At 37.5% G+C, this 140,793-nt stretch overlaps 14 protein-coding genes, 1 long non-coding RNA gene and 1 other non-coding gene across 23 annotated transcripts in view; 12 read left to right on the top strand and 4 right to left on the bottom strand.

Moving 5' to 3' along the window:
- The window catches only part of LOC137727981 (transcriptional corepressor LEUNIG_HOMOLOG-like), a 6,310-nt gene extending 4,379 nt beyond the window's left edge, over positions 1-1,931 (top strand). Inside the window, exons 15-19 of the mRNA XM_068466846.1 lie at positions 350-499; positions 702-857; positions 958-1,074; positions 1,197-1,394; positions 1,531-1,931. Of these exons, the coding sequence (XP_068322947.1) occupies positions 350-499; positions 702-857; positions 958-1,074; positions 1,197-1,394; positions 1,531-1,674 (765 nt within the window). The 3' untranslated portion in view covers positions 1,675-1,931. The remainder of the gene's footprint in view (positions 1-349; positions 500-701; positions 858-957; positions 1,075-1,196; positions 1,395-1,530) is intronic.
- Positions 1,932-2,587: 656 nt separating this feature from the next.
- Positions 2,588-6,328, top strand: LOC137728980 (E3 ubiquitin-protein ligase PRT1-like). Its single transcript, XM_068467796.1, has 7 exons — positions 2,588-2,844; positions 2,960-2,988; positions 3,111-3,290; positions 3,639-3,980; positions 4,093-4,296; positions 4,935-5,029; positions 5,602-6,328. Exons 1-7 carry the CDS (start codon positions 2,750-2,752, stop codon positions 5,989-5,991), a joined length of 1,335 nt encoding a protein of 444 aa, XP_068323897.1. The 5' UTR covers positions 2,588-2,749; the 3' UTR covers positions 5,992-6,328.
- A 25,564-nt stretch (positions 6,329-31,892) lies between these two features.
- Positions 31,893-34,504, top strand: LOC137729349 (cyclin-dependent kinase inhibitor 3-like). The gene is made up of 3 exons (XM_068468275.1): positions 31,893-32,570; positions 33,705-33,908; positions 34,035-34,504. Exons 1-3 carry the CDS (start codon positions 32,023-32,025, stop codon positions 34,102-34,104), a joined length of 822 nt encoding a protein of 273 aa, XP_068324376.1. The 5' UTR covers positions 31,893-32,022; the 3' UTR covers positions 34,105-34,504.
- A 4,481-nt stretch (positions 34,505-38,985) lies between these two features.
- Positions 38,986-41,151, bottom strand: LOC137729854 (uncharacterized). Its single transcript, XM_068468900.1, has 4 exons — positions 40,911-41,151; positions 40,600-40,679; positions 40,136-40,233; positions 38,986-39,307 (listed from the first exon to the last, which is right to left on the bottom strand). Exons 1-4 carry the CDS (start codon positions 41,101-41,103, stop codon positions 39,169-39,171), a joined length of 510 nt encoding a protein of 169 aa, XP_068325001.1. The 5' UTR covers positions 41,104-41,151; the 3' UTR covers positions 38,986-39,168.
- A 6,836-nt stretch (positions 41,152-47,987) lies between these two features.
- Positions 47,988-50,646, top strand: LOC137729806 (BTB/POZ domain-containing protein At5g48800-like). The gene is made up of 4 exons (XM_068468840.1): positions 47,988-48,261; positions 48,510-48,576; positions 48,685-49,857; positions 49,964-50,646. The coding sequence occupies exons 1-4, from the start codon at positions 48,173-48,175 to the stop codon at positions 50,492-50,494; spliced, it is 1,860 nt and encodes a 619-aa protein (XP_068324941.1). The 5' UTR covers positions 47,988-48,172; the 3' UTR covers positions 50,495-50,646.
- Positions 50,647-53,806: 3,160 nt separating this feature from the next.
- Positions 53,807-55,380, bottom strand: LOC137729415 (cytochrome b5-like). Its single transcript, XM_068468360.1, has 3 exons — positions 55,157-55,380; positions 54,347-54,413; positions 53,807-54,222 (listed from the first exon to the last, which is right to left on the bottom strand). Exons 1-3 carry the CDS (start codon positions 55,241-55,243, stop codon positions 53,966-53,968), a joined length of 411 nt encoding a protein of 136 aa, XP_068324461.1. The 5' UTR covers positions 55,244-55,380; the 3' UTR covers positions 53,807-53,965.
- A 757-nt stretch (positions 55,381-56,137) lies between these two features.
- Positions 56,138-57,641, top strand: LOC137729240 (large ribosomal subunit protein uL13z-like). The gene is made up of 4 exons (XM_068468103.1): positions 56,138-56,461; positions 56,565-56,681; positions 56,778-56,865; positions 57,276-57,641. The coding sequence occupies exons 1-4, from the start codon at positions 56,190-56,192 to the stop codon at positions 57,417-57,419; spliced, it is 621 nt and encodes a 206-aa protein (XP_068324204.1). The 5' UTR covers positions 56,138-56,189; the 3' UTR covers positions 57,420-57,641.
- Positions 57,642-65,041: 7,400 nt separating this feature from the next.
- LOC137730397 (small nucleolar RNA U19) lies at positions 65,042-65,151 on the top strand. Its single transcript, XR_011068156.1, has one exon. It is a non-coding gene; the product is annotated as a small nucleolar RNA U19 (small nucleolar RNA).
- A 615-nt stretch (positions 65,152-65,766) lies between these two features.
- Positions 65,767-69,539, top strand: LOC137729754 (uncharacterized). Its single transcript, XM_068468774.1, has 4 exons — positions 65,767-66,340; positions 67,885-67,968; positions 69,101-69,197; positions 69,322-69,539. The coding sequence occupies exons 1-4, from the start codon at positions 66,266-66,268 to the stop codon at positions 69,435-69,437; spliced, it is 372 nt and encodes a 123-aa protein (XP_068324875.1). The 5' UTR covers positions 65,767-66,265; the 3' UTR covers positions 69,438-69,539.
- Positions 69,540-71,722: 2,183 nt separating this feature from the next.
- LOC137729755 (probable LRR receptor-like serine/threonine-protein kinase At5g48740) lies at positions 71,723-76,288 on the top strand. The gene is made up of 16 exons (XM_068468775.1): positions 71,723-71,873; positions 71,960-72,500; positions 72,597-73,048; positions 73,153-73,270; positions 73,346-73,414; positions 73,528-73,596; positions 73,674-73,742; positions 73,862-73,933; positions 74,027-74,095; positions 74,170-74,408; positions 74,492-74,697; positions 74,799-74,925; positions 75,034-75,102; positions 75,194-75,383; positions 75,479-75,611; positions 75,716-76,288. The coding sequence occupies exons 1-16, from the start codon at positions 71,798-71,800 to the stop codon at positions 75,926-75,928; spliced, it is 2,712 nt and encodes a 903-aa protein (XP_068324876.1). The 5' UTR covers positions 71,723-71,797; the 3' UTR covers positions 75,929-76,288.
- Positions 76,289-87,870: 11,582 nt separating this feature from the next.
- LOC137727380 (uncharacterized) lies at positions 87,871-89,461 on the top strand. Its single transcript, XR_011067793.1, has 3 exons — positions 87,871-88,140; positions 88,413-88,550; positions 89,013-89,461. It is a non-coding gene; the product is annotated as an uncharacterized lncRNA (long non-coding RNA).
- A 2,400-nt stretch (positions 89,462-91,861) lies between these two features.
- LOC137728858 (uncharacterized) lies at positions 91,862-95,494 on the top strand. Its single transcript, XM_068467643.1, has 3 exons — positions 91,862-93,131; positions 93,377-94,745; positions 95,195-95,494. Exons 1-2 carry the CDS (start codon positions 92,489-92,491, stop codon positions 94,699-94,701), a joined length of 1,968 nt encoding a protein of 655 aa, XP_068323744.1. The 5' UTR covers positions 91,862-92,488; the 3' UTR covers positions 94,702-94,745; positions 95,195-95,494.
- Positions 95,495-101,623: 6,129 nt separating this feature from the next.
- Positions 101,624-105,992, top strand: LOC137728769 (phosphatidylinositol/phosphatidylcholine transfer protein SFH9-like). Its single transcript, XM_068467527.1, has 15 exons — positions 101,624-101,918; positions 102,141-102,191; positions 102,297-102,597; positions 102,691-102,790; positions 103,012-103,278; positions 103,385-103,462; positions 103,546-103,647; positions 103,719-103,768; positions 103,863-103,962; positions 104,058-104,147; positions 104,238-104,336; positions 104,569-104,659; positions 104,778-105,169; positions 105,281-105,355; positions 105,521-105,992. Exons 2-15 carry the CDS (start codon positions 102,185-102,187, stop codon positions 105,575-105,577), a joined length of 1,809 nt encoding a protein of 602 aa, XP_068323628.1. The 5' UTR covers positions 101,624-101,918; positions 102,141-102,184; the 3' UTR covers positions 105,578-105,992.
- Positions 105,993-106,380: 388 nt separating this feature from the next.
- LOC137728768 (endoribonuclease Dicer homolog 3a-like) lies at positions 106,381-118,497 on the bottom strand. The gene is made up of 24 exons (XM_068467526.1): positions 118,442-118,497; positions 118,105-118,297; positions 117,492-117,605; positions 117,243-117,377; positions 112,870-112,939; positions 112,725-112,789; positions 112,508-112,639; positions 112,253-112,402; positions 112,014-112,143; positions 111,813-111,918; positions 111,538-111,730; positions 111,285-111,445; positions 110,974-111,192; positions 110,628-110,893; positions 110,122-110,390; positions 109,532-110,049; positions 109,361-109,446; positions 109,071-109,285; positions 108,757-108,966; positions 108,125-108,598; positions 107,725-108,000; positions 107,071-107,626; positions 106,866-106,977; positions 106,381-106,787 (listed from the first exon to the last, which is right to left on the bottom strand). Exons 1-24 carry the CDS (start codon positions 118,495-118,497, stop codon positions 106,580-106,582), a joined length of 4,914 nt encoding a protein of 1,637 aa, XP_068323627.1. The 3' UTR covers positions 106,381-106,579.
- Positions 118,498-119,584: 1,087 nt separating this feature from the next.
- On the top strand, positions 119,585-122,191 carry LOC137729804 (trihelix transcription factor ENAP1-like). Its single transcript, XM_068468838.1, has one exon. The coding sequence runs from the start codon at positions 119,830-119,832 to the stop codon at positions 120,652-120,654; it is 825 nt and encodes a 274-aa protein (XP_068324939.1). The 5' UTR covers positions 119,585-119,829; the 3' UTR covers positions 120,655-122,191.
- A 118-nt stretch (positions 122,192-122,309) lies between these two features.
- Positions 122,310-135,951, bottom strand: LOC137729802 (chromatin modification-related protein EAF1 B-like). 8 transcript variants are annotated; one of them, XM_068468831.1, is made up of 24 exons: positions 135,516-135,951; positions 134,062-134,251; positions 133,918-133,972; positions 133,741-133,838; positions 132,183-133,635; positions 131,974-132,093; positions 131,602-131,877; positions 130,700-130,891; positions 130,226-130,306; positions 129,919-129,976; positions 129,323-129,831; positions 129,152-129,205; positions 128,835-128,895; positions 128,549-128,745; positions 128,400-128,453; positions 128,222-128,302; positions 127,959-128,096; positions 127,703-127,819; positions 126,828-126,928; positions 126,459-126,665; positions 125,955-126,336; positions 123,291-125,083; positions 122,680-122,870; positions 122,310-122,523 (listed from the first exon to the last, which is right to left on the bottom strand). In XM_068468831.1, exons 2-22 carry the CDS (start codon positions 134,202-134,204, stop codon positions 123,371-123,373), a joined length of 6,090 nt encoding a protein of 2,029 aa, XP_068324932.1. In that variant the 5' UTR covers positions 134,205-134,251; positions 135,516-135,951; the 3' UTR covers positions 122,310-122,523; positions 122,680-122,870; positions 123,291-123,370. The 8 variants fall into 8 exon arrangements, with proteins under 8 accessions (XP_068324932.1, XP_068324931.1, XP_068324933.1 ...); XM_068468830.1 differs by having other exon boundaries at positions 122,310-122,870; XM_068468832.1 differs by having other exon boundaries at positions 122,310-122,808.
- Between the last annotated feature and the right edge of the window lie 4,842 nt (positions 135,952-140,793).

The following is a 140,793-nucleotide window of genomic DNA, read 5'->3' as shown; positions in this document are numbered from 1 at the left end:
GTATAATAAGACATGCAAATGATATAAGATATTTGGCACATTATCAGAATGTGTGTACGCGCTTGCGCACACATGCTTGCTCACATGAAAAATATATCTACTGGATTTGACAGTTCTTTCTAGTTTCTATCAAGGTCAAAAAGTTTGTTCCACACACGCTCACTCACATGAAAAATTATATCTACTGGATTTGACAGTTCTTACTAGTTTCCATCGAGGTCAAAATGGCTGTTCCACATGTGTTTTTTCCTGCACATGTTTTAATGATTTATATGCATGTACTGAAAAGGTATGATTGAGATTGGAACTTGAAGGAATGAGAATAATTAACATTTGTCATGTGGACCAGGTTGTTCTCTGGAACATGGATACTCTGCAGACTCAGAGTACTGCCGAAGAACACAAGTTAGTTATCACAGATGTTCGGTTTAGACCAAATTCATCTCAGCTGGCAACAGCTTCTTTTGACAAATCTGTACGATTGTGGGATGCAGCCAATGTAATTGTCTTTACTCTCTTTATGTATGGTCTGGGCTGATACAACAGGGGCGTACAATGTACCTCAATACATTAATAATTTCAAGATTCTTTTTATTCTTTTGTAACTTTAGTCGTGAGAAACCTTGTTTTACAGGCTACATAGTTTGTGAGTGCACTTTCATTGTACTAGTGTTGTTGACTTATTAATCTTATTGTGGCAGCCAAACTATTGTTTACAAGCATATACGGGGCACAACTCACCTATTATGTCCCTTGACTTCCACCCGAAGAAGACTGATTTATTTTGTTTCTGTGATCATGACAATGAAATTCGGTACTGGAATATCAACCCATTCTCTTGTACTCGTAGTTCGAAGGTTTGTAATCTTCTGTTATTTTCTTCCAAGTTAAGCGTTTTGTGATTTGTACAAAAGCTATACTCACACTTGGAAAAATTATCTTGATCATTTGGGGCAGGGAGGTACTGCACAAGTGAGGTTTCAGCCAAAAACTGGACAACTACTGGCAGCAGCCTCAGATAAATTAGTTTCCATCTTTGATGTTGAAACTGACAGACAAATGCACTCGTTCCAGGTACCATGTCTATAAATATGGGATTGAATAACTGAGGACCTGATTAATGCTAATCTGTTGCTTTAGGAACAAGTCTTTAGGTATAATTAGTTATATGTTTAAATCATCGTCCTCAATCGCAGGGGCACTCCGACATTGTAAACTTCATTTGTTGGAATGCAAATGGAGATTGTCTGGCATCTGTCAGTCAGAACTTGGTGAAGATATGGTCGTTAGCTTCGGGAGAGTGTATTCAGGAGCTCAGCTCTAACGGCAACCATTTTCATTCGTGTGTTTTTCACCCAAGTTATTCAAGTCTCTTGGTCATCGGAGGAATCTCGGTAAATTTTTAACCTCTTCTAGCAATAGCTTCATTCATAAACGAAAAAAAGTAGCTATGATGATATTCGTAGTAACTGCATTGACAATGGTAACCCACGATTAATGCTAATAGCCGCTTTCATGCTTGTGAGCTAGTCTTTGGAGCTGTGGAACATGGCTGAGAACAAGAGCATGACAATTGCGGCACACGAGAATATAATCTCGGCTCTGGCGCAGTCACCTGACACTGGAATGGTTGCGTCGGCAAGCCATGACAGCTCCGTCAAGTTATGGAAGTGAATCGAAGCTTAAAATCCTCGGAGAGGCTTCGGTGCAGAAATCTGGAGGGGAGACTGACTCAGAGTCGCAGATATGTAGAGTTGAATGTGCAGTGCTTGAAGTGTAGTATTTGTAGTAAATAGCTTTATATGCCAGGGTTTTCCAAGTAATAATATTATATGGTAATTTGATGATCCTAGTTAAACCTTGACAAATAATGTACTAGTACGTTTTTTACTATCGATGGGTTTAGCTCTTTTAACCAAATATAATCTGTTAATTTTTTAAATGATTGAAAGTAATTTTAGAGAAAATGTATTTGAAATCAATTATTAGTAAAAATGTAAATTAATTTTAAAAAGCATTTCTTTTTGTAAGAAATACATAACTGGTGATTTTTGTAGAAGACACCTTTTAGAACTCAAAAAGATTTTTTGTAAAGATGTTTTCAGTCATTTAAAAGTATTTACCAAATAAACTATTAATATCTAATATAATCTATTAATTTTAGGATTATGTAAATTATCTTTTACAATTTCCAAATCAAAATTGTACTCACTATGACCGGTATTCTTTCGTTCATGAGTGCATTTTTGTTCACCATTCTTAACCGTTGGTAATGATATTTATCATCGTTAGATGAGTTTGAATTTTGAGATTTGTGCTTATTCATTATACGAATTTCGAAATTCAAACTCATCTAAAAATGATAAATAGGATAATGAGTAAAAATGCTTCATTTGCCGTCGACTGAGATTTTTTTTGGCATGATTCAGAGTATTAAATATCTTGAGACTTGTTGGCGTTAGGGTATTGGTTAAGGATTCAATGATCAAAATCCAACCATCACACCCCCGTATTCAAATTACAAAATGGAATTTACATCCCAACCCCTGTTCAGCGCCATTGAAAATAGAAAAGTGTAGCCGGCATTCCGTGGGCAATCAATTAGTTACCGCTTGAATATGCGTCTTCGATGTGACGTTCAGCAGAAATAAGCAGCTCATAAAAATCCCTGTGTATGCAAACCCTCATCACTCTCTCTGTATAACTCTAGGTTTTCGCAGCTGTCCCCAAAATCTCTGTGCTGCTTCCAATGGACGAATCCGTTCACCGAATGATGGAAATCGCAGACGGCGGCGTTCAACCGGAGGAGGAAGTCTCCGACTCCTTCCTCTGCTGCGTTTGCCGGTAAGTTTCCCGAATCCACTATCTCCGATTTCCGATCAATTCGTCTTCCGAAATGCGATTGAGAAACTTGTAGAATCTTACCTAATGCTGTGCGTTTTTGTTTCCAATGGGGCAGGGATCTTCTGCACAAACCTATAGTGCTCTGTAAGTCTGTTTGACTTTAATTACATCGACATACTTTTGATTATTTGATTAGATATTTTGTTGTAATTATTGTTTTATTAATGTTAATTAGAAATTATCGGTTTTTATTGTGGGGTTTGCAGCTTGTGGGCACATTTCGTGTTTCTGGTGTGTGCATAGATCAATGAGCCGTGAGCGCCAATCTTATTGTCTGCTTTGTAGGCATCCGTATAATTACTTTCCGACGATCTGTCAAATGCTTCATTTTTTGCTGCTGAAGAAGTATCCTGTTGCCTATAGGAGAAGGGAATTGCAAATTCTCGGTATATATGCTCGCTTTTGTATTTTTATCTTTGAGTAAACTGATTATTATCTTGTTGTTTGTGTTAGTTTCTTTAGTGATGACAGTTATTCATATTGAATCCTATCTGTTGTGATTAGTGATCGTATTTCTGTCTGTGGTCGGTATAAAAGCATTGCTGGCAAATAAAAAACATGTCTCAGTTCGTACCTTGGTCTTATCCTGTTAGTTAGCATTTAGCATTCATTCACTGCTTGAGGGATTTCTTCTGTAGTTGGTTGTTGAAAGTTATTCTTATAGATTTGATTTCGCTCTGGTCAGTTTTTGTATAATTCTGATTGCTTTTATTGTTGCCGTGTGCATGTCGCAGAGGAAGAGAAGATACTTGGCTCCTTCTCGCCGCAGTTCGATACGCATTCAAGCAGCTCTGAAGCTAGTCAATGCTCCAATGTTCTGGCCAATTCTGCTTGTAGAAGATGTTGTGAAAATGTGAAGAAAATTGAGTCCAGCCCACGTATTCAGAATAGTACGAATGTTCCTAAGGAAGCCCATTGTGGTGTTTGTGAGGGAATTGGGAATGTTGCTGACGAAGAAAAGAATTCCCTGTTAAATATGGATTGTGGGAGTCGGATCCGAATTTCAGTTGCTGATGTGCTATGTGCCGCATGCGAGCAACTATTGTTTCATCCTGTGGTTCTTAACTGTGGCCACGGTATGAATGCTCAAGTTATTGAACTTTATGTTATCAGGTTTCAGTCCTCTGTTCTCAAAAGTACCATATTGGTGTGCTATTATTCTAATCTTCGTTATTTTTCATAATACAGTATATTGTGAAAGTTGTATTGTCAACCCGGATGAACAGATGCTTACATGTAAAGTTTGTCAAAGTTGTCACCCGTCAGAATTTCCAAAAGTTTGTTTGGAGCTTGGCTGCTTTCTGGAGGAGCAATTTCCTAAAGAATATGCCCTGAGAAGAGATGCTGTGCAGTTTAAACAAGCAGATCTCACGCATGAGAACCGAGCTGGCTGTATGTTAACTAGTGCTCAGTTCCATTATTCTGATGTTTTGGGTCTATCTTGGTGTTAACTGCATTAATATTGATTCACTCATCGGTTATGCATGGTTAGAAAATAGATGAAGGAGAGATTATATGATTTCCCAGTATTACTTAGGCATCCTAGGGTTGGAATTGCATCAGGAAATGCAAAAAAGATATAGCTGTATGAATAACCTTTCCAAAACTTATTTGCTACCCAATTTAATCGTATTTCCTCAATTCACATGGCTTGCTTTGTTTCTTGAATGGTTATCCTCAATCATTTCACTGAAGCTAAATTGAAAACAACTAAGTATGGTTTAGAAAAGCTTCTTGCCTGATGAGTCAGAATTCCTCTGTACTAACAAGCAATGATACAGTAAGGGCTTCAAACTTGCTTAATCAAGGCTTGTAATTATCAAATACCGCAGAAATTAATACCTTTTTCTCTCTTTTGCCTTAGTATCAACCATAGAATGTTTATGCATTCTACACACGAATTGTACCTTGTATGATGTTGCTGATGTATAGCCTAAGGTTGAGCTTACATGCCGTGCTGATTTACTGCTATGATGTGAATCTTGCATATCTTATATTTTGGCAATGACATTGTTCGTGTGTACTTGCAGGTACGACAAAAGATGGTAACAAAGGAGAGAAGTTATCATGGTGGTCTGACCCTAACTCAGAGATTCACCCAGGATGTGGCTGTGATTCTTGTGGGGTAAATTTCTAACACCCTTCCTTTACCTGCAAATTGATGCTGTGATTTTGGTGACATGGCATCCGTGCATGACCATTACTCTAAAGAATTATCCTTGGCGACAACTTTCATGGGTTTGAGGAGATGAACTGCGAATATCTTAGCAATAATTTAGTATTTTGGACTAGATGTTGATACATGCCGAAAGCCTAAAACATGTGTGGGCAAAATATTCCCACCGTAGACTTTAACTTTGACATTGCGACAGTATGTACTCCAATGATCAGGACCAGAAACTATATATGTCACTTCGTTCTTGGTAAGCCCTAGTATATACACAAAGTATAGGTCCAATATTTCTGAAAGTATTTGGCAATTGTGCATGTTTGTTGGATTCATGATGCTTAAACATTTGCTACGCCTTTGCTAGACTTCATTGTAGATGATACTACTTCACTGCCTGTTGTGTTTGCATCCTTTGATTTTAGGTCATGTTTGTGCTCTACGTTTGGGTTAAGGGTCGTTGAGTGACATCTATTGCTAATCAGTTTGATGTTATCTGAGAATCTCAGCATCTTGGTTTTGGTTTGCAGATGTATCCAATCATTGGCGATAGATACAAATGCATAGACTGTACCGAGAAAATGGGATTCGACCTTTGCAGCCATTGTTATAATACAAGGTCCAAGCTTCCAGGTCGCTTCAATCAACAGCATACACCAGAACACAGGCTTGAGCATGTACGCATAGAATCGATTCGTAATCAGTTAAAACTAGTGACAGGACGCTTAGATGATCGTTCTCTTGCTCTTCTCATCAGTAATATTACTTCACAAGCTTCATCAGAAGGACTCATTTCTGCCGCCTTATCTACCGTGGCTCAGGAGGAGGCCGAGAATAGATTAGCTGCCCAGGCTGCCGTCACTAATACTGGAGATGAACAAGATGATTCCCAACCCACTCTTTCATTTGAAAACCAGTAACGCTGCATCTTGAGCGCAGCCTTTATATATGTTTTCTTAAAATGCAGGTTCCAGGAAGTCATGTTGAACCCAGACCTGGTTAGTTTTCTTCTCGAATTGCATTTGTCGCCGGTGTGGTGAGGCCGAATGCCTCCTAATGTTGGAAATGCTTTGCTTCTTCCGCAAGTTAGATTTCGGTTTAGGGTTCATATCAAGGACTATGAGTCACTATGATGATTGTACATATTTGGAACTTTGGTTGCTCTAGGAGTATTCCTTCATATATCATTACTAGTGTATAATGTATGTTTACAAAATAACACTTCTTAATCTACATTGTACAAATGAATTATTATTTCATTCTAGTGTTAACGAAAAGCACAAAGAAGTCAATGAAAACACAAAAGGAAAAATTTAGGTAAAATGCTAGATAAATTTAGATATGAACCGATCATTTTTTAAGTCTTTATTCATAGATTATTCTTGTAAAAAGTCAGTCGAATCAAAAATCATTTGGTCTTTTGATTATTACTATTATGCACATTTTACTGTTTATCGACAATATTGTTTGTTTATTTGTTAGGTCAGATAACTAAACGGATTCTGTTCTAGGTGAATTATTGGATGAGTAATATTTTAATGATGAACTAAAAAACGGTAGGTTAATATTATGTGGAATTTTGTAAGATGAGTCCATACGAATTGTTACCGGTTAGCATTGTATTAAGTCATTAACTGATTATTGCTCGAGCGTTTATATATATACATTATGGGCTCGTTGGTGAGCTGGATGAGATTAGGTTTTAGGGATAGGATTGAATTGGCATGGATGGGCTACATAACCCATCATATTTTCGCTTATTTTGGATTTGTTGCCAATCCAGTCTGTGTTACAATTTTTCTTGTCAAATATTAGATGGGCTACAAGTCCAATTTAATTGGAAATAACTCATCCCATCATATATACCAGACAGAGCCTATAAGCGTGTCGACAAATGATTTGCAAGTCGGAACGAGCCAAAAGCAAGTGCTCATTTGGGAGTGAGGATCCCGGGGATCTTCAAAGCACATTCGTTCATCGTACATCGTGAGATCAGAAATTATTTTAAATTTTTTTTTATTTAAAATTGAATATAAACAATACCTGAAGAAAACTGACCGCATGATACACGATGAACGAATATGATTGAAAATTTTCTTAAATCCTCACAAAGCGGATCCAACGAGGATCCTCTCTCCTCATTTGGACCTCTACAGAAATTAAAATATCGAAAAATAACTGAACCAAAAAAGAGAGAGAGAAGGCCTGTAAAGCTTGAAAGAACGGTCAAATGCTAACCGACGGAGCCCACAGGAAATAGACGAGAGCCGTATAAACCGAAAACCCGTGAGACGGAAGAGGTGATTGGGGGAGAGGGAACCGAAGCCGCTGGGTGTCAGTGCGTGATTGCTCTCCCGACTGTCACCTGCTTCCTCGTAAACCGCGATTTACGCAAGCGGTGATATCACGCGTGATTTGGACCCGTGATTCCTATGAATTTTGATGAACTTGTGTGTCAACAGAATATTCAAGGCAGAGCAAAGCGGAGGACGTCAACAAACCCATTGAAGGCTGTTAAAGTTGAGGAATTTTGGAAATGTGAGAGATAGAGGAGAAATAGTACATATTTTCACTTTTCATGTAACATCTCACATCGTCCAGAGAAGTGATCCTTAAATGTATATTCTCATCCTTACCTAGCAAGAGGCCTTTTGGGAGCTCACTGGCTTCGGGTTCCGTAGGAACTCCGAAGTTAAGCGAGAAGGGGGCTAGAGCAATCCCATGATGGGTGATCCACTAGAAAGTTGTTCGTGAGTTCCCAAAAACAAAACCGTGAGGGAATGGTAAGCCCAAAGCGGACAATATCGTGCTACGGTAATGGAACGGGCTCGGGAAGTGATATGCCCGGGCGGGGATGTGATATTTCGTTTTTTTTTTTTTTTTTTTTAATTTTGATCGTCAAATCAAATAAATTGAAGAAAGTAAAAAATTAACAAAAATAAATGTGTGAATAGCATTATTTGAGGAAAAATTGCAGGTTGCTTTTACCGTAGTGCTAGAAAGTGATGATGTTTATGTATCGTAGTAGGGTTTAATCCTCACCAATTCTCCTCTCTTTTAACAATTAATAATTTAATCTACTAATATTATCGTTTATAAAATAAATAAAAAATTTGTGTGTTACAAGAACACTGTCTCATATTTTTATTATTTCAAATGTTATAATATATAGTTAACAAAGTTGATCTATTCTGACAATAAATATAAGAAAAGTCGATATACTGCACTTGTTTGGCATAGTTTCGGTTTCAATTCTGATTATAAACACAAATATGAGTTATGTTTGAGTAGAATAATAACATTATACGATAGTGTTTGAGTTTTGTGGTAAAATTATTAGAGAGGGTGAGCAAGCTGGAGTCATGCTTGGGAGAGAGCAGGCACACGTTGGCCACTTGTACGGTAATTTCTCTCACTATCTACTAGGGAAAGAATTAACAAAGCAGAAAAAGCACACTGAAACAAAGAAAGTTAGAAATCAATCAAAAAAGGACACTGTGAAATTTGTGTCATTGGCTTTTGGTGTTTTTAAGTAGATTCCCCTTGAAAGTTTGGACAAAATACTAGTTTAAGAATGCGTTTGTTACATCAGATTATCGCGGACTGGATTAACTTTTGGGATTAAACTGCACTGGCTTAGAATAGACTAAACTAGATTAACTTAGTTGAACTAAGAAACGGAATAATGAAAACAATAAAAAATGGACCGTTTACAATCATAACAACAAAATTTACAACAACATCATATACTAACTAACCTACAATCAAATCCTAAATTGAAAAATACGCCCGTTTACAATCATAACAACAAAATTTACAACAACATCATATACTAACTAACCTAGAATCAAATCCTAAATTGAAAAATACGCTGGACGAGAAATTGCAAATTAAATCATAATCCACTCCAAAAGTGCGTTTTCTATATAAAAAAAAACCAAAAAAAAAAAAACCAAAGATTTACATGCCTAATTCAAATCAAACCAAACAATAAATCCACACTGCCAATAAATTTCCCCTAAATAAAAAAGATAAAAATAAATAAAAATAAAAATTGGGGGAAAAATGGAAATAAGCAAATCAATCTATCAGACCTCTGCATAATTGAGATCCTCCATCTCCGAACCAAACCTCCAACCACGAGCCCACCATCATCTCCTCATCCAACCTCTATCCCCTCCTCCAATTGATGTGAATGACAATGTCATCGGCAGTGAAGAGCTTTCTATGGCAGACTCAGCTTCGCTCTCGTCCTTAAGAAGTAGAAGAAGTGCGGAGCCGAAAACAAGTACATTTCGTCAACGATTGTCGCCATCGCCGTCGGCAGGGAGGTCTAGGGAGGTCAGTTGACCAGACCAGAACAGAGAAGCGAGGAGAACAACTGGACGCGAACGCGAACGGTCTTAGCAATCATGTGCTTATTGAGGGGTCTCACTAAGACCTTCTAACGAAGGACTTAGTTGGGACGAGTTGGCTGTAATCTCATTAAATATATTCTTGCGTGTAACAAACACGGTATTGGACTAATAGCTAGTCTAGTCTAGTCCAAGGAGATTTAGTAAAGGCAAACAAACATACCCTAAGGGTCTTGGGGAGGAAGTAAACTTCCATTGCCAATGTAAAATTTATGCCAAAGTTTTCTCCGTAATCTCCGTGGTGAGATACTTATTTTAGTTCTCACATACTTTTATTAATTATTTATTATTGATATTTTTCAATTTATTCGATCTAACAATAAAAAAACTAAGAGAAGTATGTGCATAACATTACCTTATTTTAATTTAACCGTTGTGGTAGAAAAGATGTTAATCATAATCTTCTGCGAACTTTGTTTGGTCGGAAAGAAAACAAAGGGAGAAATCACAACTCTCACACTTTATCCTCTAAAATTTTCTCCACATCTTATTCATGTTTTGTTAAAATTTCAAGAGTTTTGCTTTCGTTGTTTCATACTTAACATCTTATTCTATTTTGTTTTAATTTTTAAATTTCCAAAGTTTTTATTCGGTTGTTGGGGAACATCTATTACCCCTTTTTTTTTTTTTTTTTTTTTTTTTTTTTTTTTTTTTCTTCTTTTTTTTTTTTTTTTTTTTCTTTTGAGTTTACAACGAGGCATAAGCCCCAATAAAGAAGAACTATTACATAAGAATATCACGAGGCCATGAGACTCCAGTTATATTTGCAAATAACAATCGACGACATATCATGCTTAATGGTTAGGCTTTTTAGCTAAAATGGTCCCTAAGATTTGTGTAACTAATCACTTTGGTTCATGAGATTTGAAATCAATAGAAGTGGTCATTGAGTTTGTCCATCATCAATCATTTTGGTTATTTATTGAAAAATTATGTTAAATAAGAACCTAATAGCAAAAATACCTTAATTTAATAAACAATGAGCCAAAATGATTTGACAAAAACTGAGTATTTTTGTTATTTTATCATTATTTAATGAAGATTGTTCAAGAAATAAACAAAATAATTGATGATAGACAAACTTAAAAATTACTTCTATTGAGTTCAAATCTCAACAACCAAAATAAAAAGTTATACAAATTTCAGTACTATTTTGAATAAAAAAACTCGAGGTGAATAACTCAAAAGTTCGAGAGGCAAGTTTGTAATTAAACCAAAAGAAACCTTGCATTTGATAGTGATGTGGCCGGTGGACCGGTAGTTGTGTTCTGATCGGACCAATAATATGACAGCATTTTGGCGGGAAGTTTGCGAGGCAAAAAAAAAAAAAAAAAAAAAAAAGATTCCGTCACGATGCTAGCCGTACTGTTTTAAGGAATTAAATGAGGTTGATTTTGGAAATGGCATTGAATTTTGTGCCTAAACACATAATTTTGCAGTAAAAAGCCATAAATTGTGGGGAAAAGTCGAGATTATAGTACGCCAAATCAACAACATGACGTTAAAGAGCTTTGAGCATTTCAAGAAACTCATTCAAGTGAAAGTTTGTAATGATTTTGTGTAAGTTGGTCTGCCAAGTATGATTTCACAAACCAAATAAAATTGGGGGATGCTACCAACAATTCCACTCAGACTTTCTCGTTTCATCTTCTCGTCTCATCGTTTTATTTTGAAATGTTGTTGGATGGTTAATTAAATTAGGAATGGTTATCTGTTTAATTAGCATTGTCTAAATTTCAATGTTCAGTAAGAAATATAGTTCGTTTATTTATTAGAAAAACTAATGAAAAATGTTTGAAAACTTTGAGTTTTAACGATAATAACAAAATAATGATTGGTATCAGGATTGACTTTTTAGTGTAAATATGTGGTTTTTCTTTAAAATGAACAGTAACGAGAGTTTTTCGTTAAAGTTCCTATTATTTATTAGATAGCGCTTCCATGATAAATGATTTCAAGTTTTATACAATTCAGAATATCATGGAACAATGTAGATGAAAAGGAAAACAAAAAAAAAATGTAGAATGATCCAAATAAAAAAAAAGCTGCTAGCATGCAACAAAATTTTGGATTTTTTCATTTGGTAGCGCAAAATTAAGCTGTAAATATCAATCTGTGAGCAATTAATTGAGAGACGATTATACTAAAAACTTAATTAAAAAAAAGGTTTTTGAGCACTTGGTGTTAGATTACATATTGATTTTTTTTTTAGTACAACGATATAATTTACACTAAAGAACGATATAATTTACACTAAAGAAGGGAGGGAGTTTGGCTATTCTATACAATGGGCAACCTAATTTGATATCGAATTCACCATCCACGAGATTCGAGTCTAAGACCTCTCACTTACAAGTGAAGAGGAATACCAGTAAACCGTAGTACTAAGTGGCAGATTACATATTGATTTTAGTACTTTGAAGTGTACTTTTATTAAAATTCATATTTAATTTTTGTTATTTATTGTCTTCATATTAAAATTTTGATTTTGCTAATATGCACATTTTTAGGTGCTTTAATTATAAATAAACCTAAACGATAAAACATTAAAAGAAATTAGTGATACGTAAGAAAAATATGTAAATACATAAGTGTAAGAAGTGATTGAATCAAAATATACTAAATTGACTTGTTTGCACCAAAAGCATTTGTACCTAAATGTTTGTACTAAAGTATATTGTAATGAATTAGTGTACTGAAATGTTTGTACAAAAATATATTATAATGAATTAATATACTTAAATATTTGTACCGATATATATTTATAATGAGAGTGTAGAAAATATATTATCATGAATTTGTGTAGACTTAGAGAAAGAAAAATCATGAATTTACCTAAAAATAAATAAAAATGACATGGAATATAAATGCTAGCATTTAAATAAAACCAAATGACTAAACTCAATTTTAAATCTTGTAGTCGTGGTAAAGGGTGAATTGCAAGGTTTCTTTCAAACTAAAAATTGGAGGTCTCGAGTTCGAAATCAGCTGTTCGTGTGGAAGCCAGACTTGTGGCCAGAAAGAGCTGAAATACCTCTGTGAGTCTTCCTAGCTCCCGAAAATGGTGAATAATATTGGCTTGCCACTAGTGCCCCTCTTTTTAAAAAAAATTAAATTTTAAATCTCGTAACAAACATTAATTTAAACTTCATCTTATTTATGAACTAAAATCTTCAAAAAAAAAAAAAAACCAAAATCTTGTTTCTATATAAAAAAAATTCAATGATAAGATATTTACAACGTTTTAACTAGGTAATAGTTCACTTATTTTACTCTGATAATGGGGCAGTCATGACTAAATATTGCCTTCACATGTATATATGTTGTTCTCATAATCTTAAATTTACGTGAATTGAATATGTGACTTCTTGAAACCAAAATGAAAGACAATTGTCATTTGGAACCAATATAGTAAAACTTTTACATAGTTATAATGTTGAAATCAAACTAATTTTATAACTTTAGGAAGATTAATACTTAATATAGGTGCAGCTAAAAAGATTTATTTATTTTTACTTAGTTATCCTTAATGAATTGTATGGATACAAAAAGCTATTACTGTAGTATGCAAATTTTCAAGATGTGATATTGAAAAAAAAGACACCCAATCTTTAAAATCTAGTGCATGTTCGTATGTAGTACTCTCTTTAATGTTTATATGTAAACATGCTTAAGATGCTAGAAACATTATGGCTTCACCAAGAAAATGTCCATGTTGACGAGGTGTTATGTACTCGTAAGCTCAAATGTGACATCCCACATCGCCCAGGGGAGTGATCATTATATGTATATTCCTATCCCTACCTAGCACGAGGCCTTTTGGGAGCTCACTGGCTTCGGGTTCCATGGGAACTCCGAAGTTAAGCGAGTAGCGCGCGAGAGCATTCCCAGGATGGGTAACCCATCGGGAAGTTCTCGTGTGAGTTCCCAAAAACAAAACCGTGAGGGCGTGGTCGGGGCCCAAAGCGGACAATATCGTGCTACGGTGGTAGAGCGGGCCCGGGAAGTGATACTCCCCGGGCGGGGATGTGACAATTGGTATCAGAGCCTAACTCTGGCCGCGTGTGTGCCGACGAGGACGTCGGGCCCCTAAGGGGGGTGGATTGTGACATCCCACATCGTCCAGGGGAGTGATCATTATATGTATATTCCCATCCCTACCTAGCACGAGGCCTTTTGGGAGCTCACTGGCTTCGGGTTCCATGGGAACTCCGAAGTTAAGCGAGTAGCGCGCGAGAGCATTCCCAGGATGGGTAACCCATCGGGAAGTTCTCATGTGAGTTCCCAAAAACAAAACCGTGAGGGCGTGGTCGGGGCCCAAAGCGGACAATATCGTGCTACGGTGGTGGAGCGGGCCCGGGAAGTGATCCGCCCAGGGCCCGCTCCACCACCGTAGCACGATATTGTCCGCTTTGGGCTTACCATTCCCTCACGGTTTTGTTTTTGGGAACTCACGAGCAACTTCCCAGTAGGTCACCCATCCTGGGATTGCTCTAGCCCCCTTTCTCACTTAACTTCAGAGTTCTTACGGAACCCGAAGCCAGTGAGCTCCCAAAAGGCCTCGTGCTAGGTAGGGATGAGAATATACATATAAAGATCGCTCCCCTGGGCGATGTGGGATGTTACAATCCACCCCCCTTAGGGGCCTGACGTCCTCGTCGACACACCATAACCAGGGTTAGGCTCTGATACCAATTGTCACATCCCGGCCCGGGCGGGACCACATCCCGGGCCCGACTCCACCACCGTAGCACGATATTGTCCGCTTTGGGCTTACCATTCCCTCACGGTTTTGTTTTTGGGAACTCACACGAGAACTTCCCGATGGGTCACCCATCCTGAGAATGCTCTCGCGCGCTACTCGCTTAACTTCGGAGTTCCCATGGAACCCGAAGCCAGTGAGCTCCCAAAAGGCCTCGTGCTAGGTAGGGATGGGAATATACATATAAGGATCACTCCCCTGGGCGATGTGGGATGTCACATCAAACGCATGGTATCAACTTTGACAAATAAAACATCTTCTCAAACAATATTTAGTTCATCTTAAACTTTTATTTGTGACATTGCATATTTTTGTATTTATTGACAATTATTACTACATCAAAGCGAGGTTCCTTAATACGGGACTTTATAAAGATTATAACTTATTTCACTGTGGAGTTTATTCATATGCATAACTATCCCCAAGTTGCGGCTGAAATTTTTTATAATTATAAGGAGGTTATTTCTGTATAAAGTATTACTATAGGGCCGTCTTAGAGATTTCAGGGGCCCAGTGCAATATTTATAAACCGAACCCCTCCTAAGACAGTCTTCCAAAAAATAAAGAATAATGCATTGATATTAAAAAGCAACAACTAAAATTGAAACAAACTTTAAAAATCGTACTAATTATCAATTTCCAAATATCTTTGCACGTAAAGAAAGCTACAAAAATAACCATATTACTAAATAATCAACAATAAGTTCAATTTTAAGAAACCTAATGAACAAGGATTCAAAAAGTCCCCCATTGCAGTTTCACTTAAAGATGGCTCTTCTTGCATTACTGCATTGAAGTTTCACTTAAAGATGGTTTTTCGTGCATTCTTTGTTGCAAAAATGATCAATTAACCTTCATAATCAATTTTATCTAAAAAGCCACTATAATTGCTATCATAGCAAACCCATTTAAACTTTCTTGCAACATAGTTGGATTGCAAGTATGATTTTAATAACTTTAATTTTGAGAAACTCCTTTTAACAAATACGACGATAGCAAATACAATCAATAGAGTTCTATATGCAATGTTTGCGGTCATGAGACAACGCATCCTCTTCAGGTAGTTTAATATGTCAATTGATGTCTTCATTTCTTCGGCAAACGTTCTTGTAAAAGATTCAACTCTACAAATAATGCATCCTTATCGTCATAAAAGGACTCACATTTCTTGAGAAAGTTTTAAAGATGATCACAACAATCTTTCAATTTATCATTGTTCATCGAATTTAACATTTCCGAAGTGAAGAACACACAAGTATATCATCGTAGGCTTGATATTCATCATTTTTTGGAAATACAAGATCAATTTTCATAAACTTTGATATAATAATGTTATATATTGGATAGCAAATTTTTTTGAGGCCCCGTGCGATAGAACGCTTTGCTCACCCAAAAGCCGCCTCGGTAGAAATGTCTTACTCTAGTATTATTCAGAATTGACATGCTGAAAAATACGTTTAATCCTTCAACATCAAGATATCTATTGCCTTATTTCTTGTCTGAAAAACTTGAAATTTAATTGACTAGATAGTTTGATGCTTAAATTATTGGTCCACAGCACCAATTTTTACCTTCTCTTTAAACAATTCTGCTTTGAGATTTGATATTGTACTTTTTTTCTTTTCTTTTCCTACTTATCAATATTGGATCTTATAATCAAATACTCTCTCACCACTGTGATCTTAAATTTCCAACTAATTACTGTTTACTTGATTAACGCAAGAGATGAGTCATAGAATTAAATACCTAATTGTGCTTTTCGGAATGTAATTTTCACCGCCATCTGTTTGACTTTGTATAAAGTATACCTTGGTCTTGGTGTATATTCCAATATTGCTTTGGTAAAACAGTGCCTGCAGTCCTAGTTCGATCTGTTATCACACACACACACACACACACACACACATATATATATATATATATGTGTAGTAGTGATCTTGCATATTACTTAATTTGGTGCCATCTGCGGACGCAATTGTTTACGGGAAGAATCTACTTACAACTAGAACGTCAAATTGTCGCCATGACGAAGCTAGATGGGGACATGGAAGGGCGGCCGCCTTTTCGGTGGCCGGAAATCATCATAGAGAGTGAGGATTTCACCCATCTAGTCTTCTGAACTGCTGCTGAAATCTGCTGCGCTACTTCACTACTTCTGTGTTTTATTATTTGCTACTCCTTTTGCATTTTTTTTTTTTTTTAAAACCTAGGTAAAAACAACGTCGTTTTGATCATGGGATAAAAAATATAAAATGACATTGTTAAGAAGGGCTACAGTAAGATTGTCATTGTTGAAGAGTCTATTAAGTTGTTTGATAATATGAAGGAATTGGGTGTGCAGAGGAGTTTCAAGTTTTATGAAGCTCTATTTAAAGCCATTATGCGCCACAACAGGTATATGATGGTGAAGGGGTATTTTAATGCAATGTTGAGTGAAAAAATAGAGCCCAATAGGCATACTTATAAATTATGTGAGTCACTCAGTCATGCTCGCAAGTTGTTTGACGAAACACCCTACTTAACTCTCTCTCTTGAATGCCATGCTTGGAAACTACTGTAGAGAGAATCGATGGGAAGATACTTTGTATCTTTTCCATAACATGATATCTGAGTCAAAGACAATGATGAAAAGTTTGATAATTTCACCATTCCCATTGCTCTGAATGCGTGTGCAAGGTTAAGTCACATGTAAGACAACAATACATGGATTTGTGAAGAAACATGATAAGTTGCATTGAATATGTTTGTGGGTTATGCATTGAATTGTATTCTGAATATGGAGAAATGGGCAAGGCTATGAAAGTGTTTGACGAGTTTTCGCAACTGAATGTGTTTTTTATGGAGTGCGACAAAAAGAAGGCATAAACTTCTACCTATTTATATTTCACAATCTCTCAACAATTCCTGACCTCACCACTGATTATCACTACTTTGAATTATTTACACAAGGACATGTAGACAAGATAAAAAAAACACAAGCCTACTTCTAACCTTTAATGCAACGTGACCTCTACATGAATCAAAGGCTCACCAATTCACGTGAAAACGACTTACTCAAGCAGTACTTTACAAACAAATATATTTTTATTATATTAAACAAAATTATAGTGATTAATCTATGCAATTTCAGTACTGATCAATCTCTGAATTTCGGTCCGACTATTATAGTATGTAGTCCTATCTTTGCACGTTACTTAGGTGTCAAATGAGAACACAATTGTTTATGAGAACAATTTACATGTAATGAGATAGTAGAATAACAACATTCTAAATCAATCATACAATATTATGGGACGTGTTTTTCCTAAAAAAAATATGACAATACGTAATAGGCTTTGTGTCACATCCCGGCCCGGGCGAGACCACTTCTCGGGCCCGCTCCACCACCGTAGCACGATATTGTCCGCTTTGGGCTTACCATTCCCTCACGGTTTTGTTTTTGGAAACTCACGAGCAACTTCCCAGTGGGTCACCCATCATGGGATTGCTCTAGCCCCCTTCTCGCTTAACTTCGGAGTTCCTACGGAACACGAAGCCAGTGAGCTCCCAAAAGGCCTCGTGCTAGGTAGGGATGAGAATATACATTTAAGGTCCCCTGGGCGATGTGGGATGTCACAATCCACCCCCCTTAGGGGCCCGACGTCCTCGTCGGCACATTTCCGGCCAGGGATTGGCTCTGATACCAATTTGTCACATCCCGGCCCGGGCGAGACCACTTCCCGGGCCCACTCCACCACCGTAGCACGATATTGTCCGCTTTGAGCTTACCATTCCCTCACGGTTTTGTTTTTGGGAACTCACGAGCAACTTCCCAGTGGGTCACCCATCATGGGATTGCTCTAGCCCCCTTCTCGCTTAACTTCGGAGTTCCTACGGAACCCGAAGCCAGTGAGCTCCCAAAAGGCCTCGTGCTAGGTAGGGATGAGAATATACATTTAAGGTCCCCTGGGCGATGTGGGATGTCACACTTTGGATGCCACCTTGATGTTCTGGTTGCATTAAAAAAATTTCTCGTTGCTTCCACTTATAATAGGTTTGGCAATTTCTTACTCGGTCCATTAACTTGACACGAATCAACACAAAAATAATGAGTTTCGGATCCATCAAGATAATGAGTTTGACACGACACGACTCATTAAGGTAACATGTATAATATAAAAATAAGGATATTTTGGATGCGGTCCCTAATCCTTAACATTCTTTAATTAAAACCTTAATAGTATTCAAAGTTTGATCAATGTCCCTTGACTTCGTACACCTCATTATATTACTATTAATATTTATATTTTTATAGTTTTGACATTAATTGTTTGATGAGATTTATAATCCTATAAATTTAAAATCCCTCATTATAATACTATTAGAAACGGTTACAATAAAAAAATTCAAACATTTTGATTGAATAAATGGATAAAAAGTATGTAAAAATAAGAAATAATAAATGGCAAAAGAATAGTGTTAAAAAAATTGGTACATTTTACAAAAAAAAAATTGGTACATTTCACAAATAATAAAGTGGTACATTAATAAAGAAGAATGGGTACATTATAAATAAATTAGGGTACATACATATAAAACATTAAAAATTATGAGTACAAATGAATTTTTAAAAATATAGGCGCTAAAAGAAATTAATACATGGGTACAAAATAAAACTAAAAAAAAATACTACAAATTAAAAAAAAATGTTGCAAATTAAAAGTGGGTACAAACTAAAAACATAAATATATGATACAAAGTTTAGGCATAAAACATAAATATACCATATGTAATTTTTCTAACATTGATTAAATATACAATGTCATGTGATGGTATAGACATGGGTATAAACACAAATAAAACTTTAAAAAATATGGGCACAAAAAGAAACTAATATATGGGTACAAATTAAAAATCAAAAGAAAATTGGTACAAATTAAAAAATATTTGCAAATTAAAAATAGTTACAAACTAAAAATCAAAATATATGATAAAAATTTTAACCATAAATATAAATATACTAATCGTAACATTTTTAACACTAAAGGAATATATTTAAAAAAAATATATTTTATTATTCAAATAATTAATGATGTTATTAATACCCAAGGACCTTGATAAAAATTTCAAAATGAATAAGATTTTAATCAATGAAGTAACAAAAAGAAGGATGTGAACCTAATGTTTCCATAAAAATAACACGAACACGACAAACTCGTTTGCCGGACCTAACTTATAGTCATTGATGATGCAATGTGTACATCAAACCAAATTAGACTAGTAATTACTTTAATGTAAAGAACTTGCTAATGACTTGTAGTAGAGAAAATTCCTTGCTCCATCCGGATATGAAGACCGAGGACTTGAAAGTTGAAGACTTAAGACTTTTGAACAAGTTAGTCCAACCTTGTCCAATTGAGACTCGTAGACTTTGGACCAGTTTCCTTTGAATAACTTGTGTACTTGAAGAAACACTTATTTTTCTCTTCCAATATAAGGCAAAATTCTAGTTGGATTTAAAAAATATATATGTATATATATTATATCATTTGAGTTGGTAGTCTGACCCAGAAGCTTTCCTGCACTTTAGCTGAAGTGATCAAATAAAGCATTTCTACCCAATTTGATGGATTAAATCTACGACTAATAAGAAGTCATTATTTACTTAAACAGTAACCCACGATGATAGTTATTATTCATCGGTGGCAGTTACTATTTACAATGATTTAATTTATTTTTAATGTATAATACATTTATTTAATAATTATTGAACAGTTGAGATTAATTTATAATAAGTGACTATTATTATACCATGTGTCATGTCTATCAATTCTTTTTTTTTTTTAATTTTGTTTTTAATTTTTTACAATTTTTGTTTTTAATTTTTTACCTTTTAAAAAAAAATTATTATTACATAAAATAAGAAGAACCAAGATTAAAGTAGAAATTTGAAATAGACATCTGAGATTTGGACACATGTCAAATAGTTGTTGGAAGTTAGCTAACCGTTTTGGTTGGACCCATCCAACAAAATCTGTCGCACCACTCTTCTAGTGGGAGCGTGTTGTGCACACGCCTAACGAAAGAAAAACTAAAAAGCATTCACTTACATCAACGCCAAGGATTTGGACTTGGACTCAAAATCGACATGGTACCAGCCATGACAACCCAAAAATGAATAGAGATGTGTTTCGAGTTGGATTTGGGATTTAGCCATATCTCTTTAACATGAACAGAAGTTCTCATAGAGAATAGAATAGGAAGAAAGAAGGAAAATCTAGCTAGGTTCAAGTGATCATTCTGTTTTAATTTATTAAAAAAATATTAATAACCATATAACCAAAGATTCACCTCCTACCTCCTTATTGGATTATTTAACTTCCTTTAATTAGTATGCATTTAAATATTTTTTTTTGCATAAAATATTCAAGTACAAGTGTTTTATGTGAATTTAAATACTTAAATTAATATGAATTTAACAAAACATTGTACATTTAAGTTAACAAAATAAGAAACTTCACAAGAGTAAACAACTTTTACATCCTGCAATTATTGTGAATTCCATCATTTTCTTAAGTTTCCACCTCCAAATGAAGGATAACATTTTTTCATATAAAAAAAAAATTGTAGATGATATAGATAGTTTAATTAAAGATTGTTATATTATTAAAATGTACATACGAAAATTAATTAATGGGTTTTATCACAAATGGTCTTTGAAATTGACCTTCATTACCAAGATGATCCTTGAAATTGAAAATCAATCAATATAGTCCCTGAAAATAGGTGTCGCAAATCAATGTGGTATTTCCGTCACAATTATGTTAAAAATTCTGTTAAGTAATGATGTGGCACATAAATGGGTATCATAAGTCATTTTTTCTCACAAATGGTCATTGAAATTGACCCGCGACATCTAAACGGTCCCTGAAATTGACCCACGACATCAAAATGGTCCCTGAAATTGAAAATCGATCAATGTAGTCTTGCAAGTAAGTGTCCCAAATCAATGTACTCATTCTATCACAATTTTGTCAAAAATTCTGTTATGTGTTGATGTGACACATAAATGGGTCACACAAGTCTAATTAAATTAAAAAAAAATTACAATAGGTTTAATAATTTAATTGTTAATAAAAAGTTGTCAACCCAAAAACCCAGTCCTGCAATCACCTCTAATCCTAGTCCACATTCATCTACCTCATTTGCTGTCTATTCTCTAAAAAAAAAAAAAAACAAAAAAACAAACAAACAAACAAAATCTCAATACACTAATCTTTACACACTTCGATACACTTCACTAAATTGAACCTGGATTGAAATCACCTTTGGTGATGACTTGGCCAATTGGCAACGACTTTTGGGACATCACTGTTAACATTTAGGCAATCAACATCCTCACCATCTTATCTTGGAGAGCTAGTTCGACACTTCCCTGGTGATCTGGTGACTCAAAGAACGACGAGGTTTGCCTTGAGATAATGAGGTTATAACCGAGGTGCGTCTATTGTTGGTTGAAAACTATTTCCAAACCCCTTCTTAGACCTTGGTTAAACCTTGTGTATTTGAGAATTTATAAAAGGGATCTCTCTTCGGAGTAGGCCCTACTATAAGAAAAAAATTTCCATTGTGCAAAAAGGTATTTAAACAACTTTTTAAAATTAATTATTAAACCCACATTAGCCCATAACAAATTTTTTACAGAATTGTGGTGAAATGATCATATTGATTTGCGTGTGCAAGGTTAAAACACTCACATGTAAGACAACAATACATGGATTTGTGAAGAAACATAATAAGGTTGCATTGAATATGTTTGTGGGTTATGCATTGAATTGTATTCTGAATATGGAGAAATGGGCAAGGCTATGAAAGTGTTTGACGAGTTTTCGCAACTGAATGTGTTTTTTATGGAGTGCGACAAAAAGAAGGCAGAAACTTCTACCTATTTATATTTCACAATCCCTCAACAATTTCTGACCTCACCACTAATTATCACTACTTTGAATTATTTACTCAAGGACACGTAGACAAGATAAAAAAACACAAGCCTACTTCTAACCTTTAATGCAACGTGAGCTCTACATGAATCAAAAGCTCACCAATTCACGTGAAAACGACTTACTCAAGCAGTACTTTACAAACAAATATATTTTTATTATATTAAACAAAATTTTAGCGATTAATCTATGCAATTTCAGTATTGATCAATCTCTGAATTTCGGTCCGACTATTATAGTATGTAGTCCTAGCTTTGCATGTTACTTAGGTGTCAAATGAGAACACAATTGTTTACAAGAACAATTTACATGCAACGAGATACTAGAATAACAACATTCTAAATTAATCATACAATATTATGGGGACGTGTTTTTCCTAAAAAAAATGACAATACGTAATAGGCTTTGGATGCCACCTTGACGTTCTAGTTGCATTCAAAAAATTTCTCATTGCTTCCACTTATAATAGGTTTGGCAATTTCTTACTCGGTCCATTAACTTGACACGAATCAACACAAAAATAACGAGTTTTGGATCCGTCAAGATAATGAATTTAACATGACACGACTCATTAAGGTAACATGTATAATATAAAAAAGACACGAACACGACAAACTCGTTTGCCAGACCTAACTTATAGTCATTGATGATGCAAAGTGTACATAAAACCAAATTAGACTAGTAATTACTTTAATGTAGAGAACTTGCTAATGACTTGTAGTAGAGAAAATTCCTTGCTCCATCCGGATATGAAGACCGAGGACTTGAAAGTTGAAGACTTAGGACTTTTGAACAAGTTAGTCCAACCTTGTCCAATTGAGACTCGAAGACTTTGGACCAGTTTCCTTTGAATAACTTGTGTACTTGAAGAAACACTTATTTTTCTCTTCGAATATAAGGCAAAATTCTAGTTGGATTTAAAAAATATATATGTATATATATTTTGATGGATTCAATCTAGGACTAAACTTATTGTAGTTATTATTTACTTAAACAGTAAACCACGATGATAGTTTTCAAGCCATTTTCATTAGTTTTTCTTAGTTATTATTCATCGGTGGCGATTACTATTTACAATGATTTAATTTATTTTTAATGTATAATACATTTATTTAATAATTATTGAACAGTTGAGATTAATTTATAATAGGTGACTATTATTATACCACATGTCCATGTCTATCAAATTTTTTTAAATTTTTTTACAATTTTTGTTTTTAATTTTTTACCTTTTTTTTAAATTTATTATTACGTAAAATAATAAGAACCAAGATTAAAGTAGGAATTTGAAATAGACATTTGAGATTTGGACACATGTCAAATAGTTGTTGGAAGTTAGCTGACTGTTATGGCGGGACCCATCCAACACAATATGTCGCACCACTCTCCTAGTGGGAGTGTGTTGTGCACACGCCTAACGAAAAAAAAAAAATTAAAAAGCACACACTGACATCAACGCGAAGAATTTGGACTTGGACTCAAAATCGACATGGTACCAACCATGGCGACCCAAAAATGAATAGAGATGTGTTTCGAGTTGGATTTGGGATTTAGCCATATCTCTTTAACACGAACGAAATTGCTCATAGAGAATAGAATAGGAAGAAAGAAGGAAAATCTAGCTAGGTTCAAGTGATCATTTTGTTTTAATTTATTAAAAAAATATTAATAACCATATAACCAAAGATTCACCTCTTACCTCCTTATTGGATTATTTAACTTACCTTAATTAGTATGAATTTAAATATTTTTTGTTGCATAAAATATTCAAGTACAAGTGTTTTATGTGAATTTAAATACTTTAATTAATATAAATTTAACAAAACATTGTACATTTAAGTTAATAAAACAAGAAACTTCACAAGAGTAAACAACTTTACATCCTGCAATTATTGTGAATTCCATCATTTTCTTAAGTTTCGACCTCCAAATGGAGGATAACAATTTTTTCATATAAAAAAAAATTGTAGATGACATAGATAGTTTAATTAAAGTTTGTTTTATATATTTTTTTTGAACAAAAGATTTTTTATATTATTAAAACGTACAGAAGAAAATTAATTAATGGGGTTTTATCACAAATGGTCTTTGAAATTGACTTTCACTATCAAGATGGTCCCTGAAATTGAAAATCAATCAATATAGTTCCTGAAAATAAGTGTCGCAAATCAATGTGGTCATTCCGTCACAATTATGTTAAAAATTCTGTTAAGTACTGATGTTGACACACCTCGACCGAGATCAGGGCATGCTGGCCGTCATGTGGAAGTGACGTAACCATGTGCACAGTACGGAAGCTAATAATAATAATAAAAGTACGAATAAATAAAAATCCAGCTATACACAAAGTAAATAACATACATGTGCAAGCGTAAGTGTGAAAAACAAAGTCCAGAGCATGAAAGACCTAGTGCAGTCCAGGAGAAACAACACTAATTAAACACACCCAAAGGTGGTCCTACACTGGTGATAATCTGTCAGATAAGCCAAGAAATCCTCTGGGGAGCCACCAAAAGTGCTAGCCAACTAGAACCTGGAAGGGCGCAAAACAGAAAGCGTGAGTGGACAAAAACAAAGCTTATCAAAAACCATTTCATAAATAAAGTTATAACCCCTCACCGTAAAACCTGTATACTTCCCAGAAAATAGAATATATGCATATATATATATAAATCATGCTCGGAGATATGCCATGCCAAATGCCTCGAAATAAAATGCAAATACTCAGGTAATGCCAAACAATGCCATATAATCTGTCAACCGGAGTCACATAACGTGACCTGTACGGCTGAATCTAGAGCTCAAATATCCAACTCATTAACTATACTTGCACACGAGTCGGAACCACCTAAAGTGGTATGTACGACAAGACTGAGTGTATAATAAGTACGCTCAAGTGCTACGATCACGTGAAAACTGGGCGAATAATCGCGGGTCACCTATGAGTCGGAACCACCTAAAGTGGTATGTACGACAGGACTGTGCACCTAACTTGGATTCAAGATGAGTGTGTGGTGCGGGAGGTAAACATCACGTGAAAAACTGTGCCCAACTCTGGGCGGGAGCACTAACACCGGGGGTGCAGGTTATGAGCTCTCTATGCATCTTAAATCACTACTGAACATAAACATAAACCATAACTTACCTGGCATTTACCTGTGCGTCCGCAACACCAACACACACACACACACACACACATATATATATATATATGCAACTAATAATGCATAATTAAATGGACAACATAATACATGGCATATAAACGTATAAACGTTTCATTTCACTTTCTGGGAAAAATATAAGTATATAGGTATATACGGAAAACCAAAAGCCCACTCACTGGTATGTAGAAGGGTCGTAACCCCCTTGCCTCGAGTAACCGCGCTCGTCCTTGGGATAGGTCTCACCTATATGCGAAACAACTATAAATACGTTAATTTTAAAGCACATAACCAACATTACCAAATAACTTCTCATACAATGCTCAAATGGGGTGTATGAATACACCAATGTGATCTACTTAACCTCACGAACATCCCCATACTTTTAAAATAATTTTCCAACACCGCACGCGCCGCCCACGCGCAGGCACGTGCCTAGCACACTGACGGCGTCAGTTAACGCCGTCAGGAATATTCCGTTAACTCTGACGGATTCCGTTAACGCCGTTAGGAATATTCCGTCCAAACTGATGGAATATTCTGTCGTCTTCTTCGGCCAACCTTCGGCGCCGGAAAACTGGGAAAAATTCAAAACTTGATATCTCCTTCGTTTTTCATCCAAATTTCACAAAATTGGTACCAAAATGAAGCTTACAACAAGAGAAACAAATCCATACCACTTTCAAGCACCAAAACCAACGGAATCTCGTCGGGAAAACACCACCAACTTCGGCCAAACCTACAACTCACAATCCCGACGTCCAAAACCTTCAAACGAACCACCCCGAGCCTTTTAAGGACCTCACCAAGCTTCCTACAAGCTTGAAATTCCCAAAAACACAAGAATTAACGTGTGCATGAACAGTGACCAAATCGGGGGATCCCGAGTTCGACGTGAAAACGAAGGTATCCTTACCTGAAATGGGTATGTTTGAACTCCTAAGGACCTCACGAGCACAAATATGTAGTTTGTTTCCTCGATCCGTGATGATTTCAAGGGTTAAGTGTTGTCCGTACAAGAAGATAGGAATGGGAGAAAGAAAGAGAGGTCTCGGGACAGGGTAGAGAGAGAGGAATGAGTATGGGTATGTGTGTGGTCAAATTCAACCAAACAAAACTCAAAAACAACCACACAATGAAAAAAAACCATACTAGGGGCAAAATCGTCATTTCACCCCTACGGTACGAAAAGTTCGGGACGGGCTATCACAGATGTGGCACATAAATGGGTCCCATAAGTCATTTTTTCTCCCAAATGGTCATTGAAATTGACCCGCGACATCAAAATGGCCCCTGAAATTGACCCGTGACATCAAAATGGTCCCTTAAATTGAAAATCGATCAATGTAGTCCTGCAAGTAAGTGTCTCGAATCAATGTAGTCCTTCCGTCACAATTATGTCAAAAATTCTGTTATGTATTGATGTGATACATAAATGGGTCACACAAGTCTAATTAAATTAAAAAAATTACAAATAGGTTCAATAATTTAATTGTTAATAAAAAGTTGTCAACCCAAAAACCCAGTCCTGTAATCACCTCTAATCCCAGTCCACATTCATGTACATCATTTCCTATCTATTCTCTAAATAAAAAAAAATAAAAAAAAATTCTCAATACACTAATCTTTACACACTTCGATACACTTCATTGAATTGAACATGGATAGAAATTTTGGGACATCACCGTTAACATTTAGGCGATCAACATCCTCACAATCTTATCTTAGAGAGCTAGTTGGACACTTCCCTGGTGGTATGGTGACTCAAAGAATGGCGAGAACTACCTTGAGATAATGAGGTTATAACTGAGGTGCGTCTATTGTTGGTTGAAAACTATTTCCAAACCCCTTCTTAGACCTTGGTTAAACCTTGTGCATTTGAGAATTTATGAAAGGGATCTTTCTTCAGAGTAGGCCCTACTATAAGAAAAAAAATTCCATTGTGCAAAAAGGTATTTAAACAACTTTTTAAATTAGTTATTAAACCCACATTAGCCCATAACAATTTTTTTTTACAGAATTGTAGTGAAATGATCATATTGATTTGTGACACATATTTCCAAGGACTACATTCATTGATTTTTAATTTTAGGCATTGTTATAAAAATCTTCGCCTAAGCGTTAGGCGGCTGACCACTGTCCCGATTAATGCCTAAGCGTTTGAAAATTAAGAAATGATGCCTAGACCTGATGAGGCGCTTGCCTAACCTGCCCATACCCACCTAGGCTCACGTCTAGGTTGTGACTCACTTAAATAGAAAATAAATAACTTTCATTTTGCATTTTATTTTTTTAATAAATTGTAAGAGACTTGTTGAATACTTAAATGAACGTACATTATATTTTTGTTCCCCCATGTTTTCATTATGTTCCAATACTTCATAATACATATGTCATTCTATTTTGTAGTTTATGATGAAATTATATATATATATATATATATATATTTTAAGTATAAATAGACACTTATTTATACGAAATATAATATATTTACTTAAATCCGCCTAGTCCGCCTAGGCACTAAACCCCAGTCCGCCTAGGCGCTAAGCCCCAGCCCGCCACTTGACTTGCGCCTAGCGTTTCTTAGAACCTTGATTTTAGGGACCATCTTGATAATGTGGGTCAAGTTCAGGGACCATCTTGATGATATGGGTCAATTTCATGAACTATTTGTGATAAAAACTCATAAATCTTGTGAGGCTCATTTATGTGTCATATTAGCACTTAACGAAACTTTTAACATAATTGTGACACAATGACCACATTGATTTGCGACACCTATGTTCATTAGAGGTGCAACTCGGGTGGGTTGTGTCATGCTCCGATCTTGACATACGTCCAGGATCGACACGTGACATCACCAAATACCCGTATCTCAACATATCCCGCCTCCGGGATGTGGCAAATCATAACTCGAGAATTGAATCGCATAGTAATTTTTCGTATACTTTATGGCCGCATCTAACATCCTCGTTAGACTGCCTACGTATCCTTATTAGGGATCAAGTCATTCGTAGTTCGTCGTTCACTAATTTAGACATTTATTCTGGTGCGTTCTAACATGAATACATAGCATTTTGAAATCAATTATTAGAACTTGACATGCATGAAATTACCAAGTTCAGGCTACAAAACAAACCAACATGTCATTCAAGATTCTCATTCCATCCATCATATAAATTCCATGTTTTCAGCACAATACTTCCATCCACAGCATATAACATATCAAATAACCAACGAAGCACATATTATTCTCAAGCCACATTGATCAACTAAAATAATCATAATAATAACAACCATAACCAAGGTCATTCCACAATCCCGTCAATCAATCAATTCATGAATCAAAGATACATGATATTAGCATTTAATTATGTTAATCAAACAATGCGATAACATATCATTTCACGAATTTAACCAAGGAACTTTATATAATTTTCTACTTGGATTATGACCAATAATATAGTAAATCTATTTTATTTTCACAAGGTCTATTGTGGGTAATTCTCATTCACTCGAATCTAGGGTTCTAGACTAACGTTATGGGAATGAGCGAGAGTAAGGATTCCGAACCACTTAACGGAATCCAACAACGTCGGGTTCCGGACCACTTAACGGAACCAAAATATCAAGTGGTTTCTCATAATCTATCCAGACTGTCATATGTAAAATCAATGCCTACATCATGAGAATGGTGCACCGACAAAATGGAACTCGGATAAGCTACGGAGCTTGGGTGAGTGACAATAATACAAGTATGTGATAATCAATAAAAAGAAAGACCATCGATCACAGTTTATAAACCTCAAATATAAGTTCGTAAATATGAAAACATAGTCAAGTCTTTAACAACTCCAAATGAGTCACCCAGACATCCAATGGCTTTTCCCATTCAAACCACCAAGATTCTCAAAAACCATCGTTCATATGTACATTAAAAACTAGGGCTAGAGGGACACAGTTCGGCTGAAGCCTACATAAGTAACCAAACAGGAAGTGGCCCCCTATCGCGGATCAACCAAGCAGAGCCAGCCCTGAGTAACCATGTAGGTAGTGACCCCCATCGTGGATTAACAAAGTAGAGTCATCCCCATGAATCTATTAGGCAGTGATCACACATCGTGAATTAACTAAGCATGATCACCCCTAAGTATGTATGGTCATAAGGATCGCCCATCGTGGATTAACCAAGCGCAATCTATAAATAATATGGTCCCCCATTGCGGATTAACCAAGCATGGTCAAGATAACCAAGTAGGTAGTGACCCCCCATTGCAGATTAACCAAGCAAAGTCACACCTACAGAACTGTTAGGTAGTGATCACCCATCTCGGATTAACCAAGCATGATCAGTCCTAAGTATACATGACCATAAGGATCGCCCATCACGGATTAACCAAGCGCGATCCATAAATAAGATGGTCCCCCATCCCGAATTAACCAAGCAGGACCATCCATGTACCACTGCTACATGGTGTAGACTCAGTGCCACCTAACCCCGTGACTCTAGGGTAACGGTCCCCTACTAACCCTCACATTGCTCAACATTTCAAATGTATATTTATAACACAATTCATAAACATTTCAATACGCACTTCAAATCACCTTTTCACAATATTTCCAATCCATGAATCAAATCACATTTAATAAAAACAGATCGATGGCCAATTATAAAATCACATTTTAACAGAAAACACATTAATAAAACCAAGTCATATCCAAAAAGGATACTAATATAAGAAAACAGGGTAATTACCATATCACATAAATTAGAGTCACTCACCAGGACAAGTCCGCAAAGCCTCACTAAGTCTCTATCAATACTAATTCTAGTAATTTTAAAGGAAAACTAATGAAAAGGGCTTGAAAACTTTGAGTTTTAACGATAATGACAAAATAAAGGGTAAAGTGAATAATATCAGGTTTGACTTTTTAGTGTAAAAATGTGGTTTTTCGTTAAAGTGAACAGTACCGTGGGTTTTTCGTTAAAACTCCCTAATTTAAATGATTCAATATCTATTAACCAAAAGTCAACTTCCGATCAACGGTCGGGTCCACATCCCTATGTAATTTGATCCGGAAGATCCGCACATCGGATTTTGGATCCATAATCTTCTAAAATCTACATTATGCCTTTAGAACAACATACTAAAATTTCATCACAATCCGACAGTCGGATCGTCGATTCATATTTTGATCAAGTAATGTATCATAATGAAATTAGGTTCAAATGATCAAACCACGTCATATGAATTTCAAATACAAATTCAGGACATCTAGTTGGACTTAGAAAGGTATCGTTGGCCCAATGACCAAAGTGCCACCGCCGGTGGCGATCGGCTTCCCCGACTCATCGGAAAATTCAACAATTTCCAAAAATTACCAAATTTTACAGTGAGGGAAGCAAGTATATCTCAGTGAGGGAAGCAATTTTCATACTTGTGGCCAAGTCCAATTCTGCCGGGAAGTGTCTCAGGTTGGGCGGGTTGGAAGGTCAACCCAACCCTAACCCAACTTTTACAATTCAGGATCGGGTTCGGGTTGGGTTTTAATCAGGTTTGGATTTACTTAGGTTGGGTTCGGGTTGCCCAACTTTTTCAAAATTAAAATTCAATTCCTCAAATTGTATCCGTTATAAAGTTAAACTAAATATGAATGTTTCAACCATGCAAAGTTTGAATTAAAATACAAGAAATACCAAAGCTAGTACTAACTTGGACATTTGCTACCGTATATAATGTTAATTCAACTTGTAGTCTGAGATGGTGATTCGCTTACCAGAATTCAAGGCTTGATTAACTAAAGTTCCTCAGGTTCAGCAATTTGATGGAAGTCTCAAATTAAATGTAATGCTATAACCATTTGATATGAATATAAAAGAAACGTTCAAGCACGAGACCAAGATCATATGTTGTAGAGGAACTTACAAAAACTTAGCATACCCCAATATTTTCAAGTGTGTCATCACCTGTAATAAAGTTTTTCTGCACACCAGGTTCTCCTCCCCCCATAGTATATGTCGGGTTCGGACGGGCAAATGATCAACCCAACTCAACCTAATCAATGAGCGACTTGGCAGGTTATAACTAAAAAAAATCCCGCTTGTTCAGGGTTAAAGTCTGGTTGAACATGGGTGGTTCGGGTTGGCCCAACCAAAATTACACCTACATTAATTGATTTTCAATTTCAAATACCGTCTTGAAGATGAGAATCAATTTTAAGAACTATTTGTGATAAATCCCATAATTAATTTATTTTTGAAACTTAAAAAGAAAAGGAAATAGAAGGGAGGGAGAGAAGGGTCCACGGAAGAAATAATTTAAGAGAGAAGGGGCAAATAATGAAAATACGACGAGAATGTAGAGATATAAAGTACCACTGTTCCCTAAACCCCCAACCCTAACTTTTCTTCTCTCTCCCTCTCTCCTCCCCCAAAAGACCCCCCCCCCCCCCCCCCACAAAAACACCACCACCCTCTTTTTCCCTCTCTCCCCCTCTCCCTCTCCCTCTCTCTCTCTCTCTCTCTCGCTCTCCTTTCTCTCTGATAGATATCGCCTCCGTCAGTTGTCATCACCTTTCTCTCTCCAAATTCCAACTTCGAAGAAAACGCAGAGAGGCCGGAAGGGCCTGAGTTATGGGGAAATACATGAAGAAATCGAAAATTTCCGGCGACGTAGCCGTGATGGAGGTCTCCATTTCGCCGCAGTCCTCTCTCGGCGTTCGGACCAGAGCCAAAACCCTAGCCCTCCAAAAGCTCCAGCAGCAGCAGCAGCAGCAGCAGAAGCAAGAGATTCAAGATCAATCCCCCGCCGGAGAATCGGACTCAGATAGCTCCTCCCTGTACTACCTCCAGCTGAGGAGCCGCCGTCTAGAGAAGCCCCCGTTGCGAAACGACGCCGTCAAAAAGCAGAGCCAGAGCGGCGGAATTAATGAGCCCTCGGAGAAGCCCAGAGGAGGCTGCTGCGGGGAAAGCCGACGGCGGCCGGTGGAATCGAGGTCCAAATCCAGGCTGAGCGTGGGCTCGTCGGTGGAGTTGGACTGGGCTGGACCCGTTGAGAGGAAAGAGAAGGAAGGGGAGGAGGGTTGTTTTGGTAATTTCGGAAGTGGAGCAGAGTATGGTAACGATTTGGGGGTAGAGGCTTCGTTTGGGGAAAACAACTTGGATTTTGAAGCCAGAGACAGGTAAATTTTGCTTCTTTATTTCTTTAGCTCAAATGGGATGGTTTTCTTTCTTCTGTTCTTGTTTGCATCTAAATTATTTTTAATTTAATTTTTTTTTATTTTAAATATTGATGCTTAGCACTGGTTTTGTCTGTACTTTTTGCCTAATGTTGATATGAAATATGATTTTCTTGATTAATAATTGTTGGCTTTTAATAATATAGGAAAGGCAATATTTTAAGCTTTTTCAGACTTGAAAAATGGCCGTTTCCCTCCACCTCTTCCCTCGCAAGAAATGGTTTTTATTTGAATTTTTTTTCAAACTTTTCTTTCAAATATAAAGTTTTTAGCTTTGGCTTTTGGGCCACACTGTCAAAGTCATCTGCTTTTCATGGTTCCTAAAATTTCATCAGCTTCTTTGTAAAGCCGATTTATTGCTTTTAACTTAACTAGACAGTGAAAGAATAAGAAGATATACTTGAGCAGATATCATATAGATTATATATAATTGTGCATTATCTTTGTAGAGCTAGTTTCAAAATCATGTTTTGGCAATTTAGTCTGCATCTGTTAGTACACATTAGGACTGAGGCGACGACACGAGGGACAAACTATTGTTGTTATTCTTTGGATGCGTCTATGTTCTCTCTTTTGATTTGCAAAATAGCACTGATCTCAAAAGCTGGGGGTGTCCATATGATGATGAAGTGAGGGAAAATAAAACTTTCTTTTGCAGTACCGACAGCAATCGCTCTTGGGTTTCATTTGTGTTAGAGCATTAACATATCGTTTTCATGGGGCCTATTTGCCTCTCAAACATTTAAGTTGGACACCTCTTTTTTGGGGTTACTTGTATAGGTGACAAAAACTTCCAGATCTCGTGCCATTAATTGCTTGCATACACTGCCAAAATGTAATTTGTTTTATGTAGTACATTTTTATTTCATTTCTTTGTTATTAATATCACATGGACACCAAAAGAAAACACATTTTGGTCCCTTTTTGTGGGATGAAGGTGGTCCCGGGTAATAATATTTTTGTAGATTAAGATTTCCCTTGAATCGTGTACAATTTGTATGTTCTTTTAGATTTTTGTAAGTGATGTTCAGATGTAAGATTGCAGGGTTGATATTGTTTTTTCCATGTCTAATACAGGAGCACTAGAGAAACCACGCCGTGCAGCTTCATAAGGGAGTCAGACACAATAGGAACCCCCGGTTCCACCACAAGGCGGACGAGTTCTATTTCAACTCACCGGAGAGTTAGAAACGATGTGCAAAGAAATATCCCAACCACGCTTGAGATGGAGGAGTTCTTTGCCCGACATGAGGAGGAGCAACAGAAAATCTTCATTGAGAAGTATGCTAGTTAAATTGCAAAACCAACTTTAACTGATTGTGATTCATGTTAACTGAAATAGATTAGCAATCTACATGGACCCCCAGTACCGTGAAATCCTCATATTTGGTGGTTGGGTTTTCGCAGGTACAACTTTGACATCATCAACGATTTACCCCTTCCCGGAAGGTATGAATGGGAGCAAGTGATTCCCTAAGCGGGGCCTGCCTATATATTTCAGGTTCTGATACCATAGTATCTCAGTTGTTATCCATTAGAAGGACGTGCCGGGAATTAGCGGGTGCAGCATCCGAAATAAACCTTTTAAGCCCATGCCAAGGGAACTTATATGAGTATGACTGTCATTCGACGAATAATAACAGAGCTATGAAGTAGTCGATAGCGTATAAAACCAAATTCTTTGACAAAAGAATGAAGGGGCTCCTTTGAGAAGAGATCGGGAAAGAGTGCCTGGTTCTGTGACATATCTAATTTACTAGATTTTCACTTTGTCTTGTCTGAAATGAACTGCTGTCAATATTTAGGGTAGGAACGACTCAAAGAGTGCATGTGCTCTTTGGAGGTTAATAAACGTAACTCAATTTCCTTTTCCCATCTCTCGTTTCATCTGTTGACGATGACTAATTAAATGGATGACAAACCCTAAAAACCCTTTCGGTGTTGTGGGTCTTTGATGTTGATGATGATGTTTCCATGTAGGAAATCTCATGTAAGATTGTCTTCTTCAGATTTTGGTTGTTTTCTTGTTACAGGTAAGACTCTTTCTGCATTGCATGTTTTGACTTGTTGCAAGGAGTTAGATTTTATGATGGATATTGGTTAGGGTTTGGAGTTATCTTTGTCCATGGACCCGATTGGACTCATTTGGACTGGTTGGTTGGATTAGACTGGCATGTGTAATTGTTTCCATTAGTTTCTGTGTTCAACTTGTTGAATTAGGGTTTGGAAGTTTTGAGTGCAAAAACTGGTCCATCTGCCCAATCGGTTTCAGAATATAATGGCGGACATGGGAGGAGATTTACCTCACAGACAAGTTACAGCTTGACACGAGCTTGACCTTTTTGTATTGCTGTTTATACGAATGTACTTGAATAGTATTAGAAAAACTTAAGAGCTCCGGGCCTCTTACATGGCTTTTTTTATCATATAAACTGTCGTTTTACCCTCGAACTATTACTTAAGTTAAAATTGATGTTTGGTAAATTAATTTTCTGAACTATTTGAACTCAACCAATAAACCTCTCATCGGCATATTCGATGAAGTTTCATCCACTTTACCGTATATCAAATAGTGGCACGACGTTACCCTTAAGAGTGAATTACGTGTTGCACACGTGCTAATATTTGACGATAGAGTTGCTGGAATTTAATTGAAGCTAATGGTGAGGGGTTAAGTGACTAATTTCAATTAGTTTAGAAAGTTAATTTACCAAAAAATAGTTCAAATGATCAGTTTCAACTAGAGTAATAATTCAGAGAATCAATTTTAACTGGGTTATGGTTCAAAGGGTCAATTTTGAACTGTGATCCGCAACCATTTTGTCTTCTCTCCTCTTAAAAGTTTTGTGGTTGCAAAGCAAAGCTGTCGAAGTAAGTGATTCAAGTGTCAAGTGGGCATTTACTTTTACTGAGTTGCGAGCGTGAATGAAGGCATGAGCGTATGCGTAGACCGTTGTGGGGGATTTGAGTGGTTTTTGGTTTCAGTTCACATGGTGCGTTCTGTGCAGTGACTGCATCACTGCCATCACACAATGATGTTTTAACTTAGATTTGCTGCTGTCCACTTCTCTCATCTTTCATATTCCTTCTGTAAAAGTTTTTTGTTTTTGTTTTAACAGAACAGTAAAAACTGGCGATCCAACTGCAACGGTGCCCAAGTGGTGCAACTTCTTGAGCTAAGCTACTGTAGCACTACATCGCTACGGTCTATATTATTCGGAGGCAGATTTTCTGCCTTCCCATTTCTCGTGCCCTTCCGTACTTTTCTATTTTATGTGGTCACGGTTAAGCCACGTCAACATTTTATATTGTTTTTTTTTATAGAGATAATAAGACAAAAATGAATAGTAATATAAAATGTTGACGTGGCTTAACGGTGACCACACAAACAGGAGGGCACGAGAAGTGGGAGGGCAGAGAATTTGCCTCCATATTATTCATCTCAGCTTTTAAATGAGAGGGCATAAGTTTGATTTACATGAATAACAAGTCTGGAATTAAATTATTGTTAAGCCATCATGTGGTTTAGCCCAATCTCTCAACCTCAATATTATTGTATCAAAAGAAACTGGAAAAGGATTCTCGCCAAATCCTTTTCCTGGGGATCCCATGATCGTGACTGTTTATCGTACATCGTGCGGTTAGAAATTATTTTAAATTTAAAATTTAAAATTAAATATAAATACTACCTAACGAAAACTGATCGCACGATATACGTTGAATGGTCACAATCATGGGATCCCCAAAAAAAGGATCCAGCGAGGATCATTTTCCAAAGAAACTAACACTAGTCTAGTGCCTGTTGGTATGCATCTCTATTTATAAGCGAGGTCTCAAGTTCAATTCACTTGGATAACGAGTTCATTATTCATTGAATAATTTAGCCTAAATACCTTCATGATGGTTTAAGTAGTTATCATCCAACCCAATGCATATTAATAACCCAAGTCACCCAAAGTTTAGCCCCATTACCCATACCATAACATGGGTTCTCGACCGGAGTCGATTCTTACATGTAACCGGAAATAAAGAGATGGGACATATCTCGGTCACACTCAAGTTTTTCTCATACTGGACTTGGCAAAGAGAACTCGAGCAGTTTTTTGCGATAAAGAGAAGTATGGGACGATCCGAATATCAAGCCATCTTATGGAAACTCATCTAAAAGACAGTAATCGTACATAAAATGCACACAGAAGTTAACCCTAACAAATCCCGAGTTCATCAGCACAACTATTGAACGTAATTGCATGCTATTACCAGTACGTACGTTTTTGCGGGACCAACCAATAATCCTACTGCTAAAAAGAAATGCAGAATGCAACTCAAGTCATGTTATGGCATTGGAGACCCTAAGTTTGCTTCGAGCTTCGACCCTGACATGTCAACGTTACGTCCACTGACATTTGAAATGGAAGCTGGAAACCTTGTTTCTGATATGATCCGCTCGAAAATCACCCCTAGATAAATTAAATCAAGAAATCCTAGTTAATGAGTGTGTACGCGCGTATGCAGATAGTAAACTTGCCGTGAAAAATATAGTGATGGACTAGTATGCACCTCTATTTCTAGCTTGAATTTGTACATTGATCTTCTGTATTTTTCCAGAAAAACGACGGGAAACAGTTCTGTGTTTACACTTTATTGTTTAATCCAATTTCTTAGCTCCTCTCTTTGCTCTCCGCAACCTAAGAAACAAGAAGTTCTGCAAAAGAATTATATACCACCGACTAAATTACAAGCTGCCTTCGTGCCAACATCCAACCTATAGACGACGAAGCATGCATGGAGGTGGAAGAGATTGTCCCTTATCACCCTCAAAGGCCTGAGAATGTACAACCAAAATGTTGTCCAAATCGGCTTTGGTGAGGTTGTTAATCATAACAAAGAAACTTTTCCGGTGGAGGTAAAGGTCTTGTATACAAACTAGGAGCACTACTTAGAAGTACGCCGGTGTTTCCTTACTTCTGAGGGTGAGTAGTGTAGGGAGCAACACGCGTGCCAGTGTTCCAGTCATCGCAGACAACAGAAAGATCAAGATTGGGTCTACAGAATCAGTCCGTATGGGAGAAATTGAGACTATCACAAGTAGTGAAAAGGAGGCTGTGTATAAGACTGCTGTGCTGCCAATGACCAGGGTGTGAAGGTAAGGCTATTAGCGTCGGAGGCTTCATGCAATATTCCTTTCTCTTACAGCCAGAACGACACTCTTACTACCGGGGAAATAGTTAACAGCAACATCGACGATGGAATTTACACTCTCGTTAATACCTTCGACTTCAAGTTTGACACCAAAGAGGACTTTGATATTCCACTAGTAATTAGTATTGCCCTTGTACTTGTCATCGATTCTTCATTCATGTTTCATGTGAGATATTGTGATATTTCCGTTGTTTGATAATTTCCAATAAAACCGAATCAACGTCTTGAGTTTCGAATGGAACCATTTACAAGAATAAATTAGAACGTATCTTGTTCGTTGGGTTTTGCTTTTTTCTTGTATGCAGATGAGTTATAGGACAGTGCAATCCAAATCCGACCAACATAAGCTCCATAACCGAAAATTGCGGCCCATTTTGCAGAGCACGTCACAAAACCAAATCCAATTTCCATAAAACTACATATTGGTACGTCTAGACGAGTGACTTTAAAGTTTTATTGAACTTTGAATGCACTACAACAACTAGATAGATGAAATCAACCAAAAAAAATATAATAGATATATGATTGAAATGTTTCATTTTTTGTTTAGTTCCTCTGTAGCGTTTGGTAGTATCTTTGTAGTGTTTGAGTAGTTCGTCGATAGTGTTACAGTGAGTTGTTAACAAAGCAGTCTAAATTTCCATGAATCAAGTGAAATTCCAAAAAAAATCAGATTGATGGAGTTTGGATCGTAAGGTGACGAGATTTGTCTACTTGTTTGACTAAATATGATTACTGATTGGGAGCCTGCACGCCTTGGCTCGGGTTCAGGTCATGATAGGATACTGTTGGTGATACTTGTACAAGGTTGTGATAGGTTCATATTGTTAGTGAGAAGTGTCTGGGAATCATTGATTGAATGTTGTGGTTGTTAATTGATGATTAGTTAGGAAAATATCGTGTAACTACCCTAGCTTGCAATCTAGTATAAATACTGGATAATTGTGCAAATGCAGGATCATGATTTGTAACAGAAGTTTGTTAGTAATACAAGAGGAATTATCAGCATATAAGTAAAGGTTAGAACAAGGGTTCTATTAGGTCATGGAGACCTGGGTTCCCACTCCAATCCCCTGCTCCAGTCCCGATGCTAGATCACAGGGTCCAGATCTTCACAACGCCCCCTCAATCTATGACAAAGTCGACCAACAGAAGCTTAAATAAAGACAGTACAGAAATTAGCGTTAACAAGTCACTGGTTCATCAGCACAAGGATTGAATGGAATGGATAAGTTTCCATGTTCTAACCATATACGTACGTTTTTGTCCAGCGGAACAGTCCTACTACCCAATACATCCCTACTGCTAAAAAGAAATGCATACTGCAATTTATGTGATGCTATGGCGTTGGAGGCGCTAATTTTGCTCCCTGCTTTGCCTCTGACATTTCAACTTCACATGCACTGGTATTTGTAGACTTCTCATTCTCCACTGCCATTTCTTTGATCCTCTCTTGTTGTATGGCACGCAGCTCGTATCTGATAATCAAATCAAGAAATCACGTTTAATGAGTGTGTATGCATACACAGATACTGAACATGTTCTAGGCAAGCAAAACATCGCATAGTTCAAAAGCGTAATGACGCACATGTCTTGACAAAGTATAGTGATCACCACTTGGACTCGTATCATTTTATGCACATCTGTTTATAGCTAGAATCTGTAGATTTGAAAAAGTACAGTGATGGTCACATTTAACAATTCTGATTTTAACATGACTCTTTAGCTAAGCATCATCCTGTTGTCAACAACTTTTCAGGGATCGAAATGAGCTTCAGGTGCGAGTGTGCGAGCGTGACAACAGCATTTCAACATTGTCGACATCTACTATAAACTTATAAGCCTTATAATGCCAGACTAAATCAAGAACTCGGTGCTATCTGATTCACAACAGAGCACATTTTGTTCCTTCAACTTCATATGCTTGTTAGTTATAAGATTCAAACGGAGGTACACGTATTTCTGCGCAGTCCAAGCCTATTTGTTTGACCAAATCAAATCCAAATGAAAGTTGAGTATTCAAGTTCGTTGAGATGATTGGATCGTTTTTGTTTGATTTGTTTTTCAAAACCAGCCTTCACTGACCCTATGATAGGAAGGGAATACAAGTCTAGAGCTCCATCAGGAGCAAGCATGTTCCAAACACTAACAACATAATTGGCTCAAAATATTCAACTTAAACCACCTAGATGAATACTCCTAAATCCCATCAACAACTAATCAATCATTCCAGAATTTGAACCATGATCTCATCACATAACATTGGTGCAAAATGATTGAAAATCTGAAACTTGTAAAATACTTACGCCGCCACTTGTTTCTTGACAAGCATAAAGTACACTCTCCAAAATTCACGTTCCTTCAGGTAGCGGGGGCATAGCTTATATCTCAGATGTGAAAGCTCCTGAAAATACGAAAGATCCAATTCATAAATATGCTCTTAAAGGGTTGTACAATGCAGTCCAGGTCCAAGTTATAACTAAAAAGAAATCTAGATAAGGTATCTGGAACATCTCATGTGATCGAACTTCCCGAGCTACTTGGACTAAAACCATTTCTTATTTGTCCTACAAATTCAACACAACTAAAGGCACCAACCATTAAAAAAAAGCAATTGCAAATTGCTAGAGAACATCCTAAAAGGCCAAGGAGCAGCATTCTACAATTGTTGATATAAATTTACATGCTTCACTAAACCAACTTTAGAATTGTGAATTTGACATCAAATTACAAAAGATATTAAACATAAACAATGAGCTAGAACTCAAACCTTAACTCTTGAAAGCACAATGGTGGCATGCCTTTCCTGCCATCCAGACAGATCTTCATCTTCTTCAGCTCCCTCACCATCTGCACCGCCATCGAATCAATGCAAATTTCACTCCACTAACAAGAAAAGAAAGAACCCATTACAGTCCTTATCCCGACAAAGAAAACCCAGCTTATAAATTTTCATTATTTACCTAAAAATCAAATTAACCTAAGAAAAAACCAATTATCAAGCTCAATAATTACCGTCTAAAACACCAAAGAAACAATAAAAATTAAAATTAATTCAGAAAGGTGTTATCTTTTATGTACCTGGAAGTGGGAAATTCCTGAAAGTGTCCAAAGTGAAGGACTTGACAAGATCGACCAATTGCTCTGTGACTCCCAGCTGCTCTTCTTCCTTTTCGTTTTGTTGGGGAAGGAGGGTTTGCTCTGAGGGATCTGGGTTTTTGGTCTCTTCGCTATTCTTCAAGAGTTTGCGTCGGAACCACGAAGATAAATCCATTGGCGATGACAGAGTGCATGGTAGTGAACACAGAGATGATGAACAACTGAATTTTTATTTTTTATAGTTCGTAATCTGCTGCTTTCTGGCTTATCGTAACAAAATTGCTGCGAACAAGTCACTGGACTAATGGTCAACGGCCCGACTATACTTGACGTGCAATATGGGCTTAACTTTTAAGAAATTATTAACGGGCTAGTGAGTAGTGAGTTTCAGATTAAATTTTTAAATACATACAATATTATCTATAGTACGGTAAGAAAAGCGTGGTAAGTCTCACGATGAACTATTAGTATCAACTTAATTCGAATTTACTCTTGGTGAGAAGTGGATTTAGGATCTCGCACTTACAAGTGAAAAAGAATAATATTAGACATGTGACAGAAAGAATGAAGATGTAAATAAGTCGAGGTAAAGTTGGCATTGAGGCATTTAATGCAAGATATTGGGCAATTTAAAGAATCTTCGTTTCTTAAAAACCTTTAGAGCAAATGTCCATGGTTAAGGATTCCCTAAGTGAAAAGGCAATGTTTGGGCTTGAAATAACAATTTGGGAATAAAAGGGTCAACCCAAGAACCATAAACCTCAACCCAGTATGCATCCTTCGGGCCAATGGGCTTTTACCCTACAGATTGGATCAGTTTGACCGAGTCTTTATGAAGTAAGGATTGTGAAAAGGTTAAATGTGAGTGGCTCGGTCAATTCCTATACAAATTGAAATTGCTAAGGATTACAATAAGCCTTGGTGAATAGGAGTTATCTTGGCAATCAGAATGCCTATATAATCAGATAAAGATGAATGAGTCTCGTAATGGGACTAGGTTTGGAGTCTTGGTGAGAATCAAAGAGCCAAAGACTGGATGAAAATGAAGTTTCAGCTGAAAGGGGATAAGGGACTATTTAAGCAAATGTTGAGCATGCACAATCCAATTACGACTCTACCTCATCAGTCTTGTTATCATGGAAGCCTGCTCTATACATAGAAGAGGCTCTACAACATTGAAAGTCCCTCAACTTAACAAACAACTCAAACGGTCTACGCAAAACCCTTTTCCCACTTTTGAAAAGAAAAGAAATAATTGCCCTAACCTTCCCGTCAACACATCTTCAGTTTAGACTAACAACACTGTGTTGATAACCGACGACATCTTTAGTTTGGACTAACATCAATGGAGCTGTAGAATCAAGCGATCAATGAACATTTTCAGTTTGGACTAATAACACTGCTTATAGCTGTTTGGTTATCTACCCAAGTCTCAACCGTTGAAGAGCTTTTAACTTACTCACCGAAAGAGGTCACTTCATTGACTTCCCAGCGAATTGAAGTGTTCTATAATTGATTACTCTTAGGTGCATTTTGCAGTTCGACATCAGATGGTTAAACCATGTGCACTGTAAAAACGCTCATCTCCTTTGAGTACATGTGTCCCTACAGTCTGATACTAATTCGCCGCACCTATTCTCGTGATATAGTCGAGTTAGCGGGACATGGTGCAAGAGATACTGAACTTCGCGGTGGTCTAAGCAACCTTGTCTTCAGGTTCTAGAACCTAAGGCCATGACATGTTCCTTCATCAGCCGTAATCACTTAAGTATAGAAGTCAACATCTCATTTGACACCACCACCACTACTTCTATTCTACTCGCCCGACCAAACTCGGTCGCGAGTTGGCACGCCCCCATTCACTAGAAGGACATAGTTAACTTATAGTTACTTGGCCTTCGTGCCATGTAAGCTTTGTAATTTCTAGGGTCAACACAATCCTAACGCAATGAAAAGATAGAGGAGTTTAGAGGAAGAAAAAGAGATTGTGAAGATCACTTACTACAAATGCTGTTGTGTAGATTATTGCCGAAGTACATAAGATGAGAATGTGAAAGATAAAATCTCACATCAAAAGGAACCAAACCTTCACTGACTTATAGAAAATTAAACTACTTCTCATGTTACTAATATTTATAATAAAACTCGTAGATCAACCGGCACATCTAGTTGTTCATCATAGCTAGGGCTTAACGGATCGATGTACTAAAATCTGAAAGTATGAAAACATGTAAGAGGGTGGATAAAAGTTCTCGTGAAGCCCATCAAAGGACTATTAACGGGCCTTTAAAAACTAGAGGCCATCAAACAACGAGGATAGATTGCTTTGCATTGTAGGTCCCTTGTGAAGCCTTTTCCAAAATTGTAGTTTTTTCATTAGTGATCTTATCTTTCTGAAGTTGTCAAAGTTCTAAAAATCTGAAAAATTGAGCTTAAGATCCATAAAACATCCAAAACTTGGGATTTTTTTTTTTTGGGGTATGATTTCTCTGTCAAAACTTATCTCCATTTGAAATCGTATCCACCAGAATTAGACAATTAGATCGAATACATGGTCCTCGAAATTGAGAGAAAGGAGCATACAAAAATAGATAGAGCTTACGAATCATACCTTTCATGATCTTGTACGTAGGACTATGTGACATTTGAATTATGTTACACATATGACCAAAAAAAATTCAATAATTTAGAGGATACAGTGTCACATCTCAATTGCGTGTAACTATAATTTGTAACTATATATATGAATATAGTCAGTGGCAGAGCCATGACTAATTGACAATGGAGGCATAATAATAAGCTCTAAGTTCAACCGAAAATATTAAAAGCGAAGATATTTATTCCATTTAATCAGGAGTGCATTTTTACTCATCACCCTATTATCACCGTTAGATGATTTTGAATTTTGAGATTTGTGCCTATCCATTACACGAATCTCGAAATTCAAACTGATCTAACAATGATAAATAGGATGGTGAACATATACCACACTAAATAGTGGTGAGCAAAAATGCTCTCCTTAATCAGTTTGTGTGTGAGACCTTTTCCCTATGGCTTTCTAGCTAGTTTTCCCTTGGGCATGAACCAACGGTCAAGAAATCTTCGTGTAAGGGCTATGCTTGGCTGATCAGTAAGGGATTTTAGGTTGCTGGGTTTGGATTGGTTATGGGTTCGGGACTATTATTCGTGTGGGAAAATAAGAGCTTATTGTGGTCACTTGCATCCATTGACTCCACCCTAACTACGCTATTGAATATATAGTAAACCCATGCATAGTTGGAGCACGTAAACTGTAGCATTGGATGCCTTTAATTAGGGTTTGTTAATCACATTGTTTGTGTCTCATCACTAATTGGTAATTACTTTGGAACACTTGGCGTGCAAGTGTACTCTAATGATGGGGACTCACTGTCCTTGAGACCACCACTACCACAATACAATGCACACCTTCAATCCTCAATAATTTCCATCATCCTTAATATATGGCCTATATATCTCTATGAAAAAGGTAGTTTGTGAAAGGGTGCATGGTGGCAAAATGTCTCTAAACTTTATCCTATGTTTAGCTTTCGTCCCTATACTTTTATATTAGGTGTCAAACGAAAATGACCCTATCATTTGGCGATTGTGAAACCTAACTTAGGTAAAAAGCTACACAGGTCGTCATTTGATACAATATAAGAGTTGAGTTCTATATATACTGAGAAGGAAACAAAATTTGACTTCACGTAAATCATGCATATTCAAACCTTAGAATTCATTCATAAAATCGACCACCATCCTTAACTTTAGGATCCTACTCTCCATGCATTTTATTACATACATGCATTCATATATTATATTATATTATCGTTGGCATTGAAAATTATAAAGTTTATGTGGCACACAATAACTAAGAGCTAATTACATCATTCAATGGCTTGAATGCTGATGCGGGCATGCTAATTTGCCCTCGAGCTCGACTAGACAAATAATTAATGTGGTGATGTGATAGGATACGCTACTTACTTCTGTGTCGAGCACCTTCGACCAAGATGAAGGATACTCTCAGTCTTGAGTTCTAAAACGTGAAGACAAGGTTATGCAAATCAATGCGAAGTTCTGCATTTTGTGTATTAGGTTTGGCAAACTCAACTATATTGATGATGATAATATACGTCTGCCGAATCATATCAAGCTGTATGAACAAAGATACTCAAGGAGATAAGTGTCTTAATTGTAAAAGGTGGTTCTGTTGTCTGCATGCCAAACTCCGAATGTGACATGAGAGTGACAAATTACAAAACACCTCATTTTGCCGAGAAGACTAATGAAGTGATCTCTTTCAGCGAAAGAATTAAAGATTCTTTGCCGGTTGAGACTTAAAATAAATAGTTAGCCGCAGACTCAGAAAGAATCTCCATCTATCTAGTCGTTGAGACTACTATGGCAAACTGGTTCTATAGCTCCCACCCCCTTATTATGCAACTCGCACTATGATTTTGAATCTAGACTTATTATGCGATTAGTTCAAACTTCATCCGAAAGCCAATCTTGATCTTGAAGCACTTAATTCAAATCTATTAGAAACCAATCCTGATCCTCGAACAATCCACTCCACCAGCAATTCAATACCGGGATGAAATTCACAGCCTCCTTTCTGAGCTTTCTATCACCTCGGCCCAAGCCAAAATTCTAGCCCCAAACGATTCTATGTGTGTGTCTATATATAACAAAACACATATCATTGTCACGCATGGTTCAATGACTTTGACTTGAACCAAATAAGTTTTTGTTTGCATCTACATTCTACACATATTAAAGGAATGGTGGTGGTTGTATTGAGAATAATTTATATGGCACGACATTAATTTTGTTATATGGTATTTTGTGTTAATTAAATTAAGACATGCAGACAAAAATTTTACGCATATTTTTATTTTATTAACACAAAATATCACTATAACTGTATACTCATGTTATATAATATCTTGTAAATGGTAGTGGAAGATCAAATCAAATGATATCATAGCAAATGTAATAATATGTGGTCGGATCCACATGTAGATCGCCTTGCATTAAAGAACCCTAAACATATATGACCCACAGCAGGTGGAGGTGGTGGGTAATAATCACAAATCAAAATCATAGAATTATCAAAAGTGGTCACGCCACTCTCTCCCTTTCCAAATTTTAAATCTTTCTCTCTTTCTTCTTTTTGACCTTTTCTTTGTTTGCTCTTCCTCACGTGGATTGTGCAAAATTTTTCTTAAGGGAGAATGGCTTCCATTACTTTTCACCTGTTATTATTTTAAATTACTCTAATTTCTAAAAAATCTTAAATTCAAATGCAAAATGAGTAGAAACTTGGCATGACTAAATGTCATAAAATTTCGGCCGTGTGAGGAAAATTCCTCCCATAATAGATCTTAATTTTTAAAGTTTGTTTTGATTCTAAATATTTCTATATTCCATGCAATTTCTCATAAATTCATAGGGCAATGTAGGGTATTGCTTAGATGAAACTGAAGTTATTTCATGACTCATTTCTTACCTTATTGCTATAAGAACTCTTTTTTTTTTTTTTTTTTTTTGTTGATAAAAGACGATATGATTTTCATTAAAAGTCATAAATAAGCTACTCGATACAAGGTATGAAGATAGCCTCCTCAATTAGATCACAAATCAAAGAGGATGTTCATCAAACAAGTACGATCAACTCCGGAATGAACTTAGTTAAATGGTTTGCTAAAGCAAGGCCATAACTTAGACCTGGTTTGGTACTGAGGTGATTATGAAAAAAACTGGTATAAAAAAAAGCTGGGAGCTGTTTTTGTGTTTGGTAAATGTTTAGCTTCAGTTTTTTTTCACAGTTTTTGGTGAAAAAAAGCCAAAAACAAGAAGCTGCAAAACCCAGCTTTGAAAAATCGGCTTTTTTTCACATCCGTTTTACATAAAAGTTTACCAAACACTATAATACTGTTTTTTTTTTTCAAAAGCACTTTTACAAAAAAGTTTACCAAACACTCTGCTGCTTTATTTCACAGTCGCTTATTCTCACAGCACAGCAGAATCAGTTTTTTTTCAAAACACAGCAATATCAAACCAGCCCTTAGTAGGCAGAGGATGCTTATAACTTAGTTAAATGATTCACTGAAGTATGTGGGTCTTCTTTTGGTAATGAGCAAAAACCCACGATATAATACCTTGTTGGCTTACTATCTAAATATCATTTCAAGCCGTAATGTGTTAAAATAATGTCATTTAATACTATGGTCTAGTGATATTCATCTTCACTTCTAAGTGAGAGGTCTCACATTCGATTCTCTCCAAAGGTGAATTTGAACCTCATTATTGCTAACCCCTTGTGAGGCTTAACCCACTTTTCCACCTCTTTAGTGTAAATAATATCGTTTGTTAAAAAAAAAAGTGTTAAAGTAATCAACGCTTAATTATCTGCAATCATCTGCAAATTACAGTTCTACATGCTCACTTAAAGCGTTTTTAGTTATTTTTAAAAACGCATCGGAGCATTCATATCCCATTATTACTCACCATTTTATTTTTAATTTTTTTACCACTGTCTTTCTTTCTTTTTTCTTTTTTTTTTCATTCAAACAATAAATCTTGTTAGATTAATTATTGACGAGATTTGAACCCATACTATTATGCAAGAACTTAACTTCTTTGTATCACTGTGATAAAATGCCAATTTCTCACGTTTTTTAATTTTTTTGAATTTTTTATGAGGTAGAGGATATTTTTCACTCAAGGAATCGTTCACTTTTACAGACATTTACAGGGGACAAAAAGTACAGTAAAACATGTCAAAGTGTCAAACCAAAATACCTACTTTTTATATTTTTCCCGCTTTCTGTGTTTCCTCATCATCTCCTTTAATTACATAAAAATTAAATTAAATCCCAGTCCAGCAGAAAGCAACAGAAACGGGAAGAGATTATGCAAAGGTTTTGAGTGTGATTACTAAAACCCCCCAAGAAATTAAAGGCAGAAAAGCATGACCCACCAAAGAGGCCCATTGCTTTGGACAATTGCAATCTATGTTTTGCAATTTGCACACCGCCTGTTTGACAAAAAGAAAAAGAAAATGGCCAAGCAAGTTCACCAGCAACTTCAACATCTCCAGCTCGGTTGTTGTTTCTGTCTCTCTTGCCACTACTTCACTCCTTCAACCCCACCGTTACCATTCTTTTCTCTTTGCCTTCACATTCCAATTTTCTCTCTTGGTTGCCTTTTTTCTCTCCATGGACCGCAGCGGTGACAAGCATCAGCAGCAACAGCAACCGCAGCTATCCTTGGCTAAGAGTTCGCGGCAGCAGCGATACAATGAATGGTTTGTTTCTTGATTTTCATGTGTTTTTGTTTTATGTTTGTAATTCAACTTGAGTACTTTTAATTTTATTTTGCAAGTGTTGCCTAGTGATTATGTGCTCTATAGTGCTGATGCATGATAAACAGAAGATGAATGCTTTCTGATTGTTCTCTTGATATGTATTGCATAGAGAAACTCTTTTTTTTATTTATTTTTTCTCATTGATTAGTGTCATGTTTTATGAATGTTTACTTCTTGATATTGTGCAGGATTTTTCGGGATGTTCCAAGCGATATTACAATACAAGTGAATGGAGGGGCTTTTTCATTACATAAGGTGACTAACTATCTAGCAGTTTTGTTTACTTTTCAATTCTTCAAAATGATTCTCTAAAATTCACTGTCCTGATGGAATTTTGATATATTGTGGTGTTTCTGAATGCAGTTCCCTCTTGTCTCTCGAAGTGGGAGAATCCGGAGGTTGGTTGCTGAACACAGGGATTCTGATATCTCAAGAGTGGAGCTTCTTAATCTACCGGGAGGTGCAGAATCATTTGAGTTGGCAGCAAAGTTCTGTTATGGTATTAACTTCGAAATCACATCTTCAAACGTTGCTCAGCTGTGTTGTGCTTCTGATTACCTCGAAATGACTGAAGAGTTCTCAAAAGATAATCTTGGTTCGCGCGCTGAAGAATACCTTGAAAGCGTTGTTTGCAAAAATCTTGAAATGTGTGTTGAGGTTCTGCAGCAATGTGAGAGTTTACTACCTCTAGCTGATGAGCTGAGAATAGTTAGCCGTTGCATAGATGCAATAGCCTCAAAGGCTTGTGTGGAGCAAATTGCTTCTAGCTTTTCACGCTTGGAGTATAGCAGCTCGGGGAGACTTCACATGAACAGGCAAGCTAAATCTGATGGGGATTGGTGGATAGAAGATCTTTCGGTTATTCGAGTTGACTTGTACGAAAGAGTCATAACAGCCATGAAGTGCCGCGGAGTTCGCCCTGAGAGTATTGGTGCATCTCTTGTGAACTATGCGCAGAAGGAGTTGACAAAAAAGTCCAGCTTATGGAATCCGTCTGGCCAGACAAAAGTTGACGTAAATTCAGCTTCAACTGGGCATGAAAAACTCGTGGTTGAGACAATTGTCGGCCTCCTGCCCGTTGAGAAACTTGTTATTCCAATCAATTTCCTATTTGGGCTTTTGCGAAGTGCTGTAATGCTTGATTGCACAATTGCTTGCAGACTTGATCTGGAGAGGAGGATAGGGTCCCAGCTGGATATTGCTACTCTTGATGATCTTCTGATTCCTTCTTTCAAGCACGCAGGCGATACCTTATTTGATGTGGATACAGTGCATAGGATTTTAGTCAACTTTTCTCAGCAAGATGATAGCGAAGAAGATATGGAAGATGGATCTGTTTTCGAATCTGATAGTCCTCATTCACCTTCCCAAACCGCTTTGTTTAAAGTTTCAAAGTTGGTGGACAACTACCTTGCTGAAATAGCCCCTGATGCAAACCTCAAGCTTGCTAAGTTCATAGTCATTGCTGATGCTTTACCCGAGCACGCACGAACAGTTCATGATGGGCTATATCGAGCCATTGATATTTACTTAAAAGTATGTCTTTCTTATCTTTCTCTGCCATTAGTCTCGATTAAGATGCCTTTCTACTTACCATTCTTTCATTAGTTTCAATTGATTATATATGTTCTTCCTGTGACAGGCTCATCAAGGTTTAACCGATACAGACAAGAAGAGGCTCTGCAAAATGATTGATTTCCAAAAGCTCTCACAAGAAGCTGGTGCCCACGCTGCACAAAACGAGCGCCTCCCTCTCCAGTCAATCGTACAAGTGCTTTATTTTGAGCAAATAAGGCTCAGAAATTCCTTGGGATGCTCTAATGAAGATGAACCCAAGCCAATGCACCAGTCTTGGCGGATCAGCAGTGGTGCGCTCAGTGCAGCAATGTCTCCGCGAGACAACTATGCATCATTGAGGAGAGAAAACCGTGAGCTAAAACTTGAGCTAGCTCGGTTAAGGATGAGACTAAATGACCTTGAGAGAGAACATGTCTGTATGAAGAGGGATATGCAAAGGTCCAACTCTCGTAAATTTATGAGTTCTTTCTCCAAGAAGATTGGCAAGCTGAGTTTCTTTGCAAATAGTTCTTCAAGGGCATCTACATCTCCGTCAAGGCATTCTTATAGAACCAATTCTAAAGTGATCGAGAGAACGTGTGCAAGCACAGATTAGATAATTCACTTTGTCAGGAACTTTTTATGTCTGGTTGAGTAAGTGCAAGCCTTGTGAAAATCTCACTTTTGTATGTCTCTTTTGGCCTCTCCTTGTGGAAATATTTGTGCTTTGAGTTAGTGATAGCGGGGAAAGATCTTGATTGTAAGTGATGCTTTTGGTTGAGTACAGTTTTTACAGCTGTTTAAATTCTGAATCGTAACTTAACTGTAAAATGTAGCAGGTTAAATAATATAGACTCTATGCTGGATATGTAGTATAAACTTATATAGCTGCTCTAGTAAGGTAACAAAACATTGGTGTGCATAATCAACGTACAAAAACAGAGTTTAAAAAATGCCTTGCAGTGCTAATCTACTCTAAAGGCCTTGGAATTGCACCCCAGAATCAGTGGCCTCGCTTTGTTGCTCCTCTTCCTTGTTTGGCAAGTTAAGAGTTACCTTAAGGCGAAGCAACTTGCGAGCACTTTCAGGTTTCCTCATACAAGATTTCAACAAGGGGACCTGCTTGCTCTCCCTAATATTAAGATCAGCAAATTTTGCAACAATGTCCTTGTTGCCATCATCGTATTTTCTACGACGTCTAGTTTCATTTTTTGGATGAATCGGAGGTTTCTGTTTAGATTCTCCCCGAGTTTTCTTGTTTCTGGATGACAACTCTACTTGGTTATCCTTTTGGAGTCTTCTGTCAGAGTCAGCATCTTCATCGCTTGGGCTAGGGCTAACAATAGCAGTAGCACAAGCAAAAAATTGAAGCTTAAGCCTTCGTCTCTGCTCATTGTGCTTCCGTGTCATACCAGCACAGTCCTTGGGGGGAGAACTGTGTTCAGATACATGATGGTGGCCTCGATCCTCTGCAGATTGTTTCTGTTCAAGCAAAGAAGACGAAGGAAGGTGATTGCCGTGCGCTCTGGCTTTAAGCAACTGATAAATTGTGCGGTTAGGAACTATAAAAAACACTTTCCCAGGAACCAAAACTGCTTCTGGCTTAACCACAATCCATGGGAACTCAAAGATGTCTGGCCTAGTTATGCTGTGCCTGGGGTACCTTCTCATCACATCTTCAGCTGTCACCGGTTTCTTGTGCACCTCCAAACGCCTTCCTGGACGCACCAGTTTCAGCACGTTTTCCTCCCTTGCTATGCTTCCCATTGCCATATCAAATGCCGGAAACATATATGTATCTGATCAAATATTGTTTCTAAGCGACTAGGAATTAATGGAGAATAACTCAAGGAAGAGGAGCTACTAGGCTGCTCAAAGTTTGCTTCTTAAAGTGGAAGAAACTCACTAGAAGATGAAGTTTTGGCGGAAAAACTTATGAGGAATGTTTGGAGGGGAATGCAAATATTAGGTGGAATTTCGTTGTCCAGATAGATTCTGTACACATTTTAGTAGGTTCTTTGCTTGTTTTACCACGCTTTCTTTGGTGTTTGAGGAGGGTCTTATCATCTAATTTTAACACTTTGTGTTGGCTGCTCGAAGGCCCAAAGGACTCAACAGTTGTGCAATGAGACAACCTGGCCGCCTATAGGCTATATGGTGGTGCAAAAGACACTAGTATGAAGGGCACCAACTTATTTCACAAACTTTTTTACATCCCAACTGATGCAAATGATGCGATGACAAAGCAAGAACAGAGTTGTGTTACTAGAGCCATCTACGAATATGTATCGAACTCATCACAAATGTATATCGTTATCAGGATAATGTGAATTGAGTTTGAAACTTTGCACTAAACTAAATGCGAGTTGGTAATGTGACAGTGCACACCCTCGACTTTAGTTGTTCACTTCAAATAAGAAAGATAGTTTCTATTTATATTCAAATATTACCTCTTCTCACTTAACAAATTTTTTAGCGTCCAATAAAAGTTTTAACTATTTAATCTCCTTACAAAGACATATTCTTCCAAAATTACATCTCAGAGTTACACTTTAATTGTATCTTCTAAATTTATCAATTCAGTTCAGTTTGATTGTAACATTTGGAGGTAGAAAAAACTGAAAAATATTGAGTTTTAATAAGAGATGAGTGTTGCTATATTTACTAATAAGAAGAGAGAATAAAAAAGTAAATGTTTTATTAATTTGATAATAAATTGTCGCATCGATTGACGCAAAATAAATAGTCGTGAATTAACACAAAAAAAAGGAATAACTAGTTTGGTGACTCACAGTATTATTCCATGATTCAATGTTAGTGGTGACGAGTAAAGTAGCCTCAATAATTAAAGTTAATAATTACACAATTGACAAATAATTAAAATTAAAAATTTGCTGCATGATCACTATGGATGTGCCTCAAGATCATCGCCCGTCGTTGACACTGAGGTAAATGTGTTTCATAAACATCGTACTTCTGGCTTTGTGCTACTTATTTTCTTGTTTTTTTCTTCTAGCTTTTTGCTACTTATTTTATTGATAGATTATCCAAAACTTGCCCCTAAACCATACACAAACTTTCCAAAAGTAGATAGATATCAAATCTTAGAGGGTTCCTACTTGCATCCAAGAATTTGATTCTATAGAGATTATCGACCATTCACCATTCACCATTCATCATTTATCATTCATGTGTCATATTCTAATTGATTCTAAAGACTCTGATATTTATAAGTGTTACCCAAAAACACTAAAGTAGTTTAATTGCAATATTTCTTTTTGCAAAGTTAGCTTGATATTTTTCTAAAGTATTGGTTTGAAGCGTTTTAATTTAAAGGGTAAGGTTACTAATGACTAATATGCGTAAAGAAAAAACAAAACAAAAGTCATGACAATTGGCATGAAAGAACTTCCCTACAGATGCCACTGTTTGTTCTCTAGCCAATCATGCACTGTTATTGAAAAAGTTAAAACACATAATAGGAAACTCAAAATACCGTTAGAGTAACATCTCTAAAGTAGGTAAGTTTATCTCCTGGTTATGGCCTCAATGAAAAGATCTGTGTTATAAGGCAACCTCCCCCTACATAGAGGACGTCGACCTCCATAAAGATGGAGGTCATGATCGACCATTGACCTTGCATGTCGGCAACCGCCAAGGAGATGGAGGCCATGGTCGACCATGAGGCTTTCATGGGTTTTCTTTTATCTAAAATATGTTTTTCGTTGTTTTCTGATTTTATCCCACGTCCCAACAACGTTTTTGGATGTTGGGTGAAGTGATGGAATCGTTGGGTGTAAAAAGCAGGTCTGTACAACTTAACCGGGCCCCTGAATCAAGCCCCAACAACCAGTCACAATTTTATGTGTATTGGGCCTTGATCAGTCTCACGACATGTCGTTTCAACAACCACACCACATTTGAAAGCAAAGGCAAAAAGTCACTACCACATAGAAGCCAAACTGTCGAATATCCTAACAACCCTTCATCGTCAACATTTCCAAACGCCAAAAAATAACAAAGGGTCATTGCGACCCCGTAATAAACTTATTGGAAAGCGTTCTCACTTCTCTTTCGGCTTCTGCATTTATGCTGTTGATGATTTGGTGTAGAAGCGCACACCGAAGGCCAGGCCCAAAATTAGCAGGGGAACAAGGAACTGGAGGAGTTTGATGACAAAATCAGTTGTCTTGTCCTGGTTGTAGTGAGGCTGTTTGGGAGGAGTGTACTTCCTATTCGTGGGGATGGATGCCGAATCAATGTCTCCAACGTAAAACTCGTCCAGCATTGCTCTAGCAGTGGAACTGTGGCCAATATCCTCGAAATCGTTACTTGCATCCTTTCCTGCAAACCACGGATCATCTTAGGACCATAAACAGTAATCAAATGGTATCAACAGGTTTCTGTTTCTACCGATATTTTGTGATGTGCGCATACAAAAAGGGAAAGGATTAAGTTTGTGTCAAACCTGTGACTGCCAATAAGACCTCATCACCACCAGGATGATCGTCCAAGAATTTTGTTACATCATAAACCTGTTCGAACCCATCTTATCGTACTATTAGTAACTCTGCCTTCACTTTACAATTAAGTTCTTCCATATTGTCACATCCGAAGGATTAGTTGACAACACACACAAAGAGCAACATAATTCTCCACTTGACATACAAATAAGTGACCCAATAGCGACATTAGACGAAGTGTGCGGTGATAATTTCTCTAAAAATAATCAGTCATTGCACCCTATCAACTAAAATATCGAATTAATAACCACCTATTCTCCATAAACTATCACGCACTTTAAAAGATACTAGATACCAAAAAGAGAAAAGACATGAACATCCATCATTTGTCGCCTTTGGGGCCGAGAAATTCACTAAAAAGAGAAAAGACATGAACATCCATCAGCAGCTGAAGCTCCTATAAGTTCAATTTCAATGGCATCGATGCTCAGCTCAACCAATGTCTATCAATCTGATTCATAACTTCATAACAATCTAATCATCCACCTAAACTTTTAATTTTCCTCTGTTTTTATAGAAATCTCGAACGCGTTTCATCCCGATCTAACTACTACATATGCAGTTAAAATAAAAACCAAAATTCAACTGTACCAGTCAAAAGTCAAAACCCCCCACAAACAAACACTTCTCCCAGATCCAATCAGAGCAAAACCCAGATTCAATCACACACAAAAACTCCAAATTAACACAACCCAGATGCAAAGTCCCCAAATTTAACTGAAAACTGCAGAGCTCAGAAGAAGCTAGAAAATTACCTTGCCATCGATGACGAGCCAGCAGTCCTTGCGGTCACTGTGAGTGGAGACCTCAGCCAAAGTGTAGACCTTTTTGTCTCCAGCCATAGTTGGAAATGCAGAGATTTGAAAATTTCAGAGAGTTTGATTTGAAAGAGAAAAGAAGGGAAAGGTAGGTTGGTGGTGGGTGAGGGGGGTGGAGAGATTTTTAATTCGGAATGGGGTGGTGGGAATTACGCAAGACAATGGGTGGGATGGCATAGTCGTCCACCAACCACAAAATCCACTGTGTCCGGTAGTTTTTTCATTTTTTGGTACGACTTCTGTGGGCATACTTATGTTCATTGTTCGGTAGCATAGGTAGAGCTCTAACACACGAATCCACTCTACATCTCGTACAACAAAGATAAGTGCTTTGAGAAGCTGTCATTTAAGAGTTGATTAGGAATCAAACGTTAATGGTTGCACTTCCAAGATAACTTCACGGTTCTTCCTAACTTATTCTGTTTATTTCAAAGACTTTCAACACGTTTTTATTGCCTATTTGTGATCCTCGTAGACTGGAAAAATTCTTCTACATGGTTGTTCATATGCGGAAACTCTCACACTGAAGGGATTGCAAGGTAAGTTCAATGGTAAGAAAACATGATGACTTTTTATTTATGTGTGGTCGCACAGACACGTGATCTGTCAGTCGCACACTAAAATTTCTGCTTAGGCTGAGACGTATCTCCAATTTCACCTACACTAAAAGCATATCATATCACAAGATCTTTGTCAAGAAAATGCTTGATAACTTGTCAATTGTAACACTCACTTTCATATCCAAATCACTACAAATAAATTGTTGAGAAAATAGTGTTGTTCTACCATCCAATTCAATAAAAAGGCCAATTACTGGGCCAATACAAAACCTTATTAAAAATGGTCTAAAGCCCAATAGTCGGCCTCAAAAAGAGTACAGGGCACACGGTTGACAAAAACCCTAGCTACGAACCTCCCCTTTTATATACTCGCACGGAGTGAAGGTGAGAGAGAAACAGAGAGCGAGAAAATGGTGTCCGGCTCAGGAATCTGTGCGAAGCGAGTGGTGGTGGACGGGCGCCACCACATGCTCGGTCGTCTGGCGGCTGTCGTGGCCAAGGACCTTCTGAACGGCCAGCCGATCGCGGTCGTGCGCGCTGAGCAAATCGCCATATCGGGCGGTCTGGTGAGGCAGAAAATGAAGTACATGAGGTTTCTCAGGAAGCGCATGAACACCCAGCCCTCTCACGGCCCCATCCACTACCGCTCTCCCGCCAAAATCTTCTGGCGCACCGTCCGAGGGTAACGTCGTAATTCCACTATTCCCACCTCTGTTCCCCTCTGTATCTCCGCTCCTCGACTCCAAACTCACCATTTTAATGGCGACTGGTTTGTGTTTTTGCAGGATGATCCCGCACAAGACTAAGCGCGGAGCTGAGGCTCTGGCGAGGCTGAAGGTTTACGAGGGCATCCCGCCGCCGTATGACAAGACGAAGAGGATGGTGGTTCCTGATGCTCTCAAGTGAGTATGGTGTTGGTGTGACATTTTGTTTTTGTTGTGCAAGTGTTTGATGAATTGCTTCGCTGAATTTGGGTTTGTGATCAATTGTGAAATTAGGGTGTTGAGGCTTCAGAAGGGCCACAAATACTGCTTGTTGGGTCAGCTTTCATCCGAGGTCGGATGGAACCATTATGACACAATCAAGGTAAGATGAAATTCAACTCAAAAGGTTTATGCTTTTACGATTCTGGTTGAATGTGGTTGTAATTAGATGGCCATTCCCTTTTATTTGTTGGATATGTAGTTTGCATTTTTTTTTTTAATGTAATTTGAATGTATTTTTTAGTTAGCCGCAGCAGAGTTTGTTGCTTTAGGGAGTTATCTCCACCCTTGCATTTTTCGGTCATTTCACTTATCGGTTTTATGATCTTTTATGTATATATTCATCCATGAATATGGTTTTCATGATCATATGTTTATAAACTTTCTTGAGATGTGCTGGAATTCCGAAACTTCCTTTAAGCTTGACAATTGGTTGACGTATTTTCTGGCCATGACATAATGTTGATTTTAGTGTACGAATGCACTGAATTTATTTTTATTTTCCTTTCACAGGAGCTGGAGAACAAGAGAAAAGAGAGGGCTCATTTAGCATATGAGAGGAAGAGGCAGCTAACCAAACTTAGGTTGAAGTCTGAAAAATCTGCAGAGGAGAAGATTGGTTCCCAGCTTGAACTCCTTTCTTCGGTGACATATTAGAAGTTTAGGGCTGTGAAGTGGTGTCGTCGTCTATTTTTTTGTCCCAGCCAGCCATACGTTTTTTGTTGAGGATTACATTTTAGTGAACTTCTAGGGATTACATCTTAGTGAACTTCTTGTCAAGGCATCTCGTTTTGAGGAATTGAATCCTTTATTTGATAGTTTTCAATGGGGAACTTAATTGTTTACCTGTTTTGAATCATATGGTTCTAGTTTGCTTTATGATGGGTTGATGTCTTGGCTTCTTTGTTAGTGCCGCCAAAAGCCATGGCGGCTTTCGTTGTGTTATGCCTAGCTGTGGCTGGCTTCACGTTTTGGCTTGATGTTTCCACCTTATAGGAGAACCATAAACCTATTTTTGAACCGAATCTCCATTCGTCTCTGCCATATCAAGTGTAACACATAGAGATTGGCAAGAAGTGTTTAAAGTTGTTGATACACAAAATTAGCGAGACTTTGGAGCAACGTAAAATGTCAAGTTTGTCGGCGAGACTTTAGAATAACATAAAATCAAGTTTGTCGGCACGACTTTGGAATAACGTAAAATGTTAATTTTGCGACCTTCGCCTGGTTGCTCTGGTCACCTTTAATTGACTACGCTAGGTTCTGAAGGAAAGCAACTAGGAAGCTAAAAAAGAGATAGAGATAGGGAAGTAAACACAAGATGTACATCATTCACCCTAAGTTTGGTTACGTCCACGGAGTATAGGAGTTCTCATTAATAGTTTAAACAAATACATAAGAGTATAGGAGTTCTCATTAATAGTTTACACAAATACATAAGTTTAAGCATAATCACTATTAGTGGGTTCTAATAACTAGTTTAAGTACAATAATGATGTTTCCCCCCTAAATTGTAGGAGAATTGTCTTTTTCTTTTTTTTCTTTTTTTTCTTTCTTATAGTTGAGGAGAGTCTCCGGCTTTCATCTACGGTCGATGTGGGACTGTAGGAGTCTTATTCTGACGTTGACATATGTCGTGATGTGATTGGCCTCCTGGATGGAGGGAAACTCTTGTGCTTTGGTAGGGGTGCCTTAGCATGAATCCCTCAGTGAGTCTTTCAAGGTATGAAGTTCATTAGTGCTTGGTAGTTTTGGGATTGATCAAGTATGGTACAAACAAAAGTAAACCTCCAACTTCAATGATGGTAGCTTGGAACTAAATATTCTTTGGCCCCCTTTGACGATTTTAGAAGAAAGAGAGTGAAAGAAATAGAGGACAGAAAATAGAGAGAGAGAGAGAGAAGCGGGAAGACAAGAAGACGAGGTATACGACAAGAAGACGAGGTATACGGAGATTAAAATGTTGAGCGGAGTGGGAGGAAAGGAAGAGATGATGAAAAAGAAAGAAGAAGATAGCTAGTTACTGAAAGGAGGAACCGAGTAGCAAGTAGTTACCAGCAAATTGTATATATTTCATTCAAGTCGAGTGGATAATAGGGAGGGAATGACGAGCAAATCATATGATAGCGTCTAAGTAAATCCCATTAATGGCCTAGTTATACTTGCCAAACAGGTTTGGAGAAAAAAGAAATGGATAAATTTATTGAAGAAACCGGTGGGAAATGATTTCGGCACTTTCCTTTGCCTCTTTGCACTTTCTTCTTCTTCTAACCTTTAGATTAAATAAATAAAGAATTAAGACAAAAACAAAGGGACGAGTGAGAAGCGAAAAACAAATGTGAAAAAACCATTTCTTGAAACCAAATCCGCACACAGATTTAGGTCCATGGTTTATTCTCAAGATCATTGTTCTAGATCCTTCCAGTTCATATTTTAAACAGACCCAAGATTGAGTTTGTTTGTGTACTACTACAAACAAGTAAGATCTTGGGGCAAAGTTTTCGCCGAGAAAAAAATGATGGATTTAGAGGAAGTGGAATGGTTCTAGCTTTCCATTGCCAAATGTGAAATCTTCAAGTATCGAATCGATGATTTACCAAAAGTACATATTAAATAACTATAATGATATTGTCACTCTTTCTTATTTTTTAAATTTTATAGATTCATGTTTTAATCACGTGCAGTGTAATGATCTCATTGGTTTGTATTTTATTTTCTACAAATGGTTCATGAGGGAGAAATGAAGGAAAATGTATGAATTAAAAGTTTTGGACTTGTTTGATGTTCATTTTGTATTCGTTTTTGTGTTAGAATTAGTGGGAAAATACAAGAGAAAAATGAGGGTTATAGAAGAGTGGTGGAGGAGATGTAGAAGAAAAGATATGCAAGTCTAGCAATAAAGAAAAACTAGTCGAAACATATGCACAATTTAGACTTGCAAGGACTGATGCTTTTCAATTTAATTATGGCCTACATATTGTAGTCCTCCTTCTGTCCGGAGACCGAAACAAGAGTTTTCTACCCAAGACCTGATGCGGCATCTTCACTATGCTAGAGCTGCAAAAGTTTCAATAACGCATCCGATGTAGCATAGGTAAGTCCCCACGAGTCATGAGACAATAAGGAAGCAACTGAAATGTTAAACAAAAATATGAATAAACTAACAAGTAAACAGCATTATGACTCATGAGAAATAATGCTTAGAAATCGAACTACACCAATGCATAGGTATGATTGATTTCCGTGGCTCTAAGATTGGTTGCCTAGATGCTCACTCAAACAGAATAACAAACTTATTTAGCAACCAAACCAGTCAAAGACGTTACGTATAATGAGACGTATATAAACCATATATTTACCATATAGTCTTCACTCTCCCATAGCCCAACCACATGAAGGCATGGTCGTTCAGCTAAACGCAGTCGTTTAGAGAGTATTCGGAGGGCAAGCCAATTCAAAAACTAGCCAGTAACGGCTGCATGAAATGAACCCTCATTCAAGAACCAGCTAAGCCAGCAAAGAATCTTCTTCATCATCTTTATTGTGAAACCAATCCTCTTCTCTCCAAAAATGTCCCCACGTGTTTGCCAAACAAGGTCTCTCCCCTTCTCGTCTTGCATTCCATGTTTTCGTCCTCGTTCGTATCGAAAACTCAGTTATAAGAATCCCCAAGGTTTGATTGGGAGCTCCTCAGAGAGAGCACAGTTTGTTAGGCTTTGATTGTGAGCTCCACAGAGATAGCACAGTTTTGTTGGGCTGTTCTTTTAGTAAGCAAATGGCACCGAAGAAGAACAACTCGCTTGAGATTCCCGACGGCTGGGTCCTGCGCACGAGGGTGGAAAGCGACGGGACTGAGGTCCAGGTAGTCCAAATTCTATACCCCTTTGCTTGAGTCTGATATAATTCTACCCATTTTTGTAAATTTTGAAGCTTTGGGTTAAACTCTGATTATGTTTTGATGGGGTTCTGTTTTTAATGTGTAGCGATGTTACTATGAGTATCTTTGTGTTCTTTGATTAATATAAGTAAACATTTGAGATAGGTAAATGGAAGAATTTTCGGAAAATAAAATTTGACCTGTTTTTATATGAGTAGAAGAACTACTGTTTGATGATTTGATGTGTAGATTTGGAGCTTTCAGTGATTTCTTTTCCCTTGGAAAAATGATTATCTAGTTTTGTTAAAGTGTTTTATTTTCTTAGATCACAAGTTTTAACTGTTCAAGCACAAATTAGGATGGAAAAGTTTTGATTATTTTGGACTGCATTGGAATATTGCTTTGATCCGGTAAAAAATAAGTACAATATTGTATCCTTACTCGTTGATTGATTGTGTTGTTCCTCAGTTAGAACACATTGACTTTCACAGACCCTAGTGATCCATAAGGTAAGTATGTGCTCAGATGTTATATCTTGTGAGATCTGTTAACGTTGAAAAGATATATTTGGTATTATGCAGTACAAAATCATTTGATCTTTAAATTCAGCTTTGCCGTGAAATGTTTTAGATGAATCTACGTATGATTGTTTTAGCTGCACTTGTTGGATTGCATGTAGCTGTCATAAATTAAGTCCGCAGGACATGATCATTGAACATTCAGTTTAATTTTGTCGTAACGCATTTAAGATGAATCTAAAGAATGTCGTTTTCCAAATAGTTACACGTGTTGAATTTTTTTTACCATCGCATTTGAGAAGCTTAATGAATGTTGAATGTTTACAAGTGACACAAGATTTTGTTGTTGTTATAAAGATTAGAGAATAGCTCATCATATACGGAAACTTATTTTTCCATATGCTTTTGTAACGTATAAGCAACTTTGTAAATCGACAGCGTGCAATCATGATCGATCACTGTCTGTTGATTATGTATTGCCTCATTATTATGCACAAACTTATAAAGTAACTGTTCCCAATTAAGCGAAATTCTAGATCCTTCGTTGTTCTTCTTCTTCTTCTTTTTTATTTGGCTCCATGAAACCCTCTTATGGCAAATTTGATTTACACATAAAGACTTTAACCGCTAGAAAGAGAAACAAGGTGGTGGCACTCAGTTACTCTTATTTAACTAAACTATATAAGACCCTATCAAATGTAGCAGTTCAAGATACTTTTCCGAAACTAATGGTAGAAAGTTATAAGCTATGAGCAAAAACTTCCAGCAGGCAGGGTAGATGATACTCTACTTTCCCTTGTTACGGAATCAGGGCCTCTAAATGTTAGATCAACTTCCTTGGCTAGTGATATTTGCTTAACCCATTTTTCCTTCTGTTTTTGATCTGAATATTTGGTTGATTTGTAACCATATTTTTTTAGATTGTGTCAAAGGGATGCTACTAAGAATATTGTACTAGCTAGTTGTAAGAGAATTAAATTAAGTAAAGCTAGCAAGTCTTGACAATAAAGAAAAACTAGTTGAAACATAAAAACAATATAGACCTGCAAGGACTGATGCTTTTCAATTTTATATTGCAGTCCTTCTTTTGCCCCGAGACTGAACAAGAGTTTTCTACCTATGAAAAGCTGATGCGATATGTTCGGTATGCTAAAGCTGCGAAGGTTTCAATATATGCACCAGTGAGTTTGAGCTCCTATATATCTTCTTTAATTTAGTCTGTTCTTTTTTCTACTAATTGTCATGCATATACATATGTAGCTTAAATGTGGATTTCGTAGCCTAGAATCTTATTTCAACATGAGAAAAATGATGAAACTTCAAGACTTTATCAAACTATTTGTGTCTGTTTAAGATTGCCCTTACATACAAATACATTATCATTGTCTACCATTCATCTGTGCTATGATTGTTTCCAGTCCTTTAAAGTAGGTTACTTAGTATGAATCACTTGATGTATTTAAGAGAAGTTTCGATAATAATTTGAGAAGTATAAATGCATTCAAACAATTAGGTCTGAGTTTACTGTGTCGCATTTGCTCATAGTATGGTAAGTGTGAATTTTGTTTAACGAATAATAATCCACAACTCCAGTAAAAACTTACATCTTTTAGTTTTGAAGATCTAATACTTCATGATCAGCTTGCTAATCGGGAGTAATTTTTCCATAATTAGGCGCTTTTCGGTTGAAAAGGACATAAGGAATTTGATCTTGTATGAGACTTGCTTCAGTTATGTATTTGCATTAAAGTAGGGCAACTCAGTTTCTACTTTCAGTTTAACTATAGGCTTCCTTTTAGCCTCATCTTATCGACAATCCCATTAAGTTGCCTCCTTATATTTCTGGGTTTTTGGTGCCTGGCTGCCAACAAGGTATAGGTCGGGGCTTCTCTGTAAGAATTTGATTGTCGTTTTCGTGGTCAGGATATTACGTCAGTTAATTAATGTTCCCAACTGGAAGAAGGGCTTTATCATATTGTACTAATAAATCGCTAAGTTTCCCAAGTAGGGTATTCAAGCAACTTTCCTTATAGTCTTCTAGATTTGAAAGCAATTTGGCCATCATGTGTAGGATTTCCAAAGCACCATTCCGAATGAAGTAGCTAGCTCAAAAGCCGGGAAGAAACGCTCATCAGGCAAGAGCTCAAAGTCATCTGTCACTAAGCAAGGTAAAGTTGTGAACTTCTTCATTTAATGGGAGAGGGAGGGAGATGAATTACTGTGTTATAATTGATGATATATAATTAATAATTTGAGTTCCTTAATTTTTCTGTTATAGGTGAGGAAAGCACCGAGCCTGCAGCAGCATGCAACAGCTCAACTGAAGGTCGAAGGTTGCGTTCTCATGGCAAAAAGCAAAAGTGAAGGACTCTAAAGCTTCCAGAATGTCAAATTTGTAGAACTTTCGGTTGTTCTGGCAAGTTTTGTTGTAGTGTGTGTGTCCATCATCATGTCATTGGAACTAATCTACCATCATTTTGTGATGGTTGAACTTGAAGTCCTTTAATATATAGTAGTGGGCTTTCCTTTTTTAATAATTGGTTCGCTCGCCATTTTTGATGCATGAGTAGTGTTTTGGCTGGGGATTAGCATTCCTGGAGAACTGACATTTGAGTACCTAAACTAGGAGAGAGACCTACCTACACCGGTACACTATCTTGCAACGGATGGGATACTATATTATTGGTTTAATAAGAATATCGATCGTCACAGTTCTGTTGCCAATATGGATATTTAACAATTACATGAACGAACCAACAAATAAGTAGTATGCATTATGAAACTTAAGAAGATATCTAAATCAACTTAGACTCTATGTTAGACAATTATTTTTCCAAGGTGCTAATATAAGATGCTATTGATACGGTCTAGTGATATTCTTCTTCACTTGAAATTGAGAGGTCTTAGGTTCAATTCTCGCCAAAGGCAACTTTGAACCACATTATTGCTATCACTTGTAATTGAGAGGTCTTAGGTTCAATTCTCGCCAAAGGCAACTTTGAACCACATTATTGCTAGCCTATTGTGAGGCTAAGCCTACCCCCTCCTCCTAAGTGTAGATAATATCGTTTGTTCGAAAAGAAAAAAAAATTGTCTAAGGCAAAAATATTAGGATGAGAAATGTAATGAGTTTTAAAATTGTTGTTAGCAATCCAAAATGTTATCTTGCTATAATTTTTCACTTTTAGTTTTATTAAGAGACGATATTCTATATCACTTTAATTTACGGTAAAGAAAATTCGAACTTGAGTGCAATAAAACGAGCACACTTACTATCTAATTGCCATAACTCACATTTACATAGGTACCGAAAATTTTCCCACTTGGTTAAGATATATGGATCGAGTGTTATTTGTCTTATGGGAGTTATCAAATTTGTTTCTCATACTGACTTAGCTCACATTTACCTTGTGCAATGCTGGATGTTTAGTGGTGAAGTTGTTCAATGCTGTAAGTTGCCTTACGCGAATCTAATTGTTTGCTTGTTCTTAATGTTATGATAATAAGATTGTTTCCGTTGTGCCACATTGAATCATGAGCTCCTTTTTATGTCTATTGCAGGTCAACAAGGCACAAAATGCTCAGAAAGGATTGAATCCTTCCAAGTTTAAAGATGCCAAAGGTGTGTTCTTAGTACTGCGGCTACAATTTGACACCCTCATTCTTGCCAATTACGTTGTTAAGTTTCAGATATTAACTCTGCTTGAGTTAGTTCTAAAATTTTACACTGAAGTAAAAGCAATATGTTGCGATCATATCGTATACAGGGTTGAACAAACCTGCGGTAGTCTCTAGTCTCTGTTAGTAATAGTTGTTTTGTGATGCTTTTATTTTATTTTATTTACTGCCTCTTTGAGTAGCCATATGAATTGATTTGGATTTCATATTGGCTTAGTTAGGAGGCATATATTAATTCAGTGTATGCGGTGAGGCCTTTTGAGGGGACTCTTTGTCTCTTCCTCATCAATTGTCCTCCAAGCAGCCTCACACATTCTCTAACTAACCGAAAGATCTTTTTCCACTCTTACTTTACTCACCGAGTCACCTTCCATGATAATTGCATTGTTATGCCATATATACTTATGATCCTTGCTCAGGTTTTTTTTTGGGAGGGGGGAATTATTTTATGCTTAGTTATTTTTGTTGGTGAGACCCATAGAGCACTTGTTTGTTTAAAGTGTGGAAACCTCTGTTCAATATATGTGTTTAATCTACCGATTGTTGTTTAAATAATTCCAGTGATAAAAAAGCGGAGGAAAGAAGCATTCTTTTCCGAGTTGGGCAAAACATCTTTGAAGGTTAGCATTTTGTGAGAGAGTAGTGCAACATAACTTTTCAAAGTGCTAGTAACAATCTCATATAGATAAAGGTATACAAAGAAATTATTTTAGGGTGACTGAGACATTTAGATTGAGATGCCTCATATAAAGAAATTATCTCAGAAATTTTAGAGTCCAACAACCAGGACCACGTATCCATGCGAATTCAGACACAAAAAAAAAAAACCTCTCTACCCCACCTCCTAATCTGTCATGCTAATCATGGTCGACTTTTGGTCTCGTCCCCTCTCACAAAATCCCTAATCTTAAACTTGTGCATAAGGCTTCTCCTCACTCTCCCCAAACACCCCTATTGTATATAACCCTAGTCTCCCCATGGCCCAACAACGAAACGCAGTCGTTTGGCAGATCCTCGGTGAGCGAGCCAATTCAAAACCAGTAACGGCCTGCTTCCCTATTTATGAAGCCTGTAAAAACCTAATTTTGGCGCTCTCTCTCTTCTCCCTCTCTCCCCTTCTCTCTCCAAATATGCAAAAATCCAGCTCAGAATACACAATTCTCGTCTGTCCGCATGAAAAATCAAGGACCAGCTAAGAACCCAGATAAGATTCTTCTTCATCGTCTTTATTACCATACCATCTTAAGCATTCTTCGTCCTCATCATCCCTCACCAGAAAATGGTACCACATGTTTTTCAACCTATCTCTCTCTTCCTCCTTCCATGTTTGCTCCCTCGTTCTTATCCAAAACCCAGCAATAAAAAGCCCCTCGCTTTGCTGTCGAGCTGCGCAGAAAGTTCAGTTTTCTGGGTTGGTCTTTTTCTGAGCAATGGCACCGAGGAATAGGTGGCTTCAGATTCCTGAAGGTTGGGAGTTGGATAAAAGAGAAGGGAATCATGTAAAGGTAGTCTAGAATCTATACCCTTTTAGTTTGAATGATATTTGGTACAGGTTTCTTTGTAAATTTTGGTAAAGGTTTCTTTGTAAATTTTGAAGCTTTGGGTTTGGTTTTTGATTGCAGTGCGATGGGTCTTCTTATATGATTTGCGCTGTGATTTTTATCGATTTTTTTGTTCATTTAAAAATATAAGGGATATGTGAGGTATATGTTGTTTGAGAAAACTGGGAACCATGTGCTCTCGTTTGCTTACATGGAAGATATTCTAAAAATAAATTTTTTTGTTGATTTTATGAGGAGCAGAACCACTGTTTTTTGATCATATAAGTGCAGATTTGAAGCTTTCGGTTGTTTTCTGGTGTTGTTAAATTGTTTAATTAGCTTAGATGCTCAACTTCTTTTTTATACAAGGTGGGAGGAGATTCTAACTTAGGTACATAGGAGGGAGAACATCCACCTAGCCAATGTGGCTATGCCCACACCTGTGGTTTAAAGGCTTAAAGCTGAAACTTATACTATAGCAATTTTTTATTGTCTGGACTGCACGTGAATTTGTGTTGATCTTATATCGATAGCACACAAAAATGTCATACTGTGTTTAGGTAGAAATGTTTGATACTACAAAACAATGTATTTCTTATTAGATGATACTGGTTATCTTTTAAGATCGCTCAATTTTAAAATGATATAATTGGCAGTACGTACATGGTTGGTACAAGATCGTTGAAAATTCAGTTCAGCTTTGTTGGACATGTTTTAGATGAATCTAAGTAAAATTTGTTTCCATGTAGCTGTACGTTTGAATTTCATATAGCCAATATATATTTAGTGCATGGCACACGATCAACATTCAATTCAGCTTTGTCGTAACATGTTTAATTAAGAGGAATCTTGGTAATGTCGTTTTCCAAAATAGTTGCACGTGTTGAATTACTTCAACGATCACATTATAAGTGCTTATTTAAGGTTTGAAGCATGTTACCATCAAGCGATGCAAGATTTTTGGTGGTTATAGTGAATGCACGCACGTGATGGTTTTAATAAAAAAGAATGCTTTTGTAACATTAAATAGCTCAATATATAATAAACTTGGTTTTTCCTAATATAAGTACTTCGTAGTTTTACCAATTACGGGCATTTAATCATATGGTCCTTGTTAGTCGATTTCAGATTCACTCATTATTATTCATGGACTTAGCTGTGCTAGATTTAGCAAAATCCTGGATCTATCATTGCTATACCGTACTTCTGGACTTTATGCTTTCCTTCTTTTCATAATCTTAAGCCTTATACATTAGATCCACTTCCTTGAGTGATATTTGCTTCACTATTTTCTTCTCTCTGCATATTTGGTTCATTTGTAACCAGATTCATTAGATTGTTGGGCTTTTAGCGTGCTCAAAGTCACGCTACTAATGTTATGGTACTAGTTATGATACCATCAAACAAAAAGACGCTAAAATTGTTTCAATGATAAAGATGAAATAGTTGAAACATAAAAAGTTCAAGAGCTGCAAGGACTGATACTTTTTTATGCATGGCAATTGTAGGGCTTCTTCTGTCCCAGAACAGGCCAATCATTTCTGACGTATGAACATCTTATGCGCTATATGAGATGGGTCAACTATTATGCAGTGAGCTTGAGCTTCTCCTACCATTTATTTGCTAGTTTATATTTTTCTATTAATTAGTGTGCATATATCCTGATGAACTGTGGATTTTAAAAGTCTAGAATCTTATATCAACAAGGGAAATGATGAAATAGAATTTGATTAATTTTATCTAGTTTGTTTTTATATGTGATTTCCTTTAGTTTCATCTTTGTCTACCTCATTCTTGTGCTATGATAGTTTCCAATTCTTTAAGTTACTTAGGAGCCCTTTGATGTATTAGAGAGCAGTATTGATCTTGATATAACTAGAAATCATAATTAAGCTCTAAATACACAATGATATTGTGTATGATTTGCACGTAGTATTAGTTAATAAATGATAAGTACCTTTAAGATTCCATTCATTGGTAAGTGTCTTTTAGGTCTGTTATGTTCATTCTGTGAATTTTGTTTCACAGAAAATAATCCACGATGGTAAATTGTGATTTTTCTTTAAGATCTGATAATCAGACTTCCTGATGTGGAACAAATTTGTCGTATCTAGGAGCTTTTAGGTTGAAAAGGATGGCTAAGGAAATTGATCGTTTGCAAATGTGAGATTAGAAACTGGCTTCAACAATGTATTTGCATTAAAGTAGGGTAACTCCTTTAGTTTTGTACTTTCCTCCTCCCCGGCTGGGCGTGGCAACTTAACTATTGAGAGAATCCAATTCAGATGCCTCCCTTTTTTGTAGTTGAAACTCAGATGATTCCTTGTTTTCCTAGTTTTTGGTGCCGGGCTGCCTACAAGGTTACAAGGTATAGGTATGCTTCTGTAAACAATATGAAGTGCCGAAGCAAGGAAACTTAATTGTTGTTTTAGTGGGAGGATATTACTTCATTAGTGAGGAGAAGGGTTTTATCCTCATCTGCTGTTGCAATGGCTAATTCAATTAATAAGTCTCTTGGGATCTAGAGTAGGCGATTCAAGCTACTTTCGTTATATATTTTGAAAGCAATGTATGATGGAAAATCTTCTATGTTTTCTCTTTTCCTATACAAAGCCCTAATCCCCGTACAGGGTCACACTGATCCCTAATCCCCGTACAGGGTCACACTGATCTGAATCTGCTTCTTTATATAAAATTGTGTATGCATTTACCCACCATTTGTAGGATTCCAATGCCAACAAGCCGAACAATGGAGCAATCTTTAAATTTGGGGAAAATCCTTCATTGGGCCAGAACCCAAAACCATTGATGATTGAACAAGGTAAAGTTAAGTTCTTTATTATAACCGGGTGAGGAAGGGAGGCCGGCATCAATTATTCTGTTATAATTGATTGATGGTATTTTCCACATTCCATATTGTAAATGGGAAAGCACTGATTGTGCAGGGTACACTGCAGCCTCGACTCAAAAGCCAGATCCAAATTTTCAGTTTGTTGCCATGCCGAGCACTTCAAAGGCCAAGCACAAACAGCAAAGGCGAAAGCGAAGGACACCGATATAGATTGGATCATCTCAACATGAGAGTCTTAATTTGCACTGCTGCTAAGCCATAAATTTGGCCAATTCATAACCCTATCGGTTGTGCTTATGTTTGAACTTGGATATGTCCACCTTATTACGTGATGATTAAACCTTGAAATCCTTTACAATAGTAGGCTTTCCTATCTATGGTTATACTTGGTTCTCTCCCCATTTTTGATACATGAAGTTGACGTCGGCAGGCGCATGTATGAATACAGGCCTATCGATTAGAGAGAGCTTTGCCTGGCATCAGATTGACTAACTAAGCACAATGATTTACATGAAATGGGAATGCCGAGGTATGGTGTTCCAAACCAATTATGCAATGCTACATGAGAAAGTTAAAGCACATGTGACATATGATAGATTCAGGTCAAGACTACCTTTGTCCTTGGCGTTCTTGTTTCATGTAAGTCTCTCCAAAACTGGAGCTTTTTGTGACTCAAAGTCATGGGATACACAAGGAAGAAGTTGAAATATTCAACAAATATATGAATAAACGTAGACCAACTCCAACCCTTGGAGTAAGTCCTAAATTTTCCCTTCAATTCCCACACCCCACCCCAAAAAAAAAAAAAAACATTTCTCTCCAACCCTTGTTCTAAAATCATCAAGTTTAAGTGTTAAAACTTAAAGAAAACTTAAATTCCTATCAAAATTTAGCCCAAAATTAATAGTGGAGCCCACGTGTGAGAGTGAAAAACAGAAAGTGAAGCCCAAATGCCCATCTCTCACCCGCCTAAACCCTTTGCATGCGCCAAGGAAGCAGCAGCCGGACCCCACCCATGTGGGCTTGTCTATTGGCAATCATGAGCCTAACGGCTCTTTTTTTTATCGTGCGGCCACGTTTAAATGGGCCGTTGGTTGTCCACGTTCGAATTTTTTGTTTGTTTGTTTTATATTTATATATTTATTGAATCTAACGGTTGATATGTAATATAATTAAATCCAACGGTATAAAAAAAGACCTAACGGCCCAAATTTAAATCTAACGGCTAAAATAATTATAAAAAAATATTTAACTCAAAATTCACCCAAATTTAGTGATTTTTCAATATTTATCGGCATCTAAATAGTTTTAGGTTAAAATGTTCATAAAATTAAATTAGGATGGTGTACATAATTTTCTTTTTTAAAAAAATTACTTAAAAGAAAAAATTAGCCTAAATTTAATGTTTAATAGTCTGAGGCTAAAAAATTTAGGCCAAAAGGATTAGAGCAGAAAAACTGTTTTTGGGTTAAAATCTTAATTTTTTGAGTTAAAAATTTTAGATTTTTCTCCAAAGGTTGGAGATGATCTTAAAAATGAATAGCATATATCATTGATGCATGAGAAACATAGGGTATTGGTTCATATATTGTCTTCCTTTGTAGGCCCAAAATGATGGGTTTGGTTAGGACAAAGCACCTTTCCTTCCCATAAAAGGTAGCAGTTGGAGCAAGAGGGAAATTACAAGCAAAGCTATACAAGAAGGGAACCACAAAAATCATCGTTTTGTTGCACCCTGCATTAAGCATCCTATGCATCATCATCTTCCACTAATCCACATTACTGAAACTTGCATTTCAAGCCTTGACTAATTAATCTAATGCAACTGTTGCTTATTTCTGAGACAAGCAAGACCCTCCCTTTTTCTTTCTTATTTTTTCCTGGATTTTTTTTAAAAAATAACCAAGAAAAAAAATTTCCCAATTTTATGGCACGATGAGTTGGAACGTTGCATGCATACAAAAATAATATATTTTATACGAGTATCTCGCTCAAGACAAAACTAGACCACATAATGAGTGAGATATTGAAATGAGAAAATATCCTTGGTGGTGCGTTAGAATCTCTCATTTCAAAACCCCAAAACTAACACTATGTTACATGTACGCTTAATAACTTCTCTATTCATAACTGAAAGTGGCCTTCTTTTTCAACACCTACTACAATATTATTACTAGCACTGTGCATGTCTCATAATTATAATTATTTGCTACTCCTTCATCATCACCATTGCGCCTTTTTCATCCTCAAGTCACAGCCTTCTTTTATCTCCTTTTTACAGATTCAATACCAAATAGAGCCGTTCAATTACCGTGTTACTGAGTAGTCCTGACTATTAAACAAAAACTGCAAAATAAAATGCCACTTTTGATATTTTATTTGTAACTAATTCATCAATTTGTCACCCCAGTGACCCCACTAAAGAAAGACAATCATTTTCTTGGATCCCAATATCTCTTTCACTTCCTTCTTTTGAAATCTTCACTCTGTTTACTCCCTTTTGTTTCCTAGATAAGTATTTTGGGCTTCTCTGCTTTCTGAAGATAGCAAACTTTCGTGGTTCCGAATTCATGGACCTCCATTGTTTGTGGGTTGGCATCTGTCTGTTCTTCGGCTTTTCGCTAGTTGCCTTATGTGACCAAGATGGTATGCAAATTTTTCATCAAACTTTTTGGTTCATCCTCCTAATTCCTACATTTTAAGTGTTGGTTCTTCATGCATATGATGGACAGGTTTCTTGAGCTTGATTTGCGGTGGAACTGCCGATTACACCGATTCATCTTCAATCTCATGGATTCCAGACAGTGCGTACATCGCCACAGGCAACATAACCAATGTTGATTACATCGAAGGAACTTCCTCATCTAGTGTCCCAGTTCGGTACTTCCCAATTTCCCAAGGCCGGAATTGTTATAAGCTACCAGTCACCAATGTGTCGTCTTTGGTTCTTGTGAGAGCTCAGTTTGTATATAAAAACTATGACGGGCATCGAAAGCCCCCGTCATTCTCCGTCTCTCTTGGGACAGCCATTGTTAGTACTATAGATCTCCTAAAAAATGATCCGTGGACAGAAGAGTTTGTTTGGCCAGTTGATAAGGACACAGTGTTGTTCTGTTTGCACGAAATTGCAGGTAGAGGAGCTCCTGTAATTTCTACACTTGAAGTTAGGCCACTTCCTCAAGAAGCTTACACAAGTGGCATGGAAGATTTCCCTAACAAGTCACTTAGGAAAAACTACCGGATAAATTGCGGTTACACGAATGGAACTTTGAGGTATGAAATTTTCTGACCCTCAAGAGCTTATATTGAGTTGGGTCAGTTCACCATTAACTTCGATGTTTTATTGGAGTTTTTGTTGTCTAAAAACAGGTACCCTTTGGATCCCTATGATCGGATATGGGATGCTGATCAAAGCTTTTCGCCATTTCATACATCCACCGAGTTCAAGACTCAGCTTAGCTTCAATTTCTCTGCTTTGAAGGAGGCTCCCCCTGCTGCCATTCTCCAAACAGCAAGAGTTTTGGCGCGAAGGGACATGTTGACATATACCTTTCCTCTTGATACCCTGGCAGACTACTACATTGTCCTCTACTTTGCTGGGATTCTTCCTGTTTTTCCTTCGTTTGATATCTTAATCAACGGTGCTGTTGTGCAGTCAAACTATACCATCAGAAGCTCAGAAGTTAGAACACTATATTTTAAACAGAGAGGAATAAAGAGCTTGAACGTCACACTGAAAACCATCAGCTTCTATCCTCAAGTCAACGCAATTGAGGTGTATGAAATTCTCGATGTTCCAGAGGAAGCCTCCTCCACTACAGGTACCATTTCAATTTGCCACAATTAATAATTAAGGTCACTCGATGCGCTAATTTCGATCTACAACTGACTTTATTTTTGTGTGATCTTCTACATTATGTTACAGTATCAGCTCTTCAGGTTATCCAACAGTCTACCGGTTTAGATTTGGGGTGGCAAGATGATCCTTGCTCTCCTAAATCATGGGATCAAATTGGATGTGAAGGAAACATAGTCACATCACTGTATGTTCGTTGTAGTTCTAGAATTAACGTTTCATTTTATCTCTTATGCTGAACTTACTGTCTACGTCTTTTTAGAGAGCTTCCGGGAATCAGTTTGAGGTCGATTAGTGCAGCCATTGGCGATTTGCTTGATCTTAAAACATTGTAAAGTCTTAAGACTGTTACTAGTTTTGAGAATATTTTTGGTGATGAAATCTTACTTGTTTGCTAATATTGATGTTATATTTTCCTTATGTTTTGGTGGTATTTATGCCCAGGGATCTGCATAACACATCACTTGCCGGTGAAATACAGAATTTGGGCAGCTTGACACGCCTCGAGAAATTGTAATCCCCTTTTATTCTTTACCAGAAATTCTGTCTCTTTACACCGTGACAATCATTTACTTGACTCGAACTTCCAGGAATCTGAGCTTCAATCGACTAACATCCTTCGGTACTGAGTTGGAGAACTTGGTTAGCCTCCAAATTCTGTAAGTTGAATGTTTTCTGCATTTCTATGCTTTTGAACATAAGTTTACGCTTGTTTATGAACCCGGAGTCTGATACTAACATTGCATTGTCACTTTTCTTCTGCTTACTCTATATGGAGGGACTTGCAAAATAATACTTTGCAGGGAATCGTTCCAGACAGCTTGGGAGAGTTAGAAGAACTTCACTTATTGTAAGTGAACCCTTGTATACTTTCCAGTTCATATACGAGTAAAATCATTAATCTCATCACTCTCACTCAAGTTACATTCACTGCATTTATCAGGAACCTGGAAAACAACAAACTACAAGGCACTCTTCCACTGTCCTTGAACCGAGAAAGTTTGGAAATCAGGTACTGAGTTTAACATTGTCATTGTCTGCTGCACGTTATGTTTCCTCTTGTGATAATGCACTGATACTGTGCAGGACATCTGGAAATTTATGCCTCTCTTTTTCGACAATGTCATGCAATGATCCTTCATCCAACTCTTCAATTGAGGCACCACAAGTTACACTCTTTCCCCGAAAGAAACACACTGAACACAGCCATGTAGCAATTATACTTGGCGCAATTGGAGGAGCCTTACTTGCACTTGCGATATTTGTCTTCCTTTTAGTATTCTTGCACATGAAGAAAAGGAGAACTGAAATGACTTGCGCGGCAAGTACGTGAACATCCAGATTATGATTTTGTAGATTGAAGATTCTTACTTAATTCTTACACAAACGTTGTTTGGTTACTGCTTAGGGGAGGTGGCGGATATGCGAAACTGGAATGCTGCAAGAGTTTTTACCTACAAAGAAATCAAGGCAGCTACAAACAATTTTAAGGAGGTTCTAGGCCGGGGTAGTTTCGGTTGTGTTTACCTTGGAAAGCTTTCGGATGGAAACATGGTGGCTGTGAAAGTGCGATTCGATAAAAGCCAACTGGGGGCAGATTCTTTTATCAACGAGGTTCACCATCTCAATCTGTAAACTCTTTGCTCGCTTATAAAGCAGAGATATTTTGAAAATTCATAGCTCTTAATAACTTCTAAGTTCCTAATCTTTTATAGGTCCGTCTCTTGTCGGGAATTAGCCATCAAAATCTTGTAGGCTTGGAAGGATTCTGTCATGAAGCAAAGCAGCAAATACTTGTCTATGAGTATCTTCCTGGCGGATCGTTGGCTAACCATCTTTACGGTATGCCAAAATTATGCATCAACAAAAGCAATTTTAATTCCTTGTGGAAAAAGTGTCGTTCTTTAATCCAATGTTGCAATTTCAAGAGGTGTTCTGATGTTATATCAGGTCAAAAGAGTAAAAAAGTTTCACTGAGTTGGGTTCGCCGGCTGAAAATTGCTGTCGATGCTGCAAAAGGTATGCTGGTTCTTCTGCTTCTGATATGGGTCTTCCTACTCTATTTCAACAACTTTATCTAAATCACGAGTCTAATTTCTTTCTTTTGAAGGATTGGACTATCTACACAACGGGAATGAGCCGCGAGTCATACACCGTGATGTGAAATGCAGTAACATCCTTCTGGACAAGGAGATGAATGCTAAGGTTTGTGATTTTGGCCTCTCTAAGCAAGTAATGCAAGCGGAAGCAACTCATGTGACCACTGTCGTTAAGGGCACTGCCGGCTATATTGATCCTGAGTATTTCTTTAGACCCTCCATAATGCTGTTGATTTCTGATGGATTTTATTTTTCTAGTGTGTTGACCGATTAATTATACTAAACTCTATTCACAGATATTACTCGACCCAGCAGCTTACCGAGAAAAGTGACGTTTATAGCTTTGGAGTTGTTCTTCTGGAGCTGATTTGCGGGAGAGAACCATTGAGTCACTCTGGAACCCCCGACTCCTTTAACCTGGTGTTATGGGTAAAACCGAATATCTGTATTTTGTTGCACTTTGTTCTGTGCGTGTCAGTGTTCTTCCCTTGGGCGAAAGTTCATTGTTTCTTTGTCTGTATTGACGAGTGCAGGCCAAGCCTTACTTACAGGCAGGTGCATATGAGATAGTGGATGAGAGCCTGCAGGGCACATTTGATGCCGAAAGCATGAGAAAGGCAGCCGTAGTTGCTATAAAATCTGTAGAGAGAGATGCATCACAAAGGCCAACCATAGCAGAGGTTTTGGCCGAGCTCAAAGAAGCCTTCAGCATTCAACTTTCGTATCTCGCATCACGTGACATGTGAACTCGAATTTTGCGACTTCTGAGATCAAATTTCTTCAGATAAGAGAGCTATTAAGTTATTTTGTATAGTTCTACCCTATATAGTTAATTTATCCTTAAAATGCGACTGTATTTCTTCTGTTATATAAAGCATTTTATGGTAAGGTGAAAGAGGGGACAGTAAAAAAGTTTGGCATGTTAATTTATATCTACGATTTTGTTAAAAATCAATATTTTGTATTGGATATTACTCCAAAAATAATCTCAGTAATTTCTCTGTATATACAAATATGTTAAAGGAATACTGCCGTTGATGCAGCCACCGCGTAAGGAAGTCGGTCCAAATGCCCCGGAAAGTTTTCCCGCCTCGAAACTAACTCTTCAAAACCCAGGAAAATCTGAAACTTGTAAAATATTTCACTTCTTTTAGCAAGTATTGCAAGTCGAGTGACGGGTTGAGCTCAAACTGGCTGCATATGAATATATTTCTCAGTTTTTCTTTCATCTGGTAAAATAATCGAAGATCTTCAGCCCACCAAAGTGCAACTTTTAGCCAGAGCGCGTCATGAGACGCGTCTTCCACCTAGTTAAGCATCGATTTAAAGTGCATATCTATACAACTCTATTCGGACTTCAGAGTAGAGTTGCAGGCATTGTTACGCATGTATACAGGGTGGCATAATTGTTAAAATAACTGAACTGACCTGGAGGGGAAGGGTGATCAAACAACCACAACAAACCCCAGCAAAGAAACACTCTGAAGAAATGCCCTGCACTTAGGGGTGGGCACGGTGCGGTTCGGTGCGGTTCCACCCCTAAATTGGAACCGGAACCGAAATATATTAACGGTTCGATTCGGTGCGGTTCCACTTAAATTTATGACTAGAACAATACGGTTCGGTCTACACCGGTTCCGATTCGGTTCTTGCCGGTTTACGGTTCCTAATAATAAATTATTTGAACACCAAATCATTATGCATTCAAATACATCTTCTAAAACTGATTACATAAAGTTGCATACAACACATCTTTTTTAATGCAAATGTCTTTGGTAGTGGCACCAAGTCAACAAAAAGAGACAACTAAAATACATATGCACTGGTCAATCAGTCAACAAACAAAAAAATGATGAAACAAATTGCAAGTTTTCAGACTTCAGAGAGCAAGCAAGAAGCAGCAGCTCCTGTACACAATTTTTCAACCTATTTTTCAACCTATTATACCATGACATGTGTGTGTATATATAATTTATTTATTTATTATTAATAAAACGGTTCGGTTCGGTTCGGCCGATTCTTGGTCATTCGAAACCAGAACCGGAACCGGTTTGAACGGTTTAGTTCGGTTTTTCACTCAAAGTTGACTTTTCCGGTCAACACGGTTTTTTTCGGTTTTTTTTCTTACGGTTCGATGCGGTTTTGCGGTTTGGCGGTTTTTATGCCCACCTCTACCTGCACTCAGATAAAAGCTTGATTCCCAAAGTCAATCAACACCCGTTGGTGAAAGGCGAGAGTAAAGACAACAATGTTTTCCTCTAACCCAAAATACCCTCTCCAACGGTCCAATAAAGTAAGGACAAGTTGTGGGCCAACCAGTGTTTGCTGAAAAGCCCGTGCTTCTCAAGCCTGTGCATGTGCTAGCAGCAAGTTGACATCAGCCATTATTTTTTTCTTTTTTCTGTTAGGTGAGCGCGCGAAGAAGGGAGGGTGGGCTGACAAAACTACAACAATAGGCCCCGTTGTATTAGAGCATTGATTGCTTTTCAACATCCACATGAAGATTTGAAAGCTTGGCAAGAAGCCATCATAAAAGCGGAAGGAATTTATTGTAGTGGCGATAATTTAGCCAATGTGGTAATATTATTTTATTATTAATAAATTAAGAATGTAATTAATATTATTATTTGGAACTTTGTTATATAAATTTTTACGTTGCTTCACAATTTTTTTCAGCAATTACAAACACAAATGTGGTTCAATCTTGATAACAAGAAATCATTCACACCATGAATGTTGGAGCATTGTGAAGCATACTCCGAAGTACAAAGTTCTACCTAGTGGTCCACAAGTTGAGTTGAACAAGACTCCATTGCACAAGCTAACAACTAAAGAGTCATCGTTGGAGACGCCATTAGAGACCCAAGAAATCCCAACGCCTGTTGGTAAGAAGGTTGTTAAGAAAACAGCTGCAAGAGGGAGTTTTTCGAATAATGATATTCAAAGTTAGTTGAAGATATGGATCAAGAAAGGTTATCTTATGAGGAAACAAAACTAGAGATGAAGCAAATGCCAAAGAAAGTGAGTTACATAGGCAAGAAAGGAAAGACGAGAAGGATCGTGATATCATGTCCCAACGCCTCAATAATATGTCTCCTAATTCAAAACTTATTTGGAAAAGCAAAAAAAACCGCATCATGAGAATAAGGTTTTCTGCAGAAGATGAGGAAGTTCCATACGTTAATGCTTTTAAGAATAAGATTGTTTCAATTTCGTAGTTGGTTGTATTATTAAGGGAGTTTTTCGCCTTTTTCTACAATTAGCAAGGGTAACTTACATACCCTTGCTCTTACCTTCTACTAACAAGTGGAGATGCTCTTAAGTTCTAATAGGGGAAGCCAAGGTGGGGGCAATGGATGCAATTGAACCCAACAATCTTATTGTTACTTACTATTTATCACTTTTGACCCTAAATGTATTTTAAAAAGAATAGAGAGATTCATGTTCAGTTGATATTTTCTTGTAAGTAATCAAATTTTCATCAAATATTGAAATGAACTAGGATCAAGACAGACGTATATGTAACATGCGCATTCGATTAATGAAGTAAAAACATGTGGTTTAAGATCATGTGATTGTTTTTTGCTTAGAGAAAGAGAGTGCACCGCTAGAAACTTTTGCTCGGAATATATTGGACTTGGGTTATATTTAACATAAAATGAAACTGAATTTATGAAAAATCATGGGTAATTGAATGTACAGCTACTAACAAAATATGAGAATTTCTTTATCATGCTGTTGAGCTAAATCTTGGCTCAGCCGCAGCTTGGTTCGATTCTTAACAAATTCTAAGAGGGTCAGCTCTAAAACACTTGTCTAACACCATTTTGAGGCATATTTGTGTCACTATGATTTTTCTTAATGAACTCTAAAAGTGATGAGCTCTAAACATTGGTTTTGATTTTTTTTTTTTTTTTTTTTTAACAAACAATATTATCTACACTAATAGGGTGGAGATTGGGCTAAGCTTTATATTAGGCTAGCCATAATAGGTGGTATGGTGGATACAAATTTCCGCTTTCTTCTTCTTAGATGAAAATGCATATGCAAAACATTTAACACCTTAGGTCATGGTTAAGAGCCTCACGCACCCATGATGAATGGGGGGCTTTGGCCGAATAACCTTCAATGCCAAAATTAGAATTTGAGAGAGTGTTTAGAGAAATTTGGAGAATTTTAAAAGAGAATTGGACTTAGGTTTTTGACACACCCTGTAGTATCCCACATCGCCCGTGAGGGCGTGGTCTTTGGGCCTTATATATCCATTGCCAACCTTAAGTTTCAACTAGGCCTTTTGTGGACTCCCTGAGGGGAGGGCAGGCGCTGGCTACGGTTGAGTACCGGTCCACAGAAACAAAACCGTGCGGTAGCTCTGTCTTCGGGCAAGGAATGCCAAAGCGGACAATATAGTTGGAGCTGAGGGTTGGGATGTGACAATTTGGTATCAGAGCCAGACTCAAGGTTGTGGTGTGCCGACGAGGACGTCGGGCTCCCTAAGGGGGGTGGATTGTAGTATCCCACATCGCCCGTGAGGGCGTGGTCTTTGGGCCTTATATATCCATTGCCAACCTTAAGTTTCAACTAGGCCTTTTGTGGACTCCCTGAGGGGAGGGCAGGCGCTGGCTACGGTTGAGTACCGGTCCACAGAAACAAAACCGTGCGGTAGCTCTGTCTTCGGGCAGGGAATGCCAAAGCGGACAATATAGTTGGAGCTGAGGGTTGGGATGTGACACACCCCGATCGAGATCAGGACATGCTGGCCGTCACGTGGAAGTGACGTAACCATGTGCACAGTGCGGAAGCTAAATAAATAATAATAAAAGTACGAATAAATAAAAACCAGCTTTACACAAAGTAGGAAAATACATATGCAAGCGTGAAAAATAAAGTTCAGAGCACGAAGACCTAATGCAGTCTGGAAGAAACAACACTACAAAAACACCCCCAAAAGTGGTCCTACACTGGTGATAATCTGTCAGATATGCCGGGGAAATCCTCTGGGGAGCCACCAAAAGTGCTAGCCTACTAGAACCTGGAGGGGCGCAAAACAAAAAGCGTGAGTGGGCAAAGCAAAGCTTTTCAAAAACCAGTTCATAACCAAGATTCTAACCCCTCGCCGTAAAACCTGTATACTTCCCAGAAAAATAGGATATACACTTATATATATATATATATATATATATATATATATATATATATAAGTCATGCTCAGAAATATGTCATGCCAAAAGCCTTGAAATAAAATGCAAGTGCTCAGGTAATGTCAAATCAATGTCATGTAATCTGTCAGCCGGAGTCACCTAACGTGACCTGTACGGCTGAATCTAGAGCTCAAATCTCCATCTCACTAACTATACCTGCACACGAGTGGGAACCACCTAAAGTGGTCTGTACGACAGGATTGGGTGTAATATAAGTACGCTCAAGTGCTACGATCACGTGAAGGCTGGGCGAATAATCGCGGGTCACCTACTAGTCGGAACCACCTAAAGTGGTCTGTACGACAGGACTGTGCACCTAACTTGGATCCAAGATGAGCGTGTGGTGCGGGAGGTGAACATCACGTGAAGGACTGTGCCCAACTCTGGGTGGGAGCACTAACACTGGAGGTGCAGGTTATGAGCTCTCTATGCATCTCAAATCACTACTGAACATAAACATAAACCATAAATTACCTAGCACTTACCTGTGCGTCCACAGGACCAACACACACACACACACACACATATATATATATGCAACTAATAATGCGTAAATAAATGGCAAACAATAAGCATGACATATAAACGAATAAACGTTTCATTTCACTTTCTGGGAAATGTATAAAGTATATAGGTATATATGGAAAACCAAAAGCCCACTCACTAGTATGTAGAAGGGTCCTAACCCCCTTGCCTCGAGTGACCGCGCTCGTCCTCGGGATAGGTCTCACCTATATGCGAAACAACTATAAAAACGTTAATTTTAAAGCACATAACCAACATCACGAAATAACTTCTCATACATTGCTCAAATGGGGTTAATGAATACACCAACGTGATTTACTCAACCTCAGGAACATCCCCATATTTTTAGAAAAATTTTCTGACGCCGTACGCGCCCCCACGCGCCGGCCATGCGCAAGCACGTGCCTGGCACACTGACGGCGTTAGTTAACGCCGTCAGGAATATTCCGTTAAATCTGACGGATTCCGTTAACGCCGTTAGGAATATTCCGTCCAAACTGACAGAATATTCCGTCATCTTCTCCGGCGAAGCTCCGGCGTCGTTGCCGACACTGGAAAATAGGGAAAACTTTAAAACCTTGTATCTTCTTCGTTTTTCAACCAAATTTCACAAAATTGGTACCAAAATGAAGCTTACAACAAGAGGAACAAATCTATACCACTTTGAAGCACTAAAATCCACGGAATCTCGACGGGAAAACACCACCAACTCCGGCCAAGCTTGTAACTCACGATCCCGACGTCCAAAACCTTCAAACGAACCACCTCGAGCCTCCTAAGGACCTCACCAAGCTTCCTACAAACTTGAAATTCCCAAAAACTCAAGAATTAACGTGTGCATGAACAGTGACCAAATCGGGGTATCCCGAGTTCGACGTGAAAATGAAGGTATCCTTACTTGAAATGGGTATGGTTGAACTCCTACGGACCTCACGAGCACAAATATGTAATTTGTTTCCTCGATCTGTGAAGGTTTGGATGGTTTTGATTGTCGTCCGTACAAAGAGAATAGGAATGGGAGAGAGAGAGGGCTCGGGACAGGGCAGGGAGAGAGAGTGAGTGAGTGTGGTGTGTGTATGGTCCAAAACCAACCAAGCAACACCCAAAAACAACCACACAACGAAACAACCATAATAAGGGCAAAATCATCATTTCACCCCTACGGTTCGAAAATCGGGAACGGGCTATCACAGTTTTGGAGAAAATGAGTAGCTATATATAGAGGTATGGCTGGCCCTATTTGGAGAAATAGGGAAGTGGTGATTTGAGTGTAATTGCAATCAATTAGGCAATTAATCAATTAATTGGGTAATTACTTTAGTCTAAAGTAGGAGGGGAAATCGCACTATTCATATGAATAGTGTTTTGATCGATATTTCAGTTTATTTACAAGATTGCCACTAAGTGAAGGTGACTGGGTTAGTTCGTTTTGGGCTGTGTTTGCTGGGCTTACCTCAATTGTTGATGAGATCGGCCCTTTGGGTGTTCAAATGATGGGAATGCCCATCTAGGGTTAAGATCGGACGGCCCGGATTAAAAGTTTGGAGGATACTTTTGTCATCTTAATTGTCGAAATCTTTCCCTCTTTTTCTCTCCCGACTCTGTCTGTAACCATCCATCCGCTATGACGTTTGAGCGCTTCGTAGGTTGGGGAGGAGGGCGACGACGAATCCGCTCTGAGTGAACTCAGCTTCCGCCGCAACCCACTCATCGTCTTCGTTTCACTTCAAAGATCCGAGCTTATCTACATGTCGGTAAAATACAAATTTCTTCCATAACTCTCGATCCAATCGTCGGTTGATGCATTAATTTCAATCGTCCTTTTTTTCCCCTTAATTCTTCTTCCTCTGCTTCGTTTTTGCTGCTGCTGCTGCTACTTCTTCTTCTTCTTGTTCTCCCTTATGGTTCCCGGCCCTCTCTTGCTTTATTTCTTTTGGTATTTTCTCTCTTTATTTCTTCTGATATTTTCTCTCTCTCTTCAAAATCCCACAACAGTCTTGAGTTGGAGGCTTTGGCTCTGTTGGGTTTTTTTTCCAATAGCGCAAAGGGCCGAAAGGTATTCCCTTTTTCATAATCTTCTCTGCCAATTTCTTTGGGGTTAAGTCATTTGATTTGGTAATAGTAATAAAGATACTAACGAATGGAAATTTCGATTTTCTTATGCTATTTGCAGTGGTGCTTTTTAGGGTTTAACTATTTGATTTTATAGATTCATTATAGACACAGTAAATAGTTACATTTTAAATTCATATTTCATAACTTGGTTGCTTGATTCTCATGTCGATTCGTTACAACAGATGTGAATTTTTTCTACTTAAAGCATGAAATTTTTGCTTTTGTTTTTATTGTTGTTGCCTTGATTGTGGTTATCTGACTGATTAATACTCCATGATATATTGAGCAATATTGTGCGGCTCAAAGAATTTCGTTTGTGTTTACGGGTATTTTTGTGCTCTGAATAATTCTAATCAAATTCCATTAAGGTCAGAATTTGTAGCATATAAGGGAAGGTTAGCAGGTACTTGCCAATTATCCAAAGCTGGGTATTAAGGTCTTTAAGCTTAATATCTTTTTGTATGTGTGGCATCTACTTGGAAAAGGTTTCAACTTTAATGTCTGTATGTGTTATTACTCTTCACTGATTGACAAGAACTAAGGTTAAAGAAAAGCATCCTATAAAGTTTAAACTGGAAGAGGGCAGGGTATAAATTACTGGTGAAATGAAACTAGAAATATAGTCTTATGATTTGTGTCTAAAAACATAATAAAGGATATTACTTCCATCGATGATAATAATAAGATTGTTATTTATGTGGTTATGAGTTTCAAGTCTCTTTTATTACACATTTTCTTTCTCACTCAGGGGTTCACCATGAACCACCTCTTTTTGCAGCTATTATACTTTGATTAGGAAGAGATTGGTGGATTTAGCCTTTGCCTACAGGTACCAAGACTTTTCATCTTTAATTTTGTTTGATTATGAATCATTAGCGTAGTTACGCACTACGATAAGCTCATTCCTATTACTGAACTATAGAATATATATACAGAGCTGGGTGGTAGATAGGATGAATTGAAGAGTGGAGTTGGGGGCGGCTAGGAAAATGGTATAGTGGGATTTCGAGAATAGTTCTGCGGCTTGGGGGATGAGGCAACTATGGTGGTTTTGGTGCCTAGGGGAATGAATATTATAGGTCTATATTTTTTTGATAGGCGTAAGAGGCTGCGGTATGGGAGATTGCTTTTCATATAAGGTCACCAATGATTGGTGGGTTTGATTTTTTGCTAATTTCTTTACTGTTATCCTAGTTTTTTGATAATTTTAAGGGCTCTGAATTGCTAATAGATTTACCCTTTTTTTTTTCCTTCAGAATTTTGGGTCGTTGGTGGAACAACTTGGTTGCTTGACAGTATAAGGTATATAATTTGCTATACTTTTGTTTTAGTTTCTTCAATTAGATGTAATGCCACCCATTTTAATCAAAATTTTCTCTTTTGTAGCGGGTTTCATTGTTGAAACTGATTCCACAATGTTTGAATAGGAGCTAAAGGTTGTTGGTTGAGATGTTAGTAAGCCTTTCTAATATCTGGTTTTAGGTTTTGAATTCTGCTCGAACAAAACTGAAGTTTATTTCATCTGCTTGATTCAATACAGTTATGCTTTAAACTACTCATGGGTGTATATTTTATGTTAGAAAATAATCTGACGATTATGCCTTCATGAAAGAAGAGGTGGTAAAAAAGAATTAGAGATAATGAAGACACTGAAACAAGCGAATCATATAGGCAGTTTGTAAATTCTTAAGACCATACCTCCAAACCGAACACAGCACCAAAATTCTTCTGTTCCTCAACTAGCTCTTCTTTTCTTCTTCTTCTCTCCCTCATCGACATCCTCAAATGAATGCTTCTTCGTTTATTAGAGTTGCAATAATCTTCCTATACATGTTGTAATACCCCCATGAGCTTGCCAAAGGTACTGACTGGGTGCTGATTTCAGGTTCACGTACAAATATGACTAACGGTTAAAGTTCCATAAGGAGGTGGAAGCAGAAGAAGAATTGGCGTCACCCTTCAGTTTTTCAACCAAAAGGAGGTAACCTTTATAAATGATTTATACAAGCTTCTCTGTTTTGTATCCCTGAAATTTGAGTTCTTTGACTAAAACTGTGAATAGTGATTGGTAAGTATTTCGCATTTTTTTTCTATGGGCCATTTGTGTTCTATTTGGGTTGTATTTTGAGTCATGTAATTTAAATTGCAAAAGGTAAATCCAGTATATGGGAAAGTTGAAGTTGAAACTACACTATGGAATGTTAAATATTTAGTCGAAATCTGAAGACCGAAAAATAAAATAACTAAGAAGCTAAACTGAGTAGAGTTCAAATTTTTAGCCTCAAATATCCTTAGGCGGACACAAAATTTTGACCCCAACATCCAGTTTAATTAATTCAATTTTGATAAGTGAGTTAAGAGCTTTTCTGTGACTCTATTACTGTGTTTGATAAATGAATGACAAATTGGAAATAGTTTCTTACTTATTTTTTTCTTAGGTTTGTACTAAATTGGATGTTGGTTTGGTTATTTCCGAACTTTTCACATGACTTTCATTACCCAATAGAGACTATGAAAAGCCCAACCTTAATTTTGTAAATTGATTTTGGTACCTGCAAATGAGAAAAAGGGTAAAGTTTCACATCCCTTTAGTGTTTGATCCTGAAATTAATTTTTCTGTGAGTCTTGGATCTCTGTGCATTTTGGGTAAATTTCAAGGACTTTCTCTTTTCGAATGCCTTTTTATTTTCTATTTTCGCCTTTGAGCTTCTGCTTTTTGGGCATTTTGGGTTGTATTTTCTATTTCTGAGTTGACTGGAAATATTGAGGGGGAGAGAGAGAGAGAGAGAGAGAGAGAGAGAGATTGCTCTTCAATAACTATGCTTCTATATTTCTTAGGGTCTGGAATTTGACTAATTAGAAATGACAGCTTGATTTGATTGGTGTTTTATTTTATTTTTTTTATCAATTTAAGGTACTATGAATTGGGACCCGACAATCTACCATATGCTGCCAAGTTCTATGACTTCTGTGGGGCTGAGGGTCTTAGAGGCATCCAGCTGCACTACCAGTTTCCATGTTTTGTATGATGACAATTGATCCATGTAATATCTCTCTTTTAAGTTTCATGATTTCATTCAGTCTTGCCCTTGCACTCTAACCTCTTTTATATCTTTTATAAAAGATAGTCTCATCTCTTTTATATATACATGAAGTTGATGAGTAATTGGGTTTTTTTTTTTTTGTTAAGGTCTGTGTTTATTTTCATTACTGTATTAATGTTTTCTGCTGTTGTTTATATAATTTTAAGAGGAGAGAGATTAATGGCATGAGGGTAAAAGAGACGGGAAGGAAAGGGAAAGATGAGGAATGCACGGGTTTGGCCTATTTTGCCCCGAGTTTTTTTTTTTTTAATTGGTTTGAGATTTTGTTTATGTTTGGCGTTCTTGTGCCCTAATTAATATTGTTTTGAATTCATATAGAATTTTGTTTATGTTTGGGGTTGTCATGTTCGAGTATTTAATTTGGTATTTGGTAGTTTACGTTACAGTTGTTGTCGATTTTCTTAAAGGATAAATCCAGACGATAATGCCTTCTCTGATATATGTGCAAATGTTAACATTTGTAGATTTTCAGTTTTTAAACAATAAGATAATGTAACCGTTCAAACTCAAGAGTGCTTTGTCATTAAGGTAAATGATTTTCGTTTTTTGCTTTGTGCCTTTTGTGATTAAGAAAGTTTAGTCATTTGTTTATTCACATATTAATTAATTGGTGAGAGGATGAAATATTTCACTGCTGGTTACTAAGAAACTAATAGAATTTGACAGAAGAGTTTTCGTTTCTTTTTCTTTGCTTGCATTAATTTTGTATTGTTTTTTTTTTTAGAATTCTTTGTGCATATTTTTGGGGATTTTTATTTGGTTAGAGAAAGGGGAAGAATATAGGGAGAGGAGAATTATATCCTTCAATAGAAATGCTGCATTCGTATTTATGTAATTGGTTCCAGGGTTGAAAAAATAGTTAAGTTATTATATGGAAAAGTTAGAATATAATTGCTATATATGGAAGAGTTGGAATATAATTACCAGGACAAAATGTTAAGCCTGCTCTCTTTCAACCTTAAATACATTCTGTTTTCTATTTGACAATTGTTGATTTATTATAATTTTTATGCTTTGCCTGCATGTTGATGCAACCGATATTCATGGGCAATTTCACGACCTTCCAGAGCTTTTTCGAATTGGAGGGAAGGTATCAGATCTTAAATACCAAATCTGCAGGTGAATTGGCCCTTGCCATTACCTGGAAACGACTCCCCTCACTCACAAAAGATAAATTCAGGTATTGCATGTTGGATTTCAGTTCATTTTAAGGTTAATCAAAGGTAATCCTAACATTGCATTTTTCCGGTGAGATTCAGAAATTCGACGGGTAATTTTTAGTTAAACGGCAAGCAAATGTCGTCCTAAGTGTCGTCATCCTTCTTGGTACAAGGCCATAGTGCAACCACACACCACCCTTCTGCTCCTACTGGTGAGGTAACATAACTATTTAATATGAGGGAATTTGTGATGTGGTTATTAATCTGCTTTTCGATTTATTTACTATTAAAATGTGTATGTTGCTTAGATTTATGTTGGTTTCGATACGAAAACTAATTTGTTCTGGTAAGTAGTAATGGCCTATTAAATTGGGAACACATTTTTGTCAAATGAAACTATGCTTGCACAAATTTTGTCAATAAAACTTTGATTTAGATATCTATATTTGTTGTTTTATTCTATTGACAATTCGTTGTTTGATTGGTTTTGTTGCTTTCCTCCACTTTTTAACTCATATTCGTTAATCTACCTATTTTATTTGGGTGATAAGTTAACTCTTTTAATCTTAAGCTAAAAGAAGATATAGGGTGTGGTTTTGTTAATGGTGGTGGATGATTTGGATGAAAGTATGTATCTTGGGGATTTTTTTACTTGCAGTTGTTTAGGCCAACACTGAAGAAGTTTTGTGGAATGAGATTCTTATCAGATTCTTATACCAAATTGTTTCTCTGTTTATGGCAGGTAATAAACGTGGACCAACCACTAGCTGATAAAATGTCATTGTATATATGCTTTGTCGATTTCTGCTACGATAATGAGGGAATAGAGAGGATTGAGGCCAGTCGATCTGAGGTTTCTACTATATCTCTTTCTTTTTCTCTTTCTGTGAATTTCTTGAAATTGACGACGCATGTTCTGATTCTTGCTGTGTTTGGGAGCGGTGAAAGCTCTAGATTAGCTTTGATCACTTGAATTTTTTCTTATTTAGTTCAGCACAGTTGGACTACATAATCCTACCATTAGGCTATTTCTAGGGATGTTTATGTTTACTTTTGTTAGTTTGTTGACAGTTTGGTATGTCTATCATATTGATGGAACTAAATTGTGAGTTAATTATGGTTTAGGTTGTTCAATTTTGAATTCGGAATTCCCTTGGAAACTGTCACAAGCGATGTGTCTGTTATGGCTACAGGAATCAAAAGCGAGTGAAAGGTAAAGCTTCTCTCCAAACATTCATCACCAGCAATTCCAACCAGAGCCAGGTATATCTCTCCTCTTGCTTTCTCTCTACGATGTTCTATCCCAATTTCTCTCAGACAGTAAGGGTTTTGGTTTGCTTTCTTGGATTAGATTTGTATATATTCCATTGCATCTCAGTTTTCTTTGATTTAATAGCATAATCTGGCTCTTGGTATTCTAACTTTGCTTTCTTTGCATCAAAATTGTATCTGGCTCTTGGTTTTCTTGATCTAATTTTTTATTTATTTCAATAATTAGATAAATTAAGGAAAAAAATTCTATTAGTATGAGTATTCGATTCTGATATATCATTTTCCTCCATTTGACGTGATTTTGGATTATTAGGACTAATGCAAGGATATATTAGACTTTTAGTGTTTTCAGGCATTCGCGTGTTTGCTTATTATAGATGATGTATTTTTGTAGTGCATTAATATTTGTTTTAAAAAAATTAATTAGTTTTTCCTCCCTGGTGTTTGCTAAAGGTGCTTCTCGAGACGGTGTTGGAACGTGCAGGTGATAAGGATTCAGGGGATGAGGAGGAAATGGCAAAGGAGGAGGACCAAAACGCGTTCTCTGTTAGGATAATTGGTGCACTGAATGCCATAAAGTCTGCACTCACCACTCATTAATTATATGGTTTGTTTTTGATAAATTGTTGAATATATTGTTAGTTTAGTTATTGATTGTATTGAGTGTGGTTTATGCTTTTGGTATTAAGAATTTTTTTCATATCCCTGAACTCCTTTTCAGGTAGAGAAACGTGAGTTCTTCTAAGGTGTTTAAGTGGTGTCGGTCAGAGAGTATTTTGTTCGAATATCTGTCCGAACAAAAAATTTCTTTGGAATGAAATAAATGAAACAACTTTTGAGACTCCCACATTTGAGATTTGTATTGGTTATGAAAGTATAAGACCAAAAGTTACATTTTCATTCACATTTACATTTTCTAGAAACTAACCCTCAAACCCAATCATATTCGCTACTCAGCTTTTCAAGTACTTGCAATTTATTCTTAATCATTCTAAATTATTCTTAATCATTTACAACTTGCAGAATTAGTTAAATGTATCAAATGACTAGCATGTGAATTTGTGTGTGTGGCTAAAAATAATCTTATCCTTAAGGATTATTGATTGGGCAAATTTGCTTGAGTAAAATTTAGGGTTATTGATTGGGCTAATTTGGTTGATTAGTTGATCCGAATTGGATGGGTTTGAGGGTTAGTTTCTAGGAATGTTCCATTGGTGTTCTTTTTCTTCTACACAGTTACCAAAATCTCAAGTCCCCATTTGATCCTCGAGTACGACACAATCATATTTGCTATAATACAATCATATTCTTGAGGTTTGGATTTTTTACTCATGTTTATGCCCAATCATATTTGCTCATGTTTTCGCTGTTAGAAAATACATGCATGTTCTCTAAACTAAAATGCACTTCTCAGACTTCTGTTTCTTATGGAAACAGGCGCCCTACGTGTTTTGGGCTTTGCACGTTTGTGCTTGAAAACTTAGATGCTAGCCTACAGGATATATATTTTGCCACCTTGACTGCAAGGGCAAGATTTGTGTGAAATGGATGTTGCTTCTGTTTCTTCTATTTATTAGGGAAACAGAATGTTCAGTTTCGTCCTATTAATTGTACAATGTCTTTTCATGTCAGCTAAGTTGAATGTATATAAAAACGAAGCTACATATCTTACCGATCCCATTCACTCACCTATCCCTCTGTTCATTCATGATTATGTTTATTTATTCAAGTAAAATGTGTCTTATTCATGCAATTAAAGGTGATACATATTTTCTAGTTAATCCTAATTTGAAAAGAATAATTAGGGGCATATTTTCTAGTTAATCCTAATTTGAAAAGAATAATTAGGGGCATATTTTCTAGTTAATCCTAATTTGAAAAGAATAATTAGGGGTTACCTTGTGAGGAGGATTTGATGAGGATTGATGAAATAGGTTTTGAATAAATACCCTTTTGATCACCTTCGACCTTGATTGAGCCATTATTATTCGTTGCATGCACGCGGAAATCCTAGTGTGCCTCAAGGGTAATCTTATCTTTTTCATCCAAAAGTTCACATGTTGCCTCCATATTTTTCTTGATTATTTTTTGCTCTGCAGGTACGAATTCGCATTTGGCGAAAATCAAACTTAATACCTCTCACTTACAGATAAAGAAAAATATCATCAGATCATAGTAATAAATGGCAACACACTTGTCTTGATTTAACACCATCATGGGATTTTTCTTAATAAACTCTAAAGGGGTCAGCTCTAAGACACTTGCCTTGATTTAACACCCGAGTCGTGAGATATCTTCGTGCCACCAAAATTATGCCTTGTTTCGTGCTTTGTGTACAGTGACTTGCTCAAGAGGAGGATGTGATTTATTATCCAAAGAAGAATGGATGTGATTTATTATCCAAAGAAGAATATTCAGAAACAATAATACTGTATCATGTTCCAACTGCATGACAATGACTTTAATGAATAGTCGGATCATTCATGTTCTTGTGGAAGTATACGGTTGCCTCACACTTTCTTCATGATTGTCGGATGATTCATGTTCTTGTGACATGGTTGCCTCACACTCCGTTCATCATTGGTTTCATTATTCAACTTTTCTCGAAAGTATTATGGTTAGATCGCGCATGTCATTTAAAAGAGAAAGTAACTCATGTTTTTTAACCAATGTTTTGTATCGCATTTTACCTTTACTGTCAAATCGGTTAAGAATTCGTTTAAATTGTTGGCACGGCACAAAGTACTTGATATGGGTTTGCCATTTGTGTTAATAGATTCTGACTTCCACCGTCACAACGTTATATGGTGTTACTAATCAATGATGTCATAATATAAGTAAATGAAACAATGTGATAATTCATGAAGCTAAGATATGACATTAATAAATAGATACATATAGTATAATTTATAAGGAATTTTAACGAAAAGCTCCTGGTACTGTTCACTTTAACGAAAAATCATATTTTTACACTAAAAATCAATCATGATACTATTTATTTTACTCTTTATTTTGTTCTTATAGTTAAAACTCAAAATTATCAGTCATTTTTCATTAATTTTCTTTAATTTATAATGTGTGCAGATTAACAGAATCACAATCAACCTGAGAAGTTATTTGTTTGCACGGCCCAACAAGGTTACGAGCCCAGGAACCCGGAATGGAATGGACCGTGCCACACTTTGAGGGGGATTTGGCGCGCAGCAGATAAGAATACAGTTGCCAAAACACGTGCGAAATTTGGCGAATGCCAAAAGGTAGTTGGCTTTATTTTACAAAACAACTTAATAGATGACGACGGTGATTCCGTCAATGTCAACAGCAGTCAGCTAATACTTACAGAAATACTTGCCGATATACTTTCTTCTTCCCCAATTGAAAAGCCCGTCTCTTTCCAAAACCCTGCGAAGTTTCTCCGACCTCGTGGCTCAAAGGTCCAAACCCATCACGATCTCCCCATACCCTTGCTGGGTTTTCTCTTTCAGCTCTCTGAGTTACCAATTTCCTGTCAAAGTTGAGATTTTTACTTTTTTTTTTCTACTATTTTTTCTTTTTATTTTTAATTTAATTCATCTTCCTTATGGACTAAGTATTGTGTGCGTCATTGACTTGTACCTAGTTGGATTCATTCATTACTTGGAGAATTCTAGTGGTGCAGGAAATGATTATCTCCGTCACAATTTCTAGAGAATCTTTTGAATTATTAATTTTTTTACTTCCAAGGGTTCTGTAATGATGATGTTGCAGCTTTTTCTCTTTTAATATTTTCCCAACCGGGTAGCTTTTGGTTTGGTGAATTCTTTGCACCCAACTCAGCAAAATATTCTCAGATGATTTGGTTTGGTAAATTCGTTGTACCCAAATCAGCAGACTTTATGATTCTTCAACAATTTTGTGAAATCCCAAAATTTTGATTACTTTGAAGGGGGATGTCTTTTGCTTGCCAAGAAGTTCAGCCATGGACCCTTGCTGGTCTTATACGAGCTTTTCTCGACCTGGGTTTGGCGTATTTCCTGCTGTGTGTGTCTGCTTTCATGTTTTTCGCTTCGAAGTGGTTGAGGATTTTTTGGGTTTATTTGCCCTGTCCTTGTAATGGGGTTTTCGGGTATCGAAACCGTGATCTTTGCTTGCATAAGTTGCTTATTGACCGGCCTGTTGGGACGATCCACGATGTTCACAAGCTGGTGAAGAGCAGGTTCCCTTTTGATGTTATTTGGTCTCCGGATCAAAGATGCAACTTGAATAGGAAACTGATCAGAGATGTGAATTGTGAGAATGGAGTCCATGAGTTGGAAGGTGAAGCGGATTCTAGTCCGTTTTCGAGTCCCAGATTGCAAAACCTGGTTGATAGGGAAAGTGGGTATGATGCTAAGGGGAAGAGGGTAATGACTCTCAAGAAAAGGGCTGGAATTAGGCGTTCTAGGAGAGCGGCTCCTGAATACGGAAGGCTTTCTTCTTACTATCCAAGTGATAGTTCAAGGTTGGTTGCTCGCATATTCCCCTTTCCTTGCGATGACAGAGATACAAGAGAGATGTCGGGTGAAAGCTCAATTGCCATAGCTGGTAGAGAAGGTGAGTGAGGAATATCTAAACTTGTTTGGTTGTTTTCAGTACTTAATTTCATGTTTTTGGTATTAGAGGAACTTGTTTTCTTTAATGTGTGGATTTATATATCTATTAGAATGTAGTGTGAATCAAATTTATCGCAATTGTAGTTTCGAAAATCTTTTAAAACTAGAATTGGTTGCATATGAACTTGTTGTTTTACTGTATTGGTAATGATGTTTGCTCACTTTTGCGGATTTCTTTCATTTTAGATTATGTGAAAGTATCAACTGGAGATGATGTGGCTGAAAGTATGTGCCAAAGTTCTGAATTGAGTGGATTATTTGATGCGAGTAAGGACGTGGATGTTAGTAACACACAAGAAAAGGATCCCGTTGTTGGAAATGAAACTGATAAACTCAGGGTGTTGGAAGAAGCACTGGAAAAAGAGAAAGCTGCTTGTGCTACTCTTTATCTAGAGCTAGAGAAAGAGCGAGCTGCTGCTGCAAGTGCTGCTGATGAAGCGATGGCCATGATAGCCCGTCTGCAAAAGGATAAAGCATCAATAGAAATGGAAGTGAGGCAGTACCAAAGGATGATCGAAGAAAAATTTGTTTATGATGAAGAGGAGATGGATGCTCTGAAAGAGATTCTTCTTAGGAGGGAGATGGAGAACCATTTTTTGGAGAAGGAAGTTGAATCGTATAGGCAGATGAGCATCTTAGGAAATGAACGGTCTGATGCTGCTTTGAGTGATATGTTGTGTGAACCGGGAAAAACGCCTTCACCTTCACTTGATCCAAATACAGATGCACAACTGATGCTAAAGCAGACTGCTGATAGTAAATCCAACTGTACGGCAATCGAAAATATTGCAAATAGTACTTCTCAGTATGAGGCTTCATTTGTTGAAAAACAAATCCATCCTAATGAACATGATTCACTTGAGAAATGTGTACTTTCAGAAAGGGGAGAAAAAGTACACATGGATAATGTAATGTGCCAAGAAATGACTACTGAAGCAGCCCAAGCTCATATTGGTACCGAGGAAAACTTACATTGTGATGAAGAAGTGCCACAGAGTGATGGGGATCTTCAGAGGAATTTGCATGGTTCAATGCTTGATATTGAGCCAGCTGTTTATGATGTTCATGTCGTTGATGGTAAAACTGAACTTTGGAAAGAAGAAGGTAGATCATCACTTTATACTGCATTGGATGGATCCCAAGATTTCTCTCATACATTTGGCGCTGCGGGGGTCAGTTGCAGTGAGTTATTACAAGGTTTTCCAAGTACAAGCCAGGTGGATACTGAACCATTCATTCCAAGTTCTTTGGATATGCATTGTGGGTTACCAATGTTGGATAGCTCCCGATGCAAAACCTTGGTGATAGACTCAATGAAGAACTCATTGTCCACAGTAAATAGTGAAAGGTCGAAGATTGACACTGAGGTTGAATTGCTAATGGAAAAGCTACAGATTCTAGAAGAGAGAAAAGAGAAGTTGACTTCCTCTTCTGAACATGGGGAGAGGCAAAAAACCCCATCAAAATGTTTGGAGGAGATCGGAACCCACTCTGCAAGATTCAGCGGATAAGAGATCCTGCGTGCCAGGCTTCTTTACCTCCTTTGTCTTCTAAGGTGAATCCTTGTACTTCCTAATTGCATTTTTACATTGTTACAACTTCTTATTGCATATTTTTGTGAAAATCATCCATGTCTTGTGCTGCAAAGATCATTATTTGTACTGTAACTTTGATTTCTTCATCGCGGAAGCAACATGGTTTGCTTCTATTCTACCCTTATTAACATATACAAAGATAGAATCACCACCTGTCAAAAATTGAAAGATGCAACGATGCAGTGGAGTCATTAGACCTGAGACAAAACCAATGAATGCTTACCACTTTATTGTGGGGAGGAGGGATTTTAATTATAACACTAACACTCACAAGCGCAAACGAGAACTCACAGAGAAACATGAAAGAAGGGAAGTACAGAAAGGACCATGTTATAGGCTTATATAACGATAATGCTTTCATTTCCATTGCTATGTTCTCCGAATGACAACGTAATGTTCTCACTTTCAGGTGAGTTCGAAAAAAAGAAGCTGCCAAAGTACGTCCTCGGAGGCACTCGAAGCTACAAGTTCCTAAAGCATGTAAGATTGTACGCTAATTCCCGGATTAATAACGGAATGTTGATGCTTCAAGTCCTTTTATATTTGATCTATGGTCGGAAGGAATCTGTCAGTGAGTTGTATATTCCCACTATACTCGTTAGTTAGATTGTAGCTGTCAGTTGCCTGCTCTAGATAACTTCTGTGTTTTGTGTATTAAATTTTGAATTTAGAAAACAAAACAAAAAGGGTTCACAACCATGTTCCTCCAGTGATCTGTCCCACCTTTTTCCTTTGGCAAATGATGGAGAAAACAAAATATCCCCCAAATCTTAGCCCATGGTCCAAAGGCTTATGGGCTTGAAGGTTGCAGATGGATGCAACGATTGTACCTTTAGTTTCTCATGTTCTTCTCATTTTTCTCATTTCATTTTCATCTTAATTTTCGATTTCGCTAAAGTTTCCTACTAACGGTGTATCTTTCTTTATTCGGAGAAATTTTCGGAGGCTTGTAACTCAAGTGGTAGAAAATACTTAATCCACGCTCATGCTCAGAGTTCGAGTCTCGTCTTTCTCAATAGTTGGACCCGTGATAAATCGAAGTATTTGTAAAGAAACGAATGTAGACAAAGTTTGACAATCCAAATGGACAACTCCTTCTGAGTCTCATATGGGTTGCCACCCTTGATTCCTTGACTTGACTCAAACTAGGTTAAAACAAAATGAATCAGAATCTTCGGAGCAATGATCCTGTCAAAGAACTTGCTTTTTTCGCCGGCAACTTGGGTTTCAATGAGAGTATTTTTCATAACAAAAAATTGGGGAGAGGGTAAACAAACAAGTCTTGGGTGCAGCAACAGAATTCTTAGCCACTTAAGCTACATGTTCATTGGAGTTTCGAGATATTAGGTATAGATAATTGGAGCAATAGTTCATGAACTTCAGTATGAACTATGGTCTTTAAACTAAAACTCTTGAGTATTAGTCTTTGAACTTGTTACATTATGGAGCAACAGTCATTTTGAATAATTCTATTAGAACTTTCACTCAGTTTTCTACTCTTTAAATCCCTTATCTTGAGTGAAATTTTCAACGGTGTTAAAATTAGTCTAAAAGACTATTGTTTCATATTATGATAAGTTTAAGGATCATAATTCTAATTGACCAAATTTTAGGAATTCTTTGTTCTAATTTTCTCTTAACAAGGAGAAAGATGAAATATAAAAAATATGACAATTGTGATACGACCTAATTTGGTATCCAAACAAAAGATTTATAAATTAGAAAATTTTGGCACCCTTTGGTGTCGCATGCACGGCCTCCTTTGGTTTCCACCCATGAAACTAGCGTGGCATTGTACTCCTTGTCTCCATGTACCATGTGACATCAACCTTATTAGGTCATTTAATTTTTTTATGCGTTAGGTATTTTTCAAGATATAATAATTTGCTTCCAGAACTCTTTGCGGCCTTTTTCATTTATTGACATCTAACCATTTATTTAATCTTCTTAATAAAACAAATCAAAAACTAAAGATAAGTTAAATCAAAAGAATACGTATAACTTAAATAGATAGGTCACAAAGAAACCATAAAAAATTTCGAGTGCAGATGATTTAAACCCACGTGACCAATGTTAAACTAGTAAAAAAAAAGAGTTTCTTTTGTTAAAAAAAGAAAGAGAGTTTCTAGAATTTCAAAAGTGGAAAGGCTACGCATATGATACTTTCTTTATTAACCCGACAAACGAAAGCTAACTTTTTTTAATTCAAAAGGTGCAATCTTTGTATTCTTAGTAGATGTTGGATTATAAGATGATGAGTGATAAAATTGATAATTCCACAAATCATCAAGTACGTGTATCACAATCACTCTAATGAGTTGAAATTGGGAACGCTTGGTTGAGATTATCATCCTTAATGCTTGTGAATTAGTAATAGTGGTATATGGAAAAAAGCTCATCTTGCCGTGACTTTTTCCTTAATTCTCAAAATTTCTATCTCTCCATCTCTGCAGGGGCAGAAAACTCATCGATGTCTTTGTTGTGGTAGTATACGGAAAACCTAAAAGAAGAAGAGTAAACTTAATATAAGTCTAATTTTGTGAGTCATTATTGGGTTTAGTTCACATTGTTGGGTTACGCCCATTCATTCATTATCCACATTAGCTTTTTTTAATTGCAATAAATGCCGTCCCTTATTTATAGGTTTATCTTTTACACAATTTTAGAATTAAATATTGTTTCTCAATTTTTTATTTCTACCTCCATCATAAGTTAATCGTGTTAACTAATCTATGTTCTTGGGACTATATATATCAACCTATATGGTATCGATTTATAAGTGTATGGAAGATGAAATATCTTTGAACTATTTTCATGGATGATAGGTAGATTAATTTGTATTTATTTTTCATAGATACCTCTGTCACAGGTTAAATGTATGGCATGTAAATTTTCTTTTAATTATTTCCATGAAAGTGGTTAGATTTTCATATTAAAATATTTAAATTAAAACTTTGAGTAAAGATGCATAAATCAAGAAATTAAATTTAATTATTAAAGTTGAAAAAAAAAAAAAAAAAAACTGGACCAATTCCAACAACAATTAAATTTTTTGCAAATTTAGTTTAAAAAATTTAGTTTCCCTAACATTATTCAACAAATAATATTTCCTCAATCATGACCGCTCATAGCCCGTATTATCGAGTAGTTTGAATTATTGTAGAAAAATTACATTATTAAACAAAAAGGCGAATAAAATTGAACAAAGATGCAAATTATCGTGAAAGTGAAGTTATAAAATATTAAAAAAAAAATGTAACTGAAATTGTAATGACGTAAAAGTACAAGTAAGCATGCACAAATATTCCATGAAAACAGAATCAAATTTGCATAAAGGGAACTTTATTACGCAATTGACCGAACAAAAAAGTTGAGAGTTGAGCGTTGAGAGGGTGGTGTGCGTTGCAGGTAGGCAGGCACTGGAGGCCGACCTTGCCTTTGTTCCCGCCCCAACCCCCAAAGCGTCGCATCTGATTCTCTCGAATCAGCATCCAATTTTGAAGAAACTGAGATCACCGACGCCTCTCCACGTGTCACATATCACTTGGACGATGACGTGGCTCCCACACAAATACTTCACGCCGACGCCGAAACTCCGCCTCCTCATGCGTAGCGTAAACTCTACAGCATCTAATCACACCCGCATACTCCGTCTCCCGTTAACAAACGGCGCCAACAAACAATAAATTAAAAAGGGTAGATTCAAGTAAATAAAGGTTTCTTTATGGCCAAATATAAAATAAATTTTAAACAATGTTTTTAGTTTTTTAGTTTTTTTTTTTTTTTTTTTTTTTTTTTTTTTTTTTTTTTTGGTTAGTACATCAATATTTTTACACTCGGGGAAGGGAGAGTTCGGCTAAGCCAAACAATAGGCAACCTAATTTGATATCGATTCGTCATCCACAAGATTCGAACCTAAGACCTCTCACTTCCAAGTAAAGATGAATACCACGAGACCGTAATATTAAGTTTTTTTTTTTATTGAATAAGATACTTTAAACTTTTTCTGTCATGTGATAAATTTGTTATATTAAATGTTAGATTAGAGAGCATATGAGGTTCAAACCCGCACCTAGTGCAAGAGCAACACTCCTCTCCACCACTTTGATAGTAAAATAGTGCATAAGACCGTCTCCAAATGAGATATTAAAGTTTAAACACAAAATTTAAATTTGAAAGCTTATGTGACACATTGATATTTTTATAAATTTTGTCCTCCAACCAATATTTCAAATTTAAACTATTATTTATTATGTTATTTACTTTTTATAGTTGTAATTAGTATTTGAAAAAAAAAAAGATAAGTATAAAAATATGAAAAGCATTTATTAATTACTAAAAATATATTTGAAGCTGCTGTCAAATTGACAGCAACTTCCTCTGCTGCCTTTCCATGCCATGCCACATAGGAATTGGCATTTCGGTTGGAAAACACTAATGATGTCTTTTATTACCGTTATTGCTGATGTGAACTTTTTGACATCTCCTTTGGAGATGCTTTAAGATTGTAAAGTCTATCTAAAATCAAACATGAATATCATGAACTAAAGTTACATTTTAATTAAAAAATACGCTGCTCGATTAACATCAAGGCATAAAACCAAAACAAGGAAGTCTTACAAATATCATTGCAACTAACTTCCAAGAGAGAAGACATCAAGTTAAGTTATGAAGGCTGATGATGTGGATCTCAATAAAAAATCTTTTTGGAAGAAAATCACTTGGAACAAAACTTCATGATAAGAAAAAAAGAGCGCCACGCAATTTTTATGTTCAACATGAACCAACCTTAACATTGCCTTTCACCACCGCTATCACCTCCATAACAGTGGCACTATTAACGAAATCCTCAATGTCAATTCCAAATCACAGCAAATTATTAAGAGACCTTGAACATTAATCCGAACTTCAAAATCCAAGACATCTTGAATAAAGTCTATAAAATCTCTGGAAAAGAAGCAACACCAAAGAAAGAAACTAAGTAAATAGAAAGGAAATTGCTCTAAACAAGTACTAGTTGATACTCAATCATCAAAAGAATGTAAAACAACAAATGAACTAATGATCCTAAAAAGTTTTTAGCTAAAATGATCTCTGAGATTTGCATAACTTCTCTTTTTGGTTTTTGAGTTTGTCCATCATCAATCATTTTAATCATTCCATAAAAAATCTCCATTAAATAAGGATAAAATAGAAAAAAATACCCTCAGTTTTTAAAAATTATTTTGGTCTATTTTTGATTAAGCTGAGAGTATTTCTATCATTTTGGTCATTGTTTTAAAGAATATTTCACGAAATGACTAAAATGATTGATAGTGGTCAAACTCATGGACTATGTCAATTGATTTTAAATTTTAAGGACCAAAATGAAGAATGCCAATCTCAAAGACGATATTGGCTAAAAAGGCAAAACAAATGCAAATGAACAATCAAAGAAAAATGATACAACCCAACCAAAATAATCCTAAAAGATTTTAGTACCCTAACACTTCAAACAAACAAAGACCAACTTATTTGGGAAAACATTTCCAGAAATAAAATATTAACTGTTTTGCAAAAATCAATATTGAATTTGTGAAGGCAGAAATTAATAAAACGTGCCCCAAGACAGAAAAAAGTTCTTCTCCAACAGTTAAAAGTTGAAAAAATTTCCACTTAATACTAGTGTGCTACGGTCTAGTAATATTTCTCTTTATTTGTAAGTGGTTTTAGATTCAATTCTTGCCAAAGGTGAATTTGAACCACATTATTATTAGCTCATTGTAAGGCTAAGCTCATTCCCCTCATCTTTAGTGTAAATAATATCGTTTGCTTAAAAAAAAAAGTTGGAAAAATTAAACAATTTTAAATTGTTGGAATTCGAAAAAAAAAAAAAAAAAAAAGTTCTTCTTCGACCCTTACAGTTTTGTTAAATTATTTGGAGCAATTTAAGAGTTACCACTTAATTGCAGACATGAATTTATTTATGTTAAATTAAATATCTCTTGTATAAAAAGAGAACAAAACTTAATTATGTCGTTTTTATTGGGATAATTAGCTCATAAATGATATATGTGACACTTCAGTAAATTTCTTTTTTAAAATTTAACACTGCCACGCCAACGCATATATGCTTCTTTCCGTGCTGGTTTTATTAAAAAGGTGACAAAATTAAATTATTCTTAAATTGACAATCTACAAAATTAAAAATTTTGAGTTGAGACTACATGTACCAAAGTGGAATTTTACGAAAATACCGAAATCGTATTTTGGCAATTATTAAAATCGTACTTACCTTAACAAATTACTAAAATTGCAACATGAGTCTAGATTAGAGTAATGTGTTCTCACCTATTCATTCAAGTTTAAATTCTTTTTCATGCAATTTAGTTAAATTTAGTGTAAACTATACTATCGTATGTAAAAAAAATATTACCAAAATTATAAGTCTTTATTACTTAGTCATAGTACTAAGTGACGAAAAAAAATTGAAAATTGTATTAAAGAAATAACTGTGAATTGAAAGGAAAAAAAAATGTAAAAACTGAAAAGAAGCAGATGACTGCACAGTATATTGATATTCATCTTTACTTATAAATTATTCATCTTGACTTGAAAATGAGAGTTCTTAAGTTTAATTATAACTAAAGGTGAATTTGAACCATATTATTGAAATCATATTTTGAGGTTAAGTTCACTTATGTTTGTCAAAAAAAATAAAAAAAAAAAACAGATGACGGAGTTAAACGGCCCGGTGTACGCTACGTCTTGTTCAACTAACGCTATTGACAACGACATGCCTCTCTCTCTTCCTCTGCGCTTCCGCTACGTTCCTTCTGTTGTCTCAGCTCTCTTTCTCTCGCTCTCTCTCCTCTGCCTCTTTGTCTTCAGACTCACAGTTCGCTGCTTAGAGAGAGAAACAATTAAGAAAAAAAAATGCCATCTTAATCCGAAAGCAACCTCCATTTCGCTTTCTCTCCCTCTCTCTTTCATCACCTGTTATTTCACAGAGAGAGAAGCAGCATAAACAATTCAATTCAATTCAATTCAATTCTTTCCGAAATTCTCCTCCACGCGCGCGCTCGGTTCCCGCGAATGCGCTTCGCCTGCAGTTTGCCGTTCCGCTTCCGATTCAATCACCTGATCAGCTTATGGTACGAATGCAAACTTGAAATTTTGACATTTTTTCGCGGCTTTGAATTTTCGTTTCTGGATTCTGTTTTTCGATCCGTTTCCCGGTTTTATCGGAGATTTTGCTAAAATCTTGGTAGATTTAGTCGTTTTCTTGACCTATTGAGTTTTTTTTTTTTTTAAGAAATTTCGGATTTTATTTGCAAATTTGATTTTCTCTGTTTTGCTGTTCTTATTCGATGCAGAATGTAATCCGAGCTCCAGCTGTTATCTGATTCGATTAGCAGCAATGCCAGGTACATTATTCCAATTGCTCAATGAAATTCTCTACAAAAATCGGATCTTAATTTTATTTTTGATCCAAAATTTCCATTTTTCTGCATTTTGATATGTAATTTTAGGAGAAGTAGTTTCGTTGCAAGAAGACGAAAAGTCCAGAACTTTTGATTTCGAAACCTCCGAGGCCGAGAGGCGGAGGCGTCGGAGCAGATCTCTTAAGAAAAGAACTTCAAATGCTTCCTTGAGATTGACAAACACTCTTCGAAAGCGCGGCAAGCGTGTGGCCAATTGCCGCTACGCGTTGATTTCAATCGAAGATGCTCGCGATGCTGAGGAGGAAGAAGCTGTGATTACGCTTCGCGAGGCATTGGTTGCTAAAGATATGCTTCCGGCTCAATTTGATGATTATCATACAATGCTGAGGTGATAGACTCGTTGCAATGATAGTGTATATTTTTTATTGTCCCTTTAGCTTTTTTGGATTCGATTACTAACAGCTAGGCTTTGTTTATGCAGATTTATGAAGGCGAGGAAGTTCGACATTGATAAATCTCTTCAAATGTGGGCCGAAATGCTCAACTGGAGGAGAGAGTTTGGAGTAGAATCTATTGTGAAGGTATAATGTTATTAAAAGTACTTCGAAGGACAACTGATACATGAATAATGCCAGTATATCTTTTACTATTCCATTTTCATTGATAAAGAATGAAACTTTTGTCAGTAATATGTACAGATTACAGAATATCAAACAAGAGGAACTTTTTAATGCCTGTTTTGTCAGACATTTCATTTCATTCTCAGGATTCTAATAGAGGTGTTACAATGATAAATTTATAGGATTTCGTGTACGGTGAATATGAAGAGGTTCAGCGTTTTTATCCTCATGCTTATCATGGGGTAGACAAGGCAGGACGGCCTGTTTATATTGAAAGACTTGGAAAAGTTGAACCTGGCAAGCTAATGAATGTCACCACAGTGGAACGGTTTCTAAAGTATCATGTCCAGGGTTTTGAGAAGGCTTTTGCTGAGAAATTCCCGGCATGTTCTATTGTGGCCAAAAGGCATATAGATTCGACGACTGCTATAATTGATGTCCAGGGGATGGTAACTTCCTAACTCAAAAATGGATTTATTCAGTTCTATGCATCATGTGTATTTTTAGCAATAATTATACTTTTTCCTGTTTTTTATTATCATTATTATCATGCAGAACTGGATGAGCTTTGGCAAGGTTGCGCATGACCTTGTGACGCGCATTCAGAAAATGGATGGCGATAACTATCCTGAGGTGGATTTAATATTATCCAAAACCAACTTATAATATTTAATGAAATGGTTCTTATTTGTTTCTGATACTAGCTCATTCTCCAGACGTTAAATCAAATGTTTGTGGTAAATGCTGGTAACGGATTCAAGCTACTTTGGAACACAGCAAAAGGGTTTCTTGACCCAAGGACTACTGGAAAGATACATGTATGTGGATATTTTTCATTTGTTACTTTCATTTTGAAGGTCCTATGGACTACTAATAAGTTCTTCTGCAGGTCTTAGGCAACAGATTTCAAAACAAGCTTTTGGAAATCATAGACTCAAGGTTGGGACTTCTTACCATTTGATAAATTAATTCGATTTGGAACTTTTTTGGTTTGTGTTTCGAAACTTATTTCAGCAACTTTTTCTTTAAACAGTCAACTTCCGGATTTCCTTGGGGGAACTTGCTCGTGTCCAAATGAAGGCGGGTGCCTTAGGTCTGGGAAGGGACCCTGGAATGATCCAGAAATAATGAAAGTACGGTTCACGTGGATTTAACAGTTTTGAATTAATAGGCCGAATATTAGGTGGTTTTCTTGTCGGTTCCATACTCATTTGACTTCTGTTTGCAGCTGGTACACATTGGAGAAGCAATGTACTTGAGAAAAATCAAAAGTTCTTCTGATGGCGATGATTTTGGAATCAAGCGGCTTACCTCTAAGGTGACTTGAAGTCAAACCTCCAATAGATACTGTTCTTTATGACCTTTTACTCATGTATCATATTTCACATTTCTTGGGTTTACTTTGCAGACTACAGATAGTGAAATAGTATCTGCAGCTGAGTCGGGATCAGAAATGAGGTCAAGTACTTCTGCCTTCATGCAGCTATCAAAGTCTCAATCTGACGAAGTAAATTTTCTGAAGTTCTCTTTCTTGGGTGTCATATCCTTTGACTTCACTATTGACTACATCTCTAATAGCTATTTTATTAATAGCATCTATATATCAAACCAAAATTAAAGATATTACTTACTATTTTGGCCCTTCATGTAATTTTTGAATTCCTCATAGACCAAAAATGATAAAGTATCAATTAATTTCTAACTCTTTCGTCCTCTATATTTTGTCTGATTTGTCTCAGGAGAGGGCAACCGACTCTGCATCTCCCTGCAGCCTAGTTGAATCAGGCAGTGCTGCGGGAAGAACGGAAGTTGCTAATTCAAGTTTAACAAGTAGGTGATCGTCGGTCATTAATCAAGCTGCTTATATTTACTCGTAACATAGTGGCAGCTTGCTTTTCATGCCTCAGACTTGGAAGTTTCTTATTCAAGTTTAACTTGTTCGTGACAGGTGATTCACCCATGAACTTTACCCCGACAAGGTCGCTGAAGACATCCATTCCACATGTAGCAAGTTTAACCATTCACTTCATACTCAAAGTATTTACAGGCATATGTCTCATATTCCCAATGTTAGAGAGGATATTTGCAGCACATTATTCAGAAAGCCGCTTAAAAACACCATGCAAATCTCCGCCAGTTGAAAATTCAAGCTCTCAGGAACAACAGTATTCACAGGGAACAGATATAGACCCTCTCTGGCAGAGGCTGCAGCAATTAGAAGCATTGGTTACCAATTTGATAAACAAACCTATTAAAATTCCTCAAGAGAAAGAAGACATGCTTCACGAATCTTTAAGTCGCATTAAATCTATAGAGTACGACTTACAGAAGACAAAGAAAGTAAGTCAACCATCTTTCTTGTAATCATAGGTTATTCTCAAGTATGTACCAATAAGGTTTCTTGTTTCCGTCGTATAGAGTCGTCTACTAATCCTAGATTTTTTCTTTCAGGCATTGTTTGCAACTGCATCAAAACAAGTGGAGCTTGCGGAGTCGCTGGAAAGTTTAAAGGAGGACAACTTAACAGTAAGTTCCTATCACCTTTAGAAATAAATTGAAATGTCATTTATACGGCAGTTAAATTTGGAGCCTCTTTTTACTAGTATGCGGTTGGCTAGGAATTCATATGACTCGTTTATGTTACTAGCACAACATGAATATGCCTCTAACATCAGGCTTTCTCGATTGCAGGGATCAAACTCATGTTGGCCAAGAAGTTACAGTAATAACCACGACCCGGGAAGATGAAGGCCAGTTTCTTGAGACAAGGGCCTACTGATATTGCCGGCCAACAATGCCTGTTGACTCACAAATGCAAATATTACCACATCAGAGTTGTACTGAGCCAATTTTAATTGGTTTGTCATTTAAGGTGACTGATCTCTTCCGTAGCACATTGATACAATCATCTCGTTTTATTCTCTTTCTCCCGTGCCAGTGTTTTTTGTAGTTGGCGATTGATAGTAGTTATCAAGACAAGGGAGAGTAGAGAGAATAAACTATAAAGCTGATGATCGGGGTCACAGCGAAGAAAAGCGTGTTTATAACCTGCTTGGTGTTTATGTACATAGCTTTCTTCCCCCTTTTCATTATGACTGATACACTATTATACTTGACCTTTTCAATTTTTATACCAATACAAAATTTACTAAAGCAGAGTTTACATCGACAATGTCGATTGATTCTGGATATTATTTGCTAACTATCTAGGGTTGGGCACTCTAGTGGGCTTACAGACCAACCTAACTGAAGTTGGTTCAGTTCGGTTGGGTTGGGTTGGTTGTAAGCTTTAAACATTTATTTTCGCGTAGAAACCTGACTACCCGTCCAATAGATGAATTGGGTTGGGTTGAAGTATTAATAACAGGATTGAAACCCACCCACTTGAATAGCAAACAATTCTTAAACATATATGTTTATTTCAGAGATACATGCATAAAATCTAGTAGTTACTCAAAATAATGAAATTCAAATATCAAGCAACAAACAAAGATCCTACAATACAATTCACATAATTTAGGTCTAATATGACATGTATTGTGGATTATTTATCGCTCCTACACACTTTAGGAATAAGAAACAAAGTAAACCACGAAACCCGTCCAACCCAACCTTGTCTTAGAATTGTTCAGGTGGGTTGGTTTGCCCATTTTCTTGGGTGGAAATGAGTTTCAATAGTACCACCTCGAGCCTATTGGGTTGACCAATGGGTTGAAGTCCAACCTAACCAACCCAACCATTTCCCACCCCTCAAGAGCACCCAATTGTAAGTTTTCCCTGTCGTTGAAGCTTGTAAAGCAGGGCAACTACTGCAGAGTCATATGAACTCTTCTTATCAGCTCTAGGATCTCCTCTGCATACAACAATCCCATAGTTTGGTATCTGCAAACTTATTTCCGATGCGTAGCTGTTGAAACCGATTCTCTTTTCAGATCCCTCACCAAATTCGATTAGAGTTCTGCAGGAGGAAGACACTAGTTAGTTTAGCCCCTAGGAAAAGATCACAATTAAGTGCCGTTTGGTTGATTCGAATCACCTCGATTTATGCTCTGTTGTTTTGAATGTAGGCATTGGCCACTGCATTCTCTTACACAGCTCAAAGAGAGAAGCCCGAGCTGCTCCTTTCCTCGTGCTGATCGGAGCTATAGCTGAAGACAAGAATGAATAGCATGTAAATGAAAATGGGAGAAAATAACGATAACCGCGAGCAGCGGAATAGGTTGATTCATTTGTTCACTAACCCTGCAAACTTGGGGTTACAATGTTGTGACTGTAGATTTTGTTAGGACCAAAATTGGTCGGGGTAGGACCTGTTCTCGACTCTGCATATGGTGATTCGATTCGATTGATCGACTCTGAAGAATGAGTATCATTCAGTTGGCTGCAGGGTTTAATCTCCATGCCTTCGGAAGAGAGCTCATCTACACGGTCAGGATCAAGTTTTCTCCTTTTAAACACTGAATGGCAACCCTGGAGCTCCTTCAACAGTTGACGAGCTGCTTTCTGTTTAGCTGCTTTCTTGCTCCGATCGTACCCATTCCCAACCAAAAGACCATCTTCCAGCTGCAAAGTCATTTCCACATGCTCCAATGAATCCTCTTTAGTACAATTTTCTTTCACAAAGTACCCGAGAGAACCACATAACTCGGTCAATTCACGCAGCGGATGTAATTGCAGAGTGGAAGGGGTCACGATCGGAGATAATAGCGGTTTAAACACCCTCCATACTTTGTTAAGATCGAGATTGCTGTCCATGTATATAGCCCCAGCTATGCTTTCCACCATGTCCCCAAGAGCCTGCATTAAACAAGTCGTGGTTATTAACAAAACTTGACGTTAACACAGAGCAGCTAACCGTTTAGAAGTTTAAGTCGAATAAGGCCTAAGAGGCGTACTTTAGGGCCTTTTACGTCTTCGAGTAGGCTGGTGGTGTTGAGAGCTTCAGCAGTACACAACTTCTCATACTCTGTGATATGATTCAGAAGTAACCCGGAGCAATGTTGAAGATGTGGGTGAAGTTTCCTTCTCACAGCAGCTCGGGCAAAGTTTTCGTTACAAACAGCAGCTGATCGCAAGTCTGTCAACTGCCCCGGATTAATAGTTGTGTGGCTATGATAGAGATACTGTGTGATTAGCACATCCAACACGGAGTCGCCAAGAAACTCGAGCCTCTGTCAAATTATTCAAGTAAGTAGAAAAATGAGCTATTGTATGAATTTCTGTGTACTAGAAAAAAAATTGGAAACAAAGCAAACTAAAGGGACTCAAAATCTGCAGAAAAGATCAAGTTCAAACCTGGTAACAGTAGCTAGCACCTAGTTTTTGCTGAGAGGCATGTGTTATGGCCTCCTGTAACAAACCTTTAACCGAAAATTGGTAGCCAAGCTTCAACTCCAAGGCAGCGATGTCCTGATGTTTTGGGTAGTAAGATCGGAGGGAAGCCCTCGTAATGGCTTCGGTGGCTAATTTGGGTTCAAAATCAGAATCAATACCAAGCCACTTCATTACATGTAGTGCAGCAAACAGTCCTCCGCCAACATAGTAGGCTCCTATGAGGGCCTCAACACAATCTGCTATGGTTTTCGAGTTCATCCATCTATGGCCGCTATCGCAGAATTTTCCGACCTTTACCGGTTCTACAGTTTGAAATCTGCTGTCCAAAGGCACTTCTAAGGTGTCCACTCCGCATTTACACGGATCAGGGAATCTAGACCGCTGCCCTGGAGCTGCCCAACGGCGTGGTTCAAATGCGCTGTCACGTACATATCCCTGTCAAACACATAAAAAAGATTTGTTTTTGTGTAAGCACCTTGATGCCTAAGCTACAGACTTCAATGCAAGTTCATGTGTTTTTAGGATCTTCTAACACTTTGATATATTTACTACGAAAACAAATTATAGCATGAAATATCGAATGCATTTGATACCTGTATCTTCCGTTGGATTCCTAGTTTATGCAGGTTGGAGTTACATATCACCCTTGTACGCCGATCAGTTAGTTGCCCTTCATGTTTCTCAGGATATCTGAGAAAAAGGTAGGAGCTCACAGCGTACTTGAGAACTGAATCTCCGAGCAACTCCAAACGTTCCAACGAGAAATCTTCACAACACCTAAGTGTTGTGAGTGCTTCCAGAATCTAAACACAAAGTGTTTGTATCAGATACAGTTATAGTACTGAATGATTCAACGAAAGTTGGATGAAGAAGAAATTACATCAACATTAAAGATAGTAGAACTAACCAATGAACTCGATATTTTAAAGTTGTTAGTTTGGCCATTGATCTCTTCTCTGAGCTGGCTAGCAAGCATTAGTGACTCCAGCCGGTACATTACTGACGGTAGCAAGTAACATGATCGTAGAACATCCACCTGAAAATCAATACTGACTAAGATCTCGGGTGGCATACGAACATGAGCTTGTTCCTTGATTACTAGACCGTCTTGTGAAGAAGCACCTGCTGATTTAGGAATATGCTTATGCTGTACATGAGGAAAACTATAAAACAAAGCTCCTAACATACAACACACACCTTCGGCACCAAGCAAGTTATGCGGATTATGACTTTGCTTTAACCGCAGCAAAGGCTGTCCGGGATAAATAAGCGAAATCCCATACCTGAACATGATCGTGCTATGAGCAAGTTCTGAAGAAAAAACATCAATAAATCTAACACATAGCATGGGGATTGCATATCGCTTACTTTGTTTTGAAGTGCTGAGCATAACTGTATGTCGATGATGCATCATCAACATTTTCCTCTAAAGAACTTTCAGCAGATTTTCCACGGACAACTTCGATGATAGAATAGATACGTCCTGTGTGAATAGCCAATACTAACATATCTTGGAGATTATCGGCATCAATTGAACTATTAGCGAAATGGATATGATTTGCAGCCTTCGACTCTGTCATGGATGAACCAGTCCTAGAAAGCGGCAACTCGCTGTGATCACCATTAAAACACTTGGAATGGGTGGAGTATTGTTTCTTCAAAAATTGTACCACATTAACCGAAGAACTGATCCCTCTCCAGTTCACTTTTGAAGTGTCCAATGTGTCAACGGGTAAAAGCAAATACATATATGCTGAACTCCAGAGTGATTTTGTTTGTGTCTGAAGTAAAAATTCTCGCGTTGTCCCTTCTGATTCACCCCCGAAAAACAATCTCCCAAACACACCATTGAAGAAAAATTCTTGAAAGCGCTTGGCTTGCGTCACCTGGTTAAAAAATAGGCGGCATAGAATTACAAAAAGTGGTTTAAATAAGAAGAAGAAACTATTCAATTTTACCTGTTCTGCACTCAGATAATACTTTCCACATGAAGAGACAGAAGATTTAACCATCCTTGAGACGAGTTGAAGATCCATTTCGATATTTCCCACATCATCATCGAGTTTTGACTCGATTAGTAGAACAAATCCTGAATATGTCTCATCAACGATACTACACGAGAAATCAAACTTATAGGCCTCAAAAACAGTATCAAGTTTTTTTCCCCAAGTTCCACATAATGCCCGGATGGATGTTGTGCCGTGTAATTCTTTTCTTTTCGTTGTTCCTTACAAAAGTAAAACTGATATCAGAAATGTTGGCACTTCAAGGGGAACATAGTTAAAGAAAGATTGGGAAGGAGATGCCGATACCAAAAACGCCATTGGTTACTAATTTTCACTCTCAAATGTTAGAAAGAATTAGAATCATAAATATAGCTGAACTAGTCTACGTCCAACCAGCAACAATGCTAAATGGTTACCCTTTCGAAAAATTAGGTCTATAAATTTATACACACACATACCTGCACCAGCAGATAATTCTCTTCTTTCTGGAATTAGATCATCTTCTAAAGGTTCTTGGACAAGCGGGAGAAGATGATCATCCAAGGCTCCCATTTCATGGAGTTTTTTACAAGCTTCCAAGCACACTAGCTGCTTGGACAAATGCGTGTTGCTGCTCAGAGGACCGACCGTTGTTAGAAAAGCTGCATTCGGGGGTAATGTAATCCTACACTGGTACAACCTTTCAGAAATTCCGAAGTCAAAAGTTGGTTTCGGAGTAAAGTACCTGCATTTTGTAACAACCAGTTAGGAAATACAGAAAACTGCTCAATAGAACTTGTGAGTGACAAGGCAAAATATCCATACCTATCTCCCGGGAGCTTGTCGCAGTATCGATATATAAGACTGACACTCGAATCCGTTGTAACTGATGCTCCAGTAACTTTTGCACGATACAATTTTGTTTCCTCAAAACAACAAGCTTTTAAGGTGCATACTTCAGGATCTCTGTTTCTAGATGTATCCGTCATCGAATGTTCGCTCCTGATGATGTCGAACATTTGATCTATCTGCTTCTTGTTGCTCCTGTAAAATATGTGTCAAAACTCAAACTCCAAAATTTATCTTTTGTCGACTTGCAGTCACTTTTATATGAAACTACAAAAAGAAGCCTTCACCTTTCAAGCATTAGGATATATTGGGAGTCATTTTTTCGACCTCTTCCCCGGGACTGGATATAACTACGAACGGTCTTGGGCAAGTCAAAACGAATCACACAGGAACAGTTTGCAACATGTATTCCCTCCTCAACTACATCCGTAGCGAATAACAGATTGACCTGATCATAGAAATGTTTCTTCACTGATTAAGTGGTTTTCTAACACCAAAGCTTCGTATAAGTTGAAATCAATGATGTGAAAGATTAGGTACCTTCCCGGAGCAAAAGGATTCCATAGTTTCCTTTTGCAGCTTCGGTGATAGCGCATCAGCTGATCCGTTACTTCCAGTCACGTATGAAACCGTCAAGTGAGATGAGCACCGCACTTTCTTAACATATATTTCAATCACTTTAGCTGTAATAATTCGCTCTACGAAAATGAGGCATTGAACTTTGCTACCGGTTCTGCAATGGCAAAGTACTTCAATAAATTAACTTAATAACAAAATTAATTAATATGGACTTGGCCACGAGTAGTTTTACTTACCCAAATGACTGGAAAATTTGAAGAAGTTCGTATAACTTTGGAGATAAGAAACCCAAATCGCACGCCTTTGTATAGTCAGACTCAAAGTTTGCATGAAGTTTGCAGCCTAAGCAGTGCGAAGGAAGTAATATCAATTAGAAATAAGTATAAATCCAATGCAACCAATCGAAATGTGAGAAAAAAACTTACCGATTGGCATACCAGGTTGAAGAAATCCGGCAATCATAAGCAAGACTTCATCGAGAAAAATTTTCAAATGCGAAGAACATTCTCTATAGAATTGGCACTCTTCTTCGGCATCAGGGACATTCTCTAGACAAACTTTTACAGCCTATAAAAAGTGGTAACACCAAACAGATCACATTCCTCTTTTCATTTTTCTAGCACATTTTAGTTTTCTTCTGTTTTTGCTCTTTTGTTTCGACTAAGAACAAGGGTACCTCATATGCGCATACAATGCCAAGGTCATCAAGGCAGTACAAGATCTTCATGTGGTCATTGTGTAACCTCTTTCGCAACATCTTTATCTTGTCATTGATGTCTTGGTACTCACTTGGCATTTGCTCTTGCAACTCCAACTCAGAAGCATACTGTCCATGAAATTAAATACCTCTCAGTGTATTCAGAAGTACAGTAGCTAAGACATAAGTCTAACATACTTTGTGAACGAAAGAAATTATACGGCGCAGGACTACCTTCGACAGCAAAGCTTCCATCTTTTCCTTCAGATCCGAATAGGCGGATGGTGCTTGCTTGTAAAACCTACATTTGTGGACTGCTGAGGGAACAAATGTTTCAATTTCAGTCCGGTCTTCTACAGTGTAAACCTGCCTCAGCACGTCACAAGAGATTTAGACAACAAAATGTCTAATAATAATGGAGAATAATAACAACATAAAAAACTCAACATACCTGAGCGTCCAACATGCTTTCAAGTGCAGATATTTGAGCCTCACAATCCATGGCGGACGAGACACCTGAAGTGTGAAAAGATCTCTTGAATATTTTGCATAACAGACCGTAGAACTTCACTAGCTATGAAGCACCAATATCTGACCTTTTCTTATAACAGGGGACGCTGTCATCCCAAAAATCTTTGGCCGGTTCACAGATTGGTGATAAAAATCCTTCAAAAACATGACAGTAGTCACTCAGATGTACTTGAACAAATTTTTTATACATGCATATTACTTTGTAAACTCATGATCTCCTACTCACTAGTGAGCAAGCGATCAACATTGTGTATGTATATGTGTGTATGTGCATGTAATTGCATCAATGGTGTTTCGCTGCATAATGCAGATGCTCGTTGCCCCTTACGATTGTGGAGTCAACTTGATAGACAATCCACAGACTCTTAAAATCGAAGATTATAAGTAGGAAACCAATACTAAAACTATAATCCGTAAACTACCTGTTGGGAAAAAACTTAGAGTACACAACTCTAACACAAGTGTTGGAGAGACAATACAAGTAAACAAATTACTTGTATTACACAAACAAAATATTACAACACAAACTATCAAAGACTCTCTTGAGAAGCTATGACACTCACTCACTTTCTAGAGACAAACTCTAGAGCACTCACACTCCTACAAGACTATTCTTTCTTCTCACTCTCACTTGCTTGCTTGCTTACAAGCTTGCTTGGTTGGTTGCTTAGCACCACACCCATATTTATAGGGCATGTTTGCCGACTTTAAACATGCTAGAACTCTCTAGCTACTTATCATGCATTGCACCATCACCGACATAGGCTTTGCAATATCCATACAAAACTACAAGCTGCTAGAACCTTCTAGCTTATTATGCATGCACACCTGACTTTATCATGCAAATTTGAACTAGAATGGTCTAGTTCATTTGCAGCTGGACAAAGCCTTCTAGAAGCTTCTACCTTCCAAGCTTGCTGCTTGTATTTGCTAGACTTTTCTAGAATCCAAACACCAATTGGGCTGGTGTTGATCTTCAACACTCCCCCTTAACACCAGCTCATTCTTTCCTCCATGTCGAGTTGACGACGAAGCTTTTTCTTGAACACTCATTTGCATGATATGGGTTTCACATCTCTTCGCTTTGGCACTAGATTCCAAGCTTGATTTAGCTCGACTGTAGTGATCTCTTCTCCCAACTTTGAGCCACTCAGGTTTAACTGTTTCTTTTTCTATGGCTGTGTTGGCATATTTAGGATTTTGCTTCCTGATTCTTGTTGACCTCCTTAGTTGTGATTGTGGAGTTGATACTTCCACTTCACTAGGTCTATCTTCTTCTGGTTGTTGATATATGTCATCTTGGCAAGGGTTTTGGGGCACTGCTTGCTCAACATCATCACCATCAAGTGAATCTTCAGACTCATCTGGTCTCGACTGGATTCGAACAATTTGCTCCCCCATCTTTTACTGCAACTTATCTTCTATCTCTCTTGAATCAGGCAACGCCTCCTTTTCTGAGGACCACCAAGAAGATGCTTCATCAAACACCACATCTCGTGATGTGTAACACCTTCCATTCATAGGATCACAACATTTCCACCCTTTTCTTTGGCTGTCGTATCCCACAAAGATACATCGGACTGCCTTCTTGTCAAACTTGCTAAGTAAATGACTTGGAACAAATACGTAGCACACACAGCCAAAGACTCGAATGTAACTAACTGTCGGTTTCATATCCCACAGTTTCTCAAAGGGTGAGACAAATTCTAACCTGGGTTGAGGAAGCCTGTTGATCACATAAGCTTGCAGTTCTCATTGCTTCGGCCCAAAACCTTCCTGGTACATTCTTGGCATGGAGCATACTTCGACATATTTCTGCAAGATGCCGGTTCTTTCTTTCCGCTACGCCATTTTGTTGTGGCGTATTGGCACAGGTGAACTGGTGACGTATTCTACATTCTTGTAGATACTGGGAAAACTCATTCGAGGTATATTCTCCTCCATTATCTGTGCGTATGCAACGGATCTTCTTTCCTACTTCTCCTTCAATTGTCTCCTTAAACTCTTTAAATTTTGAAAATGTTTCAGATTTTTCTTTCATAAAGAAAACCCACACATACCTCGAGAAGTCATCAATGAACGTCACCATGTACCGCATCCCACTTATCGATGGTTGCTTGACGGGCCCGAACACATCAGAATGAACTAACTCCAACGCCTCTTTCGCTTTAAACTTCGACTCTTCGTATGGTAGTTGATGTGCTTTACCATACTGGCATCCTGCACAAACCGTGTCTGTTCTCACGTCAAGCTGAGGTAGCCCCTTAAGCATTGACTTCTTCATCATCACATTTAGCTTGTGATAGCTAACGTGTCCCAATCTCATGTGCCATAAATATGTTGTCTCGTTCTTCCTTGTCTTGTCTATGTATGCAGTTTCTGCTGACATTACATAGACTGACTGCAGCCGCCCTCCCTCCATTGTTGGCGTCCCTAAGATCTTGAGGTGTCGATACACCTTCACATTTCGTGGACCAAACAAGACATAATTTCCCAACGACGTTAGTTGCGGCACTGAAAGCAGATTTTTCTTCATACCTGGAACATGGTAGACATCTTGAAGCGGCACATGGTTAGTGCTGTATCGGGGCTCAATTACTGTTTTACCGATGTGAGCAATCGGTAGCCTGGAGTCATTAGCCGTCACCACTAAGCGGCCTCCTTTGTACTCAGTCAGACTTTGTAACTTTTTCTCATCACCTGTCATATGGTTTGAGCAGCCTGAATCCACGATCCAATCATCCTGGTAGTCAATTGACTCCAAACTTGTTGCTGTGAGAGCTGACTCTTTCTTCTCTGTAGCAATAGATGTTTCACCGTCCCATTCTTCCTCCAGGGCTAGAGACGCAATGACGTCCCAATCATCTTCAATTTTCTTCTCTGAGTTGGCGACGTTACTTTCTGCAGGCCTTTTGAACCAGCAATCCTTCGCCATGTGGCCATTCTTTCCACAATTGTAACACTTGCCCTCAAATCTTTTATTATTCTGGGACTGACCACGGTTGCAGTGATACTTCGGAGCTCCCCCTGGCCGAGAACTCCCTCCTCCTTGATGACCTTTTTCCTTGTCACCATTTCTTTTAGATCCACCACCAGCACGCTGCTTAAAGCTGCCTTTACTTTTGGTGTAGAGCGCTTCCTCCTCACCTTTTAACGAGACCCCTCCCATTTGCTTTGCCAAAGCTTCTTGATCGGCAAGCAAATTCTTGAACTCAACAAGTGCTGGTTGGGTCGGCCATCCTTGTACAGCGGCAACGAAGCCTCGATATTCGGGTCTCAATCCATGGATAATTATTCTTTTTATCTTAGATTCTACAATGGCAGCACTAGGATCTAATTCAGAAATTTCACGGCAAATAGACTTTACCTTGTGGAAATACTGCGCAATCGTCATGTCCCTTTGGGCCACTGATAACAACTCATTCTCGAGAAGCTGCAGTCTTGTATCGTTCCTCTTTGAAAAGAGTGTGGCGAAGGTGTCTCATGCTTCTTTTGGTGTCTTGGCCTTCCGTATGTGCTCTAACATGTCATCTTCAACTGTGGTTTTTAAGGCGAACATGGTCTTACCTGCCTTGATCTTCCACTTCCTCAAAGCGCCGCTGGTGTCTTCTTCTGGCTGCGTAACTTCATTACCACCAACGACATCCCAAAGATCTTGGCCTTGTAGGTAAGACTCCATACACGTTGCCCACGTGTTGTAATTTTTGTTGTTCAACTTCTTGATTCCTCCAACAACTTGAAGATCTCCCATCGTGTCGGCAGAACTTCGATAAGCCGAACAAGATTAACGAATAATCTTGTGAAGTATTAAACTTCTCACGATTCTCAAAAGCTTTAATAGAGACGGTCCCTGATCATACCGCTCTGATACCAATTGTTGGGAAAAAACTTAGAGTACACAACTCTAACACAAGTGTTGGAGAGACAATACAAGTAAACAAATTACTTGTATTACACAAACAAAATATTACAACACAAACTATCAAAGACACTCTTGAGAAGCTATGACACTCACTCACTTTCTAGAGACAAACTCTAGAGCACTCACACTCTTACAAGACTATTCTTTCTTCTCACTCTCACTTGCTTGCTTGCTTACAAGCTTGCTTGGTTGGTTGCTTAGCACCACACCCATATTTATAGGGCATGTTTGCCGACTTTAAACATGCTAGAACTCTCTAGCTACTTATCATGCATTGCACCATCACCAACATAGGCTTTGCAATATCCATACAATACTACAAGCTGCTAGAACCTTCTAGCTTATTATGCATGCACACCTGACTTTATCATGCAAATTTGAACTAGAATGGTCTAGTTCATTTGCAGTTGGACAAAGCCTTCTAGAAGCTTCGACCTTCCAAGCTTGCTGCTTGTATTTGCTAGACTTTTCTAGAATCCAAACACCAATTGGGCTGGTGTTGATCTTCAACACTACCTTCATTATTTTCGTATAGGGATGATTGCCGGTAGCGCGATGACATTCGTCAAAGATTATCAAGCTAAACATTTCCAAGTTCAAGAAAGCATTCCTCATGGCATCCAAGAGAACCTGTGGTGTCATGACCAGTATCTACAGCATAAGAAGAAAATAAATCAGTGATTAGTTCTAAATCTCGGAAATGATTTGTACAAAAAAAGCTGATTAAGCATCGATTACTCGAAAATCGAAGAAAATTAAACTTACATCATGTGTATTAGCTTCTGTTTCCCAACAGCTCCGGGTCCATTCATCCACTCCCTTGGCTCCATAGTACTCTTCCACTTCAAGAGTTGTGGAATTTTTAATAACCTTGTATTGCTGCCAAACAAAATTGAAATTGGTTCAGCAGTTGAATGATAACTCCAATTTTTTTCATCGGATCCATTTGGGACTACTAGAAGCATTTATGTTCGTAAGCACTTATAGTGTTTCATTAGAAACACGTCAAATAATTCATTGAAAATTATAGTGCTTTTTGGAGAAGCTAGAAAAACATTATAGAAATGATTTTTTAAATTTTTCTACCAAACGTAGTTAGAAGCACTTCTGAGTGTCAAAAATCGCTTTTAGCCCATTCTGAAACAGTCCCAGCATGCGTCATTTGTGACTACTTGTGTAAGAAGTACTCGTGATCATAAGCACTTTGCTAAAAGAACTTTTATTAGAAGAAAAAAATTAAATTTCTATCAAACATTTAAGTTCTCCTTGGAAGATCATCTAGCTAAAAGTGAGGAATAAAGTTGGGACAGTTTTGTACTCAACAAACAAACAAAAACACAAAATAGCTGAAAAATAAGAAGTGAATCAAAGTTTTTACTTGAGTGACAAGATAAACTGTCGGAGCCAAGAAAATGATCAACTTTTTATCTCCAGAGGAGGGCATGATCCTCATCATCTCCTCAGCAACGTGCTTGATGAGCATCACAGCTATCATTGTCTTCCCAGCTCCCGTCTCCAACACCGCAATCGTGTTCTTCCGCTTTGCAACCTCAAACACTTTCACTTGGTACCTATTTAAAAAAAAAAAAAAAAAAAAAAAACACGCACACACAAACTTTCTGTGTTACAAACAAAAGATTCAAAGTTGCAAACTTTACAAACAAACAAAAAAAGGTAAGAAAACTAGAAGAAAAAAAAAACTCAAGAAAGAAAACCTTCTAGGGATGAACTGATCAAGAACAGTGGGCTCCATGATACCATTAGACTCCATGTTCTTAAAGCTTGAAGGATTTTTTCTGTTCTCTCTCTTCTGGAGATTTTTCTGATGAGAGAGAAAGTGAGAGTTTTGGTTTGAAAGTTGTGAAACAGATAGAAAGAGGGAGGGAGAGAGATGGATTATTTCTTTTGGTTTTGGAATGGCCTTGAGTTAAATGAAGGTTGCTACTTCGTGTATTTCAGGGACTTGCTCTGAAAGCTGTACTCTCTGACTCTGTGGCTAGTGTGCAGAATGCATGCTTAAATGCAACCAGTGTGAGTGGTTCCCACACTGTACCCCAAGAAAAGGAGAAATTTTATTATATTTCAGAAACACAACTCGGTACATCAAGTGTCATAATACAAGTTGTTGAAAATAAAAATTCAACCACTTGTATTAAACACTTGGTGTACCGAATTGTACCGAAAAATCTCTCCAATAAAAGGAGGAACCCACAGAGACATGTAATAATTTTTTTTCAATTTTTGTTGCATGTTTTTTGTACGTATATGTATGTATGTGATTCCAACTGTTTTGTGAATGGGATAAAACTGAAGGGATGAAATATTAAGACAATATGGGCAAGTAGCCCTTTATCACAGTGATAAAAAAGAGTTGAACTTCTTGCATGACGGTGTGGGTTTGAATCCTAAATTCTAAAGCCTAAATACTGAAAGCAAAACAAAACTATAAGAATGAAAAATGCTACAACAAAGTTATAACGTAATTGGAAATCAAATTAACAAGGAGACTATATGTCACCCAAGGAAGAAATTCATTTATTCTTGTTATGTTTCGTCGAATAAAGAGGATGCAATCGAAAAAGGGACGTAATGGCTTATTTTTGAAAGTTTGCACTTCAAATTGAATATGTATTCATTTTTTCTGCAATAACATAAAAAAGTGCACAAACAAAAAAGAAGAGCGTTAAAGTCATTAGTTGTAACATTAAAAACGATAAAGAATTGTTGAGATATAACTAAATTTTATTGAGATAAATTTCATGAGTTATGACAAATGACGTGCCGGGGATAAAACCGTACAAACAGTGAAAACGTTAAAAACAGGGAAACAAAAGCCCAACTAGTTTGCTGCTTCTTCCAAGTTCCAACTCTTTTAAACTCCAAAACCGGGTTCGGATCCATTGACTTCAACTCTAAACTCCTCCAACCCACTACTGGGCCCCACCCACAAATCAACCCCAACAAGTCCCCCCAACGGCCCAACCATCACCACCACCGCCACCGCCACCACCAACCTCCACAACTCTCAAACAAAAAACCCCCAATTCCCCCCAAACCCTAATCCCAAAATTCCAAATCTCTAGCCCTAACCACCCCCACAGAAATGTCCACCCCACCCCCGCCCTCCCCCACGGCCTCAGTCTCCGCCTCGCCCACACCCTCCGCCAAGAAGCCCCAGCCTCTGCCGTGGACCCACGAGGAGACGGTGCAGCTGATCCGGGCCTACCAGGAGAAGTGGTACGCGCTGAGGAGGGGACAGCTGAAGTCGAGCCAGTGGGAGGAGGTGGCGGTGACCGTGGCGGCTCGGTGCGGCTACGAGTACGGCGAGCCGTCGAAATCCTCCACGCAGTGCCGCCACAAGATGGAGAAGCTCCGGCAGCGACACCGCGGCGTTAAGAAGCGCCTAGGCCAGCGGACCAAGTCCGGTTGGCCCTTCTTCGAGCTCATGGAGCAGATGGAGCGCGGGCCCATGCCCATCTCGGCCATGCCAATGGGGGAGATGCCACATCAGCAAGAGGAAGAAGAGCGTGATTATCACGGCGGTGGCGATGACGAAGACGATGAGGAGAACTCCAACAGGGTCCGGAGCATTGACTACATCCTGCGGAGGCCGACGTTTGTGAACAGATTTTCCGGAAAAGACCCGTTTTTGCAGGGACCGGCGGCGTTAAAGAGGGGGAGAGAGGCGGTGGACGACGGAGACGTGGTGGAGCCGGCGCAGCAAAAGGGGAGGGAGATGGTGGTGGAATTAGCAGACGAGATGAGGTCATTCGCCCAGCAGTTGATCGGGGTTGAGAACACGAGGATGGAGATGATGAAGGAAACGGAGAGGTGTAGAGTGGAGATGGAGAAGAAGAGGATGAGCATGATCCTGCAGTCACAGCAGAAGATTGTTGACTCCATTAACACAGCTTTCGGCAGCAGCTGATCATGAATTTCATCAACCTAATTCGTTTCCAAGGTAGATTTTCGATTCGAGTATAATGTTATGGTTCTTGTGTTCGTTGTTGAATTGGATTTGTATAGATGACAGTTGAAGCCCAGAATTTATGCGTAGTGTCATAGAGTTCTAAGTTTAATTTGTCAAGGATTCAGTCTCTCTCTCTCTCTCTCTCTCTCTGCAATTGTAATCTTTTAGTTGATGTTGTCATGTTAGTTTTCCTTTTCTTTTTTTGGGATGAACAGATTCGTGTTCTCTGCTAAGCTTAACATGTGCATGATGCTTTTGGATTATGGATAATGTTTGCTAATAATTCTGTGCTTAGGGTTTAAGTGCACCAGGATATTAATATGATGGATGAATGTCATCAAAGTATAGAATTTGTTATTTATTCTCTGTAATAGATCCTCTGACTTGAATTACGAAGAGGAGGATTCGAACTTGTGTATAGAGGCGAAGCACATCATCTTTCCGTTGTTTAGGTGCTACGTTGGTTGCAAAAACAAAATCTGTGTCATTTTGGTGTTTGAGGGAGAAGACAGTGCATGGCACAGGTTTACCGCCACATGTGGCGTCATGTGCTAATAATGCAAGGACGTTTTAACTTTTTTCACACGTCCTTGTGTTATTAGCTAAGATACAGTGAATTAGTGTCATACAAGTTGTTCAGGAAAAAACTTAGTACGTCCTTTCTGCTGCATTGAGTAGTTTTTTTTTTTTTTAATCAGCGTGGGGTCCTCTTGAAAAACTTAATGTTAGGGTGAAGTAATTGATTTGTACTTCCTCATCTTCAACGCATTGGTTAACGGATGAAGATTGTTTAAACTTGCACCGAGAAACTCTTTATGGCTCTGCCATCATATGTCAGCCTGCTCTTAACTTCCGGTAGCAATCCTTCACAATTTTCCGAATGCATGGACCTGCCGTCCCTTTGGGGCAGGCACCCGAACGGCGGTTACTTCTGCCCCTCAACATTTCCTCTGCACACCCTGGGCTCCCATTGGATTGAATACTAACTGAGATTTGAACGCATCGGGATTGAATTCTGACCGATGACTGGTGCAATGTCCGTTAACCAACGTTTTCCTTTCACATTCTTTGTTTTTCACTACGACCACAATCTCCAAAAATTAAAGAAGTGTGGTTTTGATCCTTCACAACACAAGATTTCGATGAAAGAAGACGATCTCTAAATCATACCAAATGACATAACAGTCCTGTCTGAATTTGTTGGTGAGGCACTTCCACTCCCCGCGCCACCCCTGCCCGGGCCGGGAATGGGGAGCGTCTCACATCTTAAACTCTTCCATGCGTCGTGCCACCGTCCAACGACACCAAAAATAAAGGAACAAATGTAATGTATCTACTTACGAGTATCCTCTCCAAGATATATACAAAAGGAACTATCAAAGGCTAATCTCCAAGATAAAGAATCTAATGATACAAGTTACACATTCCAGAGATTATCAAAATTAAGGACAGGAAACAAGAGTGCAAATTTGTAACCGCAGATCATACACGAGGATACAACGGCACCCGACTTCCCCCCAACATTAATATTCTTTTTCTTTCTTAGCCTGGAGCTCCCAACACAAAGTTCAAAGCAGAAAATATTATGCATTGCAGATGCTGTTGGCTTTAACAAACACCAGATGTGGATGAACAGCTATCAGGACTCTTTGCATTATAAAACTGCGGACCGTTACAAGTTACAATAGTTCGAGGGGCAGACATGGCATTGACAGATGTTGATTGTTCTAATCCCACTGGCCGACGTATTACCCCAGACATCTCTAATATTCACAAGATTTGCAAAAAGCTTTTTTGCCCATAAAAATGATTGCAACACCCTTCGATCTGAAAAAGGGTAATAATGCATGCACTAATCTACCGGGCCAAAAATAAATAAGGTCCCTCGACAAATATGCTGGGAGACCAAGAAAAATAAAGAAAAAATTGGAAGAAAAACGACAGGTACTAGAAATGGAAAGATAAAAACCCCTGTACACGTACCTCTATATCGGTCTCTATCTTCCCAGAACTCTAGCCCAGTGGTAATTTACATGGTTTCCATAAACAAAAGCAAAATGCCTTATGCCTTGCAACGTCACTTCGCTGGTCCAGCTACATTTTTCACAAAACCTGCAAATATGATGACCAACCCTCTTCCTGTCAATATGCCCTTGTCGAATAATCAGCTTCATCTGGCATTAAACCCCAAACTCAAATCAGATACGTTTTATGATTGAAATAGCTCCTTTGACTCACAAAAATGAAAAATAAAAAATTAGACAACTCAGACGGTATTTGCGCAAAAAATAAAATATGAACTAGCAGTCAAGCACCAAAGCAATACTCAGCAATGGTGAAGTGGAAGATAGATCCTACTACTGAGAAAGACAATAAGACAACAAAAAGGGAAAAGCAACGCAATTTTGTTTTTAAGAGAGTAGAAGTAATGCATGCTTCATCAGTATAATTCACTTCAAACAGAAAAGGTTTGGGAGTATTTGAGAACTAATAAGCTGAAGAATAGCTTTCTGATGATGTTGATGAAACATTCAAGTTTATGCAAAGCCATATCACGTTATATCCATCTTGTGGAATTAAAGAATAGCAACTACCTGTACATCGCTGTACCAAGGGCATGCGGACCCAACCAGGCAGGAACGGTTGCTGCAGCTGCTCAATTCCTTCGAATCATTCATTCTGGTGTTGAATTACCAGACATCATATACAAACTTCCTTGCCCTGCTTGCAGATGCTGCATTTGCTGATGAGACTGCTGTTGCAGAGTCAGTTGATGATGGGGTGGCTCTTGTTCCTGCTGCTGCTGTTGTTCTTGTTGCTGGTACTGTTGTTGGGATGGGGATGGCAGTGAAGGAGACCGCTGCAGTAGCTGCTGCTGCTGCCACTGTGCTCCAACATTATGTCCATGAGAGAGCAAGTTACCAGATAACTTTCTTGGGCCTAACCCTTGACTAATAGGTGGCCCAGGCACATTCCCAGAAGTATTAGTTTGTGCATGGCTCCCAACAGGACCCACTAGAGCGGTTGAATTCGGCATGTTAGCATCATAAACTGCTTCTGATGATGGCACTACACTAGATGAATCAGTACAGGACTGAGGAATCACCATGCTCACACCCACCTGCGAATCACCATTTACAGGCTGCTCATCAGCTTGAGTTGCACCATTTTGAGACTTATTTGGAATCTCTGAGTTCACTTGGCGATTGTGCTGCACAACTCTCTGAACATAAGGCTGAGTTTGATTAGCTTGCTTTTGTTGTTGCTGTGGCTGTGGCTGTGGCTGTGACTGCGGCTGCACTTGCTGGTGGTTGGAAGCCATACCTGATGGAGAGACAGTTTGATGTGAAGCAGATACCATATGACTAGAAGAAACTGGTGGAACCTGGCCTTGAGTGATATTATCAGAATGAGAAGGCATTTGCTGGAGTTGGTTTGATGAAGGGGTCGGTGCACTAGAAAGTAACTTTTGCTGCAACTGAGAATGGTTTGCTGATTGGGGGACCAATGGTTTTGATGTTACTGGGTTAAGGCCAGACCCAGAATATGCACCTTGACCTTGCATCAACTGCATGATTTGTTCTCCTTTCTCAAGAGCTTGGCTTCCTGGAGGCATAAGCCCATTAAGTTGAGAAGGATCAATAGAGAGGTTTGCAGGATCAATGGAGAGGTTCTGATGCACCATTGAATTGCCTCTTCCCATTCCCTTTGAAAGTTTAGCCTGCTGCTGAGACTGCGTAAGTTGCCGCTGTTGAGGGTGGTGCCTATTAGATTGTTGAAGATGGTGCTGCTGTGGTTGTCTTTGTCGTTGCTTCCCCATCTGATTGGCCATCCCACTAGCACCAGGATTCCGGCTAAGGCCGTGGGATGGCAGATGATGTTTCTGCTGGTGCTGGGATGACACGGGAGTCCTTGGGGAGGATGGTGTCATAGGGGACATAGGTACCAGGTGAGGTGAATTTTGCAACTGAAGTTGGGAACTATTTTGCAAAGTTGATGACATGGGAAGTTGAGCCTGCGTCTGGATGTGTGGCACCAAAGAATTAGATGCAGAAAACTGTTGCTGTTGCTGCAAATACCGCTGTTGCGACTGCCTATCTTTCACAACACGGTTGGCATGGGCTTGCTGCTGCGGCCCCGTAGCATGATTCGGGCCTTGAAGATGAGGGTTATGAGGGTTGCTGAGTGCATGGGACTGTTGCGGGGATATCTGATGCTGCTGGTGAGTATGGCCTGGATATGTTTGAGAAGATGGCAGAGTTGTCTGATTAGGAAAACCAGAACTCAGCACATTGAATGGAGCAACACCTTGGCCATTCCCTTGCGTGACCTGCATTTGAAGTTCTGGAACCATAAGTTGCCTTTGATGCTCCGGATTATGGCCAGGCTATGACAAAAAAACCTCAATAGTCAAGTAAACAGAAAACCTTGGTGGATTGGGACAATTACAAGCAAAAAAACAGTGACTATTGAGAAAGGAAAGGAAATAATCAAATCTTCTCATCAAATGTGTCTACCAAGAACGGCAACCTAGAAAAGCAGTGAAATGACAAGTGATTGTTCTAAGTGTAACACTAGATAATCAAATTTAGTGTGAAAAGAAGTTCATCTCCAGCCCTGCCAATAGAAGCTTAATGAGGGTGAAGTGAGGACTGAGGCTTTAACTTTTGATCCAGGAAACTAAAAACCTAAAGAATTAAATATACACATGCCACAATTTCAAACTTCATGACGCATTTTGATACAAAAGAAAAGCCTGACATGATGGAGGAAACCAACAGATCGAAAGTAACCAACAGTAAATACCCCAAGGACATTCAAAAGTAACCAACATTGAATACCCCAAGGACATACCTCCCCCTTCCCCCTCTTTCCACCCCCAAAGTAGTGGAAGAAAAAGAGTAATAAAACAATAAGATAAAACTAATGAAGATGGTTGACACTATGCAACTAGGCACATTCAACTTTAGCCTTTCGTTAGCACTCCCAGAGTGGCAGAAGAAACTGAGAAAAATAATCAAACTTAAAAAATGAATGCGGTTAACAAACACTGTTGCAACTTGCAAGTTGGGCACATTTGACCCCAACCTGCAAAAAAATAAATCCTTGAGGACGAAGGAATCATATGCTATGAACCATTTGATATTATCTTTGGAATTTAAATTAGGAATCGCACATAGCAACATTCCAAAAGCTACCAGCAGAGAATTAAACCTGTGTCTAAACTCTAAAACAATGTAGGTGCGTCAACAACTCACCCGCATCATATGCAAAGCATCACGGGGTCTTATCATCAAGTTTCCCTGACCAGAACCAGCTCCAGAGTGCATATTTACAGGGCTTGGTATCCCCACCATACTGGATGAAAGCATACTCCCAGAATTTAGCATAGATGGTGAAGTCATCCCCTGAAACCCTGGCCTTGACGTTGGCATGCCTCTGCTCATCCCACACATCATGCCCATACCATTTCCACCAGGAACTATACGAACTCCACGATCAGTTCCTGGAAGAGCTCCAGGCACAGACAAGCCAGACTGCTGAATGTTTCTACCTGACAACATTTGATTGTAGTGCTGCATTCTTTGCTGCTCGTCGACAGGCAATGAAGATGTTCTTGGACTACTGTATCTACCATCTCTGTACCATGAATAATGAGATACATAGGATTGACAAATAAATCAAAAGCATGCCTGAAGAATTTTACAAAGATAGTGTACACCAAAGAGACAATAACATCTCAACCAATAGAAACACACTACCTGACATTGGCACTGAGTGGACCAGACGGGGATGGCAAGTTGCTTCCAAGAACCATACCAGAAGATCCCTGTATTGAGACATTTGCCCCCGAAGGAAGTAGTGACGGCATCCCACCCTGATTTGACATTGCTAAACCACTAGAATGAGACCCCTGGTACCCAAGGACATCTGAGCTTGATGAAGTGGTATCACACAAATCCAGGGGACTTCACACAAATTCAAATACTTATATTACGCAGAATCATAGAAGGAAAAGAAGTACACGAACACGGAAATGCAAAAAGGATATGATAACATACTAACAAAGATGGATAGATGATTAACATGGAATAGCAGACTATTGTTGACATGCAAGAACAAGAACTTACGTTAGAACACCTCCATTCAAGTTATTTGGACAGACTTGGGAAAGGGCCATAACATGAGAATTGTGGACAGTCGTTACTTGTTTCAGATCCTGGTTATCATTCTTCAAAAATACACAATCGCAAGTTATTGTCAGGATTCAGGAAGGAGTTCCAGTAATATACACTATTAACTTCCACACATGCAATGCATGGGAGGATTTGTTTTTTATTAAATTTTTATTGGAGTTTGAGAGTTATTAACTTATTGTAGTAAATAATAAAGATAAAAAGTAGGAAGTGGGAGATAGTGGGGTAAAATTAAAATGAAATTACTATAAACAATATTTATTTCAGTTGAACTGAAATATAAGAGAAAGACAGGGTAATTAAATTGCTTCCAGATCCCAACCACCATGTATCGTCCATTCTCGTGAGCATCTAAGCAATAATTTATTTCAGATGAACTGAACTACCTTTATCTCACATGTATTTGGAGTGAGGTCGACAATCCATTTAATTCCAACTAGGATCACTAACACAAAATTGACAACACTCAATGTTTTGGGTTTAAGGTGTTAAGGTATAGCTGAATATTACAATTTACGAAAACCTTTAAAATCCTATGAATCAAAATCGTCAGTTTTACTGGATGACAATATTAAAAAACAACCAGTCAGATCACAGAACTAAAAGGATTGGCATCTCAAGTGTAGCATGTAATAACCGTAAGGTCGAGCATTAATCACTGTAAAATGATTTTTCGTAAGTAGGAAGGTCTAATATTTGTGATCATAAGGATGGTCTAGCTGCAGAAACATTGACAACAATATCAATCAAAATTGGGCCACTGCAAGATCTGCACTGTGCTCAGCAACTCTATGCTTATTTTCACTAACCTGACACCTCCGATAATGATGCTTCTGACCAATCTTAATTATTTTCTCAAAATGAGACTTGAGAACATCCTCTTCCATGGGCTCCTGCAAGCGTTGAAATAATTGCCTGGCACTGCCCTGCATGAAATACAGAAACACCGACCAACAAAAGTAAGTCGAAATACACTGATAGATGTACGTTTTTCATGCTGAAGATGAAACAATGTGAGGTCAACTTAATAGTTTAAAAGGAGCACTTTTAAGGACACACTCTTGCCTTCGGAATGCCCGGTATTGTAGATGGATAAGGCTGAGAAGAACCCGAATCTTCAGCACTATCAGCCCCATCACCAGAATTCATATCCATTAATATTTTGTGACGCTCCTTGCACTCTTTAGGCTTGCGAAAAATACACTGCATGGTACAAAGTCATAAGAGCAACACCCAAGACATAGACTATGAAAACCAACATTTCAAATGCACATAGATCATCCTCACAATAGACAATAAGCATAAGGTGCACCAGCAATAACACTAACCTTCAAGTGCAGTGTGCTGTTGATTGCATCACTTATGAGTTCCCAATTTGGGCCCATATCATGTACAAGAACAACAAGTGCCTAAGGTAACAAAAACAGTAAATCTTGTTCAGTTATTGGCAAGTCTACAACATCTGAAGAGAGAACAATTTGATAAAATTAATAATGACATATTAACCTGATCTTCAAAAAGGGACCATGGACCTCCAGAACCTGGCTGCCCAGCAGACATCTGCAAAAAGTTTACATTCACATTCACAGTATAAGACGTAAGTAAAAGGTGTTTTTTTTTTTTTTCCGTCAAACAGGATATCAACAAAGAGTTACCTTTAGTGATTTAGTTTTCCGTCCCCTATCTCGACCACCAATCAACTTAATAAATTTACTGGTATTGGACATATTACTCATTTGAGATGCCACTGGAGAAGGATTGGACCCAGGCATTGGAGTAATACTGTCATAAGTATTATCTAGAGATTGCTTTAATATCTTTGGCTTCTTGGCCGTATGTTGCCCATATAAACCTGCAGAGTACACAGTTGAATACATAAATGAGAGTTCCATAGCATTTCAAATCAAAGGCTAAAACAAATATCCAAGTGAAGACAGGTACCAATTGTTCCATTGGAATCAAAATGATGACCCTCCAATCCCTTTTTGGAATGATCCCTCTGCTAATTCAAGACACCATCAGTTATTTGATTACCACTTCAGAATATAGTTCACAGGACTCAATGCAACACTTAATTTGAGGGAGAATGAAATTTAAACTACATGAATTGAAAATCAAGCTTGCAAAATAAGAAATTGCATAGAAATATAAAACACAATCTAAAAGAATAATGTACAAGTGGAAAAAATTAAAAATAAAAAAGAGAAAATTATTAAGCATGGCAGACCCAGATCATATCTAACAATGTTACTAATTACCTGTTCGTTCAGGATAGCAGATTCCAGTTGCCATCCTGGATCATAGGTAGAACCCTGCAACCATAAAGAATACAATAAGCTTAGCCAGTGATTAAGGTAAAAGAACTAAAGAACCTTCCATATTATTCCATGGATAAGTCGGTCCAGTTGAAATATGAGTACTTCATGTACCAGATGTTTGGCCTTCTTCTTTTTAGGCTTCATTGATGTTTCTGCATAGTCATATGGTAACTGCTTTTCAAAGTCCCCAAGAGACTCAACCTCCATACTTTTCTGGAACTGAGATCCGCCATGTAAAGTACTCTGATCATCCTGAAAAGAATTAGTATCACCACTTGAAGCATCTGTCTTATTCGGGGCCTGAACATTCCCAGCAGGCCCAGCACCAAATGGACTAACGACCCTCTGCCTGGAAGCAGTGCGCATGCGTTTTGTTGGAATTGAACCAACATTGAGACTAGCAGGCCTTTTCCCCATCGACATGGACTCCTGAGTTGCAGTCGTGCAGTTCCCGTAAGGCAGATCAGCTCCTTCATATGACCTAGAAGCATGTAACTTCAAGTTCCTTCGTTTCTTCTGGTTAGATTTTAATGACCTGCTACCTTCAAATGCTCCAGGCAAATAATAGGTGCTTGTTTCTCCTTCATCCTCATCATATGCAGTCTCTTGAAAACCAAACTCTGAGATTGAATATAACGACTTAGTAAGCACAAATTAAAAAAACATGAACTCAATTTAGTTATACAAAAACAGTCTTGAGTTTGTACCCGCTCCTGCATCATACATAGATGTCTCAACCTCCTCTTGCATGCTACTGACAGTTCTCTGAAATTTGGCAGGTTGCTCAATCAGCAAGAATAAACCAAATTGAATTCAAAGAGTTACCAAATCAATTATGTAAGAGGCATAATATAAACAAAAAAATTCCTTCCTGTGATAACCAATATATACACGAGTAACCAATTCACATTGGAATTTGATTCCCCCTATTCTCCTTTTAAAATGTGATGAATCCTTGGAGAAACCAGAAACAGGAAGCACCTAATCATTAACACTGGTGTGTGGTGCATTTACCTCAAACTGAACCAAATGAGATTCAATTGATTTTCTATAGGTTTCCATTGCACCAGAGGGAACTGCATAAAAGAGGTTTTCCTGCAAAAACAAAAACTCAGTTTTTAAGAAACAAACAATAAAAAGCCACGTATAGAATTCAGGTTGCCCTGGTGAATTGGGTAGTTAGCTTGCCTCTACCATGTTCGAGATATAAGTCCCTGTGGTTGCAAATGTATAAATTTTATACAACATATTTATATAAAAATATATTAAAAGGCAGGCGAGAGTTAACCCTTAAAGATACAACACAAGGGATTCTGAAGGGCGGTCACCTAATAATTTCTATGTTATAATAGTTAACAATTACCTTCGTGTGAGTGGGTGTATATGTGAGATAGATAGATAATAGAGAGAGAGAGAGAGGTTGGGTAGGGCCAATGTCATTATAGATAACTTCGCCAACAAAAATAATCATCAAGAACTTGACCATACCTCTGTAAGATGATCCTCCCACGACATTTCTGTAATGCCTAAATCAGAAATTCTCTCAGGAGTAGGAGGTGCTTGTGCTTGAAGGCCAGGACGCAGAGAGTTGTTATACTTCAAAAATCTCACTGCATATCCCTGCACTGAAAGTGAAAGATCTTTTTGGGGATGCTGTGGCTCCAAATCTTTGATTGGCTCCTGCCCATGACCATTATTTAGAACATATAGCACATACATTGTTAGACAAAAGTTATTGCATCCTCTGGCTATAAGAACAATATCAATGGATACAAAAAACGAACACATGAAACAAGTTTTTCAGCAAATGAAATCAACTTTAAGCAAAGAACCAGAAGGTGCATCTCAAAATTTAGAGAATTCATTCCCGCCTAAAATAGGCAAAAGAATATTACATTACTCAAATTCAAACATCCATGTGATTACTCATTCCTAGAGAATTCTAAAGCAATTTGCAACCCTCTTTGAAACTATAAGCTTTGCATAACTCCAATCATTTATTTAAGGGCATTATGCATAAAGAAGAGAATTGTATGCATCAAGAACTCCGACAAGCCTCTCTAGTTCTGTAAGTTCAAAATCACCTTGAGCATGGGAAATAATTAATCTGACCCATGCTTAAGGTGACAGTGTATTTTCTAATGGCATAAACTCTCTCTCTTCAACTAATAATTAGCTTATAAAGTAATCTAAAAGTTCAAAAGGAAAAAGTGACCACCAAAGGTGTCTATCACAACAAAATTGACTATCAGACATGGACCAATAATTAAACAGTTATCAGATGCTAAAAGTAAAGGGAAACAAAGCACATACATAGCATGTGATTACCATCACTAAATTGACCAAAAGTAAAAACCATTGAAAGAAAGGTCCAGAAAAATGACCAATACCATATTAGGTTCCCCATTCTTGTCTTTGGAAGTTTCGTTCCTTCCAATCCTCATTGATTCAACCAAATTATAGTTACAGTCCTTTTGACAAGAGCTTGAATCATCACCCTTCAAAAGGGTCTCAGCTGAAACCCAAAATTGGTTGACAGCCTTTGCCAGGTCATGAGCCACTTTTGTTAGCTCCCAATGTTGATGTTGGGATTCAATTTTCAACCGAGAAGCAAAAGCAGCACGATGACATATTTGCGCAGCGGCAGTAAGCTTCCAAAGACGTTCCTATAAACACAGAATAAATGAACAAAAATGTTTACGAAACTAAAAACTAGAGACATTAATATTAGTTAGTTTCCACAATATGTAATCATATCATACCTGCGCAAAATCATTTGCCAACCAAGCCATTTCCTCGAGGACAAAATCCCACTGAGACTTTCGGCGATTCTCCGATGGTAAAGAACGAACTGATAATTCAGCAATCCTCTTACGCTTAGCCTGATTATTGCAAATGATAAGGTAAGTAAAAGGCTCCTTCAAAGTTTGCAACATTAGACATCATAAATTGCAGGGAAACAGGAAATAACCTCTATCATTCGAGCCTCTTCCAGAATAGAATCTTCTTGTGACTTGTCTATCACTTTCAAGTAAACTCCAGGAGTCAGACAGTCAGAACCTGCAGCAGTATCTCTCCCTGACAACGCAGTCTCAGTAACCACATGCATTGATGAATCTTGAGGACCCTGGGATATGCCAGTGCAAAAGTTCTCTTTGTTGATGTTGGAACTATTATCCAAAGCTACATCCACCTTATCAGCTTCTGACATAAAAGGGTCACTTGGTTGTTCTCCCTCAACATTTGATTGGAACTTAACTTCATTATGCAACCCAGATATACTTTCACTTATGTCTCCCTCAACTTTGACTTCCCTATTCCCAGAGTTGTTTTGACAAACAGAAGCCTGATTATCATTAACAATAGCACCACTATCAACAGCTTTGGTTTCCTTATCTTCTTGTACCATTAAGCCACCAGCTGGATTTTGTGTCCCATCCACACCTGATGATTCGATAATATTTCTATTATCAGCGTTCCTTGTAGTAGTACACATGTCACTATCATTATTTACATCTAATCCTACACTAGTTTGGGTGCAAGAAGACTCTGAATCTAAACCCTTCGTGCTTAGAGCTGCACTGCTAATTTGACCTTCATGTGGCACGCTTTTACTCTCTCTATTTAAATTGTTAAACCCATTGACCTGCACCGAACTAAGTTCATTTTCAGTCTTTGTTGTAGCAGCACAGGGAGGACACTCAAGGACGGATGATGCTAGTAGTTTCCCTTCTGCAACATCAGATCTCTCAGAAACAACATCAATGGGGGTTTCCTGAGCATCAATCTGAGATGGTTCACTATGCTGGCTATCCCTCAAACTTTTAAGAGGTGTAACATCCAATTTGTTTTGAGATCCATCTTTCATAGGACTAGTAATTACGTCGGGGGTTTGCACCCCCTCCAAGGCCATATCGAATTGATTATCAGAAGTTACAGTCTTGGGAAGAATATCACCATTTGAACTCGCATACTTTAGGTTAGCACCAGAAGGTATATTCTGGTCCCTTTGGTTGTTTGTTTCAGATATCGGCCTCTTAGGATCCTTTGACACCCCACGGGCAGGTAAAGAAGATCCCTGAACACCACGACCCTGTATATCTACTGAATTTGATCGAGGGCCATCATGATTTGGTCTAGACCTGTTCCTTCGAGCATATGGACGGAACATAGTCGAGTCTTCTGATTCCTTGGGGTTTTGAGTCCCATCCATCTGGGAAAACTGTTCTGATGGACCTCTGTTATTCCTTCTACTAAGATGCACAGAATTCATTTCCCCTTCGGGAGCATCACTGCCGCCATCAAATAGTAAGAGATTATCAGCGCTATTGGGTTCACAAAGTGTAGGAACCTCTGGTCGACCGCTACTTTCAACAGAGTCCCCATGTGGTGATGCAGTCAACGCAAAACTACCTTTTGCTTCACTGAAACCACAACCACGACATAAGGAAGGAAAAATGAAGAGAATTAGCCACTTGACAAAAAATCATCAACAACCCATTTATGAACAAGCAAAGAAAAAAAAAAACCTGGTTACAAACTGTTCTGGATGCTGATCAGTGAGTGAAGTAGACTGGACACTAACAGAAGCTCCATTCCCAATCTTGAAGTCCAAAGGATTGCCACCCTGAAAGTCATTAAATTGTGATAATCAGTACATGAAGAAGCCAAAAATAAATCAGCACCTTGAGATTAAATTTCCATACTTTCTCAAGAAATTCTAGCTCCCTTCTTCTTTCCTCCCTCACATCATACTCCTGCCTGTTATCAGAAAATAACAGTTCATTGTATACTACATGCAGACATGAAAATATCCAAATGTAGAAGTTAAAGAAGAAGAGAAAGCAAACCTAAGCTCTGCTTGGGCCTTCTCAATTGCTGCTCGGCGTGGAGAGGTTTTCAAACCAATACCAACTCCACTGTCAACCACTCCACCCATGGAATCAACCTCTGCATTTACTAGGAGAGCAGATCCTGAGCTACATCCATGCATTCCGACCTTAATGCCCACAATCTTTAATCTCCCATCTTATCCAAAGTCTATAAAAACAAACAAGAATCCAGAACTTACTATGTAATTTTCTATTTATAAACAAAGAGGAGAACCTGATAAACAAGGAATAAAAATAAACTTTAGTTCACTAAATTTGGATTGCTGCATCGTAAGCAACCAGGAGAAAATGTCCACATTCGACTAAAAAGCATCTGAACAGTCTTGAGTTATGATGTTCTTCTAAACAAAACTAGAAACAGGTATAACATGATTTGCTAGGACACAAAGCTCAAAATCAAAATAGAAACAGACAAACACAAAGATATGCACATTGTCAAACTCATATGGAGCCCAACACACAAGCTTAGGAAGTGGTAAGATAATCAGCTAATGTATATATGAAACATCATAATATGACTGCAGGTTTCTTAGACCAAATCTAACTATAGTTCCTCTCCTTCCGGAAATCAATGAGTGGTAGGAGGAAATAAGGATTAAAAGCATTTTAAGAACTTAAAATCATAAAAAAAAAAAAATAAGAGGAAGGAAGTATGTGAATTCAAGATGATCATAAACAGTCATCATTCCCCATCTTTCAAAAAATGATTTTCCACAATTTATATATATCAATGTATGGTAGTTTCATTCTGCAGAGCATTTCACAATTTAAATCAAATCCACGAGATGCTAAAATTGAAGGGCAATATAAGCAGCCACATTGCATGAGTGGAAAGTCTTCAGGTTCAAACCAAGCACTAACAACTGAACAGGTGAAACCTAGTTCAAACAGCTAAGTATAGAAAAGGAAATATGTGGTCTGCCAAAAAAAAGGAACATGAAAAAGCAACGACCGAAATATGGTAAGTCATTACTTGCATAAAATATACTGTACGTATATATGATTCGATACTAATAATGCTATGATTTTGAGCAACAACTGCATGCAAGATGCTTGCAGACAATGATTTCCTTCGAATTCACCCAGGGCACTTCCATTTACATCCACTAAAGCTACAAAGCCACTAGCGTACAACTCAAAGAAAGTACATACTCGATTCCCCATGTGGTGCACGTCGAATTCTGGCCTTCATTCCCATATCAAAACAATAAGCGCACAGATAGCAAAATTTACACAGTAACCCTCGAGCATTTAATCACAATGCATTACACAATCACAACGAAAGACACCTCCTCACAAATTGCCCTAACGAGCGAAACCCTAATTCCATTCAACCCCAAGCAAACGCCTAATTTCAAAAATTCTAGGGTTTCCGTGACAAAAACCTAACACGAGCAGAGCAGCAAAAATACCTGAAATTGGGAACGGGATAGCAAAATTGGGAGCTAGGGCACGACGTTGAGGCCACTGAGAACTTCAATTTTGGGAAATTTCTCTCTCCTAGGGTTTTGAACAAACACAAAAAAAGCTCAGAAATGGAACGGGACGGAGTTTGCCCTAGCACAAAACACCTCTCTCCAAATGTCAGCCATGGAATGGATGGTTAGACTGGCTGAAAAACTCTCAATCTGTGAGTGATTGATTTCTGGTTTTGGGAATTAGGTTTTCGGATTGATATTTTCGTTGCGTATTTGGGGGTGAAGAGTTTGGGGAGTATGCGACCTCTGCGAATAGTGGGCTCTGTGCGCATGGGGGAAGAAGACGAACACGAACGAAGAGGGCTTTAGAGAAATTGGACGTACATTTTGGGCTTTTTATTATTACGTCCTTCAAATTTTTATTTTTTCGAGTTCGATTGAGGTTTCGATGGGGAAGAAGAAACAGGCCAAAATTCAAATACATGAATTTTATTTATTTTTTTTTTTTTTTAATCACTAAAAAGGAAATATTCCTATTGATTTCTTTTTCATCTCTTCATCTCAATTTCACATAAATTTAACTTAGATTTTGTTCTATATATTGATACTTATGTTTCGATTGTGACTAACTGTTACGGTAATTCGGGATAGATCTTATGTTTTTTTTTCTTTACGTGATCATGAATTTTTTCAAATTTGTATAGATTTAACTGAGATTTTTTTTTTTGTTACACACGTTTTGATTGTGAATTGACCACTTACGATCATTTGATATTTCTTTCTCTATGTATTTATAATTTTCTTTGAATTTATATAAATTTATTGGAATTTTGTTATGTTAATTGACACTCGTATTTCAATTGAAAACTAACTATTATTGTCATCAGCAATATGATCTTATGATATATCTTTTTCTGCATATTGATAAATTTCTCCAAAAATTAAATTTAGCTAAATTTGTTTAGTTTTTGTTTCTTGTTACACACATTTGATTTGCAAATTGACTATGTTGGTCATCTGTTAACTAGTCTTATTGTATCTAGTTTTTTTATATCTTTATAACCTTCTTCAAAAGGAAATGTTAAGGAGATTACATATTTGTACCACATCAGTATGTCACATCCTGGACCGGGGCAAATCACTTCCTGGGCCCGCTCCACCACTGTAGCACGATATTGTCCGCTTTGGGCTTACCATTCCCTTACGGTTTTGTTTTTGGGAACTCACGAGCAACTTCCCAGTGGGTCACCCATCGTGGGATTGCTCTAGCCCCCTTCTCGCTTAACTTCGGAATTCCTATGGAACCCGAAGCCAGTGAGCTCCCAAAAAGCCTAGTGCTAAGTAGGGATGGGATATACATATAAGGATCACTCCCATGGACAATGTGGGATGTCACAATCCACCCCCCTTAGGGGCCCGACGTCCTCGTCGGCACACACTCGACCACACAATCCACTCCTCTTAGGGGACCGACGTCCTCGTCGACACACACGCGACCAGGGGTTAGGCTCTGATACCAAATTGTCACATCCCGCCCTGGACGAGACCACTTCCCAGGCTCGACTCAACTACCGTAGCACGATATTGTCCGCTTTGGGCTTACCATTCCTTCACGGTTTTGTTTTTGGGAACCCACGAGCAACTTCCCAGTAGGTCACCCATCATGGGATTGCTCTAGCCCCCTTCTCGCTTAACTTCAGAGTTCCTACAGAACCCGAAGCCAGTGAGCTCCCAAAAGGCATTGTGCTAAGTAGGGATGAGATATACATATAAGGATCACTCCCCTGGACGATGTGGGATGTCACAAGTATATCATTTAACGTGGTAAGTGATATGTACATAACACGTCAATTAATGAATCTATATGATTGGATGTTGGTTGTATGCATCATTTGACACATGAGATTGTATGGTTATCTAATATAGTCTCCTTAGCATTATTCTTCTTCAAATATGCATAACTTCAGAGATTTCATTATGTTTCTTGATACTCATGTTTCGACTCTTAACTGACCATTTACGGTCATTCATGGAATCACATAATGATTTTATAATATTTCTTTATTTAAGTATTTATAAGTTTCTTCAAATTTATATAATTTTAATTAATATTTCATTGTTTTGTTTCTTAATGCTCATGTTTCGATTAGGAATCAACTATTTTGGACATTATCTTGCAATTATAATTTTTTTAAATAAAATAAAATTTATCAACCCAAAAATAATAAGCTATACACTTTTTGAATTTCTCTCTCTCTCTCTCTCTCTCTCTCTCTCTGCATTTTTTCCTCAATGCAAGTAAATGGTCTTTCCACATTATCTGATAATTCTAGATTCTATTGCAATTTATTTTAATATATATATATATATATATATTTTTTTTTTTTGTTAAAAGGTTGATATCTATAAACGGTTGAAGAAGGTCGTTGGCAGTTTCTTAATTTAAAATGCATGATTACAACTTTTAGCCTAATAAATACAGTAGCATATTTGGTGGGGTGGTCCTATCCACACTAACACACCTTGACCTAAATCAAGGCGTGCTGGGTATCACCGGCGACGGCCAACACGCCTTGATATAGGTCGGGGTGTGTCACACACACTCGTTTTACCTCTCACACATTCTTTGTTAATTTTTGTTCTTTGATCTTTTTCAATCAATTAGATTCGATGGTCAAAAATTAAGAGAATGAGTGAGAAGTAAAAATTGATGTGTGGGTAGCACCACCCATTTTTATGCTGAAATTTCAACTCAATATATCAGCTCAATTACTACTCTTAGATGTATTGAAACACACTATCATTTACGTATTTTACAAGAAGACTAGAGGAAGTGCACATATCCTATACATTGTGAATAGCCTATCTTAACCGTATATTTTATAGTTGGAATCATTCAATTTTTTAATTTTTCATTGAAGATCATCCTTACATAAAATCATTCGAATTGGAGACCATTTATGCATCAAAATGTATGAACAAATCGATAACATATCCATGAAGAAACTTTCCATTTATTTGATTCATTTACATGGCTAAACAATCTCTAATTCGAATTATTCTTTTTAGGAATAATTTTTAAATAAAATATTAAAAAATTAAACAATTTTGATTATAAAATTTATACACTGAAGATATGTTAATCACAAGAAGTGAAATATGTACCTTCCCCATAAGAAATGCAAATATTATCCAAAAATACAAGTCAAAACAAGATAATGAGAATAGCATCTTTATTATTCCCTAATGTGAATCAATAAAACAAAATATAAAAACAAAAATTAAAACAAAATAAGACAATGAGAGTAGCATCTTTATTATCACTAATCTGAATCTATAAAATAAAATATAAAAAAAATTAAAACACAGAACATTTTCTTTACTCTTGGGTGGATGGTAATTTTCCTCCCCAAGGAGTCTGATTTCAACTTGTGTTCCTCATTTGCAAGTTATCATAAACACCAAGTAAAAACTTGACGATTATTAATCGATTTGCCCCTTGAAATTATTTAATCTCATTTTGCACTTTGAAATTTATTTTGTCTTACTTTGCCTCTGGAGATTGCCATTTTTTTCTCATTTAATTTTATTTCACCCAATTTTTGTCAATTTCACAAGTCTAAATTCCTCTCTACTCTTTCAGTTAACCCTAGTTTGTTTCCCTTCTTTTCTTGCAACAATTCACATTTGGCCTAGTAAACATGGGGTGATCAACCAAAATCCTAACCTAAGTGCCACATCGTCAAGCATAGGGCTTATCTTTGCATGCGTAAAAACTAAAATGTCCTCACTTCCCTTTAATTTAATGTCTATTTGACGAGCTGATTTAGGTTTCATTATAAGTGGTATTCCTCTTCACATTAGTATTATAGTCTAGTGGTATTCCAATTCACTTGTAGATGAGAGATATTAGGTTGAATTATCACCAAAGGTGAAATTGAACCACAATATTGCTAGCCTATTATGAGACTTAGCTTGCTCTCCTTCACCCCTTAGTGTAGATAATATTGTTTGTTAAAAATGCCTATTTGATGAAATAGACGAACATAGAGTGAAATGAGACTAAACGAGACAAAGATAAAAATTTCAAGGAATGAAGTAAGACAAAACAAGTTTCATAGAGTAAAATAAGACTAAATGGCTGTTTTAGGGGGCAAATCGATTAATAAGCCAAAACTTAACTATCCACCTTACTCTTTCATTTCTACTTATTTCTCTTAAAACTTCTTTATCTCTTACTAAGTAATTAGGAGAAAATTTTTGCCCTCCCAATCCTTGTATCACGTTCTATCCAGTGACTTTTGATCTCTAACCTTTATGTTTGCTACTGTGATCTTTAGCATGAAGTGGTATGACAGATTTATCCAAGTTGTTTGGGTGCAATTAGAGTACTCTCCATTTGTTGGGAGATGAACTTGGTTTGTAAAGCTAGTCCAACCATAAGTTTAAACTGGTACAATAGCATTTTGTACGTCTTTTAAGATAAATAGTCACCGAATAGTACTGACTAAATTAGCATAAGAAATTGAGTACCTAAAGGATAGTGTCTCACCGGATACATGAGGTAAGTCCCCACAAATGGAAACAATATAAAGACCAAAGTGGTGGAGCCTAGGGGCATTTTGAATATAAAACTTAGCCCACCCACATGTAGCTATTCTTTGCGGAACGAGGATCCTCTTTGTGAGGATCTCAGGGATTATCCAATCACGTCCGTTCATTGTACATCGTGTGACCATTTTTCGTTAGGTACTGTTTATATTCAATCTTAAATATTAAAAAAATTACAATGATTTCTGATCGCATGATATACGATAAACCAATGTGATTGGAAGATTCCTAAAATCTTCACAAAGATTACCCAGAGATGATCCTCATTCTTCCTTACTATTGCTGTGTAGCTGCATGCATGGATCCCACTAATTTTTTTTTCTTTTGTTTATTGATGGGAAATCAATGATCTTGATAGCTTTTTGGTTTTTTTTTTTTTTTTTTTTTTTCTGTTTAGATCAATGACTGCGAAACTGACAATGATTTTTAATTTTTTAGTTTATAAACTTAAAGATTATACTATAAGGACATTCTCATTGAAGCTAATATTATTTTAGGGACAAGTATATTCCTTTTAAATTCCTAGATGATCTAAAATATGATGGTGGGAGTTCCTAAATAAGAACTCTCATTCGAGATGCTTGATACAGCCTACATTTCTTTGATTTTTTTTTTTAATCTTTAATTTTCTGAATACACTTCCCCAAGTCCAACGTAAGAT

The sequence above is a fragment of the Pyrus communis genome, chromosome 3 (genome assembly GCF_963583255.1).
Source record: "Pyrus communis chromosome 3, drPyrComm1.1, whole genome shotgun sequence".
Classification (NCBI taxonomy): domain Eukaryota; kingdom Viridiplantae; phylum Streptophyta; class Magnoliopsida; order Rosales; family Rosaceae; genus Pyrus; species Pyrus communis.
Note: the sequence above shows the minus strand (reverse complement) of the source record. Positions and strands in the feature narration are given on the sequence as shown.

What these genes read in the sequence shown, in the direction of transcription:
- LOC137729755 (XM_068468775.1), top strand. Translation starts at nt 71,798, where the DNA reads ATGGACCTCCATTGTTTGTGGGTTGGCATCTGTCTGTTCTTCGGCTTT. An exon ending in TGCCTTATGTGACCAAGATG is followed by an intron (nt 71,874 to 71,959) that starts GTATGCAAATTT and finishes TATGATGGACAG; the next exon opens with GTTTCTTGAGCTTGATTTGC. An exon ending in TTGCTTGATCTTAAAACATT is followed by an intron (nt 73,415 to 73,527) that starts GTAAAGTCTTAA and finishes ATTTATGCCCAG; the next exon opens with GGATCTGCATAACACATCAC.
- LOC137728858 (XM_068467643.1), top strand. Translation starts at nt 92,489, where the DNA reads ATGTCTTTTGCTTGCCAAGAAGTTCAGCCATGGACCCTTGCTGGTCTT. An exon ending in TGCCATAGCTGGTAGAGAAG is followed by an intron (nt 93,132 to 93,376) that starts GTGAGTGAGGAA and finishes CTTTCATTTTAG; the next exon opens with ATTATGTGAAAGTATCAACT.
- LOC137728980 (XM_068467796.1), top strand. Translation starts at nt 2,750, where the DNA reads ATGGACGAATCCGTTCACCGAATGATGGAAATCGCAGACGGCGGCGTT. An exon ending in AAGGGAATTGCAAATTCTCG is followed by an intron (nt 3,291 to 3,638) that starts GTATATATGCTC and finishes TGCATGTCGCAG; the next exon opens with AGGAAGAGAAGATACTTGGC. An exon ending in GCATGAGAACCGAGCTGGCT is followed by an intron (nt 4,297 to 4,934) that starts GTATGTTAACTA and finishes GTGTACTTGCAG; the next exon opens with GTACGACAAAAGATGGTAAC.
- LOC137729854 (XM_068468900.1), bottom strand. Translation starts at nt 41,103, where the DNA reads ATGGATTTATCTTCGTGGTTCCGACGCAAACTCTTGAAGAATAGCGAA. An exon ending in CAGGAATTTCCCACTTCCAG is followed by an intron (nt 40,680 to 40,910) that starts GTACATAAAAGA and finishes ATGGCGGTGCAG; the next exon opens with ATGGTGAGGGAGCTGAAGAA. An exon ending in TTGTGCTTTCAAGAGTTAAG is followed by an intron (nt 40,234 to 40,599) that starts GTTTGAGTTCTA and finishes TCGTATTTTCAG; the next exon opens with GAGCTTTCACATCTGAGATA.
- LOC137728768 (XM_068467526.1), bottom strand. Translation starts at nt 118,497, where the DNA reads ATGGAGTCTAATGGTATCATGGAGCCCACTGTTCTTGATCAGTTCATC. An exon ending in GATCAGTTCATCCCTAGAAG is followed by an intron (nt 118,298 to 118,441) that starts GTTTTCTTTCTT and finishes TTTTTTAAATAG; the next exon opens with GTACCAAGTGAAAGTGTTTG. An exon ending in CAGAAGCTAATACACATGAT is followed by an intron (nt 117,378 to 117,491) that starts GTAAGTTTAATT and finishes CTTATGCTGTAG; the next exon opens with ATACTGGTCATGACACCACA.
- LOC137729349 (XM_068468275.1), top strand. Translation starts at nt 32,023, where the DNA reads ATGGGGAAATACATGAAGAAATCGAAAATTTCCGGCGACGTAGCCGTG. An exon ending in GATTTTGAAGCCAGAGACAG is followed by an intron (nt 32,571 to 33,704) that starts GTAAATTTTGCT and finishes TGTCTAATACAG; the next exon opens with GAGCACTAGAGAAACCACGC. An exon ending in CAGAAAATCTTCATTGAGAA is followed by an intron (nt 33,909 to 34,034) that starts GTATGCTAGTTA and finishes GGGTTTTCGCAG; the next exon opens with GTACAACTTTGACATCATCA.
- LOC137729415 (XM_068468360.1), bottom strand. Translation starts at nt 55,243, where the DNA reads ATGGCTGGAGACAAAAAGGTCTACACTTTGGCTGAGGTCTCCACTCAC. An exon ending in GGCTCGTCATCGATGGCAAG is followed by an intron (nt 54,414 to 55,156) that starts GTAATTTTCTAG and finishes GGGTTCGAACAG; the next exon opens with GTTTATGATGTAACAAAATT. An exon ending in GGTCTTATTGGCAGTCACAG is followed by an intron (nt 54,223 to 54,346) that starts GTTTGACACAAA and finishes CGTGGTTTGCAG; the next exon opens with GAAAGGATGCAAGTAACGAT.
- LOC137729804 (XM_068468838.1), top strand. Translation starts at nt 119,830, where the DNA reads ATGTCCACCCCACCCCCGCCCTCCCCCACGGCCTCAGTCTCCGCCTCG.
- LOC137729240 (XM_068468103.1), top strand. Translation starts at nt 56,190, where the DNA reads ATGGTGTCCGGCTCAGGAATCTGTGCGAAGCGAGTGGTGGTGGACGGG. An exon ending in TTCTGGCGCACCGTCCGAGG is followed by an intron (nt 56,462 to 56,564) that starts GTAACGTCGTAA and finishes GTGTTTTTGCAG; the next exon opens with GATGATCCCGCACAAGACTA. An exon ending in ACCATTATGACACAATCAAG is followed by an intron (nt 56,866 to 57,275) that starts GTAAGATGAAAT and finishes TTCCTTTCACAG; the next exon opens with GAGCTGGAGAACAAGAGAAA.
- LOC137728769 (XM_068467527.1), top strand. An exon ending in ATGGCGATAACTATCCTGAG is followed by an intron (nt 103,463 to 103,545) that starts GTGGATTTAATA and finishes CTCATTCTCCAG; the next exon opens with ACGTTAAATCAAATGTTTGT. An exon ending in ATGATCCAGAAATAATGAAA is followed by an intron (nt 103,963 to 104,057) that starts GTACGGTTCACG and finishes TTCTGTTTGCAG; the next exon opens with CTGGTACACATTGGAGAAGC.
- LOC137729806 (XM_068468840.1), top strand. Translation starts at nt 48,173, where the DNA reads ATGGACCGCAGCGGTGACAAGCATCAGCAGCAACAGCAACCGCAGCTA. An exon ending in CAGCAGCGATACAATGAATG is followed by an intron (nt 48,262 to 48,509) that starts GTTTGTTTCTTG and finishes GATATTGTGCAG; the next exon opens with GATTTTTCGGGATGTTCCAA. An exon ending in GGGCTTTTTCATTACATAAG is followed by an intron (nt 48,577 to 48,684) that starts GTGACTAACTAT and finishes TTCTGAATGCAG; the next exon opens with TTCCCTCTTGTCTCTCGAAG.
- LOC137729754 (XM_068468774.1), top strand. Translation starts at nt 66,266, where the DNA reads ATGGCACCGAGGAATAGGTGGCTTCAGATTCCTGAAGGTTGGGAGTTG. An exon ending in GAGAAGGGAATCATGTAAAG is followed by an intron (nt 66,341 to 67,884) that starts GTAGTCTAGAAT and finishes TGGCAATTGTAG; the next exon opens with GGCTTCTTCTGTCCCAGAAC. An exon ending in ACCATTGATGATTGAACAAG is followed by an intron (nt 69,198 to 69,321) that starts GTAAAGTTAAGT and finishes CTGATTGTGCAG; the next exon opens with GGTACACTGCAGCCTCGACT.
- LOC137729802 (XM_068468830.1), bottom strand. Translation starts at nt 134,204, where the DNA reads ATGCATGGATGTAGCTCAGGATCTGCTCTCCTAGTAAATGCAGAGGTT. An exon ending in AGCTAGAATTTCTTGAGAAA is followed by an intron (nt 133,839 to 133,917) that starts GTATGGAAATTT and finishes AATGACTTTCAG; the next exon opens with GGTGGCAATCCTTTGGACTT. An exon ending in AGAATGGGGAACCTAATATG is followed by an intron (nt 130,892 to 131,601) that starts GTATTGGTCATT and finishes GGTCATGGGCAG; the next exon opens with GAGCCAATCAAAGATTTGGA.